Source organism: Pezoporus flaviventris, unplaced genomic scaffold (assembly GCF_033815535.1).
Source record: "Pezoporus flaviventris isolate CSIRO_AGI_PZ_B2104156 unplaced genomic scaffold, CSIRO_AGI_Pfla_v1 ptg000096l, whole genome shotgun sequence".
Classification (NCBI taxonomy): Eukaryota; Metazoa; Chordata; class Aves; order Psittaciformes; family Psittacidae; genus Pezoporus; species Pezoporus flaviventris.
This window is the reverse complement of record NW_026892644.1, coordinates 2,215,364-2,337,259: the sequence shown is the minus strand read 5'-3', so window position 1 is coordinate 2,337,259 and position 121,896 is coordinate 2,215,364. Positions and strand designations below refer to the sequence as shown.

Sequence of the window (121,896 nt, the reverse complement as noted above, 5' to 3'; positions counted from 1 at the left end):
AATTACACATCTTTTTTCGTCTCCTTGGGTGGTCAGCCTAGGAGGGAGACATTCCCACACACCCTAGTGACAAGTACAGCAGCTACTCAAACTCTGACTACAACAGACAGCACAGCTACCCCAGCTCCAAGCACAGCAGCTACACCAGCCCCAGTGACAAGTACACCAGCATCATTTGAGAGTTCTGAAGGTTTTGAATGGCCTTTGGGTACCCTCGAGACCTGCCTGCTGATTGTGATGGGGATCATCACCATGTTGGCACACATACCGTGTATGTTTTACCCACAACCATTTAATCTGATCTTGAAAGTTAAGTGGAGTCGGGTTTGGGTCTTGGCTAGGATTAGACGTTGATATAGGAGGACCACCAAGAGATTCTCCCTGAGGCTGGACAGCCATGAGTGGCAGGGTGTGTGGGACAGTATGGGCAAGTATCTAGTGCACTGGGCCCTCCAGTGCTTTGGAAGCATCGGAGATGGAAGGCAGCTGTATGGAGTCCCCGACGACAAGCTGCAGCAACTGCTGAAGGAGAGGGTGAATCGAGTCAGTTTGCCAAGGTGGAAGCCATCCAGCTGGCCCTGGACATTGCTGAACGAGAAAAGTGGCCAGTACTTTATCTCTATACTGACTCGTGGATGGTGGCAAATGCCCTATGGGGGTGGTTGCAGCAATGGAAGCAGAGTAACTGGAAACGCAGAGGTAAACCCATCTGGGCTGCTGCACTGTGGAAAGATATCGTTGCCTGGGTGCAGAACCTGGTGGTGAAGGTACGCCATGTAGATGCCCATGTACCCAAGAGTCGGGCCACTGAGGAACACCAGAACAACCAACAAGTGGATAAAGCGGCTAAGATTGAAGTGGCTCAGATGGACTTAGATTGGCAACATAAAGGTGAATTATTTTTGGCCCGGTGGGCCCATGACACTTCAGGCCATCAGGGCAGAGATGCAACATATAGATGGGCTCGTGATCGAGGGGTGGACTTAACAATTAACTCAATTGTATGCTGTTGCCTGTTATGTGGCACTTTTATAACCCACCAGCTAGATGTCTTCAGGTCACCAGCAACTGGCCCTGACTTCCCTCTGACCCTCATCCCAACAAAGAATGAACCTTGATGAAACCAGACAAGTTCTGTGTCTGGTTCAGCAGGCAACAATCCAACACTGCACACAGCCTCTCCTGCTCTGAAAGACTGTTACAAGAGGTGGATCATGGACTGGATGGATTCAGCAGCTTTCTAGGGATTGGTCCATGCACTAAGGAATGATTCTTTGTGTGTGTGGATGTATATATATATGAGTGATGGTATATTGAAAAATGTGAGATCTGAGCATGACGTGAATGGTATGGAATAAGGGGTGGATACTGTCCTGGGTTCAGCAGTAGCAGTCATTTTTCTCCTTAGTAGCTGGTGCAGTGCTGTGGTTTTGACTCTCAGCCTGAGAACAACGCTGATAACACTGGTGTTTTTAGTTGCTGCTCAGTAATGTTTAGTCTGACCAAGGACTTTCTGAGTCTCATGCTCTGCCAGGGAGGAGGGGAAGCCGGGAGGAAGCAGAGACAGGAAACCTGACCCAAACTACCAAAGAGATATTCCACACCACAGCACGTCATGCCCAGTACATGAACTGGGAGCAGTTACCTGGAAGGGACAGACTGCTGGTCGGGTCAGGCTGCGTATGGGTTGGCAGGTGGTGAGTGGTTGTATTCTCTTCCCTTATTTCCCCTTATCATTATTATTATTGGTGGTAGCAGCAGTGATTTGTGTTACACCTTACTTATTGGGGTGTTCTTATCTCAACCCATGGGAGCTGCATTCTTTTGATTCTCCTCCCCATCCCTCAGGGAGTGGGGGGGGGGAAGGGGGAGGAGTGAGTGAGCAGCTGCGTGGTTCTGGGCTGTCGACTGGGCTTGAATCACGACACATCTCCTTTAGCAACTTAAGCGATGCATGTTGACCATAGTTTTAAAATACTTGTTTTATTAAATGTTTAAAATAACATAAACATCATATTAACAATTTTATGGCTGAGGTTCTCATAATTTGTGACTTTACCATTTTTATCTGATTTGAGAGCTCAAAAGATTACATCTTAACATTAGAAACTCTGTAATTAAGACTTGTAAGTTGTCTCATAGCTAACAAGAGAATAGAAATAGCAGATAGAACCATATAAACTTTGGACAGTGGGAGAATATGTATTTTACTATGAACTGGGGTCTGCCAAGATTTTATAAGGACAAGAAACTTTTTATAAGTAGTTTCATGTTAATCTGAACAAACCACTCAATTCATAGTAGACTTTTAAGCAGTAAAGTGGGATAGTACATCTTTAATTATTCCCCAAATATGCTTTTTTAATTATCTTCTTATTTATTAAGTCTGTACCACCTTCATACCAATATTTAGCACCATGAAATGGGATATTCACCATTTAGCTTCTGGGGAATGTACAGTATGTTATTTACTCTGCGCTAGAATAAAGGGTCCAATTGTTATGAAAGTTCATCCTTGCTTTCTGTGGTAGAACGTCAGTGCTGGAAGAGCAACAGCATGCTTTTGACCATGAAGCTGTAACTTATTTACAAACAAAAGAATGCCCCCCCTCCCTCTTTTCCCAGTTGCTTATTCATGATGATGATTTGATTAATAGTACTACAGGTTGGGTTTCCTTTACACTGGAAACTAGGGTAGGTTTTAGTCACTTTGTCTTAAACTGAACTGGACCAGTGCATACCAAACAAGCACAGCCTGGCATTTCAGTATGAGCCCCACTACTTTTAGCATCTCTGTATGCTGTATGAGAATTTTGGTGCTGAAAGATTAACTATACACACAGGCACATATAATCATGTTTTCTTAGAAAATGGAAAATAACACATTTCTTGAGGGGGTGGGTAATGGACCAAGAACGTGTAATATACCAGGATGTCTGTTACCCGCCTCCTACCAAGAAAGAATTGTATTTTCTTAACAAAGTTATTTGGATAGAGGGTGGATAGGTGGGAAATTTGGGGTTTTTTTTGGTAACAGACATGCTGGAGAGAAACAGCTTTGGTTGTCAGTCAAAAGGCAGTTTAAATTCACATTAATTTAAGGGATTTGGTGGGGTTTTTTGTTACTGCAATTTAATTTAAAAAAAGGTACTTAATTGCAAGCTGATGCCAACTGCTCATTGATATTCAGTGTTTCATTGCTTTCGCACAGCAGTTCATAGCTATAGCCTACAGACTAGTATATATGCATAGTATTAGCAAAACATTAGTACATTGGGTTCAACAGTGGTCCGTGTTATTTCTGAAGCGACACTGCAGGCTCCTGACACCGTAAGGGGGTAGATACACTGCAAGTCCATAGGGAATAAACAAATAATCCCATTATACTGTCTTGTGGCAGATATTTTCTTTTGTGGCTGTGCAGAATGACTGCCAATATTGTTCTCCATGCTGCCTGCTGATAGCTGGGGGAAGGATGGAGGAGCCTTTTAGTTCATAGGTTCTATTACAAGAAACCAAACTGACAACAAAATGCTGATGGAGCTCTTCCCCCTATTCCTTGGGAGGCAGAGTCTTGTGAGTTTGGCAGCGCATACTTCTCTGAATCCTTGAGTCTCCCTTATCTCGTTGAGCTGGATGCTCTGTGCCTAGCAGTGCTTCTGCTGTCTATGAGCAGAGGCTGCAGGAATGCTCCTCCTCCTTCCCTCTCCTCCCCGTAACACATGCTACCTCTGTACGGGAAGGAACCCCAACCTTGAGTCCTGCTTCAACCTTACAGGTATTAAAAGCTCTAGCCTTCAGCCATGAATAATATCCATTCCTGCTTGTGTTAATTTGTGCACCACAGGACCTCTGATTTAACTTAATACAGTTGTAATTCCTTTCTTTTGTCAAAGCTTGTGAGTATACATGAAAGAGTAAGAGAGAATAAGGAAGAAAAGAAGTGGCTGTCACTCGGTGTTTTCTTTGAGATATTTTCCCCAAGGCTTGGGTTTCTTCAGAGCACATACAAATACACTGAGGAGCACACATAAAACATCAAAGATAAGTTACTGCTTGAGGTGAGAGCAAGTTCTTATGCCAGGTCTAGCTCTCCATGATGACAGTCATAACTGGCACCCAAAGGCCATTTCCATGCATCAGTCTCTGCACTGAGGTTTTTCTGAAATATTTTTGTGGTTTGATCACTGGGAAACATCTCAAGCCACAAGAAAATGGATTAAAGATTCAGCTTTCACTGCATGTTATGTCTGTGTTAAGAAAAGCTAACAGTTTGATTCCCCTCAGGCAAGGCCAGAGCTCTGGAGTCAGCTGCTGGGAATACTGTGTGGGCTATGAAAGGTCTCCAGAAGAGCATATACCATCTGCAACAGCTATATGTCTGTAACATTCCAAGCAGCTCCTGCTGTTCTTTCAGGGCTGAATAGCAGCTTTGCTGTGGCTGTTAACTTTAGAGCTTTAAAACGTGGTATCACCATTGTTCTGAATGAAACTGGAAGCATCTTTTTGCATGTGCAGAAAACAGGTCCAGATAAACTCAGGTGAGTAAAGATACATCTCTGACTTGTTCAGACAATACAACCTGTGCAAATAACTGTGAATGCCTACAGGCATATGTGAGGAATGTGTGGCATGACTAACACTGGAAAAGGGAAGGCAGGACACTTTACTCATAGTAGAACAGACTGATCTAGACCAGATGTTGTAGGTATAGCAGGTCTGCAGTATTTGACTTTTTTTTCGTGAGACTCAAGCTTTTGTCTGTCATGTGCATACAGTAAGACTTACAATTCCTTTAGTTGTTGCTTCTCTTTGTCCATATGGCAGGCACTTAAAAAGACTTTCAGGATATGAGTTAAGATTATTTCCTAGTTTTTTTAATGGATGCTTGTTTCAGAATAATCTGCAGTTTTGTTTTGGTTTTTAGGCTTTCATACGAGAAGACTGGAAGCTGGCTGATGACCTGATTATGTACTTGAGGGAATGCAGTCTTTCTAGAGGAAACCCTACAGCAACCTGCCTCACCCCACCAAGGTAGCCACACTTCCTGCACAGCCAATTTAGCAAAGTATAACACAAATAACCTTCACCATGTACACTGCTGTGAAAGCACTGTACGTGAAATATCTGGTCCCCAGCACCCAAACCCATAGCTGCTAGTTTCCCAGGCAGTGACACCTTGCTAATGTGCAATGCACAGCACATACTGCCAGCTTTCTGAAGTTGTAAAAAACATAGCCAACAACCAGCACCGTTTCTTTTTCAACATATATTTTCAAGGCAAAAGCTTAGAAAATGTGCATCTTTCTAAACTGGGTGCTTGACCTAATTAAGCATAGATCAGAAGTAATGTGTGACATACAGAGGGGCCTTTGCTGGGCCTTGCCACTCTGGACAGCATGTTTCTGGTCAGATTCTGCTGCAGGCATCCTTTGGCAATTGCTTGAAACTAGACATCTGGGGCATACGGGGGAAGATGAATTCCTTGCACCTCAAGAAAGACTTCTGAACTAGCTTGGAGGCCTAGGATATAAATATACTGTCATCATAACTTGTTCTTGCCTTCACTGCCAAAAACAAGTATAATTTTTTGAAGAATGCCAGCCTTGTAAATACTCTGCTGTTCTCAGCTCTCAAAAGAGCAACTGTGTCATTTTTTTGTGATGTAGTATTACTTTTTTCCAACAGCTAGCATGACACAAGACTAGAGAAACTGGATGCTGCATCATTTCAAAACCTAGCTGCTTAAAAGTCTGATAACCTTAAAGTGCTTATTCAGTGTTATCTGAATAAAAAATATTCCAGTATTAGATTTCACTTTGAAAAGCTGATAGCGTGATAAATTTGTTGCTGTTGCACTAAGGCTATTGTTGCACCAGCTACTTTGAAGAAGGCTCTCTCTCTCTCTCCTCCCCCCAGGAATTCATACTTCACTAGGTGAAACAAGTATCTCCAACAGCTGTAAGCATTAGGAAGTCCTTGGCTTCTTCTCTAAACTGCAACGTAGGACAAAATGCATTACTTTCACAGCGCATGCCTGCTTTTACAGAGAAGTCATAGAATCATGGAATTGGTTAGATTGGAAAAGACCTTTAAGATCATTGAGTCCAACTGTTAACCTCAATGGAATCAGATTTCAGACTTCTTAATTCTTACTGACAGAGGCAGCAGCAGAACTGGCCTGACAGGATTTACTCCATACATGTCTTTCTTTACCCTTTTTTGCCAGGGGAAGTGATCAACTGTAAAGTGATTTAGCTGTAATGAAAGCAGGAAGAACAGTATCAGGCTGGTTTTTAAGCCACAGGGAGAAAGGTTTTCTGCAGATAAATCCAAGGGGGAAACAGACCTATTCCTCAAAAGCAATAAAGAGTTTCTGAATTCTTCTTCAATATTTTAAGAAGGCTTGTCTTCATTCTTGGAGTAAATAACAGCAATTTTTCAAGCCCCAAAACTGTCCCAAGCAAATGTGGTAAATGCAAGAGCAAGAGATTTTTTACAGACTGCAACCTTAACCGCAGAGAGAAAAAATACCTCTCCATAAGAAAGCAGCTTGTGGGTGAGTAGCATTAACACAGGTACATGGATTTTATGTACGTCTTCAGTTATGGCTTGAAATCAGTCCTCAGTAACAGTATAAGACAAGATCTGAAAACTGTTCAGTGTGGTCACTGACTTAGTGAACTGATCTTTTTCCCTCTAAGTTTAAAAAAACTGAAAAGGTAAAATCATGATTTTCAATAAGGTACCATTTCACTGAATGAGAATGAAGGAATAGCCTCTTTAGGAAGACCTCTTACAGGTTAAATTTCCTTGGCTGGGTCTTCCCTGATGGTATCCTTTTCTTTCTAAGTCTGTACGCTTTAAAATTACCTCTTCTGAGGAAGAAATGGAATTAAGATAACCTAAGTAGTACATGGGAAGACACTGACTTTGGTTAATCCTTACTTCTGCTCATCAGACTCTAGATGAATGGTCCCAGCTTGACCTGTTCCTAAAGCTTCAGTTATGGCTTTAAAAATTGGCCTGGTCCTATGGAAGAAAGACCACCATGTATTAAAGCGTTAGTTAAAATTAAGAAGGTGAGTAATAAATGCACAATAAATGCAGGCTGCTGTTGGAGGGATTGATTTTTCTGCTGCTTTCAGACCCCGATGCCCATAGTTGCTGATTAGAGGAGATGGAGGGTCCTTCTGAAAGAGGCTGGTTGCGGATGGATGGCTTCAGTGCCTGAGGGTGCTGGATGCCCTGAAGTAGGAAAGGAACTTGTAGCAGAGGCTCACCACAAAGTACCAGATGTTTCGAGCCATCTGTGACCTTGCAATGAAGATGCGCCAGATGATCACAAGAAGGGTGGTGTTGAATGCATATCGGATGTTCCTCAGCCTGAGAAAGAGAAAGAGGCATCTTATGGAGGAAGACAAAAACAACAAAGAGCTTACCATATTGCTTCATTTGCTACAGGTAATTCTGTAAGAAATCCTGTTTACAAGTGGCCCTTGGGCTTTTTGCCATTCCTATTTTAGTGAAGACGCCATGCCTAAGATGTCCCTGCCAAGGACACTGTTGAAGTTAGAGTATAGTGAATAGTTATTGGTATGGGTGGAATATCTGTATTGCAAGTCTCTCGTGTTCTGTGTACAGTCAGTATGACTGTTTTTCTGGTTTGAAATGAGCATTTTTATTTTATGATAGTCTAGGTCCAATACTTTCTGTTTTGATTTGGTATATTGGTCTTTATTCATTTGCGGGATTGGTAGCAGGCTAGAGGGCCTTTGCAGGAGATGATGAATAAGGTTCTTCCACTTGGGCAGAACCTTATTTTTAATGCTGGGAAATTACTCAATAGTCAGAAACAGTCTTCAATTTTGCAGTAACTGCAGAACAAGGGTTTGCGGGGGGTGGTTTACACCATATATTTAAATGGTATTACTGGATCGTTAAGATGTTAATCATAGACTTAACTAGGTTGGAAAAGACCTTTAAGATATCCCAGCTCTACCAAGTCCACCATGTTGTCCTCTTTCTGTCATGAAAGTTTCTGCAGTTTTTCAGTTCTCACTTTCTCAGTGTCTGACCAAGGGAAGAAAGCTTCATACCTAATGTCCCCAAGACTGGTTTAATTTTTGTAAGAGTCTTTTGGTAAATTTTCTCACTGCACTATACCACACTGCTTGTTTGGACAAGGTACTGGCCTATTACAGAGGTTCTTTTAAATCCTTAAAAAATTACCCGTGAATGAAGAATGTGTTTAGGGTTCCTTGCTACACCAACAGACTGTTTTATGCTTCTAGCATTTACAGTGCAGTAGAATGGTTTTCCTGAAGGAAACAACCATGCTCTTAGATAAGAGAGCTGCTCCTTGTGCCGTTGCCTGTACTTCTCAGTAAAAGGGTTGGACAAGACAGGAAGAGCATAATCTTTAACTGAATAGGAGGACAATCTCAAATTGCTCATTCAGGCTTTCTTAAACTATCACCAGGCATTGAATGCATAAGTGTTAGCTCTTCACTGATTTTGAGAAGTTTTGCCCATTCCCCCCCAAGGAATTAGAAATTTCAGTTTTACAATGAAATTTAAAATCATACAAATGCTTAAAGTTTTTATGCAACATCTTTAAATTGCTAAAACCTTCAAGGAGCTTAAGAAAACCTAAGTCTCACCCGTATTTTTTTGTTATAATTCTAAATGACCAAGAGCATCTGAATTCATGTATTCCTTTTATGCACTGTAACTTTGTTACTTGGTCATCCTCTGGGAAGGCATAGTATCTAGCCCCTGATCATTAGTGTCATCCTCTTTTTCTTACAGGATGGAAAAACGAAATCCTGACAACCCTCTCCTGTAAGAAATAAGCTATGCTGTGTTATTCAACAATAATTATTGCAATGTAACCAGAATAATTTTCCTCAAAAGCCGCTGAAGGTAGCCAGGAGCTCTTGTCCTTGTCACTGGGTATGACTTACTTTCGTAAGTGCTGCTTTGCTGCTGGAATGCCCGCCATGTCCTCATTTAGCAAGTACTTCTTAGCGCCTAGGCAGTAGCTTTCAATGTATTCTGACCAGTGCAGCTGACGAACATCAAAGTTGTATAACTGGGATTTAAAAACATAGAGCAGAAGTTAAATGGCAGACTTCAAAACAAGTTCACTGTAAGCACTTCACTGACCCCTGTTCCTGACAGGGCCCTCTCTCTGAACGACGCTCTTAAAGCCACCAAGTTTCCAAGAAGACATGGGTACCAACACACTGTATTTTACAGCTGTCCATTAATGTCATACCCAGATAGGAATCTGGGCAAAGTAAGCAGAAATTCAGTGCTAGCTGCTAGAAAATAAAGATAAGTTTGTCCATCAGGTGGCAATTTTTGCATAAGTACATGTATCTGTACACACACACACAAAACTGTGGAAGAAAAATGGCATTCCACTCAGGTAAATGGATTTGTATGAAAACCTCCATGCAGTTTTTAATGTGTTACTAGAATTATGTGTAAATAACTAAATGGGACATTGCAACAAGAAGTGGCTCCGCATCAGCAGGACTCTCTGCTGTGCTGAACTCTCAAGAGCTAGATCAATAGAAGTCCAAGAAATGGTTTACTCTGGTGTTTGGCACGAAGATATCTCATTGCAGAGCTGATTACCCAGTTCATTTCAGATGCTTATGCTGGAAAAAATGTTAGCAAGCTCTCAGGCACTTGTCTGTCCATTAAAGCAAAGAAAGCATTTGTAAAGAGGAAGAGTTTTTGTTGCAAATTTTTTACTATTATTCTTATCATCATTATCATTATTATTATTTAATGAATGAGTGAAGTGAATGGCATTTCTTATCTACAGGGTCTTAAAAGGGAAGATACTCAGAAAAATCCCATTCCAATCTAGGCTTAGGTGCAAGAGCTTTGGTATCAGACCAGCAATAGCTTGAACAGATGGGTACTAGCAACTATGTAGATCTTGATGCCTTTGTCAAGTATGTGTAGACATGTGACCTGCCCATAAACTCCCTAGCTTCAGTACTGCTCACAATGCAGCAGTGGCAACACTGGATGCGGTGCATCTCACAAAGTTCTCAGCTTGGTAAGCCTGAAACTCTTTTGAGCTTGCACCAAGTCCTTGATGCTGTATTTTTTTATTTACCTGCCTCAAAACTAGCTCCTATCATAGCACTGAGTTTCCCTCTACATCTGCTGTAGTGACAGCAGCGCCACTGCCTTTAGAAGTTAGAATTTGCTGCATGTGCTTCCGCTGCAGACTAGGGAAGAAAACTCTTGATTCTACTACTGGGAGTCTGCAGAAGAATTTCATTATGTGAGACCAGTTTGATGTGAATGCCTATGTATCTCTTTGCAAGGACCAAAGGTGCATTCACGCTTATTACAACGCTACTCTATTCCTTCAGGCTTTCCATTAGAATCCCATTCCTAAGGAGTCAATAGTTTCAAACCTTTGACTACAACAGAGCTTGGCATCCTGCAAATTAATGGCTCTCTGGGGACTTGAATAAAACAGGAACTTTTTTCATATTGTTCAGGGTAAGATACTATGTGTTAATTAAATTTCCCTGTGCAGTGCCCATTAAAACAAATGTGGTTGAAAATGTCAAAATCTTTCAAGTCATTTCCATCTAGATCACCCATCACAACTGGAAAGACTTCAGTGATTGACCTGTCTTGGAAGGAAGAGCAGTACACCTCAGGAGAAGACACTCTCCTGTAATAAATGGAAGGTTCCTGTTAAGTTTTTTTAATGAAACAAGGAGGAAATAAATTATTTCGGGTTAAAGTCAATTCCAGTTATCTGGATGTCATTTGAAAGCTCCACAATACACCAAAAAGAACTGCTGCAGATTAAAAGAACTGGAGATTAGCGATCCATATTTATTACCTTTTTGTCCTCTGTGTTGAGGTGACTCATTAACATATTCATATTCTCTGAAGACCAATCCCAGGACTGGGTGGAAAAATACTGCAGGAGTGTCATAGACTTGTGCAGTCGATTGATAATCTTCATCATTCTGAAACAAGAGGCATGTCGGAGGTGGACAGGAAGTCTGACATTATGCAAATGCTGTCGGTTTGCTCTGTAGGTGTTTTCACCAGTCCAGATTAATAGACATTTCAATTTCTGATGAGCACTGCACTGGTGCTGAGAACTTGCTCAGCAACACTACCTGCTCCAGCTGACGTCTTGAGCCTACAGTCATCCAGCTTTTATTCTTGGCTCAAACATGGGTGCAAAAATGCATTTCCCAGGGCAAGCCTAATGCCTAACTTACTGAAGTAAACAAGGGTTGGAGGCCACGTCTGCAGCATGTACCATCTGTGAGATGATGAGCCCATCTGAACTATTATGAAGTCTGCACAGCAGACAGCAAAACCACAAAGGTATACTGCTTGCCTCCTGAGGTGACTACTTCTTTTTCTACCATGGGCCCATCCTTCTAGGCTGTCAAGGTCACTCTGAACAGCATCCCTTCCATCTAGAGTATCAACCACACTACCCAGTTTGGTGTCATGCTTTTCATGTCTTTGGGCTTCTTTGATATCTCTCTCTCAAAAAATAACTTTTTATTAAAGGGCATTCCCCTCCCTGTATAATATTGTGGCAGTCTGGAGTATTTTTTGTGACCTTGAAAATCATGCAAGTCCATCAGATTTTATTTTGGGGGGAGTGGGTAGGGTGGGGTCTGAATGTCTTCCTGGAGTGTGAGCGTCCTGGTAAAGATGAAAGCTGCTTTGGGCGCAGAGCTGCTTAACAGGAACTTTGTAAATGTAGCTTCAGGTCTCATGTGTCTTGGCCTTTTTTCTGTTTCTCATTTTTCATATAAAAGGGGGTGACAGTAATGCTGTCGCACCTTGCAGGATTATTTTACAGTTGTCCCAATGGTCATGAGTATAAAAGGCCTTTGGCACTTGTGTAATGTACAGTGCTCAGTCAATTTTGAGAGACCACCACATTCTCTCAGACTGGATACGGGCAAGAGAAAGCATTAAAAGGCTGATTTCTGTGGCAAACAGAGCGGCTTTCATGAGAGGTTTCGAGCTGCCCGGAGGGTTACACAATTGCTGTTGACAAATAAAAGGCAGCAGTCTGGTAAGAATGGTGCCAGGCTGGGCTCTCACCATGCAGATGTGACTGCCACAATTATAAGCACTAAGCACAGAAGACGACATAATGAGTACATCAGTTCAGAGGAGAACTGCTCAGTTTACCCAAAGTGAATTGAAAGATCCCTAAAACCTCCTAGGCACTCCTACTCAGCATTAAAGTGCTTTTCATTTTAGAAGCAAGCACACCATCAGATGAAGGGAACCTTCATTCTGAATAATTATGTGCACATTGATTGAATGCAGTTTATCTAAACTACTTTAAAATTACCACAGATTAATTTTCCTCATTATGCCTGTGTAGGCAAGTACGATGAGACAAAGCTTTGCGAATTATTTTAATACCTTTTAGGAACCTGGGAAAGAGAGTATATGACTAGACTGCAGAGATCTGAGGTTGCCCCTCAAACTGGCTCCCCAAAAGCCATGAGGGTATTTAAAGAGCTTAGGGGTAATGGAATCTGTCAGAAAGAAATTATAAGAGAATCAACTGTGTGTCCCTACTTATGTTTTGAAAATAGGTATCCACATGGCCTCCTCTCAATGCGGACAGAATAAGCTGTGACTGTAGATCTATCCAAAGCAACATTTCTGAGTGGCTAAAAGTAAGGGTAAAAAGAGAAGTGAAGCACCTGAAGAGGTGTGTATGAAAACCATGTTTCATGTTAACTGACTGAACTCAAATGTGACGACATTCAAAATACTGACTAATTTGGATGAAGAAGTGGTCTACTGAAAAACATCAACAAGCTTTTCTGTAGCCTCAGAGAGGCTATGGGAAAGATTTCTTATACAAAATCTCATTCTCCACCATGAAGGAAGTGGGAGTTATTAGTTGTCACTTCACAGCCTTATTAGTTACACTTTGAAAGGCATCCTGTCTTCTAGAAAGCTGTTGACAGCAATGATTTCTTTATTTGCTCCCATACTGAGCCTTGCATGAGCAGGCTCTCAGGTACAACAGACTGCCCCAGGAGACTACTAATGATATAAAACACATTATTTCCCATGTCGTGGATGGATGCGCAGCAATAACAGTAAGCCATTCAGGGAAGTTTTGCTACACATCTAGCAATTTGTGAAATGATCTAACGCTTAAAGTAAACTTCTCAGGAGAGCCTTCTGAAGCTGAAGGAGATAACTCCTGTACCTACCCTTTGGTATCAGCATGTGATAACCACAGATCTGAAGACGATCAGGGACTCCAGGCTGAGGCAGTTCATTCTCAGAAATTGGAGATCTGCTCTCCATAACAGTGGCAGGCATGCAGGAGGCTGAAGGCGTGTGGTTTCTTACCTGGGCTTTCTCCCTGTGAGCCTCATGTACAGGTCATAGAGTATGGCTGGAGCCTTGTGACTGACAGTTATCCAGTACTGGTTTATCAAGTAGTTGGACGTCAAGTGAGCATTGGGTGTTCGGAAGGCCTGCTCCAGCGGGTTCCTTTTGAATGTGGACATAACATACTGCTCTGTAAAAGAACAGGCATTTAACTTAAAATCAGGGACTTAGTTGAGCACAACCATACCAACATGCTGGAGTAAAGCCCAAGTTACAGAGCTTAACATCTTTACTCTACAGTTCCACAAACTTTGTAACCACGGACTGGAGAAGGTCATCTCATGGCCTCTTCTGGCATTAAAATTGATGACTCCATCTCTATTGCCTATTTGAAACACAATCTGACTCTAGACTTAGCATCAGCAAACAAAAAATTCCTTATCAAAACACCAAAATGTAATGGAAGAAAAGCATGCAGTTGTAGCCTCAAATGCTTCAAAACAAGGAACTGCAGTTCTGCTTTCACCTGCAGCAGAGCAAATTGGTAAGTGTTAACATATCATCACATCACTGAAGGCAAAAGTTGATCTGCTAGCATAAAACAAAAATGACATTTCTAATTTTTAATCTGATTTTCTAAATGGCTGATGTCAAGATTAGTCTGAGTCAGAGACCATGGTTTAGTGGTGGACTTGCAAACATAAAGTGCTGCTTCTAAGACTTCACTGTATCCTTTCAAACCACATCTGACCCACAACACCAAATACCTCAGCCTGTTTTCAGATGGGCCCTGAATGCACTAAAGCAGTAAACTGTCTTGGATTTTTAACTTAAAAACTAATAATAGAGTAGTAATCTTTCATTCCTTTTTTATGCTAAGGCACAAATATGTTGGGTCTGATTCTGAGCTCTTGCAATACCAGAGAAGTGGCATCTAGATGTGCCTATCTGGGGCATTTACATATTGCAGAGGCTTAATAGAACTGCAGTATTTCAATATCAGACTATCATCCTAGGGACTGATAAACAGATGGTGCTCCTATTCCTGAGCACCAGTGAGCTCAACAAAGAAGAATATGTGGGCTTTTTCTACTTAAAAAAAAAAAAGAATTTGAGAGTTACAACACCAATCTGTGCTCATATTCTAGTTTACTCTCTAAGCTTATGTTACAAATAGAAAATCAGATGAAAATTTGCAAGTCACAAGAAACATCCAGATCATCCTCAGATAAGCAGATTCCAATCATAATATTCAGACAGTAGTCTCATGTATCCGTGGTCGGCTCATTACTGCACTTCAAGTAGTGACTTGCTTTTTTCAAGTAACAGCAACTAGAGGAGACTTTTTAGCTGACTTTAGACAAACTTTTAAAATAATACAATTTAGTTTTAGTGCAAATTCATTGTTATTTTTTGCGTCCTTATGCTGCAAATTTAATGGCTTCTCCTGAAACTCATCTTGCAACTGAACAGCAGTACTGACTGCCATTCCTCCTGATTCATGTAGCCACACTGCAATGGTGTGGTTATATTGTGGTCATCTTGTGGGCTGAGGTATGGAAATCTTATCCTTTGCAGCATGTTCTCTCAAAATGGCAAGGATTAGCTACAAACTCCTGTTTAAACTTTCCCAGGTAGTGTGCCTGGCAGCGAGCGTTTGCTGGAGCAGTTTTGGATATTTTGGAAAGGTGTTTATTCCTGGCAATAAGCAGTTTGGGATGGGCTGCTAGGAAGGAAGCCATTGTCTTGGCCCAGCTCTAGGCAGAGTTTGTGTCTGTCAAAGCAGAGTGTGAGAGTTTCTTTCCTCTGGGTTAGCAGCATTGCTATTTACTACAATTATACTTTGTCAAAGTCATAGCTGGCTTAAATGTAGAGATCTGCTCCCAGTTTGGAGAGGGCTGTGTATCTCTGGCTATTCAAGTAGTTCATGGATCAGAAAAGCAATCCCATGCGCTCTGCTACTCATTCCCTTAAGGAATTTTCTCCAAGAGGCACTTTAAATCCCAGTTTATTTATAAACTCTCATCTGCTTATCAATATTTAAGTTAATTTAGTTTCATTTGATCACTTCATTCCATAATAGAACCCTACTAGTTTAACAGGAAACCACTGATATTTTGGAACTGTGATTCTTTTTTTTAATGTTGTCTGCAGCATATAGTTATAGCTCTGTTTATTCAAATCCTGCTGTTAATATACTGAAGATCTACTTTTCAGTTGTAAACTGGTTGAGAAGGTTTTCTTTTGCAACCATGTTAAAGACATTACTGACTCCCTTTTCTCTTTGCATTACTGGCATCCTTCACCAGGACTGCAAGAAAGAACTAACCAGTAAGTAGAAAATGCAGCTCTTGTCATTTCAGATCATCAGCCCTTACACCAAGTTCACATAAATCAACAACATCCTTATCATCTTGGCTACTTGAAGCTTGTAGCAGAAAATGCAGGTGTAGTAAAGGAGCTGCAGTATTATGCAGTGATACTACTTGGTGAGAGAAGCACCTATGTCAAGAGCAGATGATGTATCTGCTGAAAACTCAAGAAAAATTCTGCAAGTTAGGAATGAAAGTGGTTTTGTTCTAAAATACACATAAGAAGGCAGTGAGACCAACTTGAAAGACTTACTGAAGGAAGCTGGTAAAACACCAGCATTGTGTAACTTGGAACAGCTAATGCCACAGGTGTTTTCTCTATGAACCTCCCTTACCCTGGCTTACACTGTCTTAGCACAATTGCTCTGTTTCATTTCTGGATAGTGTTCAACTTCACAAGCTGCAATAGTCTGTATCAGAAGGAGACAGAAAGAATCAAACAGACAGACAGATTGGTCAGGGAGGCAGAAAATCCTGAACTAGAATCATACCATCTCTAGGAGCTAATTCTACAGTTCCAACAAAGGCAGATTTAGCAGGGGAAAATCAGACACCACTCTTGCCTAGGTAGACTGTTAAGGATAAATTAGAATTATGTTTTCCCATGCTGAACAGCATTTTAAAGCCTGCCTTATGATTTAGAGGAGGAATTGCAAAATGTACTTCATAAAGTCATACCAGCAAGACTTCCACTGCAGCCAAGCAGAATACGCTTCTTCAGATTAACACTCAGTTGTTTGACCACATATTTGTAATAGCAGGGAAAGTAACAAGAAGCCAGAAAAGCCAGAAAAAATCCCAAGGCACAGCATTATTTGGAAAAGACGTAAGTCAGTTAAAGGTTCCTTTTAACACTAGAGGTTTGTCTGTATCTGGAGATCTGTAGAATAAATTGTTTTACAATGGATGTTTAAGCATGAACTCTTAAGTATACATTTATTTTTCAAATAATTATCTTCTAGATCTCTTTCTCCTCCCTCCCTTCCTCCAAGCTCATCATCTTTGTACTCAAAATGTTCTCATCTCAGCACTTCTCTTTGTTACCCAGGGCATCCTTAGCCCAATCCAGCCTCAGTGTCTCTGATCTTCCTCTTATTTCCTCCTCTCCCCCTCAAAAAAGAAATCTACTCTGTTGTGTTTGCCTGTCGTTCCTACAGCTGGTCCTGTTGTAGGTCTTCCTGACCACATAGCCCAGGTTGCCCCCTCCACAAAACCCATGTTTGAGTTGCACTAAAATGCTCAGTCCCACACCAGATGACTCCATTCCCCACCCTTGTTTCTCAGCAGCTTCCAGTCTCACTCTCACAACCCTCCACCTCAGCGATCGCTTACAGACCCTGTGCCAGTCTGGCCTTCCCAGACTCCCCTTCCCTCTGCTGATCTTGTGTCTCCTGTATATTTGGATCAGCCAGTTTCCTTCATGCTGGGGAAAAAGCAATTTCGAAGCTGAAAAAACACTCGAGTAGAGACCTGGCCTCAATTATTTCAACCCGAAAGGCTGGCAGAACTAAACACAGAAAGAGACAGGCTTTCAAAAACAGTAGGTGGCAACTCAAGTAACAGATGCTGTCCCATTGGGAAGGAGGGAACTAGTGAAATTTTGTCCTTCTGTGTAAAGGATGGACTACTTAGTGGTAGATCTTATTTAAGAGATCATGAACCATAAGTCCTGTTGGAGTGCAAGCCATGGGACTGGCTGCCTAGAAGCCAAAAAATAGCTGAGTAGAAAGAGAAAGTAATATGAATGGGTTGTGAAAATCTGTCATATATATAAAGATTTTAGGATTACGAGCATTTACAAAAAGACATAGAAAACAATTGAGAATTTAAACAGGATGGCTGCAGGTGTAACATTCCAATGCAATAAACCTTCCCCAAACTCATTTCTTAAACCATGCAACATCTTTGAGGACCGAATTTTGCTCTTTGATACTCCATACTAATTCTCTTCAGCCTGCTGCTCTCAGGAAACTGTGGATACATGTGGTACAAGGAGTTCCACAGTGCCAGTAAAGGAGAAAATTCCGTCTTCAGTCCCATCACACAGCTGAACTGATTATGCAAACTTCTGCTGCACCCAGATGATTTCATTGCTAAATCCAGTTATAAGCAAAGTAAAATAATAACACTGATTATAATGCATTAATACATTGCTGTTTTCATCAGTAAAATGATGAAACCCACTGAAAATGGGTTAAGAAAGCCAAACCTCAGATAGTATTGCAAAGGTGGCTGTTGTGTGAAGTCACAACCTGTGAAGAGCTTTGCATTTAATCCTGGGAAGAAGTCACAGAAGATCTGTGACTAATCACAGTGCTGTATCTCTCATTGAAAAGACTGCCAGGAACTTGGTCGATGTACTCACCACTCAGCCAATTGCTGAAACCTCATCCCTGCTAGATCACTTGATCAAGTATCACAATTAGGACATTAGTGGGACTTTCACAGAAGCCTTGTTCTGAAATGCAATTATACAGGCTGAGAAAATTTGGGCTGCTCAGCCTGGAGAAGAGAAGCTGCATGGAGACCTCATGGCAGCCTTTCAGTATCTGAAGGGGGCCTACAAGGATGCTGGAGAAGGACTCTTCATCACTAGGACAAAAGGTAATGGGGGAAGTTCAGGTTAGATACAAGAAAGAAGTTCTTTTCTGTGAGGGTGGTGAGGTACTGGAACAGATTGCCCAAAGAAGTGGTAAATGCTCCATCCCTGGCAGCATTCAGTGCCAGGCTGGACAGAGCCTTGGGTGACACTGTCTACCATGAGGCGTCCCTGCCCATGGCAAGGGGGTTGGAACTAGATGGTCTTAAGGTCCTTTCCAACCCAAACCAGTCTATTAGTGTATGTTCTGATTCTTTGCTGACTTACTGTTTGCCACTTAAAAAGTGCAAAGACAAATGAAAAGCAAAAGCTGAGAAGTGAAACACATAGCAGTGACCTGCCAGCTTCCTGTATTTAAAGCCCAATGATATGAATGAATGTATAACAGAAAGCATCTCAGGCCTTGAGTCTGTACAACTCACTGACTATATGTAGTATTTTACAGCTGAGCAAATTCTGCTGCTTGGCTTCAGGAAGAGTTTTCCACTGTAAGGGTGTCAGGATTTGTCTTGCTTTTCCTTTACCCCTGCCTTGAAAGCATATCCACCTGAAGAAAAGTCAGCCATGAAAAGAATATGAATCCTTCTACTGAAAGATTCATGATCAAAACTCAAACTGTTCTTGAAGCACACCAGGTATTTCAAGATTTGCCTTCTCAAGTCTACACCAATTATTTCTGTTTAGAATTTTCTGCATAGAAAGAGGAAGAATGGCTACTTTACTTCCATAATATACTAGTTTTCACTTACTGTAAAGGTTTTCCAAGTGATTTTAAAGCACAGAAAGAACCCCAAAACTAGCAATCAGAAAAGGAAGATGTCCTGCTGTGGCTACAGAGAGCATCTTCTCATACAATTAAGGGGCTGGTACTCTATTCTTTTTTCCAACACTTTCATACCTCTGTGCAGCAAAGCACGTATTTTGCTGGTTTGTTGTGTGATTACACCCACAATGAAAACTGAATAGATGCTTTCCTGAGCTGAATGCCAAGCACCAGCTGCTTTTGCTCACCGGACCCTCACTGCCTGCAGCTGGGCCTCCCACATGCAGCTTAAATGGCACTTAAATATAGGAAACCACCTTTTCAAAGCCTGGCAGAGAAATGCTATTGACCTTTGACATGTTCTAGATTTAAATTAGATCTTACCCATTTCTCCCCAGAAGAAAGGGTTGATTCCACCTGTTGTGCAGTTGTACACCAACATGTTTTTTGGTCTGGAAAAGAGAAGTATTATTTTAAGCTGTATTAGAAAAGCACCCTAAGCTTGAAGTAACAGAACATGAAATCTAACAGCCCAAGAAACAGTAACATCAGCTCATAAAAAATTATACTTTTCATAAATATAAAAATGCAGTATAAAATACAAAGTTTTGGTAAGATCCAGTCTGATTCTGGAAAGTAGATGAAGTTAGTAAAGACAGTTGAGGTTTAATAAAAATAATCCATATGTAACTCATGAAAAGTTAGAAAACCAATAGGCAAAGTGTGCATACTGACAAATTTCTGATCACATTTTCCCCCCAATAGTTTCTCTAAGTATATTGTAAATAATTGGCCCAAGCCAACCTCAGGGACACACTGTATTTTACAATCATTTTCTTAAAGAATATGATTTTTGCTACTTTTTAAACTCCATTTGTTATGGTGGTGATTATGAATCAATCCATTTCATCAAAATTCTCATTTTAATATAAAGTCTGGTTGTTACTTGGGCATGGAACTAAGTATTGATTACACTGGTTTCATGTCTTCCTTTAATATAAGACATGACCAGCTTTTTCAACTTAAACCTGCCTTGCCAAGGGTGCAAGTGATCAACACAGCATTTTTCTTACTCTGCATTAGCAGCTGAAGCCAAAATGCTAAAAGAAGTGAGATCTGGCCTTGAACAGGGGACAGCAGCTTGGCTGGAAGATACAGCATCTCAGTGCATCTAAGGTGCCTGTGGTGTTTAGAGCCTTTCTCCACTGGATGAGACTGAAGAGACCAGGAGAGAGAACCCCTAAACCTGGGATAGGAAATCTCACACAGCAATATTTGAAAACTGCATTTGGGTAATGCATTTTTAATGGTGCTTTTATTAACAGTGCTTTGATATCATGGCATTAACTGTGTATTAGCATTATTATAATCCCCAGCAGGCTTCTAGGGATGGTTAGTACTGATAGGCATGTGTTAGGCTCTGAATCTATGATCTCCCATAACTTTGAATTACTGAGTAGAAATCTGATAGAGTGTTAAACAAAAACGCTCAGGAATGCTTTATTTGGGAAAATGCATCATTGAAACAATACGGCAACTCACTAAGGATTAAATCAGTAATACGTGCCCATGTAGAAAACTCACCTAGTACTACACACATAGCCTGATGGAAAGTGCACTGAAGTGAAAGCACAGACTTCCATTTACTCCAGTGGGTCAGGGCCATTAAACACCTTGAAGAGATTTCCACTGAAGAATATCTCCTTGTTGATTTTATTCCCTTCTCCACTCTCCAGCTCAGTCAGTGACCTTGGTAGAGTGCAGAGCTTTGTAGACACTTCTACACTATGTACTGAACATTGCAATTCTCTGCTAGGTTTTAGAATCTAATTTCTGTTGATAATGTCACATACCCTGAAGGATACTCACTTTCTGATTAGATGATTGCAAAAAAATTAAAAATTAAACCATACAAGCTATTTTTCAAGACAGCACCTAAACCCAAAACAGTCTGAAAATCAAATTTACAGAAGGCTCAGGCTCTTGATTTTTGTATACAGATTGCTAACCTTGGCGTTCTGCCTAGGTAGACAAAGCCTTAAATCAAGTTCTGCAATTGCTCCTTTAGCCTGTAATTATTTGTGTGGGAACCAGATTAAAACCATGTATCTTTTGCCAATGAAAAGTCAGAAAAGACGTTATTTCTTCTACCATGGCCAGAGCCAGGAATTCTACTTGTGTGCTGACACTGCTCATGAGCATGTGTTCACCTCCTTTTCCAGCTTTATGAACTAGCTGTAGCCCTCTTCATCTGAAGGCTCTCAGAGGTGTATGTATGAGAAGTTGTATTTATTTTTCCCAGTCCATGTTGCTTTGGCTGTTGCTGATGGAAAGGCACAAAACAATGAGATAAATAAATCTGGAGAGCTGATGAACTGCCTTTTAAGATCCTTTTAGGATCCCTGTATTTAGGTTACTGTAGGCGGCTCTTCCTCAGCTCAGAGGGCTTACTCTGTCTTTCAGAGTAAAATACTTATGCCTTTTATTTGTCTGGTATTGATTTCCCAGAATTGCATAAACATCCAGAGTTACTAATGTGGTTTACTCTGAAGCACTTCCTACCTAATGATTTAAGGTCAGAATCAAAGGTTCACAGGAAAAGAGCATAAATCCTTAATGTCACTTACACATACCCTTCTAAATAATGACAAGAATGGAGGTTTTTTAGATCATGTCCCCTATCATATGAACTCATATTTATATTGTGTTTTCCAAGGAAAATGCAGTGCATTTTCACCAAGGAAACTCTGGGTGAGAAAATGTGAACCAGAAAATGAATCAACCAGGCTCTCACACAGGTTTTCAATTAGCATCTGGCTCCCTTTAGAGTCCCAGTCCAGGTAATAAATGCCCAAGTCTGGCACAACAGGAGTGCCTTCCTACCTGTGCACAGCAGTGTACCACCCAGCTGCAAGGGTGAGGTTGATGGCGACGTCCACTGGGATCATATCTGCCACTGCTTCGTTGTTGGCAATGACAGTCCGGAGAATCCCTTTGCCTGCCTGTGGAACAAAGGAAAACAGTCACTAATGTAAGACCATGGTAAAATTTCATCAGCTTGGACTAAGGAAACACTGTCATGTTGGCACTTTTAAAGTCTGGCACCTGTTGCAGAAGAGTATTTGGTTTCTGTGGAAACAAAGATGGATCCCAATATTCTGTGTAATAAAACACAGTGAAGCTGAGGACCCAGTGAAAAAACCTGGGAAGATAAAAGCAAGGAATTTTCATGAGCTAAGACTTCCAAGCATTCTCATCTCATCCTTGGTGCAGCTGGCAGAGGGACTGTAGACAGACTCAGAAATAGGCAAACATATAAGTTTTCCTGTATGACTCCATCCCCCTCAAACCCATGGCATGCAGTTAACTTCAGCTGCCCTAAACTGAACCTCAGCTGAACCACACATATGCTTAGAGATTGAAACATTAACCTGGGAAACCTGGAGCATCCTCTTTTTTTGTTTTTCTTACTACTTACTACTGTTCTAACTACTATTTTTCAAGGGATAAAAAGCAAAAAAGAACCGAAGGAAGCCATCAAGCTTAGCCATGAATTTTCCACTGTTGTGAAAGCTGTGTGATCAACTACCACATTTTTATAGGTACACTGAAGACCTGTTTGAGGTCTTCAAAACTAGAAAGTTTGATGAATGTGCTGCAGACATGCCTGTATTCAAGCAGCATGTGATGGTCATATACACGTGAATGAATTAGAGATTTCATATATTGTGTATTTACTAAAGACTTCAGGTTTGAGTGTTTTAAGTTACTTTATACACTGGAAATGGTTTGGTGCTCCTTTAAAAGGTATGTCTTGATTTCTCTTTATAGCTGCTGACTGTTTTCTCTTTAGTGAAGTAGAAGCTACTGCAGCTGAAGCCTCCAAAATCATTTCCCAGTCTGAGCCTGATGTTTCTGGACAGCCTCCCAGCTGAAGCGCTTTAGGGCAAGTCATTGTCCAGAACATAACTTAAATCACTGTTCTGCCTTACAGATCCACTGCCTTGCAGGGAAGAAGGTCTTCACATGTAATATGGAACAGTGAGACAAAACGCCTCAATTACAGTCCAGTGGAAATGTAATTAATTTCATTTTGTTCTTCAGTCAACAAAGCTTCTCCTCACAGCAGTTGAAGCAACTGTAGGCAAAAGAAACATAATCACATTACCTAGAACAACCTGAACTCCCATATTTCATGAATATTTAAAAGAAATGTATCTATTTATGGAATGAAATGATTAAACTCAAATACTGTATTGGTGGCTGAGGAAAAAAGTCTTCACAAGATCTGGAGTTCGGATTCTTCCTAAATGATCCCAAAGACCATCTGAACCAAATCTGAGTCTGGGGGTTGTCCTTCATACATGATGAACTTGGGCTGGAAGTTAAAATTATTTTGGTATGGGGGAGACACCTTAAAAAAACAAACAAACTGACCACCAAAATACTTTGCTTTTGCTTTCTCCATCCTTAATTAAGGCAAACAAAGCTACTTGAGTAATAAATACAGTTTGAAGCCAAGACAGCTGGTTGTAACCACACAACTTGCAGGTAATCAAGCTCAGATGGTAATCATAACTCAGATGTTGAGGGGTTAATTTTCGAACTACCAAACAGGAATTACCAATTCACCATATCCAAGCACATTTATTCAAACCATGCATTTATTTCCCTCACCCCCACCCTTTCTCCAGAAGAGCAGAAGTGTCTTGGGCTCCCTAATAATAAAAAAGTTTTCACTTCCAGATAACTTGCACCAGTCCAGCTAAGTTCAGTAGCAACTGGAGATGGTAAAAAACTGTCTTGTCAGCACTCCCCACATGCTTCTCCACATCACAGCCTCTGCTCCTGACTGATACTAGCCAACGCTGGTGCCCGTAAGACCAAAGAGCTGCTGGACACAACAACCTGGTGTGTGCACCCTGCACCTATTGTCATTGCTGTTTGGTTTTTTTTTAATTGGTTAAGTCTTGATATATTTACATATCAAATCATCACATTTCATCACTGGAGAGCTTAGTGCAGATGACATGAATTTCATTATATCTTTATTTCCTATGCTGACAAACCTCAAGAGTTTCAATCCTGAACGAAAAATGCCATTTCTGTTTCAGAACTCTTTCAGTGCAAGTCAAAGCTTTTATATAAAAGGGAAATTATTTACTACACTGTGGAGACAGTGTTCTCACAGGAGAATGGATAATTGGTACATAAACTCTGAATAATCCTGAAAGATACAGCAAGGCCGTGAGAGGCCCAAGGAAGCTTAAGCAAGCAAGATAAGAAGCTAGAATTCACTGATGTAATGAGAACTGTGGACTGTTGGCAAGTCTTCGAGGTCAAGTTCTCACACCTGTGCTTAACCAATTATATGCTAGTTGCAAAGGGTCTTCAGGACATGTATCCAATCATAATATGCCAAATCACTGTAAGTGCATGTAAGAAATAGTATTTAAGGGGTTAAGACTTTGTGATAAACGGCTTTTGTCTGCTCATATTGATCTCTGACTGAGTCCATGTATTTTCTGCGGCACTACACTAACCCTAGAATCTCAAAACCTTTACTTTCCACAGAGTTAATCTGGAGATAAAGGTACAAGCTGGCATCTGTGTGTGAAACATGGCCTGAGTGAAGCAGCCATTAATTCTGTTGCTGCATTCAGGAGGGCTAGAAAGTTTTTGCTTTGAAGAACAGAAAATACTAGTTCCTGGTATGTGTGGCAAAAGAGCTAAGCATATAAAATATAGGCAAGCTCTAGTCTAGTATGTAATGCAGACACTATTAAAAACCTGACATATGGACAAAATTTCCAAATACTTAACCATTAGTTGTTTTTTAACTTGTTGGCAGATTAGGAAAAAATAAGAGGGAGGAAATGCTTTTTAAATGACAAAGTATTTGATTGGCATGTTTTTATATAGCTGAAAACACACAAGTTTGGCCTGTGTTTTCTAACATACTGGCATATGATAACATCTATGACAGTTAGCTGCTGTAGTTTGTCACTTAGGTCATTCACTTGTGGGGAACAAAGAGCAATGCAATCGAACTCTTTTGTATGACATCCATCTTGCAAACCAATTCTGGATGAATTTTTGTTACAGACTAATGCTCAAAAGTAATCATAAAAACATCAAAACTCACAGATAACAATACAAAAGTTAGAACCTATCACATAAAAATGTAAGGAGTGGATCTGCAAAATGAAGTAACTGCAGAACTTTATCGTGATGAGAACATCATGAATGAAACACTGAAAACAGTACAAGATGCTGTGAGTAGAGCAGAGCGACAGTACCAGCTTTATGAGCAGTCAGCAATGAGTAAAAGGCTGATGGATAATTATTTTAAAGAAACTGTGACAGGAATAGAAGCTAATAACACTTTGTGAATACAAGTTATGTGTTTTGGGGGCTTTTCAATGTCTCCGAAATGTGGGGTTTCAGATAAAAGCATTAGCTGGGATATACCCACTAATTTCACCGGCCCTGTGGATGCCAGTAGTAACTGTAACAGTTTCTATTTATGCTCTACTTCAGGTATAAGTGAGCTTTTCTAACAAGATGATATTTGGATTTTATTCTGCTCTCCTATCATTCTAGACTATTAATCCTTTTATACACACTGCAGCAGGCTGATTATAATAAATTTTTTACAAAATAATCAAGTTGGACAAATCATACATGAACAAAAATATCTGCCCATAGCTATACAGCATTATGTAGTGACAAACAGACCCAAGGCAACATTTTTAGTTCAGAAACAAATACAAGCCAGGAGAAGAGCTACACAACTTTTCTGTTTTCGTATGTTAAATTGTTAATGATTGTTTTCATATTACAGGCAATATTTTACCAAGTTATTCATTATTTCTCTGATGGGTTTGTTCCTCACCATTTTGCACAGTAGTTATTTACACCGGTGTTAAGCAAGGATATAGTGAATTATCCATGTGACTGGCAGTGTGTGAACTGATAGTTACACACATTACTTGGGTATACTCTGCACATGGGCAAATGCTGTATAACGCAATGGCAAGTGAGACCCAGAATCTTTGTGATTTGGAATGGTCACAGACTATAGCAATGGACTTAAAAGCAATACATATGACAGTAAATGAAAGGATAAATAATGCTGCCTTGTACTGATGGTATGGCTGGCCTGGGAAACTAAGTTCTGTTATAAGACTCAAGTTTTGACACTTGTGATTTACCCTGCTTTCAAGGATGCATCTTTTGCCCTTTCCTTGAAAATTTGCCCAAATTTGTCCAAAACTTTACTTTTTTTCAGAGTTTTTAGAGGCTGTAATTCATGTTAGTGAACCAGCAACATGAATACTTTTTCAACGTCCTTTTTTGAGCACAGCATAAACAGGCAGTCTTTTGGGTCCTACATGCATATAAATGTATGGCAAGTGTGTGACATCTTTCTACAAGATTCAGAAAACTGCTATGATCTTTTTTCACACACTGTTTCTCAGTGGGGTTGTAGAGTAACTTTACAGTTGCTATTTTAGGCACTCAAATTCCACTTTAAGGGGAACTTAAATAGTAACCATAACATACCGCAATAAATATTCCACTTGTGCCATTGAAGTTGTCAATCCAACCCTGCAAAAAAGAACAATGATTACTACTTCTTTCAATGACATGTTGCTTACAGTGGCTTTGAAATGGTCAAAAGCTGTAATGCTGTGGTGTAGACAAAGAAGCAACCAGTCACAATGGGTGCCAGCCTATCTGGGACAGCTGCCAGGAAGCTAACCAGTACAAAGTACCTAACTGATTTTAAATAGGGGATGCACTGTATGATACGTCATTCTATCTGCAATTTACCAATCAACAACAAAATCTAATTTTGTTTTTAGAAACCAATTATTTACTATTATAACTTGGCTACAGGAATAAACTCTGGCTTTAAACACTACAGCGTCTTGGTGCTGTCACACTTGCTGAAAATGGTCAGTGTTGTTATATACCCTCTGACAGACAACATGCAGATGTCACCAAGACTGACTTAGTTACTCCAGCTAATATCTAAGGCAACTGCCACTTGCGGGAGCTAGAGTTAAAAGCAGTGATGAGCTGTCTGACCTGAAACAGGTTATGACACCTAACAGAGTTCACTTTGTCTTTCCAAGATGGGAGGCTTGGCTTAGAGCCTTGGCTGTATCTGAGCCATCTTTGGCAGGCTTCAAGCTGCATGAAAGCCAAAGGTGACTTCATGTTGCCTTTGCAGTTTGGCTGCAATGTTAGGGCACATTATTCTTACCAGTATGTTTAGCTTAGTGAATTATTTCAGTCCAAAAGTACTGCTATATTTAATCACTGTGTGGCTGACATTTGTATCTGCAACAGGCCTATGCAAGTGTGAAACCAGAAAGTTCAGTGACTACCAACATAAGACAGAGATACTGCACATGACTATCAAATGCTTTCAAGGACCATGTGAAGTCATGTGCACATCAGGATCTCATTAGTAGGCTAACTAGACCATGGAAAGACTCAAAGCAGAATGCATTAGGACTATGACCGACCCTCATATCTTGTGTTTCCCCAGTTAGTACAGAAACTCCCCTGTGTGCCTGTCTGGGCATAGTCCTCTGCCTGTAAGACTGTCAGCTGCAAGTCCAACATTCTGCACCATTATTATCCCAGCCTTGTTATTATTGCTTAAATGTGTTCTTTTCACTTGGAGACAAGATTTTTTCCTGAAGATGTTGAAGAAGTCTTGCTGTTCTACTCCAGCACAGGTCTTTTACCTCTTCCACATGTTTTCCTATGAACTGGAGTACCTGTTTCTCAAGCAGGTAAGTAGGTAGACAAGTAGGTACAAGTAAGGAGAGATTCCTGACAGTGCTGCAGCTGCAGCAGTATCACAGAATCACAGAATAGTTAGGGTTGAAAGGACCTTAAGATATCTAGTTCCAGCCCCCCAAATTGCTCTCAGCAGAGAACTGGTATATATTAATACTTACTGGGAAAGGCTCATGCCAGCTAGCTCCCACAATGGATGGCCTGATGATAGCAATGTTCAGGTTTCCTTTCTCTTGCTGAATCAGGTATTCTGACAAGGCTTTGGTGTAGGTATAAGTGTTAGGCCAGTCACCAAGCAGCTTGGGTGTAATGTCTTCAATGATAGACTCATCCAGCCACCTACAGAAAACAAGGAGACCATCATTATCTGCTGTATAGGGAGAGAAAAGACAGGAATACTCACCTGAAACAAAGAATAAGCCAGTCAAAGCCATTTAAGACAAAGCAAGGAGCAACTGGTTTGGATTTAGAACAGCTCTGTGGGAGAAAGGTTACTTTTGTCCTCAAAGTGCAAAATAACCCTTGTGAGCTTCATGCTATGCTGTCCAGCTCAACTTCAGGCATCTACACAATCACATTGTAAAGCAATCTCTTGTGTGCTTTATGCTTCACTGCGATCTGTAACAAAAATATAGCAGTGGTCTGATTGAGGTTTCCAGCCAAGCACTCTAACCAGGCAGCGCTCAGCGTAGCCAACACAGTCCCTATATACTCCCAAGTACATTTCATGAGATTCCTGGTAACCTTGAGTTCCTGAATTGAGTAGCATTATGAAGGTCTCAAAAGCTAGAACAACATACTAGATGGATAGTATTCTAGTAGCACTAGAAACAGTGTTAAATGATCCTTCCTACCTGTTTTCCACAGGCTTGTTGACATAGGGAGTTAGGAAACTGTCAGTGCTAGCTAAGTAAAAAAAAACCAAACAAAAGTATTTTGTTTTTTGAAACAAAACCACCCCAGTGAGTATTTTTTTTAAGGTATTCGGGTATCTAATCCATCAGAAGTAGTTATGCATATACCTCTTAAAAAGTGGCCCTCGCTACTGCAGTGCTACAGTGATGGCCTAAGGCTCACAGGCTCTTTCCCTGGCACACCTTCAAGACATCTCTGGTCCTGCCAGCATTTGGGTCTAAAGGACAGGAACTGGACGTACTTCCAGAGCCCTTGCACTCTGCTGCCAATCCCTGACAGGCTTTCAGCAGTCTGGTGTTACACCACAGAAACAAAGATTAACTCCTATAATCCAATTTGTAATTAAGTCAATGGAGTTCAGACTGAACTGCTGTGCTCTTCCCAGGGGCATTGCAAGGATACTGTTCCCTGCATATCCCCACTTCACCCCTCCTTATCCTGAATTTCAGAAGCAGGTGGAGGTCAAGGGGAGAGGAATGAGGTTGAAACTGGCACACCTGAAGAATTACTTGATCATATCACCTTAAATGTGCAAACACCTGATGACTCAGGAGGCACACTGCTTTTTGGATGGCTCTGATCAAACACAGATGTAAATACTACAGGAAAACTGACATGAGAAAACACTGATTCACTGAAACTGCAGAACAGTTCGCATGCGAGGGTTGAATTCAGTGATCCTTCATGTTTGGAGCACATTCAAAAGACTCTGACAGGTTTTAGAATATAGATTTTTTTTTTTTTTTTTAGTTTAAAAAAAAGGCCTTGTGGAGGCACAAATACCCTTCTTTGCAACCCTAGTCCCATGCTTCAGAAATACGCATAGCAGAAAAAATGTTTAAGCATAAAATATGAAGTTGAACTACACTGAGGCTATAAGCAGCACACAATATTGACTTTATTTACAAAGCCTGCTTAGGCAGCCATTGAACCCAGCCTCCTCAGGGGCTCAGCTAAATTGCAGGTGCTTGAATCTGTTGAGTAATTAATTACCAGGCTACCAAAAGGAGATGTCTATTTCTGCAGAGCCTGAAGACTAGGTTCATTTGGGAACTCAGACTAAGCTGCATACAAGCCTTCTTCCCCTTCCCTTCTATTTGTATATTTTTACTTAACTAATAGATACAGCTCACATGTTAGCATTCTTATGAAGCAAAGGCAGGTGTAGAAATACAAGGAAAAGCAACTTCCCCTAGTCCTCATCCTTCCAGACAGGCCTCTGCATTACTTTCAGTGGCCATCAAGGGGACCACGATCCTGCCTGTCTCAGGGTACCATCCTCCCAGGTGATTTCATCTACCAGCACTATCATCACAGGAGCGCTGAGCTGACAGTTCAGTGAGGAGAAATGGTCCTCTTTCTCTGTGACCTACTTTGAAGATTTTGAAATGCTAAATCACAAAGCTATGGCTTTTGCTCACTGCTGCAATTGCCCTGTAGAAACAAGAGATGCAAACGAAACCATTAGTAACCTCTTCTTTCACCATGTATACGTGCCAAATTACCCTGCCATACGAAAATATAACTGTGTTAACCGCTTTGCATTAGTCAGATGCTCTCTTTCTTGTAAGTAATGACGGATCTACATTTTCTGCAATAACAAACCCAGTTCTTCTTCACTGTGTGCTGTGCTCCTTACCTCAGCACACCCTTCAAAGCTGATTTCCCTCAGCTTTAGATTAAGGCAAATCTTGCTTGATGTGGCAGATTATACATTTCCTCTATTGGCCTGGCAGCACTTAGAAGTGTGACTTTTGGTTTACACAGATTAAGCCTAAGGCTTTAGTTGCAGGTTAAATATCAAAATACAGGAAAGCAGGGATATAATAGGAGGATAAGAACAGAAAAAAAGAAACAGCTGGGAGTCCTATTTGGGACTGTGTAAACTGAATAAAGACTCATACGCATATATCAAGTGCATAGCTAAAAGTATGATTGAACGAGCCTGTTATTGTGCCCATTTGTATGATCATACCCCCTAATGCACTTGCAAAAGAGCACTTTTAAGACAAGAGTTGTTTGTGAAAATAATCTTTCACAGCTGCCTGATGCAAAGCATGACATGTATTTCTTCCCCCTTTTTGAAGGGAGTTTATATTTTCTTGTCTGCTTTATTTCCTTCCCCCCCCCCCCCCCCCTTTTTGAAGGTAACATTCTGATACCTGTTCATCTTTCTCTTAAACCTTCTGTACTCAGATATCCACATATTACTTCTTCCACTTACATGCAGAATCACTCCGCTTCCACATCCACTTACGAAGGTGCATCACTCTAATCTTCCAACCCTGCTTTGCCTTCTCTCTCTCTCTCCAAGTAATCCTCTGCCCTTCACAGTCTCTCAGTTTTCTCTATCCCATTCTGCCTATAATCACAGACTGGTTTGGGTTGGAAGAGACATTAAAGACCATCCAGTTCCAATCCCCTGCCACAGGCAGGGACACCTTCTACTAGACCAGGCTGCTCCAAGCCCCATCAACAGTGGGTGCTCAACATCCCAGGGGCTTTCCCCATCCTGCTCCTTCACACACTCTGCAGCTCCATGCATCTCTTTATACGTTGCCTTTGATTTGCAGAACATCTTCCAAACCAATGACCCTGGAGACAAGGGTCAATTTTGAACAAGGCCCACCTGATTTCAATGCCTTTGAAAGCAGTGGTTTCACTGCTGTGTTGTTGTTGCTGTGACAATACTGTAAAGAAACAGATGTCATCCTAGCTGAGGGCATGCTGTGATTTCTCTTTCACTGAAAGTACCAGAAGGTGGTGAATTCTGGAGTATGAAAAACAGGAAAAACAGTAAAAAAAAAATTTAAAATATAGTGAAAGAGCAAGAACCCTAATTTATAATTATGTGGCTAAGAAAATGGCCCTCAGTACCAAGATAAACACATAAAAGCACACTCTGACAGCCCACCCTGTCACTCAGCCTTTCTTTCAAACACCATCCTCTCTGCTGCATATGCAAACTACAATAAATAAATTCTTGGTGTCTTACATGAAGCAGCTGAAGTAACTGGGGTAGCCAGGGGTAACCTATGGGGTAGCCAGGCACTTCAACATATTACTGATTAGCATTCAGACCTTTGCTGAAGTCTTATGTCCAAAGTTGCAAGTAATGGTAAGTTTCTGGGAGCAGTGAAATGTATTATTGATAGTGATGAACTCCAAAGGACATTGTAAAACTGAGTCAGTGGTCAAAAAGGTGGCAGATTAGCTTCACTATAAATAAAAATAAGGTAATGCATTTAGGGAAAAGTATTCTAAATTGGTCTTAGAGGTTGCAGAACTCAGAACTGGCAGCTGCAGCTCAGTAAGAGCTAGCTGACAGCTCTACGAAATCTCAAAAGTCAATGAGTAGCAACAGACAAAAAAAGTCAGTAACATGTTGGACATCATCATGTACCAAGAACAAGACCAATGGTGTCATTCTGAAATTGTTTAAATAAAACTTCGAGTTATCACACCCTGAGTACTTCGTGCAGTTCTGTCTGGCCTCTGCACCTCAGAGTGGAATTAAAAAAGAGGCAGAGGGGAAGGGCAACTAAAATCATCCAGAAGATAGATCTGTTGGCATATGAGGAGGCAGTAAAAAGGCTGAAACTCTGCAGTCTGCAGAAAAGAAGGTCCAGGCTGAATGAAATACAGATTTACAGAACTGCACAGGCAGTAAATAGGGCAAATGCTGCAGATACTGCAATGCTATGACTATGGGACATGCAACGGAACTACCAGCATGACAGTTTGAAACAGGTAAAGAAAGTTTGTCTGTACACAGCAGTTAGTTGGTTGATAAACTGGAACCTGCTGCCACAGGGGGTTGCAGAGGCAGAGTACCAGAAAGTTCAAAAAGGGATTAAACAAATTAGTAGATTAAAAAACAGCTCAGAAAAGAACAGGACATAACACCCCTCATTCATACAACAGTTCTGGTTTCTGGGAGGCTACAAGGGGAATGGGCTGCAAAAGTACCCAGGCTGGTGCAGTCATCTTAACGAGCATCTCCCAGTGCCACTGTTGAGAGCAAGATACTGGGCCACGCAGTCCATTGCTCTCATGCACTAGGGCATTTCTTATGTTTTTTATCATGCTCCACTTGCAGAATAAATGATAGATGACTACCAGCTGGAAGTAAACATACCAAAGAATAGAGGCTACTGGAGAAGTTAAAATAGAGAACACTGATTTCTACTAAATTTTCTGGAGTAGCACTTAGTGAAATTATTTCTTTGGACAAACATTTCCTTGAAATAAGATCCTAGTGCTTCTCCTATTGGACATGAATTAATCTCATCTCCTATTACTGTAAATGAAGGAGAAGAAAGATTTTATACCAGCTCTCTGGGTTACAATTCATGGGTCAGCTGCTTATATCACATAAGTAGCATATCACTAGAAAATAAATGAAAACAAAACTACAGCTGTGGGAAAATTCTCTAAGGGGAAGGTTTCCTGGGGCCTTTATCAGTAGATTTTGTTATTCTTTGTAATTATTCTTCATTTCAGTAAATTCAATTAAACAAGCTTTTTTTGCTGTTTCCTCAAAGTCCTGGATTCTGGCACTGAACTCTCTAAGAAACAGCCCTTTTCTGACTTATTCCCATGTAACTCCAGTTCAATACCACAGGATCGTTGAAATAGATAGAAACACATTGGGAAGCTGAAGAGATAAAGGAATAAATATACGGTATATGAAAAAATATCAGTTCTTACTAAGGTAGTAACAGAGGTAAGGTAGCCTTACAGAAAGCAGCAACACAACTCCATTTCTTATTAGCAAATACACTTACGTGTTAATACACTCAATGCTGGACTCCCATGAAATCACACGCTCCTTTTAGAACTGTGTGAAAACATTCAGAGGTAGCTGGAATTGCAGGGTTAGTAAGTGTGGTTTATGCTATTTCCTAACATTTTGTATCTGGAGAAGTATTCTTCAGCTCACCCAAATGTTTATAAAGCATGATTTCAGCAGCTCTCCACAAACAAAAGCTCCAAGCCAGAGTCTGTATTTCTTCTGTTTTCAAAAAATGAAACAACTCAGTAAAGCTAGTTTCAAGATAAAACACAGAAAGGACAGACTTACTGGAGGACATTCTGTGGACAGTACCACCCAAAAGCACATAGGACAACAGCTCTCTTTTCTTTTGGTCTCACCCTCATAGAACCACAGAATCAACTATGTTGGAAAAGACCTTTAAGATCAACAAGTCCAACCATGACTGCCAAGGCCACCACTAACCCCTGTCACTGAGGGCCTCATTTATGCAGTTTGTGAACACTTCTAGGGACGGTGATTCCACCACTGCCCTGGGAAGCCTGTTCCAGTGCCTTTTTGGTGAAGAAATTGTTCCTAATGTTCAATCTAAACATCACCTGGCACAGTCTGAAGCTGTTACCTCTTGTCCTGTCACTTGTTACCTGGGAGAAGAGACTGACACCCAACCTCTATCCATCCTCCTTTCAGGCTGCTTTAGAGAGCCATAAGGTCCCCCCTGAGCCTTCTCCAGACTAAACAACCCCAGTTCCCTCAGCTGTTCCTCATCAGGCTCGTGCTCCAGCATTTTTTTGCTGGCATGGGTGTGTGCAGGCAAGGCCATACAGCAGTAACAGCAACTATGAACAGAAACCCCACTGGTGTTGGCAATGCAAACAATTCAGAGGTCTTCTGCAGAATGGCGCAAAACCAATGTCAGAAGAAGCGATGCGGTAGGTGAATCCTACTTACTCTATTAAATCAAAGAGCTTCTTGGGTTCAGCTGGGGGTGGGTAGATGATTTCATCTATGCATTTCCGGACACAGTTTGCATAGGCGGTAGAGATATGGATGAAGGCCTCGAGGTTCTGCATCTGCTGGGCCAGCTCTAGAAGTCGCTGTGTGCCCAATGCATTCAGTTGCAGGGCATGTCTAAAGAGAGTGGGGGAAGGAAACAAAAGGTATTACACTTGAAAGAATATACGGAAGCTGCACATTATACAAATCTCAAATCATGAAAATGAATGTAAGAGAAGAGAAGTGATCACAGCAGAGCAGAAAGCTTCAATGCAATGCAAGGGCTAAACCAGCTTCCAGTTAGATTTACTGTTCTGGCCACAGAAAGTCTCTCAAATATTTTTACTCAATTTGAATGATCAGAGGTAACATTCCTCTAACATTGTTAAATCTGACATATTTACCACCCCTTTCTGGAACAAATATTTCCAAAACAGATGACCACAGAGGTGTTATGGTTCCTATGGTGCCCTGTCAACTTTTTCTTTAAGGGACCACTGCTAAACCAGATAAACATATGGTTTCAGCAAGCAGCAAAAGGTCCTTTGGCCCAGGAAAACAGGTTCATACTGAAAGAAACTCAATTAGAGATAACAGCTTAAATTCCTAAGGAATGGCAAGGACAGCTAATAAGCATAAGAGAAAAAGAGTCCTGGTTAGCAAGGTTGACCTTGAAGCACAGAGCATAACTAAAAGTTGTCCTGGACCTATCTGCAACGGATCTCAGTGAACAGATGTTCAACTCTGTTGCACGCTTTGTACTGTAAGAAAGACACTTTTCTGCACAGAAAGGAAAAGGCTAAGGAATATGCAAACTGTTCAGCACAGGAGCATAAGCTTTCAACAATGCATACAAGATTATAAATAATGCTACTAAGTACAGCATATACTAAAGAAATTAATTATACCAACATTGAAGGGAAATTGTAAATAGTCCTGATGAATGAAAACAGCAGCTAAGAGTATGATTAATGTTTGCATCACAATATCTAAATTCAGAAATACTTGGGTTTTTTTTAGTATGACGCTACTAAGAATAGAGTTTTCTATAGATTTCTTTTTCCTCCTGCTCTTCTAGCAGGATGAATCCTTCTACTTTAGCTACACTTCATATGAAAGCTACTCTTCCGTGTACATTTCTATTCAACCATATCCCTTCTGAGAAGGGAAGAACAGGATTGCGCTCAGAATACAGGCCCAGCACAGATTTCTGCTGATATGTTCAGAGCTCTTTTAGCCTTCCAGGGGAATTTCATCTAACCCTGGTGATTTGTTACTCTTTTTTTTCCTATTTATATTAAAACTGCATCCACTGATATTTCAGTATAACACAGTTTCTCAGATTTCTACCCTCAAGAGTTCCATCTGGAGAGCTCCCTAAATGTACTGAATGTTGATGCCAATAATTCATCAGTTTCTCAGTTGCTGCCTTTCTAGTATCTTGATAGCACTGCTTTTGCACCTCCCTTTTCTATCGGCTCTAAATATTCTGTGGTAGGCTTTGGACTTCTGCCCTTTGGACTTCTGCCATTTTTATATTTTTGTGTTGTTAGCAAGTTGCTGCTCAAACCTCTTATTTCAGCAGCAATATTGTGCTTTCACATTTAACTTGTCAGAGCTTTTACCCATGTGATAGATTTCATTCCTCAGATAGGAATAATTTCATTTTAACAACTTCTCCTATTTTGCCATTTAATCGAATCGATTTTCCTTGTTCTGTTAGAGAGATTTTGACAGATCACAAGCAATCAGCCTTTAAATAGTTTCTACACTGCCTGCAAGCAGATGACCATTTAAACTTTTTAACTGCTTTCTAGCTAGCCTCCTTATTAAAAACGTAGTTTCCCTTTGATGCCACTGAGACATATTTTTCATAGCATTTTCACTCATGTACTGATTTAAAATCATTTATAGGTATTAATACAGTGCAGTGCTTTGCTACTTACATATTCATTCAGGTTCTACACATGGCTCAAGATTATATCAAGAGCTGCTTCCTTTCTGGTGGGTTCTCTACTTGTTGCAAAAAGCAATTATTTACGGTGGACACACTGGATATCTATTTAGCCTACATATGAGCAAATGAGGACTGATATTAGTAATTGTGTTTTCTACTCTCACACTGTTTTCCAAAAAACTGTGAAGATCTGACAATCCAGAGCATCCCTCTTGGTTTGTTAACCTTTACGATTTGCATAGAGGCACTCACACATCTAATCTTGGTTTAGTGGCTTTTTTTCTGTTCTTCTTTCTTAATGGAAAGCCTGCCTGGAGAGGCATTCCCAAGGGAGCTCCTTCAGAAACTGAGCATTTATTGTAAACAGTTAATTACTCTGAGTGTTGTGTATTTTAAAACTTGGGATAGGCTATTTTCTTAAACAACATCTTATTTCCCTCTCAGTTTCTCAGTGACAAAGAAAGGCCATTAACACTAGCTTTAGAGACAGGCACAACATAGTTTCACTTCAAGCTGTCTCCAGCTAGTTCTGTCAAAATATCTCCCCCGTGACCTAAACCACACTTTTCCCTATCCCAATTTTAGGTCAAACTTAACTCCCTTACTATGTTACAACCCAAGCTTGCAGTACTTCCTTCTGTTCCCATGGAAATCTGCCAAGACACTTCACTTTTGACATGCATATGCACATGACATTTTCAGAGCATTTACACTGCACATTCAGTGCAGAACCACATGTAGCATGGAAATATAAGTGGAGAGCTATTACTACAGCTATACAAGAGATGCACTGAATGTTGTATTATAAGCTATCATGCACTCTGAATTGTGCTCAGTGAATACAGAAAGAAGAAAGGAGGACATACTTCAGGGGTTCATCAAAGCGAACTGTTGCTGCACAGTGGAAGACAATGTTGATCCGGGTCAGAAGCTCCTCTTCATCTTCAGCACTGATGGCCAGCTTGGGCTGAGTGAGTTCAGCATTAATAGGCTTAATCTTCTCGTGGAAATTAGGGCAATCTTCTCGCACCCTGTCAAAGACCTTGAAGCACAAACAGAGAGAGATCAGGTACAGAATTAGGCTACTGAGATCACTTTGATTAGCAGAGAGTCTGATCATGTCAGTCAAACGAAACTGTCACAAAAGAGAATTCCTGGTTCTTTCAGAGGGATGACACAGGTGAGATGATAAACCAGTTAATTCATTTGTTCTCTCTCACAGGAAAACCTCACAGGAGAAACAGGACAAAAATACAGGAGGTAATGCATTGCCCTAAAGAGACAAATTACTCTTCTCTGCACCACTCGTTTCCTGGGACAGACACTGAAAATACTGTATTTCCACATCTCCTGCAACCACTTCCTCTTTGACCTCAAAGGATGCCTGTAGGACCATAACAGGAGCTAAAGAGGAGGAGTGCAGAGTATGGAGTGGGAAAACCTGTGAATCATTAGACTCAAGCAGTTTTCTTGGTGGTTTTACAAAGGACTTGAGCAGAGGAGAGGAACAGGGCACATTCTGGCTTCTCCTCTTCCTTTGCTACTCTTTGTCTACTGTCACTCTTTGTTCATGTCGGATGAGTCAAACTGCCTTTGGGATGGAAAGATGGGGAATCTCAATAACTCATACTGCTAAAGCTGTTGACTGCCATCAGCAATTTTGCAGAACTGGAAAGTGCAGCTAGTTGGCCTCTCAGGCTGTCTTCCAGCCCTTTTTTCCTATGAGTATGATCCACAGCTCTTCCCAATGCACATTTTCTGCTCAGCCTTCTACAGAACGACAAGACTGCATCTGTCCACTAAAAAGACCCCTACATTTCCATATACTGTTCTGTCTAATGACTTGCCCAACCCAGCTTTTGGCACCTTGCTTTGCCTAAAATCTGAGATGGCAGGTACCCTAAACAGTGAGACAACTGTGCACAAACCTTCTGAAAGAAAATCAATACTGTCATCACCTGTCAGTACCTATATGAAAACAGCAGTTTCCTCAGTTCCTATTTTTACTCTGAGTAGCTCAGTCACTGATAACAGTATAGCAGGTCTGGGTGCAGTTCTGCTTGCACTGTGAAAGCAGATGCTTACTGCAGGTTCCATACGGAAACCTTTTAGTTGGTCAATCTCACCAAGATGAAGCCTGAATTTCAAAACACTACATGAGCATGCTGGAGTAGTCTCTGAAAAAAACATCTTAAGTTTTAGAAGCATCTGTTCTAAGGGGCTTGTATTGTTGGCCAACATTGCTGCATTAAAGTTCCTCTATTTGGGAGCAGAGTGGCAAGAAGGGTAGAAAGGATAAATAGAATAGAGGCACTGTGGGATCTGAAGAGGTATAATCTAGATTTCAAAAGATAACCACACTTAAAAGGTAACTAGCCTACTAACAGGAACAAATAAGTACTGGGAGAGGTTGCTGGTGAATGCTGTGTGCTGCTACCTTTGCATGCATTTAAGAACTGTCTAGATAAGCATTGCCAGGAAAGGCAGGAAATACTGAGCCTGCCTTGGGGTAGGAGGACGTGCCAGCTGGCTTCTTGGTAGCTCTGTTTTCTGGGTGATTCCTCTACTCTGTAGCTTACTAACTAGTAACAATGAGTTTGCAAATCTCTTTACTATCGTGGCCTCTTGTTTTTCTAGAGATTGTTCTGTCTTTGATTTGCCCAGTGCTTACATAAGAGACATGTATTAAACAGACTAAAAGACATTTGAATGATTAAACTGATATTAACAGCAATATTTTCTTGTATGACTAAGGGACCGCCATCTTCCTGCTTATCTGACAACCAAATTTAGAGAAACCTCAACGTTCTTAGGGATAAAGAAGTGGAAAGAAAATCATTAGCCTTCCACACTATGCAGAAGCACACTCATGTATTTTTCCTTAACACACAGCTGCACATCCTTCATAAACCTGAAACTTCAGCAAGTTAACAGAAGTCAGGACAGGGTGATATTTCATTTCTCTCAGTTGCACCCAACTCCATGTGTATTCCTGTAATGTCTAGGCCAGAGAATAGATTTCTAAACAGAGAAAGCTAATCATGGTCAAAGATGCTGGTGAGAGCCAGCTGGACTGTAGGAACTCAGTTCCCAACAACTTATGTTCAGAACAAGGTACTAGCAGCATTAACATCTGTAAAAAACTTGTCTTCTAACAAGAGGTTGCTAGATTTGCTGTCCAAATATGCATCATCTCATGAGAGGTCACACATAGAGCAAGCCCCAGTGAGACAGAAAATCAAAAGGTTTCTCAGACAACCCATGTAAGACCAACGCTACCTTGTCAGAGTTTTAGGAACAATTCTGCATTTGTTTGTTCGATTGCAAAGAGAATGTAAAACTCCATCCAATGAGAGTTATTTTATACTGGGTTTACTTTGGCATAAATAACGCAAAGACAGAGGAAGAATGAATCAGCCCTTTCTCCATTGCAGACATGGCATATAAAAAGAAGTGTAGTATTTCTCCTGTGCCAGCCTTGATCAAATTTGGACAGTTATATTCTGCCTACATGCCATCTTCTCCTGACATTCCCGTTGCAGATAATACCTCCTTCAGTTTCTGTGCCTACTGCTAGGTATTTCCTACTGCCACATGCCACTTAACAGCTGTAGTTTTCACCCCCTCTGATGATTCACTGCGTTTCTCTGAAAGATGAAGGCAATTTCTAAATGCAAGCTCATAAATCAGCATACTGCTTTGGAAACCTTCTGGATCACAAGAACATTCAGTTCATTGTCACCATTAAATCAGATAACAGGAGCAGCTGTTTAATCAAAATTTGCACCCTCTTTTATGGAATTTGAAGAATTCAGATTTGTCAGTGCTTTGCAGCAAGAAAATTTAAAGACAAAACAAATGCAGCTTATTCCATACTGTTTCCTATAGTTCAAAGAGAGCTTAACATGAAGATGATGCTTAGTCTGCAGGTAAACAGTAATTTTGTTTCTGCTCTGAATTCCGATTAGCTCATCCAGAGCATATATAATAAATCCCCAGTAACTGCATGAAGCCTAAGGATTGTTCTGTCTCTTCTTTTTAGAAGCTGTCTGCCAATGCAAAATATATTCAATGGACAGACGTGGGCTGGCATGCTGTACTGTTGGAAATGCACAAAAAACACTGGCCAAGTCAGCAATACTCCAGAAGTGATACATGAATTGCCACACAATTATAGTTCTGATTTCAAGTCATCCAGTATTAAATTGAGGGAAATCAATAATAAAATATCCTGATTTCAGTGTCTTTGAGCATCTTAATGCGTTCCAGAGGCAACGCTGCCACCTTGACCAAAACACAATAAATAAACCTAATAGCTGCTATTCTCACTTTAAACCTCAAGGGACGCATGCTTTGCATAGGCTGTGTGGCCCCTCAACAGAGGTGAGAATTTCACTCTTAAAATTTGCTGACTTTTTCTTACTTTACAACCAGGCAATTCCCATTTATAGTAATAATCTAATCTCTGTGATTTCAATGTTGTCCTGGGTTCAGCAGTAGCAGTCATTTTTCTCCTTCTTAGTAGCTGGTGCAGCACTATGGTTTTTACTTTAGGCCTGGGAACAACGCTGATAACACCGATGTTTTTAGTTGCTGCTCAAATGTTTAGACTGACCAAGAACTTTGTGAGTCTCACGCTCTGCCAGGGAGGAGGGGAAGCTGAGAGGAAGCAGAGACAGGACACCTGACTCAAACTGACCAAAGAGGTATTCCATACCACAGCACATCATGCCCAGGATGTAACTGAGAGTTACCCAGAGGGGCTTGTTCACTGCGGGGTTGGACTAGGTATCAGTTGGTGCTCAGTTGGGCGGGGGGGGGGAGTTATCGGTCAGCAGGTGGTGAGGTGTTGTATTCTCTTCTCTTGTTAGTTCCTTTATCATTATTATCATTGGTGGTAGCAGTAGTGATTTGTGTTATATCTTAATTACTAAACTGTTCTTAACCTGTGGGAGTTGCATTCTTTTGATTCTCCTTCCCATCCCTCTGGGAGCAGGGGTAGGGCAAAAAGGGGGGGGGGAGTGAGGGAGAGACTGCATGATTTATGGCTGACTTTGTTTAAACCACAACAAATGTATGTTGTCAAGCGCTTACTATGAAAGCAGAACATCTACAATTACTCCAACATTATATCTAAGTATGTGTCCTGGGTTCAGCAGTAGCAGTCATGTTTCTCCTCCTTGGTAGCTGGTGCAGTGCAGTGTTTTGACTTTCGGCTCGGGAACAGAGCTGATAGAGATGTTTTGGTTTGGCCAAGGACTTTGTGAGCCTCATGCTCTGCCAGGGAGGAGGGGAAGCTGGGAGGAAGCAGAGACAGGACACCTGACCCAAACTGACCAAAGAGGTATTCCATACCACAGCACGTCATGCCCAGGACGTAACTGGGAGTTAGCCGGAAGGGCTGGGAGACTGCAGGGTTGGAGGAGGTATCGGTCGGAGCTTGGTCGGGCCTGGGGGGCGAGTTAATGGTCAGCTGGTGCTGAGGTGTTGTATTCTCTTCCCTTATTTCCTTTATCATTATTATTACTGGTGGTAGCAGTAGTGATTTGTGTTATACCTTAGTTACTAAACTGTTCTTATCTCAACCCGTGGGAGTTGCATTCTTTTTGATTCTCCTCTCTGTCCCTCCGGGAGCAGGGGGAGGGAAAGAAAGTGGGGGAAGTGAGCGAACGAATTACCTGACTGGGTTTAAACCACGACAGTTCTTTTGGCGCCCAACGTGGGGCACGAAGGGTTGAGATAACGACAGATTTGACTGGATTAATAGTCATTCGTCACAATGCTGATTTATTGGCTATCAGAGTTGTTCTTCTTGACCTCACAGCTTCAGACCGTTGTAACTTACTTAGAGCCGGTATTTGCTGTGTTAGTGTTAATCAAGTATGGGGCCTGGGCTAAGGTTCTTGTCTCACTGTGCTTTATGGCAATGGCTTGTAACACGGGCGGGCTCCAGCAGCAGGGCGGGACGGACGTGGCCGTGGACTTGTACCTGGCCGTCCGGCTGCTCTTCACCGTCCTGGCCCTCACCCTACTCTCCATCTTCGTGAGGCTGCGGGGAGCCGAGGGGGAGCGGCCCCGGGAGCCGGCGGCAGCCGAACCGGCCCGGGAGAGCGGCCCCGGGGACCAAGCGGCGGCGGGAGCGGGGCCGGAGGCCGCGAGGGGACGGCTGCCGGTGGAGGAGGCCGGGGCGGTCGAGGAGCAGAAGGAAGCGGCTGCCGAGCAGCGGGAGAAGGCGGTGGAGGAGCCGAGCCCCGCGGAAGAGCCGAGCCCCGCGGAGGAGCCCAGCCCCGCGACGGCCGAGAGCGTTTCCCGGAAGCCGCCCGCCGAGCCCCAGGAGGATGCAGGAGACCACGCAGCGTTTCCCAGCAAGGCAGAGGAGGAAGAGCTGGACTCAGGAAAAGAGAAGCTGGCGGTGGGAGAGCCGGCAAGCACAGCAGCTACACCAGCCCCAGTGACAAGCACAGCAGCATCGTTTGAGAGTTCTGAAGGTTTTGAATGGCCTTTGGGTATCCTTGGGACCTGCCTGCTGATTGTGATGGGGATCAGCATGTTGGCACACACACAGACTGTGTTCTACCCACAACCATTTTGTCTGATCTCAAAAGTTAAGCAGAGTCAGGTTTGGGTCTTGTCTGGGGTTAGACGACAATATAGGGGGACCAAGAGGTTTTCCCCAAGGCTGGACAGTCATGAGTGGCAGGGTGTGTGTGACAGTATGGGCAAGTATCTAGTCCACTGGGCCCCTCCAGTGCTTTGGAAGCGTTGGAGATGGAAGGCAGCTGTATGGAGTCCCCGACAACAAGCTGCAGAAACTGCTGAAGGGGACAGTGAATTATTTTGAGCCTGGTGGGCCCATGGCACTTCAGGCCATCAGAGCAGAGATGCAACATAGAGATGGACTCATGATCGAGGGGTGGACTTAGCAATGGACACTATTGCCCAGATTATTCACGAGTGTGAACACTGCACACAGTCTCTCCTGCTCTGACTGGTATAAGAGATGGAGCCTGACATGTACCAGATGGACTCAGCAGCTTTATAGGGACTGGTCCATGCACTAAGATAAGAGTGCACCGAGATAAGAGTGATGGTATATTGAAAATGTGGGATCTGAGCATGACGTGAATGGTATGGAATAAGGGGTGGATAATGTCCTGGGTTCAGCAGTAGCAGTCATGTTTCTCCTCCTTGGTAGCTGGTGCAGTGCAGTGTTTTGACTTTCGGCTCGGGAACAGAGCTGATAGAGATGTTTTGGTTTGGCCAAGGACTTTGTGAGCCTCATGCTCTGCCAGGGAGGAGGGGAAGCTGGGAGGAAGCAGAGACAGGACACCTGACCCAAACTGACCAAAGAGGTATTCCATACCACAGCACGTCATGCCCAGGACGTAACTGGGAGTTAGCCGGAAGGGCTGGGAGACTGCAGGGTTGGAGGAGGTATCGGTCGGAGCTTGGTCGGGCCTGGGGGGCGAGTTAATGGTCAGCTGGTGCTGAGGTGTTGTATTCTCTTCCCTTGTTATTTCCTTTATCATTATTATTACTGGTGGTAGCAGTAGTGATTTGTGTTATACCTTAGTTACTAAACTGTTCTTATCTCAACCCGTGGGAGTTGCATTCTTTTTGATTCTCCTCTCTGTCCCTCCGGGAGCAGGGGGAGGGAAAGAAAGTGGGGGAAGTGAGCGAACGAATTACCTGACTGGGTTTAAACCACGACAGTATGTTTGATAGGCATCTCTTTCCCCTATTCTTGCCCACTTAAGCTTTGACCTCCCTTCCCAAAGGAATCTCTAACACTGTGTTCTCTGCTCTTGCATGAAAGCATGTAGTAGTTCAGAGAGATTTCTGCCCATCAATCTTTCAATCAGAAATTTTTCGCGACCACAAAGACACAGAAACCTCAGACAAAGGGCAAACTGCATATCTATGGAACAGTGCAGCTGAACAATAAAGGAATCACTAAACAATGTAAAATGCCAAAGGCTTTGCATCTTCTTCATAAGACATTTTCAGTGAAGCAAATACAAACTAATGAAAAGTAGAGTGTTTAAGCCATGGTTTACTTTAAAAAGACACTTGCATGAATTTGGTTTGTAACTGCCTTTCAAAGAAGCTTTGGTAGTCCTTCCTTTTTTTGAACTTACCGGTCCACATGCCTAAAAACCACTATACAAATTATACTGTTTTAATCAAATGTTGCCAGCTTTTTTTGTTTTTATGTAAGAACAATAAAAAATGGTCTTCTCTGGTGGACGGTGGGACTAGGTGTGTTTACTAGGTGCTGGGATATTAGGCTTCACTAGGAGGATTATCGGAAGATGGTAACTTACATTAAAGTATGCACATTTCAAGTAATTACTGTATAAGAACATTTAGAATGGAGAAAAATGAGAGAATTCCCACACATATGAGAAACTACTGAGAAGAGTACGGTTGAAGAGTTCAGTCAAAAAAAGGGAAAAAGCTTCTGCCCTTTCAGATAAAGAAATGAAAGGGATTGCTTAGCATAATTCAAGAGAATATAAGCATGAATTGCTTCTGTGAAGGACATACTATTTATTCTAAGCAAGACATAGGCCAAGTGGTAAAGCATCTTAACAGTTCCTTTAAAGAACAAGATGGTCATTGGGTATCTGGAATAATTTTAAAAAGGTGTTTGAAATCCCTCTTCTGAACAGAGCATCGGTGTATAAATGCTAAGGAACTGGCTATACGTAGATACACAAAGTAACACCCTGGCGCACCCATCCATCCCTCTGTGATTTCAATGGCAGTATCATAAATGGATATGAGTGACCACCACAAATTTAAACTACTTAAGTAGTCTGAAGTCATAAAAATAACTCTTAAAAACTATCTGATCTCTGCAGTTTTATTCTGCTGAAAGAGCTTAGCCGAGTTGTGTTTCTACTGATAAAATCCTTCCGTACAGTCCTGAAGGAAGGTTGGTACAGAACTACTTAAGAATTGCCATTGTAGCAAATTTGCAAAATAATCGGGCAGCTTCTTGACATAAAGCAATTAGCTTGCAATTAATTTTTCGTCTGGTACGTTTCCAGCAATAAGCATCAGGATTGCTCAGTCAAAAAGTGTGAAACTGCAGCTCAGAAAGCTTTAATGGGGATAGAGTCTTTTTTTTTGTTCCCCTCTCTTTGCTTCATTTCCTCTTCAGAAAGTTGCTTTCAAGTATGGTTCTTCTCAAGGCAAATAAAGCATAATTCATCTAATCAGTCAGAAAGCATGCCACAGAGTGTTCCTCATTATAGGAAAACAAATGGCTTATGCTTCAATCTAGAGCTATTACTTTCCCCTGACTGGAGCTAATGTAGTAGAGATACAGTACCCATGACCAACATCTAGTAAACAAAACAGCTGATTATTTAAAGATAAAGACTACAGAAACAAAGAGATGACAGACAGTAAATTTCACTATAGGTCAGCTAAGGCTAATATGCATAGCCAGCTACTTAGGATGTGGTTTTAAACAGCCAATTTCCTTGAAAATTGGCTGCTGACAAAGCCTGCTGTTTTCTAGCAAGAATATGTGGGTTATGTGTTAATTACTCTGTAAAAGGAGCTCTTTCAGAGGCAGGCATTGTAGACAGGAACATTAGGGACTTGACAGACATGGAAAAGCTTTTTGTGGTCCGAAGTACCATCTTACAGGTGGGTGGACAAGTCACAGACAGAATATGGGGTTTTTTTACACTCATCACAGATGTTTCTTGTACCCCTGTGTGGTGCTTGGGCAGACAACACTACCAGCATTTGATGGTATACTTGACAGTGAAAACAGGGGAAGAATTTAAGTGCAGGGAAAGAGAATGTTAACACTTGGAGCTTTTCCTACAGGAACCATTTAACATGTCTCTTCCCATGCATATTTGAAAACTGTTTTCCTTCTCATCCCTCCTCCATAGCTGTGCCCCAGTGTGGGCATAAGTGCAAGGGGAGTCAGTTGCTACAGGATGGGAGGAGCTCTTGCCTACAACCAGAGTCCTGTCCATCTCCCCTTCCTCAGTTCCTGCCATGTAGAATTCACTACTGATTACTTAGAGAATCACTGTATGTACTCAGAAACACAGTTATCCAGACAAAGGATCTGAATTTGCTTTTCCATACTCATTGCCTTAATTACAGATCTTTGATGTTTCACTGCCAGATTTGCTTGGGCACCAGGGAGCATCAAAACTGTTTGCTGAGTCCCCAAGGCTAACCAGCCAGCAGTAAAGGATGTGTCAAACATAGATGCCTATTTCTTGGAGACATTTAAAGTGACCAAGAAAGACTTTGAAAGACATAGGAAAAAAAAAACAAACAAAAACCACCAAAACCAGAAATTACTTTCCCATTTCAAAGTACCTAAAAATGTACCAGTCTGATTTTTAAGCACCTGCGGAGATTGGTTTGCAGCCAGATAGTGTGATCTCTAATGCATTCTCATTATTTCATTAAAAAATGTACCTATCACAGGCACAGATAACTCTGAGGTTCCTCCCCTCCGAAAATATAAGCTTCTTGTGTATTGTCATGCAGATGGTGTGGAATGGAGTTTTGGGGAAGTGAAGGGACCACAGGCAGGCAGCAGCTGCTGTGCTTTCAGGTATGACTCCCTTTCACATGGGTGCTTAGTAGAGACAAAACATACAGAGCTACCCAAAACTATCTGGCTGATCAGGGATACTGTACTCATTAGATCACACAGAATGAAAGATGCCCCAAAGCAGCCCTGCAAATGAGTGAGATGCAGTTCTGGCTGCAGAAGTCACTCACAGTTGTGATGCTTCACAGAATGGAGTGATGTGGGAAAGAGGTGGCCATCACAGGCAAAAACACACCATGATGGCACCCTCAGCCAGCTGCAAAATAGCTGACCCAGCACAATACAATCAACATCAGCTCTGTGTAGCAGTCCTTGTTTATACAGACGGTCATATCCTATCCTCTGATGGCTGAAACTGACTGAGCCCCACAGAAGCTTTGGGGTCTGCATGGTGGTGTCCCTATGTTAGACCATGCAATAACTCACAATGTCACTTTTTAGTGAAAAACCTCTTCTGAAAAGTCACCAAGGGATGCTCACAATTAGAGACATTCAGTCAACATTATCTGAGCCAGACCCTGAGGGCGCTTCTCCTTCTGCTACAATGCTGGTTCCAAAGACGATAACCAGGCACATTGGCTGTCACACAGATACAGCTGACACAACCAGCACATAACCTGTATAATGTGCAGGGTGGTACACATTTCAGAGTTCTTTTTCAAGGACAACTCCATGGATGTATCTGGGCCCTATAGCTCCTGTAAGTACATCTGGGTAAGTCTTGAGATACTCCATTCAGAATTTGGGCCCCTCCAAAGAGCTGTTCCAAAGGAATGACTTCAGCAGTTGTGGATGAGTGGTTGTCCTGCACTTCTATGGTCACTTATTTAAGTCCCTGTCTTCTTCCTGAGGCATAAAGAAGAGAATGCCATCTTGACAAGGATCACAGGTAACGTGGGCACTGAAGTTCACCTTGATTAAAAATGCGAAGGAGGTAAGAATCCTTTGATGCCATGCTTAAGTTGACCCATTCAAGACAAACACATCAAGTATTTAAAGCTACTCAAATAAAGAAAAAGATTTTTTAAACACAGTAGTTGTCCTGGGTTCAGCAGTAGCAGTCATTTTTCTCCTTCTTAGTAGCTGGTGCAGTGCTGTGGTTTTAACTTTCAACCTGGGAACAACGCTGATAACACTGGTGTTTTTAGTTGCTGCTCAGTAATGTTTAGTCTGAACAAGGACTTTCTGAGTTTCATGCTCTGCCAGGGAGAGGGGAAGCCAGGAGGAAGCAGAGACAGGACACCTGACCCAAACTACACAAAGAGGTATTCCATACCACAGCACGTCATGCCCAGTATATGAACTGGGGGCAGTTACCCAGCAGAGCTAGATCACTGCTTGGGTCAGGCTGGGTATCGGTCGGCGGGTGGTGAGCGGTTGTATTCTCTTCCCTTGTTATTTCCCTTACCATTATTATTATTGGTGGTAGCAGCAGTGGTTTGTGTTATACCTTAATTACTGGACTGTTCTTATCTCGGCCCGTGAGAGTTACATTCTTTTGATTCTCCTCCCCATCCCTCCGGGAGCTTGGGGAGGGAGGAAGGGGGAGGGAGTGAGAGAGCGGCTGTGTTGTTCTGAGTTACAGCTGGGCTTAAACCATGACAGTGATGAGATGGCACTCAAGCGCAGAGAGCTGAACATCTGGGAAAGGAGAACAGTAACAGAGTAAGTCACTCTTCTAGCATGAACCACCATATAAGATTCTGGGATGTGAAGAGCAGGCAATCAGGAACTGGTTAAAAGCCTTGTGCTGAACTGCCACCACCCAAGAGAGCAGATTAATTCCATAGAAATATCTATACATGGAAATCAAACTGTGCCAGGTTATTCCCTGGCACTGGAACTCAATCATCTGCATTGTTCCATTGTAAGAAGATTCTTACCACAATTTTGGCCTGAACCAACTACCAGGAAGATGAACAAGTTCCTGGTCACAAGTGAGGAGTTAGTCTGGGACAGGGGATTTTCCCACATGCGGCCATGATAAAGGTAAGAAAGTTTAATGTCATGAGTGCAAGCTATCAAATGAAGCGTGACCAGCAGGTCAAAGGAGGTCAAAAGGAGGTGTTTCTTGCCCTGTACTCCGCTCTTGTGAGATCCCAACTTGGAGTCCTGCATCCAGCTCTGGGGACCCCAATACAAGAGGGATGTGGACATGTTGGAGAGAGTCCAGAGGAGGCCACAAAGGTGCTCAGAGGGCTGAAGCACCTCTACTATGGAGACAGGCTGAGAGAGTTGGGCTTGTTCAGCCTGAGACGGCTCTGGGGGGACCTTAGAGCAGCTTCTAGTGCCTAAAAAGAGACCCTCAGGAAATCTGGAGCGGGATTTTTTTGCAAAGGCGTGTAGTTACAGGACAAAGGGGAATGGCTTTATCTGGAAGAGGGTAGATTTAGATTAGCCATAAGGAACCATTCTATGATCTACCTACAACAATTTGCCATGTAACTGTTTTTCTTTTTGTGCTCACATCCCATACAAATTTTTTGGCCTTCTGATGCCATTCCACATCTTTTTTTTTGCTCATCATGACAATGTAATTTTTTTCAATTGGTGCTTAAAAGAAAAGCAGTAAGTGCAGGTACCTCAGCCTGTCAAATATCTGTTTATTTCTTTGCTGTTGCTTAACTATAATCATATTCTCATAGTAAGGCTACATGCAGCACACACAGTAAGTAGACAAACTGGAAAATTACTGGGAAATGATAGGAAGGCAGTGCTATTTGTGAGACTAATAGGAAGAGCAGGGACAATAAAAGAAGTGAATGCACTTCTGAAAAAGAGACCAATTCAAGTGAAAAAGAAAACAATTGAGATTCTAAGAAAATGTCTAAGAAAGGATGACTTAACCACTATAAACCAATTTTCTGTAGTGTCACCATTCCGAGAAATCCGGGAAGAAGAGAGTTACAATTAATCCTTGGTTTCCATCCAAGGAACCTTCAGCTTAGGTTCTTTAAAACTTCTTAAAGAAGATAGAACCATCTGTCCAAATAGTGTCCAGCTACTTACATCACAGTGTGGGTCTGCAAGTACTGCTCTTACGAGAGACCAACTGTAATTAATGCCTCTGATTATGGCCAGTTCTTAGAAGAATCCATGGAAATCCTGCAGAAATGGTTGCAGAAGCCCACATGCAATCCTGACAGCTGGATTCACAGATCAGACCTGCTCTCTGAATCCAACCTCTTTGCATGTTATACAAAATATGGACTGCTTTCTGTATTTGAGACCTCTTTTGACAGTGTGCGGATCAGTTTGGTCTGCCCATAATAAACATTCTTAAAAATGACCTCTTCCTGGAATGGTATAAATTAATACAAGCAGTCCCACTGAACTGTGTTCTATCCTGATGTAAGGGAAAGGCAAATTTGGCCCATGAAGTCCGTAACAGCCTTTTGGCATGTCTATTTCCTTTTGTACTGTCTTGAGTCTCATCAAGCAGCAGTTGTAGTCTTCTTTCAGAATAAAGATACCTGTTGTTAGGAAGGCCATTTAACGTCAGCTTGTGATAGTAACACTCCTACGAGGAGCAGATGCTGCTCACTTCCTGGTACAATGATCAGAGCATTGCCACAGATGGCTCAGTTACACCATGTGAAAATTTTTTCCCTACCCTGCCATTGCAGATATACCTGACTAGAGTGCTCTGACAGGGCTGATGGGGAGGGATAAGACAGATGATGTTTCATGCAACCTGCAAGACTTTTCTTCTTTAAGGCAGTAAAAGACAGAATGAGTTTTGTTTCTAGTCAGGTAAGAGTTTATCCTTTTTCTTTTCTTTATTTTTTTCAATGGTAGTGAAATCCAGATATGTTAGCATGGAAGGAGACACACACACATTTTGAAGAGGATGAGGAAAGCCGTATCAAGTGTCCTTAAGTCAACATCAGGTTTTAGCTTGCTCTGGCATCTCTCAGAGACTGTTGAAGGGTAATCAACCATTCCAAGCCCATGTCTATTAATTGTTACTTTTATTTGCAAGTGCATTCTCAGCTCATACTGAGGAGACCGAAGCTTCATGTACACTGAAAAGGAATTCATGTTTTATGCATGCCCTGCCCTTAGCTTTTATATCTAGATTGCGCCAATCAATTTTATGCTACTCAGTCCATACAAGGCAGAAAAGTGAGCACCTGGGCTAATTATGCTTCAGGTGTAACAAATCACTTCCCCATGTGTCACCAGAATGAGCAATGTTTCCAGCTAGGTTGAACAACAAGAAGTTGTACACAAGGTCTCCCCATCTGTCTGAGTAGGGATTACTGTTAATAAGCCTGTGTCCTTGGCCCTAGTCCTACAAGGTTATAAATTACTTTAATTCTTTAATCTACTGATGAAAAACCCTGGCTGAAGGAGAGGAAACAAGGAGAACATCCCACAAGCAGCCACCCATACTGGAATGCACCTCTCATCCCACGTAGTGGTTTCACAAATGAGAAATACACAATGTTCTGCAAATAGTAGTTGCATGAGGCTATATATACATCCTAACTATATATTTAACTGAGGGAAGTACAACTCATCTCTAATGTTAAGTCTCCACCTATTCTGCCATATTGGGTAGAGGCAGCTCATCTGTTTCCCAGATTTCCTGGGGAAAAAAAAAACAACAAACAATACTTAAAGAGCTGTCCCAAACTACGTGGACCATGAAGCCAGTAGCATCTTTCATACAGTATACAGCTTTCTGCAGACACTACTATAGGATGGTATGGTGTAAGCAGGAGGTCCTGATGGAGCATTAGGTAAGGGCTCTACTGGGAGCGAGGGAAATGATTAAAACAGTTCAAGGACAACAAGGCTGCATGAGCACAAAACCAGAGTATGAAAAACTCGTTACTCTGGTGCTGTGGTATACATGTTGTGCACAAGATAAGAAACTGCTTGTGCTTAACTGGAACTAGGCAGAAAAGACAAAGGTAAAACAAAAGGATTTCTCTTAGTGAGTATATATGGTAAACAGTATGACGGGGGTATGAACTGGATACTAGAGGCGAGTTTTGGGGTGCAAAGTCTTCCAAAGTCACCTGTACCTAGGGAACCATATACGTAATACCATACAAAGTCAAAATTACCCAAGTCTGAAAAAAACCCCACCAAACTTGGGTATGGATGCAGCAACGGCACCAACTAGGAAAAAAAGCATCTGGGGACAGATTATTTCTTTGGGAGAAGTCTGGATGGAGAAAAAGAGGTGCATGATGGTGAAAAGATGCATCCAGAAACAGCAAACTGAGAGATAAGATATAAAATCAAGTGCAGAATAAAGGAGGATGGGAATTTTTGTCAGTAGGATGGGAATTTTTGTCAGTAGGAGTGTGGACACCTACAGATGGTAATGAAGCTGATCTTTGAATCCGAGTCTACAAAGATGCTGGAGAAATCCCTACTGGACAACCTGCCGGAAGACCTGGTGTATAAGAGTGCAAAAAGGAGAGATAGGCTTATAATGGAAAAGGAGATAGAAATGCAAATCAACGGTAGTTAGGTGTGATTCATAAGACTTAAAGAATGATAATTAGTAGGTTTATAGTTGTCTGTGCTTTTAGATTAATTATCATTTAATTGCTTTATTAGACTTTTAGTAGTGAATCGCTTAATTTAGAAACATCATAGTCTCTTAATTCAATTCTGCCTGAAGCCTGCAACCTGAAGAGGAAAGTCAAACTTATAAAGCAACATACGACTACTACCTCTGGCTCACCAGCCTGTGAAGACCAGCTCTATCCATCAATCAACCAGAGCAGCCTTCCCCCCACCTCCAGATGGATGCTCAAATTTGCACCCAACCATTCTCTGTCTCCATCCTTCCACTAAATGACCCATGTAATCCACAGATTCCAAAGCACTTATAACAGAATGAGAAACCATTGATCTTTATGTTCTCTAATTTCCTGTGCTCAGCTCACGACACTTGTTTCTAAAACTGCATAGGAAAATGGCAAGCCCAGCACTATATCATGATCTTAGAAAGTTTCTGAAATTGCTTCATGGTGTCATCCCTGTCAGCCTGAGGATCCTCGGCAGCATCTTGCCCACTGAATTCCTAACTGTGATGGAGGGACTCTCTTGGTCTCTGCCTTCCCCTGTGCTTTCCTTTTGCAGTACCTTTTCCTGGTACTGCAATATCACTTTCCACCTCTTTGGGACCCCAAGTACCACATGCAATTTGTTATCCCTGGTGTGCTCAAGCAGGAAAGTGGAAGTACTGCTGTGCTATAGGTGTGTAAAATGATCCCTGAGGTGGCACACACCCTAATGGCGAACTTGTGTCTTGGGATTCTCCAGTAGAAAGCAGGCTGGTGGCCAAGTATCTCATGCATGGATCCCTCTAACTTCAGACATATGCTGGTTTCAGACTCATTCTTTTTTCAGCAAAAGTGTTTTTAACTTACCAGGTTACTGGGACTCAGAGGAAAGAAAGAGGAAAATCCTAGTCCATGCAATTTCCTTACACTGAACACCTTATAGCAGCTTGTCCTTCTCAAATGAAAAGCATTCAGTTTTGGCATCTTCTCTCCAGGGATAATAGCACAGCTATTACGTCCCTGTCATTTACTCAATTCATCACGCAGAGCATTGCAATTTTATCTAATTCAGAAAGAGTAAAAACGTACTAACCCAAGAATATCTTCTTCCCTTTTACATTGGAAGAGATGACTCTCCAAAACAGTTTCCTTTCCTCCCACATGCCTAAAAGCAACTCCTGAAAAGGCTCAATTTATGTAATATCTGTTCATCACTCTCTGAACCAAGAGAACTAACGACTCATAAACAATGACACTGACAGCGTTGGAGTCATCTGTGTCCTATGAGGTATAGAGATCAATGATGTGGCACTGTAGGAAAGAAGCTCAAGAGATCATCTCCAAGATTAAAACCCACTTTTGAAGGGATGCTCATCTACATTTGGGGTTGTAGCCATGGAGAGAGGCATTTTCTTGCATGTTGCTCAAAAGACCTTGCCAGTTTACATATGATTTTACAAGTCCAGATGACAATTCTGAAACATTACTGCAGGATGTTTTGTATGGATAGCCTTTAGCTCTGCAGCTAAATATCAGTTATCATAGCCAAGAATGGTTCAGAGCACATATAGTCATTTATTTTAAAAATGGGTATCTTTACTAATGCCAAAGGGAAGTAGAATCAAGTCACAGACTCCTTAGTACTGCTTTTATTAAACCCAAGTGAACCTCTGTCTTGTCAGCTTCATAGCAGCAGCAGCACTGTATCTTGTGTCTCTGGTTAAGAATTTCCCACTACACTGCAGCCAGCACTAAATGAAAAAGTTCACTGTAGATACGGACTTCAACATAATCTCCCCTGGGCGTGCAGGCCTAATAGACCTGAAATTGCATTTCAGTCAATACAGCAATCAAAAGAGTCCTGAAAAAATACTGCCAAGTAAGAAGGGGCCACTTATTTAACTGCTTTCAGTTCCTGCACTGGTAAAATTGAGATGCTGTTTATCTAATTCCCAGCTGGTGGGATGTTTAAACACCCTGAAAATGAAACACCAACGTATGAAATGGCTGGCAAGGAGCTCTTAAGAGATTATTCATGACTGAGCAAATAGCACACAGTACTGGGTACTTCTTTTATAGGGGAAAATCTCTTTCTTGGGGAGAGACTTTAATCCACCCACTCAGCAGCCTGGTGTCAGAAATCATTCTGTATTGACCATGAAAGTCATCATCAGCATTGACAATTAAACCATGACCTTTAAGGCATAAGTACATTTTTATCAACACCAGTGGACTGAATTGACCTTAACTGACATCCAGCAGAAATTCTCAGTGGTTTTCTACATCACCTTCAAGTAGACAGAAGTCAATCTGGAGAGGCAAAAGTCTTTATTTTCAGTCTAAGTTTTGAGTGTCTGGGTTTCTGCCTTCCTGTGCTCAATGATAAATACATCAGCATCTTAAAAAGAAACAGCTCAAGAGAATCTTTTCCATAGAAAAGCTATTAAAAAGCTATTTCTATACCAGGGAGAAATACCACTGTCAAGTATACAACAGGCAGCCTTGCTTCACAGCTCATTTTTCTGTTTGTATTATGGTTACCTTTCATATTCCTATTCTTCAGCAAATCAGCTTGATAGATTAATCCTTTTTTTGAGAGTCGGTCTTAGTCACTAGAGTCTGTTCACCAAGAACCATCTGTTCCCCAAGATTTCCCTCCCACACACCACGGTGGAATTACGCCTACAACGAGTTTCCTCTATTAGGAAAGCAATGACTATAACAAGCTTGGTGACATGAGTCCCTAGGGAGAAAACACAAGTACTCATGTCTTTGTTCGTAATTATTATAAAGTGTTAACATGCAATACCTGTTACTCAAGGACTAACTCTAGAGGTAAGTGAATGTGTCTACCCTTCCCTTCCAGAGTCAGAATTTAATACTAGAAATTATGCCTTAAGCCATGGTGGTATCATCACAAGCAACAAATGCGGAGATCTGTCCAACTTCTGTTTGTCACCTGAGAAACATTTAGGAGAGGAAACATTGCTATGACTGTCTTCCCCATGATGCATAATGGAGACAGTCTGATCACACAGCCTGTGTCAATGTTAGGTCAGAGCAAACGGGAATAGCTTCACTGACACCCCATATTCCAGCTGAAGACATAGCTCTTATTTTTTTTTCATGTGAAAGTTCATACTGAAGGTTTCCCTGCAGTAAAATATCCACATTTCAGTTAGGGAAGGCAGCTGGCCCAGAGGTTAACACAGTGACCTGGGATTTAAATATGGATTTACCAGCTTCAGCTCCCTGCTCTGTAGTGATTGCTGATTCCCACTCTCTTGCTGCAATACCAAAGCTCAAGACCTGTACAAGAAGTGGGGGTTGGGAGTGAATGAATGATGTTGTGTCAGCCCTTCTTCACCTTCCACAGCCTAGGACCTAATTTCCTAATTTCCTAATTTAATTGACTGTGTTTATGTGTGAATTAGGGGTGATGCCCCTCAGATTCCCTCCTCTGCCTCTGCCTCTGACCTTTTCCTGTTCACGCTTAAGTCACCTAATCTTTCCGACTCAGACTCATCCCATCTACCTGACCTAAGTGTCTGGGAGAGCTTAATGAGATTAAACTGAAAGAGCTGACAGATCTGTTATGAAGGTATCATCTCTCATCAAATCCGTTACCTCTGATAAACAATAACAATAAAGCATGGGCCTTATCTTGGGGACCTCATCCAAAGTGCAGGACGTAGACAACAGGCAAAAAAATAGGCTGCAGCCTGTGCTACATATTCAGCCCTGGGTAGCTGTCACCTTCACTTTTGTCACTCAAGCAAGAAGTCAGATTGCAGTGGAGAAGTAAATACACACAATGCCTTCAACAGAAAATAAACTGTGAAGGAGTGAGAAAATCAGTTGCTGCTTTCACATTAAAGGGGATCCTAACAAAGAAATAGCAATTCTCTTCTGCTTTACCTGTACAGCATTTTCACTCAGCCCCTGAAGCGTCCAGTTGAAACAACCCCCTGGAGGTGTGCTTTTTGTAGAGAAAATCTAATCTTTTTTAACAGGATGTTAAAATTCTCAGAACAGAAATGGCATTTCTTAGCACTTACTCTTTCCAGGGTTGCAGCTCAAGAGCCCTGGCATCTTACCAACGCATGGGCTTGGCTATGTGTTTGGAGCTGAAGTACATCTAGCCTTGCTGTCTGAATGAAAACTAATGAAAAGAAGGGAAAAGGAGTGCTGAGCAAATTAAATGCAGCTCCTGTCAGAGGAAAGGAGTACAAAACAGTATGTAGGCAGAGAAATTATCCAGGGGCACAAGAACTACCATGCAGGAGCAGACCTGAAGTGTATTTGTTCTTGGCTGTTGCCTGAAAAGAGCCACAAGAGATGTTTCGAAGAAAAATTTCAGTAGTTTGCATCAGGCAGCTGGGAAATCACATCTTCCCAGTTAGGTCTCATGATAGTGATGGTTTATAGGAGGAAGGGATCAGTTTAAGTGTTCAAGTTATGCTATCTTTATATATTTATTTTACTTGTAACATATTTCTCATCAATACAAATGTTTAGCTTGAAGACTCATTTCATTGCCTCAGTAACAACATACACAATTAATTTTAAAATCTAAATACTCTTTAGTATCATAGACTTTCCTTCTTCAGCACTGAGCTTGCTTTTGCTTTCACTGAACATCCCTTTTTCTGGACACTGAGTTTATCTCATTTTGGTTTATTTTTAGCATAGATGCCTTTGGCCACCCTGATTCTCATGATGCCAGGGATTTGAATATCTATTAGTACATGAGCAATCTGTAGCCAAGCATACAAAGCTCACTGCTTTCCTAGAGAGCATCTGCATTCCAAGGAACTCACTGTTTCCACAGGCACAAGGTCCACAGAAAATCTAAAAATCTAAAGAGGATGGTCTCAAAGTCATTTGAGTGGTCAGGGAATGACACTGCTTAAATGGCCCTACACCTTCCAGATTAGACTTGAGGCAGAAGGGACAGAAGAGAAACTAAAAATCTGCAGACATATCTTTTGGATTGCATATAGTTTTTTTTATTAAATATACCATCAATATCTAACTATTACTCAGCTTTCTCCTTTATAAAGAAGGACATATTTTTTCAGGGGAGTAAACAGAGACACATATTTGACGTAATTTACCTAAGGTCACATAACAAAGCAATGGAAGAACCGGAAGGAACGTCTATCTATTTTAAAGCCCTTTAAGAGGTGATACTCCTTCCTGAACTGAGTACTTCTTTCCTGAGAGCTGACATTTGAGTGCCAAATCAACATTAAAATTATGGCACTGGCTCAAAGTCAAACTTACAGGTTTGGGTTTTTTTTCTGTGTTTTTTTTTTGTTTTTTTAAATACAGCACACACATTTTAAGATTATGAATATTATCTCTTTGTACCCGAAGCATAAGAAATTGTGCTTAATGAAGGCAGGATACGTTGGGGTGAATAGTAACAAACTTGGGTGACAGGCCTGTGAAAGAATTTATTCTTTTTGTAGGTATTATGTGCTCTCCTCTGTCACTGTTCTTTGCTTTTCTTTCCAACTGCCAGAAGACCATGGACCCCCAGGGAGAAGGAAGATGGAAGCACCTGGGTGAGGCAGAGTAATGCCAGTCACAGAGAGTATCAACCCTTGGGGAAACATCTGAAGGTGGTATTAACTGGAGAATGCCTCTACATGTCTCCAAGTAGGCTGGGAAGATCACTCGTTCCAGATCCAAGCTTACAAAGACAGAGTACCAATAACTGCTTTCCTTTCTATGCCCCCCACCACCCATAAACTCATTTTGACCCATTCCAATCAGGTGATAACATTTATCTGCACCAAAACTGCCTAGAAATAGCAATTCTAACATGTCCTACAGCGTTAACACAGTTTGGAAACATGGGAATTGCCACTTGGTGATCCAGAGGTTTCATCTAAAGAAAAGGATGGTGAAAACTGTCCTCAGAGTACATATTAGAAAGGAACTAAAGAGTGACTGATGTGTGACTGAGTCAGATGCTGGCAAATGAAATAATGTATAGCAACTAACGTAGGAAATCACAAGAATCTTCTCTGCAATTCACAGATCAACACAGAGGCAGCTGTATCAACTCTCCTTTGATACAGTACAGATCCCAAATCAGCACTGAAGTAGGAGTGCAATGGTACATGAAAAACATTTACAGAAACAATCTCAGATCTCTAAAGCACCTCTTCAAGACCTTTTCATATTGCCCATTTTGTGTAAATGGATGGATAACTTTCAATTGCATTAGGCTAAATGTATGTCACTGCTATAAACAGCAGCAGGGAACCGATGCCTTAGGATTGCAAGAGCTTGTGTTTTCATGTCCCCTTCAGCAGGAGGTTAATCTTTGCACTTTATTACAGACATAAGCAAGGCTTCAGTTTTGCCACACCTCTGGGCCCCTAGCATCAAAAATATTTGCTCACTCTTTCGACAGTTGCTCAGCCTCTCCCCTCTTATGATAAATAACGCATCCAGCACATTCTCTAACATACCCTTCGGGAACCTCCCCAGGACACTAACCATATATTTTGACAAATTTCACAAGAATGCTTTTCTTCTGCAACTGATTCAGTCCAACATAGAGGGTAATTTCAGTATGTATTTCTGTGTAAAAGTTATCACTTCTACTTAAATTACTTGCTTTCTCAGACTGTCACTGGGGAAATGTTCACCTTTGAATCAAAGACATTGTAGAGATTCAGAGAAACACAGAAACATATGCACCTACTTAAGGTGTTCAGCAGTTAGTCACTGCTATTCAAAATACACAATGGCACACATGGAGAGTTAATATCATGTACAATTGGCTTTTCAGTTAAATTGAAAATATAATATGAGAGAATTTGGTTTTCAGCCTGGTTTCCAAGGAAACATTTCCAGCTACTATTGGTGGAGGTTACACGTTGACTTGTCAGGCCCATGATTTCCTTTGTTCCTGGTCCATCAGTTTGATTTCTTTTATCATCTCGTCTTCCCTACTGAAATACATGCTAATATGGGGGGAAGGGTTTCTTCATACATGCAAAATAATCACTGTTTCCCAAACAGCCTCCCCAAAACACAGACACTCAAAAAGCAGTAGCAGTGATTAAAGGAGAATAAATTAAATGAATACATTTGAATTAATTTCAAACGTGATATCCAGATTTGTATATGTACAAGTTTGTTCAATGTTGATAAATATCTACTGGAGATAATCTACAATTTTACTATTTATCTCTAACAAGCAGATGGGCTCCCACATTGCCATTTTCAGGAGTACAAACACACTCCGGAACCATAAATGCAACAAGGAAGAGTTTAAGAATATGTGTGCAAGTTTTTAACCAAACATGTCCATTCAGTACTAAAGTGAGATTTTATAACCCTTCAGGATACCCCATTTTCTACAATCACAACACTAGGAGATGATGAGGGCCACAGAAAATCTATCACCAGTGTCACTGCTTTTTGAAGACAAGGGGCAATACACACTGGAGTGAATATATAGGACAGAAAACAGGTCCCAGCCACACAGGCAGGCACTGACCCAGAGGCACGCTGCCTTGGTCTGGTTCCTCCCCAGCTTTGTTTCTTACCAAAAAAGTGGTTGCTACAAAGGAAGAGGGGACAGCTAAATATTTTCATGCACACAAAAATGAAGCTTTGCTTGTAATGCTTAATGAAATTACACAGACTCAAATATACCACTGCTGCTGTTTCTACTTTTGTCCTTACTTGTGTTTCTGCTCACTCCTTCTTTGTGCCTTTGCAAGGAAAAATATGGGGAACTGTGGTGTTTTCCTCCTTCTTCCCAGGTGGAAAGGGGTTGGACCTCCCTCTTCCCAGGACAGTCATATGAGCCCAGAATGCAGTATTTCTTCTCCTCCTTTACCTTTTCCAAAAGTTCTGTAGTAGCAGAAGGCTACGATGGCTTTTTTAAGGACACTATTAATATCCTTCAGACATGAGAGAAGATTTCTCTCTGCCCAGGTAACACCCAGTCTCCACCCTAAGCCACGTCAGTCACAAAATATGACATACTGGATAGCGTTGCTTGCTTCCTGGACTGCATTATGCTCTTTTCCATAAATACCTTGCACTGCAATTGCCCCAGCCCATGCTTTCTTTACGCTTTTCCTCTCCTGCCATCTAAATTGCATAGTAGTAAACACTTTCCTCTGCCTTGTATAGTACACTTCTTCCTACATTTGGTTTAAAAGCTTAAAATTTCTCTTCTTGGCATGCACAACATTTCCAGTGTTCTTCCATCCTACTTTCCAGGATACATTCATCTCATGCACCCTGTAATGATCCTGGCAACCAGGAGCAGACATTAAGAACTACGCTTTATGCTAATAATTGGGTGATGAACCAATAGCCTCCAAATTGGAGCAAGACATGCTCTGCTTGTGTAAAAGCACAGATACCGATGCTGCTATGAGCTGAATCTGACCTTGTAAAATGGCTGCCTTAATTCCTACAGAGCAACCTGTACTATGTGATTTTTCCCTTCAGACATTCATAACTTAATAACAAGTCTGCTATGACAATTTCCCCCCAACTTGTGATCTAATTTTCCATCCCTTCGCTCCTATTCTATATAAACAGATTTAATTCCTTCCTTTGTAGTCTACACTGAAATTAGGAAAGGAATGGAAAGGGAGACAGGTTAATATTAATTTAATTTCTTCAAAAAGCTGATGAAGAATTCTGCCTCTGACTACGTGGTCCTGAGAAACAGTGCCTGTGAGACCCTGAGGGAAATGCAAACAGAAATGCTGGATGTTCTCAGGAGTATGGCTAAGATGGAGCCAGGCTGGAGATGCCAAGGTGGTACCCACTGTTGGCACTTTTAGTTTCACGGGATGCTTACAAAATTAGGACATCACTGTAGCTTTGACAGCAGAGAGCACGCATTTGGAGGCAGTGCTGAAGGAAGGCTGCTTGTGACCTGGATGGGGGCCACTTCATGGCACCACTCTTCCCACCTTTTACCCTCCTGACCTTCACGGGCCCAGGACACTGGGGGCTGACCAGTCCCACCCCTGGCACTTCCCCAGTGTAACCTTGCCAGCAACGGCTCCTGCAGCACAGCGTGCTAAGGCACCCAGTACCCTCACTTACGGGTGGTTATTGCTTTATTTGTTGCTGTTCCAGGATACTCCTCCCTCACTATCCTTGTTACTGCTCTGCTTCAGTGGTAATAAACACTATTTTATTACCCATTTCCTTTACAGCAGTTGTGTGACAGTGCTGGAAAGGCACGAGACACAGATGAAGGTAGCTGCACCACAGCAACAATGTGGGGTTAGACATTGCTCCCGGGACTTCAAGGCACATGGTCTTGAGGGAGACAAAAGCGAGGGAAAACATCCGATAGACAGGATGGTCTATGGTTTGCTGAGATGCTGTTTACAAACCTTTTCTCTTTTAACTGGAGTACTAAAGTTATCACTTAGCAGCGCTTAAAGCTTGATTTGCCCGTTTGCACAATGAGCTTCAAGTAATCTATGTGGGTCTGAGGGTTACCTACCAAATTTTGACACAACATCCTGGCAGTATAATTAAAAATGGAGGTCTTGATAAATTCTAACATTGCTCTATTTTTATTCTAGTGTGACTCCACGTAGACTGATCCAGTTTAGTTCATGTCAGGGATAAAGATGAAACTTTCCAAATCATGCCATCCAAATGGGAATGTGAGAACATCATAAAGGCTCACCTTCCTCTCCTGAACTAAACTAGGGGGAGATATTACAGTATTATGAAAAAACACACTGGACAGCCTCAGAGCAGTTCTGATACTAATCAAACTGAAATAGCTTGAGAAATAAGAAGCTGTCATTTTGCTTAAGGCCTGCAGCAAAATTTGCTCGGTTGATAATAAACATTACACACATTCATTTGATTTATGCATTTCAGTTCTCAGCATGACACACCTTCTATCCAGAGATGCGAGTGTACTGGCAGAGGACCTCAGGAGATGGAAGCATGTCTACCAACAATTTGCCTGCTTTAATTGTGGTTAATATTTTACAGCTAACTCACATTAAATACATTCCTCTTTGATAAGATACAATCTGAGGGCAACACCTTTTCTCTCAAGGCTCCCAATCAAAAGATAACCTTTGAAACATGCCAGCTGCCTGATGTAAAAACTGAGAACTGTCTCCATCAGCCAATTTAACAACTGATCTATATCTTTATGACTACAACTTCTTGTTCTACATATATACATGCACCATGTAAACCATGTCCAGAAAGTCACAAGCAAAAGTGAAAAAGTTGTTCCGTGCCCCCAAATAGGCTTAGCTCTGCATATCAAGATACTGATCTAGTTCTGCTGGGAAGTCTTCCCAACTGGACAAACCCCAAAACACACAGGATTACCTTGGTTAATATCCATACATGCAGCTATGTATTTGTCTTGCTGTTTTACTGCTTTAGTTTCTATGGGGCAGTAAATTTTACAAGTTCTAGTTCTCTTCCAGAACTGCTAAGGGCTCTCAGACTGATATAATGGCATTCAGGTAAGTGACAAAGAATCTTGCATGGGTAGCTGTGGCCTCAGTGTGCATGTTTTCTAAAAAAAAACCAAACAACCCTTTTTTATCATTCACAGACAAAAATTAATAAAAACAGGGTTGGAAGGGACCTCATAAGATTATGTACTGTCCCAGTGAGATTCCAAGCTCCGACACTGTTGAATATGGGGTTCATGTTGCAGCTGTGGTTGGAAAATACAAATGTAGTTAAGATGGTTGATTCATGGAGATTACAGTGCTAGCTGAAATTTCCCTCTAGTGTGAAACACTACTTTGGGTGGTTGTATCCTGTAGTGAAACATGTAAACACAGGAGATAACCAGTTCACAGAGGCTAGGCAGACCCAAAGCATAGCAATTAAAATAGAAATTAAAAGAGGATGAAAAAAGGTATATCTAAACAGGGTCCTACAAGAAATCTGGAGAACTTTTTACAAGGGCATGTAGGGACAGTACAAGGGGGAATCGATTTAAATTGACAGAGGGTAGATTTAGATTAGACATTAGGAAGAAACTTCCCTGTGAGGGTGGTGAGACACTGGCACAGGCTGCCCAGAGAAGTGGTGGCTGCCCCATCCCTGGCAGTGTTCAAGGCCAGGTTGGACAGAGCTTGGAGCGACCTGATCTAATGGCAGGTATCCCTGTCCATGGCAGGGGGTAGGAGGGAGTAGGGAGTAAAGGACTTTGCTTCCTAAAGGGAGACAACCTTTAAGGTCAGCTGGCCAGGTCCTCCTGGACATTCTGTTATTGGGTATGTATTTGTTCAGTATCCATCAGAGTTAGCATAAGATGAGTTAGCACTGTCTATAGAAGATGCTTGATACCGCTGTGAAAACACAATTTTAAGACTTTGTTTCTAACAAGGGACTGCTGTTGAACAATGGAGGTAATTATTCACCTCTACTAAATCTACTGCTTTACTCAAACCTCAAAAGATATTAATGAAGGTAATGGCTGCCTCTTGCTTTGCAAACAACGCTATTACTGTTGAACATTATTCAAAATTTGCCGCGGCATGGGCACCTAGCCAAAGAGAACAGTACAGCAGTCTCTCAGCAAGGTGGACTCTGTAAGGGGTAAGGAGCAGAGGACAGCACACTGCCTGGCAGCACGTTTACTGCCATCACTCAGACACCTCATTTAAAGTGTGACATCTGTCTGGCCATATGTGCGGTGCACACCAGTTGAGACAACTGTCAAGTTAGGATATAACCAAACATTCTCCTTCTGAACATCCTTGGCCAGCAGCCGTTCCAGTGTATCAAAGACTCAGGAAAGCTCTTTGGGGAACCCTATGGGGCAGGCATGCTCAGACTGGCTGCCCTCAACTAAGCAGCAGTGGCTGTGAAAGCTGTCTAGCCATAAGTGCTTCAGACAAGCTGCTTTATTTCAGTTCTCCAGACACTGCATGCAAGGGAACAAGCAGGTAGGGGCAAGCTATCAGCTGTGTATGATGAATAGCATTCTCCAGCCTGAACCCAAGATACAAGATGTACACTCATTTCTTCCAACATTCACAAAGACTGCAGTCTCCAGGTTGGGGATAGGAAAGAGTGCAGTTCTACCACCCTATTTAAAGGGTGACCTCTTAAAGTGGGAAAAGTGAGCTGTGGCAGCATAGGTTGGTGAGGAAAGGCAATCAGGAAGCATTGCTGGCCATCACCCAAATGTGGTGATGGCTCACTCTCAGCAGGAACATGCAGTCAGCAGGCCCCGAATCTCAGCAAATTCACGTCTATTTCCACCCACCCTTTCTGCATCTGCAGACAAAGCTTTTACTTACTGTTGACTATGGTTTCTGAGGTTTATGGGAGGGACAGGTGACCTGACAATGCTAGGAGCTGAAGGAGATATGTGAAGAAGGAGCTGAGAAGACAGTGGCTGTAATGTTCTACAGATCTTTACACAGAAAACAGAAGTAAAGCTGGACACAGGATTTGTGTCAGGGTTGACTTGGAAATGTAATGGTGCAGCTAGAATTGCTGATGTTAGACTGATGTTATGATCAAAACCTTCCCTGGAGATTTCTGGGGCTAGTGGAAGGTTGGGAAATGGGTTTGATAGGCCCTGAAGCAAAAAACTCTGCCTGTCGGAAAGAAATAGAAGTTAACAGGGGAAGCGCAGAAAGAATAATAATCTTCCAAGCTGCAAAAGAAAGGGCCAAAAGGAGGAATTTCAGAAGGATGACAAAATGATTTACTGCTTCCATGCCCTATTGAGGCTCAAGGCCTCTGCTGCTAAGAACGGTTACTGTCCTCTCAATGTACTGTGCACATGGAAAACTTTGACAGGGTAGAAGCTACTTACCATTATCTAAAGGCTCAGAAACTCTCCACTGATAAAACTCTGTCAGAATTACACAGGCTCTACACTAACAATTCTGAATTGCAGTAAACTTGATTTATTCTTTATTTCTTTGGTATTCAGTCTACAGTGTACAGAGTCCTGATGCCCTTTGGATGTCAGTACCAAAACTAGTTCATTGACTTTGATCACAGTTTGTATTTCTGCTCATGCTGAAACAGTGACAAGCAAAGTCAGCACTTGGGACTTGCAGCAGACATTTAGTTTTTAAAGGATCAGGTATACTGGGTTAAAAATATTAGAATGAGAGTAATAATTACAGAGAACATACCACAATGTACTTTTGGCACATATAAGTCCCCACATACAAGAATTTTTCTCCATTTTGGGTTTTCATGCCTTGGTCTCTTGTGCATCCTTTCTTAGTGTCAATCTGTCAAATGGACTATGTTTAAGGAGCTGCTTTTTTGATGTTTGGAAGACATGCTAAAGCAATATTTTGGCACATATTTATAAAGTGATTAAAATCTCCTATTTATTCCATGCAGATTAAAAAAAAAAAAAAAAAGAAAAAAAAAGATGGTCATGTAGTTTGAAAACTTATATTACATGGTAAGGACTAGTACTTTAAATCAGTGGAAAGATAGGAATCAAAACCTGTCCTTTCTTTAACAAACATAGCATGAGCCCTGTGCAGAGAAAATCCCTTTCTTAAAGAAGGTGTATGATAACAACATGCAGCATATGGATGAAATAAGAGGAGGTAAGAGTCAACGCATGTGTACTTAAGCTACCCTCATTCTTTATGAGAGCCTAAGTCCAACTCTACGTTGCCACTGACAGTCCAAGCCTCTGCCCTGCCTTCCCATCTGCTGCTACCAGTGTTTGATGGCCACATCAGGAGCTGAAATGGCACAGGCAGGAGTTATGTTTTTAACAAGAGCAGGAACCATTAAACCTTTGCTGTCTGAATGTCCAGTCAGGGTTCTTTTCCCCATCTTGACTATAACATCCTAATCTGGATGCTGGCATGCTGTTAAGAGACTGTATGCTGAAAGCTTTGCTAATGTTGAGGTAAATTATATCCTGCCTTTCCTCTCATCCACAGATTCAGTCATTTTATCACAGAGCACAATCAAGTGAAGGATACCAAGGGTAAATCCACGCTGACCATTCTCAGTCACCTTCTTCTCCTTCATGTACCCAGAAATGTGCTCCAACAAAACTCACTCCTTGACTTTTCCAGGGACAGAAGTGAAACTGTCTGGTCTCCAGCTGCCTGAATTGCCCCTCTTGCCGTTTCTGACAACGGGAGCAACATTTGCCTTTCTCCAGCCGTAAGTGTCCTCTAGAATCTATAAAGCCTGGAGGCTTCAGAAATAAATGAAATATATAGCTTTTCAAACTCTCTTTGCCCCTGCGGCAAAGATTTTTGCTGCAAAACATACATACTTTTAATAAAGTCAGTTTCATGGAGATCATAGCAAGGACAGTGGCTTGGGAACTGTCCACCTGCAATAGGGATTCAAACATCAGGGAGACAATTTGCCTTCAAGCATAGATACAATACAGTAAGTAACAGATTAGGTTTCCAATAGGCTATTTCCATTATGCAAGCAACCTCCCCAAACAGAAATCTACACGTTAAATTGTTTTTCCCTGCTCCAGCTTCAATGCAAAAATACATTTTGCTTGTCCTTATCCATGTTTTCTTTGTCAAAACACATGGGGGGGGGGGGGAATTTTTTTTCCCTCCCTGGTAGGAAGATACTGACTGTTCACCATAAACATTTCATTATGTATATGAAATACTCACAGTATTACACACAATTGTAATGCCCAATAATGCCCATCTTGGAGCCAGATTCAGGCTTCTGTTTTGCTGAGCTCTGCAACAATATGAAGGCTTGAAAATAGAGTTTAAGGGTTTGCAGGTACAAATCCACAATAAGAGACCTTATCCCTGAACTGAGCTCTTTAACCCCACTTACAAGACAAGATGGCAACAAAAGGACACAACCAGCTGAGCAGTCAAGAGAGATGAGAAGAAAACAAATACTAATGCAGATCAAGTGTACACACACAGTTAGCTATTATCAAAGGTTTGTTTGGTTTTTAAACAAGCAACATGCCATTGTTTGCTTTTGTTATTATTATTTGCTATTTATACTGCAGCAGTGCCCAGAAGTCCCATCTGGACACACCAGTCCCTGTCTTTAAATCTTGGTGCAATCAGACATCAACAAGTGAGTGGAATCAGTAATAGCTTATTCTCAGATGTACACTTCCAACAGACTAGGAGAAAAATGATGACCATAGATTTTTGGTAAATTCTGCCACTCCAGCTGCCTACCTTGTTTCTTGTTATCACAGGTACCATGCATTGTGCATTGCAGGCAAAACATACCTGCCTTGGTCTCAGTCCAGGGACTTCATTTTTCGTTAATTCTCCTTGGTGCATCCTCTGTCCCTCTGCTATTCTCCAATTCTATGTTTTTATAATTCTGTCCTTTTTTAAGCATTGCAGTGTGCTGCCAGAGCAGATTAGTATTGACATCAGATGGTTTCCAAGCTCTGATTTTTCCTTACTGTATATAACACTGAACAAGCTACTCATTCCCCAGCCTCAAGCTTTTGACCCTACCAATTTATTCTCTGGCACATCTGAACTCTTCCAACACCACTGCCCTTCACTTGCTTGTTGGGATAATTTAGAAACTGACAGGCAAACTAGTTACTTAATCCAGGGATTATCACAAAGATTCAGGTATGAGAAGATCATTCTAAATTTTCTCTCTCATCTAAATCACACCTGTAAGTAATGAGCCATACACTTGGCAAAACTCACCCAATTCAGTCTATATCCATGCAAGGCCACATTCTGCTAACTCTTCAGTATCACCCACTTCAACACAACCTCCCTGAGGTTGTTTAGGATAAAACAGACCCAAACTACAGCACAAGACTGATGCACCAGTGAAAGAAGCACCAACCTTCTTGAAATAAAATGCAAAAGCTTGTAAAATATCTGTCATCATAACAGCCAAACCCTTCTTCAGGTACTTCAGCATCACAGCCTCCACCACTACAATCCACATCAGTAACCACAGCAGCTGTAGGTCATACTGTACTTGCTTAGAAATCACCTGCTTGCTGCAGGTTCCCAGTAGATTTGCAGGCATTTTGACTTTATGTGGTAAAGTGACTTCAAGATGCAGGTCCATAAAACATGGGAAATAACATAATTCCATCTCAGAAGTACAGTACAAGCTGTGACAGCCAAGCAGGAACAGAAATGCATGAAACCCCACCAAACCTACATAAGTGTCACCTGGCACGGCATGACACTAGGTGCTGTGATGCAGGAAAACATTCAATCCTAAAAGTACACCTTGGAAGAAGTCCTCTTACAGTTAGGATTTCTAAGGTGAAAACTTATAGTAACTAAACAAATATAGGATCAAAAAAATCAGTCTAATGATCATTTTTGACAGTGCATAAGGTATGCCCTGATTTTAAATTTATTTAGCTAGAACAGTAACTCCAGATCAAACATAAGTCTGGTCACAAACAACAGGCTGTGGACAGCCACCTTCAGGGGCAGTGAGTCGTACCTGTTCATAGACTTAACAGGGTTCCTCTCCGCAAAATCAGAGCAACTCACTGAATGTTTGGCTGCAGCCAGTTGCTGTTCACAATCACACCATCATTCACATTTAACTATGAATGGGAGAGTTGCTTCAACAGTTTTTCTTTCAAGAAGCAAACTTAATTTACAACAGTGTAACACTAATAATGCTGCCACTCCCACTCCCTTAAAAGAAAACAAAAGGCCTTCCACAAGCCCCCAGAAAATTGCCAAGATTTTCACACTTGGATTCCTTGGCACAGTTCAGACATTTTGATTTGGGTATGCAGTGATGCGATTCAGAACTTCACATTTTTTTTAAAGCATACTCCCTAATGATCTTGGTAGTCCTAATGGGTTTGGTAAATTAAAAGCTATAGACTGGATTTGCTAGGGTAAACTGCAGTCAAAGGTGACCTTCAGCCGAATTTTAAGCTGGCTGGTCATTTTTAGGGTCAATTGTTTGGTACATAATGCAGCAGACAATATCTATATGAACAGCCTTATGAGCGCCTTCTGGCAACCATGGCGTTCTGGTATAGAGGGATGCCTTGCATTTGTTTTCACTCTTCCAGTCACAGCTCAATGCCAGGGGCTGGGAGAAGGATGAAGAGCCAGAGATTTTTCCTTGCGGGCAGGACACTTAGAAGATCAAGTGCTCTGGACCACAGAGCACTTACATATCAATATGTATCACTTGTGTCACAAGTGGGAGCTCTCTCTTAGAGGTCCTAAGGCTCAAGTATTCCCCCACCATCTCCCTCGTATTTTAACAGTTTTGTTTGTAGAAAGTATTATCCAGCGATCACATCTGAGGGCTGTGATCAGAAGTCAAAACATAAGATTAAAGACGTTGCACCACTATAGAATTTCTTCTTAAATTGCAGTGATTTGTTCACAACAAACTTTATTTCTTTGCAAGGTCTTCTGACATAAAATTTGTTTTAGCATCTATCACTAAGTCATAGTTAGCTGACAATAAAAAAGCACAGGTAAGAAGGACAGGGTTAACAGAAAAGCTTTCTGTAAGAAAAAAAATGGAAGCAGCAGCTGGGGAAAGAACATAATAAAATCAGGAAAGATGAAACATGAGTTAACTTCGTATTTTGTTGAATGACTGAATAGCAAACTCTGCTTTTTGGGTGCTGACTGATAACTCCATTATTGACCCATTTAATAAAAAGATAAGCCTCCATTCTTAACTATGATTTGAAGGCCAAGATGTTCCCAACAAAGGTTGCCTAAGGTTAGGTGTCCTTATTCAGCCCCAATTCAGAGCATAGAACCCAAGGCTGTGTGAGAGCTTTGGTATATGAGCAGCTCCACTGGCATCCTGAGTGGTTCTGAAGTGCAACAGCCCAAAAAAAGAATCATGCGAACTTGCACATGTCAGGAGCCAAGTCACAGGCTCCAGCAAAAAGACAAACATTGTTTAAAAACATGTTTGCTTAAGGCCTTCTTGGTGAACGGGTCACTTGGCAAAATTGTGAACACAAAGCATGCTGTGCAGCTGCCTAAAAGCTCAGCTCTCCTGCGTGCCTGAGCAAAACCAGGATACAGGAGAAACCCGAGGGTTACAAAGGATGCCAACAGGACTTCTCTAATTATGCTGTTCCATGGCCTTCATGCCAGCAAAAGCTGCTGGGAAATAGCTCTAATTTCTGTTACTGATGTAAACTCTCAAGCCTTCAGAGTGGAGCCCTCCAATGCTCTTTGTATTTTTCCTGTCCTCTTTGAAAATGCCATGCTGAACTTTCTACCTTCCCTCTCCCCTGCGCTCCATTTCTTCCATAATTCTTCTTCTAATGCATGCTGTCTCACTTCCTTGACTTTTAGCACTTAGGATATGCAGACAGCAGTGGTGGTGATGCTGAAAGCTTTCTGCTGTCAAGGGAGCTGATATCCAAAAAGGGAAGATCTGCATGGAGAGATCTCTGACTAGCACATAAGTGAATTTTGTGCATTAGAGAATCTAAATTTTCCCTTTACTCACTTGCAAAAAATCTAATATTAGGATACTCTTTTCATTTCCAGCTTGGTCCACAAGCTCAAGTTCAGATGCAATCACATGGGCAAAAGTGGAGAAGAGTCAGCAGTATCAAAACCACATTGCTTCTTGGTTTTGGTAGTTTCCAAACCCAGAAACTGTCTAGTTTGCGTATCCTCCAAGGCTTTTAGGTTGGAGTCAGAACATATTTGTTTCCCAGGTACTGAAGAGTGATTAATGGCATTTGCATTCCTGTATGAAGCACTTCTTACTACATTTAAATTGCTGTCATCTGAAGTTGAAATCTTGGCAGTGAAATCAAACTCACACACACTTTCTTTTCTATTAGAAACAAAATTATCCAAAGCCAAAAGAAAATCCAACACAATGACATATAATTGAAAGCACAACTGTAAATAAGTTATTTGAGCCCATCACCTCTTTGAAACACACAGTTCACAAGATCATAGAATCACAAAATAGTTTTGGTTGGAAGGAACCTTCAAAGGTCATCTAATCCAATCCCCCTGCAACGAGCAGGGACATCTTCAACTAGATCAGGTTGCTCAGATCCACATCCAGACTGGCCCTGAACATCTCGAGGGATGGAGCATCCACCACCTCTCTGGGCAACCTGTGCCAGTGTTTTACCTTCCTCACTTTAAAGAATTTCTTCCTCACATCCAGCCTGAATCTCCCCTCTTTTAGTTTAAAATTATCACCCCTTGTCCTTCTGCAACAGGCCCTACTAAAAAGTCTCTCCCCAATACTCAACCAAAGCTAAATCAAGATACCAAGGGAAATTCGACTGATTTCAGGAATGGGGCCCTTGGCTGCAAACCAGAAAGCACACAGGCATAAATGCAAATTCAAGCACTGTTATGAAGATCTCTGAAAGCTGTGACTCAACTGTAGCCTTAGTTTGCTAACTCCCTGATGCGATTCCCTCCTTCTTCTGTAAGACACCCTTGCACATTAAAGAAAAAATACTGTGAAACAGATACAGGCCAAAAGTGTCTCAAAATATCACTGCTTATGGAGAACGGAACATGCATTTTGTTTTAGATACAGCAGCAAAAGCAGCCTGACTGCAGCTTCTAGGCTGTTACTGACAAGAGAAAAATCTTACTTTTGAGGCTTTTTAAAATTATATAATTCTAACCGTACTGCCTGTTCATTTGCTCCAAAGGCTAAACCTCTGTCAGTTACCAGCTGGCAGAATTCTCCACTGCAGACACCTTCATCAACATACGAATCCACCATTAAATGAAACAAAAACGGTTAGCTTGGAACAGAGTACCTTTATGCATATATGCGCATGCAACTGGACTGAAGAGCAGAGTCTTGTGCTTACTACATGAGAAGCTTGCCCATAACGTTCCTTGGATAAACAGAGGTCCCTGACCATCAGAGTTCTCAAAGAACTGCATAAAATTATCCATTATATCTTTATAAATCTAACAGAATACTTGAATATTTAAACTTGTGCATTAAGTCTCTGGTTAGACATCAAATGTGAAACTGAGAAACTGTGCCTTCTTTTCAGCTTTTCTGGTTTTTTTTTAACTATTGCATTAGCAACATGTGCATTAGTGTACAGCTGGCTGGAGGGATGTTTTTGGAATGTTTATATGTAAGGCTCTGTATTCTCCCCTGGAAGTGTTGCTGTTTAAATCACAATCTACTTAACATGTTTAAATCATGATCTACTTAACATCATTAAGTGCTTTTAAGTAAAAACCCCAGCCAATTAAAAAACCCTTTTGAAATCTGCTGATTTATTGTGGTTCCAGTCTAGGCTGAGGAAAAGTCATATGAAACCAAGAAGTAAAGACAAAAATGAAGGCCAGCCTTGACATACCATTCTGTAGGAGCTGGGTATTTATGCAGTGACATGATAGACAGAAACCAGTAACTACCTTGGCTCTCGCAGCCAAGGGACTGGCACATAGAGGGCTGAGCTCCAGAAAGAGATTGTGCCAGACCCTTTGCACAAGACGTATTTTCTGTGCATGCACCTAGCAAAGATCACAGGCACCCTGTGATAAGAGGCTGGTAAGAGAGATGGAGCTCCCACATAGCAGGTCTACAAAGCAGCACCTTGCTGAGATGGCAGCTGCTGCCAGGCAGGTGGCCTCTGGTCAGACAGTGATGGTGGGCCACCATGTTTCATGCTGGGTTTGTCTTGCAAGTGCCTGAGTACCTGGATAGCTATCAGCATTACGGTCATTCTGGTGGTCTCAGTGGATGTGCCACATCAACACCTCAACACCTGTAACAGCTGTTTTGAGTGAAAGATGAGGAAACTGATGAATCATGTTTTGAAACCAAAATGTTTTAACTCACAAGTGAAAGACAAACACCCTTGAAAAGAACCATGAAGCATTTTTGCTTTCAAGAAGTTACTCATTTGAGAGTAATTCACCTTTGCTTCTACAGTTTCATTTACAACTGTGTCCTTGTTTTTCATTTAGTATTTTTTGTCAACTAAACAATCCTAATTTCATGGTGATTTACTGTGTACCCATTGCAAGTAACGTATAACTGGAGTAAACTGAAAACTGCAGCCCATTTAAAAATAAAACAGAAATCAAAGTTGACTTTAGTATGGCAAGTATCACCAGGAGCTGAAGTACCAAGGAGAGTTTGCAAAGCTGGAGTACTAAGCTGTGAACTCTCCTTAGCAGTGACAAAACTTGAGGTTTGCATTCTGTATCACCTAGCAGAGCTTGGGACCAGCAGACAAAACAGCAGACCCCAAGGCTCATCTATATTTCAGCAGGACCACTTGTTGTAATAAAAGACAATGCATCACACAATTAGGTCCATAATTCTTCCTAGAGCTTCCAGGTACATTGAGTTCTGCTTTTAAGGGATGACATCAATAGGAACCATTCTGATGACACAGGAGAACTGCATCTGTAAGTGAACAGAGGCTGATTCTTCAGGGAGACATTCAAGCAGGCGTACAAAGAGAAGCCATGTAATAAGGGACCCAACTTCTTCAAGTGGGAAGTGCTTTTCTGAAGAGTTTAGAGCACAAGTCTTACAAGGAACAGCTGGGGGAACTGAGGTCATGCAGTCTGGAAAAGAGAAGGCTCAGGGGGCACCTTATCGCTCTCTATAATTACCTGAAAGGAAGTTACAGCCCTCATTTTTTTAATGAATCTGGAGAGAAAATGTGGGCAACAGGATGGTAATGCATCCACCATTATGTCATAAACTTATCCCCTTACTCTGCTGTTCCTGACCCACTTCTCCCTCTCTCTGACATCCTTGAACTTAGCTCTCCTTTGGGATATCCTGATGTTCATTATAACTTCTCATAGCCAAAACTTAGCTCTCCTTTGGGATATCCTGATGTTCATTATAACTTCTCATAGCCAAAACGTAAATCCTTTCTTTCGCAATATCACCAATGCATTATTTAACTGCTTCTTCTCTCTGTCCCTGGTTGTCTAATTTGCATCACAATCCTATCGTCCACATTTTCTCTCCAGATTCATTAAAAAAATGAGGTTTCATCTTTTGAGAATAGTGTATAGATACCTCCCCACATTTTTTTCATGCCTGATTTTGTATCTACATAGAACCTTACAGAACAAGTTTGTCACCCTAAAAATAGGATTATGGACAATATGCAAGCATTTTTAAACTGACTGTTGATCTGAGGTGCTCCGCATTTAACATTTCTAAATTAAAGTATCCCAAAGTATCCCAAAGGGAATCAATCTGCAAAAGGGCACTAAGATGAATCAGACTCAACAGACACATTGGAAATGTTAGGCACATAATATGTTTTGTACAGGAAAGTATAGTTACTATTCTTTCTAATACTGTCATTAATCACATATAAGTGTAACATACATACAGCAAAGCAGATTTAGGGTTGTTCTAAATCCGTAACACTGAATGCATTCCTGATCTATTTATGCAGTACATGGAGAAATTATGAATTACTATGCAGCATCCATGTATCCTAAGTAGCGACAGAAACTACATTATGGTTATGAAACAGTGCAATGAGCCTATTTTCTCTGGGAATTGCCCCAGTCACACAAAGACATTGCTTCTTCCTCAGCAGATCGTGGCCTGAATTTATCTGACTGATGCAATGGAGGACATGATTTCAACCACCACGTTTCTTTCTCCCTTCCTCTTATCATGTTTTTTTTCTTTGACATCTGAATATGCATTAAAAAATAAACAAGCAAAAAGTACCCCAAACCCATTCCATTTCTACGTAGCTACACTTCCAGCACTTCTGCAGAATGCAGTCTGTGCTGACAGCTCTGCAAGTGCAAAGGAGAAAGGAGGCACAGGAAACCAAGTTCTGCTGGTGCTAATTAACAGCACTTCTCAGCTTCTCCATTAGCCTCCTGGTAGGCATGGCTTTGCATGCAGAACAGATGAAAGAGTATGTAGGGCTGCCAGATCTCCAACTCAGCTGAAAGCTGATGGGTAAGAGTCTACTCCCTGAGTCATGACACAGGTCGGATATCCATCAAATAAGGGGGAGCTGTCACCATAAGTGGCTGCAGCTTTGGTGCAGCACCCAGAAAAGGCAACACCATTGCCTTTGCTTGTTCCAGATGCCCATGTTCCAGCAGAGCCTAAAGCTACGGAGCAGTAGCATAACTGCAGTCATTCAACAGCAGAAAGTGACACCAAGGACATTTGACTGAGTCTTGAGCTCAGGAGTAATGGTCATTTCATTTCTGTCCAGTGTGAAAGGTTACCTTACTAGAAGCACCAGCTGTCTTGCTGGCCCTTCCTTGTGCTGTAGAAAGTAGGCTATTTGCTAGCACGTAAAGTAAAACCTTACCAGCCTTCTTCAAACAGAAGCACAAATTGGAGAAGAGAAAAAAAACAAAATGGAACAAGGCAACAGATGGTGTTAACTCAGGAAAGAGGAACAGAATGGTTACAGACCCTTGCCTGCTTTCATGTAAGTTATGTTACTGCCCTTAAGACTTAGTTCCTCTCTACCACGTACTTGACGAATCATGGGGTCAAGTAATAAACAAGTTTCTGTTAAAATGACAGATTTGTTCCTTTGGTCCACAAATATTGGATTTGTTTCTGATAATCTACTCACAACAGTGAGGCAAATCTAAATAAGTAATAAACCAGAAAACATCTTCAGCTGTTTCACTCCAATTAGCAGTTTCCAGACCTCTTACTGAGCAAGTTGGATCCAGTTCCATCAAATGAAAAAGCTTATTACTCTGATCCAGATACTGATCCATGCACCACTGCAGCAATTGCAGCAGATTTAGGGGTTGCTGTTCCAGAGGGAGTGACGCTGTACCGCACTGGTTTGGTGGGGAGAAACCTTACTGCTTATGGTGACGAACAAGACACATGAGCAAGGGTGTGGAGAAAGGGATAGTCAAGGGAGGTGGTTTCAAAAAAGCAAAATCGGGCTTGCCCGCATATTTGCTGATAAGCATAGCACACTTGACAAGGATATACTAAAAAGGCAAAGGTATGTGATTTAACACTGGGCTTATGCTGTTCTCAGTGGTCAGTCCCATCATAATGTGTAGTTCCAGAAAAATCTTTGCATGGAAGAGAAGGTCTATCTGTACCCATCCACTGGAACTGTTAAGAGTTAACCATAAGGGTTAATTGTGGTTGGAAGATACGAAAAAGCAGTAGCATTTTACAGCATTTCTAGTCTCACCAAGCAGTATCTGCTCCCCATTTTCAGCACTCCCATAGCCTCCCCATTTTCTCTCTGAATGATCAGAGATTAACAAGTGTCTTTTCCACTCCCCACTTTGACTGATCTAACTAGGAACACTGAACAAACAGATCTAAGAAAGAGCGTGGCAGCAGCAAGCAACCTTGGTTCACTGCATGCAGGGCATGGAAAATGCTCTGCTCTCCCAGGGACAATATGAAAGCTACAACCAGTGACTCAGCATTAGCCCAGTAACACCTCTCCAGGGAATCTGAGACAACCCCTCCAAGCATTCCTGCCTATTTTCTGCGCACAAAGGGATCAGACAACAAAAAATACTCCTTGTAACAATTCCCTGTCTCTAACAAATATACTGCTCCCATCAACTAATGACTGAACAGTGCTGTCAAGCTTTGCCCTGTGATGCACATCTATGGACACATCCAGGGTGAAGCCAATACTGAAAATTGTGTTTTTTTGTCTACCAGCTGTGCTCTGTGCCATGCAGACACAGCATTCATTAAGCACTGGGTAATAGCTTGACTCCCTTAGGGACTTGCTGCTGGAAAATAGAACATCTCCTTTCATAAGTAGGCAAGGTCACGATGCACCACGCATTCCTCAGTGCACATGTTCATTTTGGAGTCGATGGTGAGATAATTGAGTATCTGTTCATTATACATTTCATATTAACACAATAAGGTATCTTCATGTAAGACTAATTTTATAAGATCTGAGGAAAACCAGCATTATATTACATTTCAATGCCATCTGTTCAACTACTCCAAAAGCAGTGGAAGAATTCTGATTTATGTCCAAATTATTTTTTGTATTTTACTCTTCATGTTGGATGCAGAATTTGAAAAATTCCATGTACTAAACATCTGAAAAGCACAACTTAAGGTATTTTTCCCTTTACACCACATCACCCTTTTGTAACTTACAGGTGCTTTTTTATTTAACAGGAGTCATCTTCCAGCACATTCACATGTACACGCTGTGAACAAGGCTGCTCATAAATGCAATACCTCAACGTTTAAAGCCCTGTAGATATAAACCCCCGTATACAGAGATGTATGAAGAGAGATCAAAAATGACAGGCAATTTCTTTCAACATGTTAAGTACTACCAAAAATCAGGAGTCCTGAGAACAGCTTACCTAAAGAACCTAAGCATTATGCAGTGCAACTTAGTCTGGTCAATCTACTGCTTTCATTTTTTTTTAATCCCAAATACTATTTTTATCTGTTTGTTTAGGAATTTGGAAGCTGGCAACCTGTTTTTCTTTACTGCTCTGGTTCTTGGAATACTCTTTTTCTGGGTGTGAAAATGAGAAATTCCAGAGTGTAATACTGGGTCAAAGCATAATGGAAAAGAAGAAAGAGTTACTTTCAAGATGCATGTGTAATCAGTCAGTAGAGATTACATATGATAGAATACAAAAGTAAAAATACAGTATGTTCTCCTAAAACCGGATACAAATACTGTATTGCATTAAATCCAACAGCTCATGGGGGAAAAGAATAATTATGCAGGAGAGGTGAGAAATTATATAGGTACACATGAAGAAAAGAAGGGATTTTATTCTGAGTATTCCTGTGCTTACTCAAATATATATATTCTTAATCAGAGATCAGGAATATCAGAAGCAAATATTTCCTTAAGGCTTGAAATAACCTTTTGCTGCATTTTATTTGTTATATAGCTCAGGGATTTCTCAAACTGAAGCACGCAAACCCAACTGTAAATCAAAGCGTAGTCTCTGGATTGTGAATGACTGATTGTGTGGTTTAAAGACATACAGCGAACTTAATTGGAAACAATCCGCAAAAACATTAAGCGTAATGCTCCTTTTCCTTTTCACCTGCCATGAAATTACAGCTACTGGAATTAACAGTTTCACATCTAGCAAAAATACAAAGGCTGTCAACATTTTCACATGGAAATAACCCTTGAAGAGTTGGGGTTTTGCCTTATGGAAGTATTTTCTGCTTCATTTTAAAAAGATCAGTCAAAAAAACACCTTCTTCCTTGAGGTGACTGGAATGAGTTGTGAGCATTTTCTCTTTCCAAGGCTGCAGCAACCTAACTTAAAAGAGACTGGCCACTTTCTTATGTTCACCCGAAACACATTGAAGCAGGCTGTCAAAGGTTCAAGGAGAGGTTTCAAGTCATATTTGCTGTTGGCATGTTTAAAACTGCTGACACATGCTAGGGAAAAAAGGGTGCGCCAGTAGAGCTGCAACAACAAAACAGCTACTAGGGAACCTCACCTAGAGCTAACAGCAGCACTAAGCTGGGCTGGCCAACTTAAGAGATAAGCCAGCAATATGCAAACAAAGCTTATTGAAGTCCTAAAATGTAGTTAGGTTTGTAATTTTCTTAGTGGTTAAAAAAAGGGGGGGGGGGGGGGGGGGCAAAAAAACATGCAAACACATCACATTTGGGATTTTGTTCTTTGATGATGAAAACCATTACCCGGAGTCTTCAGTGATGAAAGCTGCAAAAACAGCTGAAAAATGTTCACTGAAAGGAAAAGTAATGAAAAACAGTGCATTTGACAGACTTGCAAAAAGCAACCAATGTGATGGTTTCCTTTTATATCACTAACAAATTTTCCTGAACATGAAAATAACCTGCTCTTCTGTTGAAAACACCCAGAAAAAAAAAAAACAAACACAAAATCAAACTGTTGCTGGACATACTTCAGATTTTTTAGTTTGATGCCTCAGAACATTAGGAGGAAAAATGCATGCCTTCTCCCAGACCTACTTGTCTCTAAGTTATCTATAAACCTATTTTACTCCAGTAGAAGTAAGAGAAGTACCTTCCCAGTCAAGGCTTGTTCAAAGTTTTAGATCAATACTCTAAAAATATATTGACATTTCTCAGATTAATTCCAAGTAATTCCTTGCCTACTAGGGCCAGATCTGTCCTGTCCCCTCATTTCACATCAGCTATATACAATTTCACACTAGCAGTAAGCATTAGCTCGAACTCTGGAACTTGTCATAACTTGAGGTGTCTAAGCAAGTGCATGACCTCACCGGTGTCCTAAGCTCCCGAGGGCCCTGAGATCCTCCGGCCAAGTTCACTCTAGATAACTTGTCTGGCAGTTTCTCCTTACAAATCTTTACATTAAATACAACAAAGGGTTTTGACACCAGAGATATGGATTTCCTCACCAGGGCGGCAACCTAAAAGCTCAATAGAAACAAGGCACATGGGTGGAGGTAGTACAGGTCTGTTCTTCGACTCACAGGTCTGTCTTAGCCTTTGTGTTCTGCTGTGAGAAGCTTTGGAAAACACCCTTTTCAAATGCAGCAGTATCTTACCACTTCTTAAGTAAGGTTAAACTGGAGCTGACACCAACATCAGAAGATGGCAGATGCCCTACTATACTGCAGCAGCGCACAGCCTAATATACACTGCCACTAGGCTTTGTCTTATGAAACTAATTTAATGCCCCAGTAAGGGCAAGGAGTAGGGTATGATGGGCTCAGCTTTATTTTTGGACACTAATGTTCCAAAATTAACTTTTGAATGGGGGGGGAAGGAAAAGAGTCCATGAAAGCAAAATGCTGCTCTTGTGACAAAAAGGAATTTTCCTAAGTGAATGTGCTTTTGAAAAAAATAATTCTCAACAAACAGCAATGCAAAAAAGAAGACAAACTTACATCACTGCAGCATAAAATGCTGCATCACCTACCAAAAGTAGATGGATCCAGGTTCATTCATGTACTTTTGTTTTACACAGAACAAAAATATACAACAGCTACAGCAGAACTGATTATAAAAGAAGTCCTTTGCTTCAGCCAGCTCGATGGATTTCATCTTAGACTCCAGAATACGTAATAGAAACTTACCTTGCATTTCAACATGTTGGCCACTCTCTCTTGCATTGATTGTCCAGCCTTTGGTCTGACAAGTATATAAACCGCTTTCACGTCAGGGCTGGAGCGCAGAAGCTTTTCCATCAGTACTTTGCCCATGAACCCTGTAGCTCCTGTGATAAGAACGTTCTTTCCATTGTAATAAGCTGAGACTGAAGACATGGTGCTGATTTGTTCTGTCCTTCCTTTAACTTCCTGCACAAGGTACCTGGAAAGGTGCAGAAATAAAGCTTTAAGGGCGTCTGAGTTAAGACATCTATCAGTCATTAGGGAGCTATGTCTGAGCTAACCTTTCGTCGTCAGCTGTGGCAGCTCACATTAGTTCAGTCAGTTGCAATTTTAAAGATAATTTTTTAAGAAAAACCTACAAAAATTAAACAAGTTAATCTGAGTAGCTTAAAAAAAAAATAATCAGGCTCAGCTTTATCCTCCATATTATACTACAGCTGCAGCCAGCAGTCACAATTTGGAACACAGCTTGTGCTGTCAAAGGCTGCTAGCAGTAGATGCTCACTGCAGTGCTGAACAGCATTTCTCCTACACTGTGAACTGGCACTCATAAAGATATGCAGCTCTCCATACAACATAAAGAACAGATCTCACAAACACTGCAGGTGCAAATGCTCTGTTTTTCCCTTTAATTCCACTGTGCCAAGATGCTGCATTTCTGGTCAGCCACCACTCAGCAATGTGCTCACTCTTTTCCTGCTGTTTTAGCTTGGAATAAAACCACGAAGAAAGCTCTTCTTCACAGAGGATATAGTGCAATGACATTGCTCTGCAAGACTGCCATGCCATGCTCCTGTGTGTAGGTCATTACCTATTATTGGCTGTTAAGGCAAAAATTCATTCCTCTTAACTCTAAGGAGTATAGATGTCATATGCATTCTCTGGAGAGCTTAGGCTGTCTGAACAGCCCTTTGGAGATCCACTGACTATATAAGGGGGCTGACTAGACAAGGCTCCCACATGAAGTGTCCCAGTTAAGTATTTTAATTAGATACAATGGTTTTCAGCCTACATGTCCCCAGCCATCCCAATCCAAACTCTTAAGCTGATTAAATGACAAGCAAGGCTGGGTTGAATCCAGCCTCAGAATAGGCCCTCTCCCTATTAGACTAACCGAAAGAAAAAAAACTCCTCCTATTTTTGTAGTGCTGCAGATCACAGCATTCACCAACCACTTACATTGCAAGGAAAAGGCTTGTGAAAAACATAAATAACTGTTTTGAAAAGAAGCCTGTTCAATTTGAAACAAAACCAAAGAACAGTGCAATGCTGTTGATCAAGTATTCAAGAATCAGAACAATGATCTTCAGGTACCCCAGAAAAAACTCTTCCTCATGCAGAAGCTTCAGATGCAGTCAGCTATTTCAAGTTTCTCAACATGACATCAGCTAACTGTATGCTAATAAAATGCAAATACATCAAAACAGAAATACAGCATTTGATGCATTTTTGCAGTCTTCCAAGATTCCCTGTTCTCACCAACCCTTTTGCATTTCTGAAATCTACCATTCAGAAACAGTGAAGTGGCCTAACTTAGAGCAAAATTTGCAAGCCTTTGCACACAATCATCTTATGTAATGAGTCCTTGACTTGGACCAACATGAATTAACAACACCGAATAGTCTGAAGTACCATGGGAACCTTGGCTACGTGTCATGGTAGGTTAAATTCCCTTCACTGCATGGGACCACAAGTGAAACATAGCTTGTCCTACATCCTATGCCTTCCTTAGAATGGACTGAGGAATCTTACCCGCAAAAAATGGACCACCATCTATGTGAATCAACAGTAGTACTGCAAATCAACTCTTAAAATGTGTACCGTGACCCTTGCACTACTCAGGAATATACTTAGCTGGACTGGGAGCCCCAGTCACAGCAGTGAAAAGTGATCCACAGTGTGTAAATGTGCTGTCATTATCTGGGTCTACAGCTGGATGCATCTACCCAGACCTGACTTTGCATTCCTATCAATCTGCCAGTTTTCACAATCACTGTAGTGCTGCATGGAAACATTAAATGTGTATTTCTAATGGGCACAGACACATAAACCAGAGACTCACACCCAGCAAAATATTCCCAGTGCTGTGTGGGGCTGCCTTACATAGCATCAAATGAATGAAAATAACCACGTTTTCTGATCCATAATGAATCACCAGGTGTGCCATCCAATTGAGAAAGTGGGTCAAGCAGAGTAACTTCTGAGGGACACTATTTTACAAACTAATAGCTATAAGTATTCTGGCTCAGTATTAGAGTATTAGCCTACTTTAGATATGGCCTAGATCACCATTTAAATGAACGTAGCCTACTAAAAACCTGTTCTTATTAAAGAGATGGCCACTTGGGAAGTTAAACAGACAGGTTAAGCTGTTAGATAATTAACTTAGATAATTAACTTATTTATAACAAAATGTCATATCTCATTCAGGTTTGGAGAAACTGAGTGATAATAGAAGACAGGAATTTGCAGAAAGCAGAGGTTTGTGAAAGAATGTAGAAGTACAAAAGCAGATATTAATTTAGCCAGACGAAGACAGATGTGACAAAAGACTTAAAAAATATGGTACAGCACATTCCCTGCAAAGAAGAAAAATTAATGGAGAAGTCCTTAGTCATTAAAGGTCATACAAAGTCTACTGAACAGAAGGAAAGAAAAAGATGAAATACAAGACTACTTCTAGTCACTGTATACTTGCTTTGGACTCATTCACAGGTTATATCCACCTAAACTCTCCTAATATTCTGCTAGAGAAAAAAGGTATGTTTTTAAAGTACTTTGCACCACAAACTTGTGAGATTACAACAGTGCTTAACAGGAATTACTCTCCTTCCCACACTGCAGTAGTGGAGAACATTTCCAACCTGTATCACTAAACATTAGTGCTTTGCATTAGAGTTGTAGACTACTGCAAAAATAACTGTTAAGATTTCCAAATGTGGACATCAATTTATTATGTTGTTTCATTTTTTCTGTTTTCCTCTTTTTTACTTTTTTTTTTTTTTTTAAATTTTGTTTCTCTGTTTGAGTTATCTGAATGGGACTTCATTTGGTTTGGCCAGATGTTCAATGCCAACTAGAATAGTAACAAAAAAAAACAACCCAATTGTATCTCCTAAACCATTCTGGTATGATGAAAATGGAAACACCAAACACAGGCACAAAAAACTGAACTTCTAAGGCAATCTGCTATTTTTCTTGATTACTGGCTTAACTCTGTAGGTTAAGAAGAAAAGGTAAGAGAAATCACATCCTTTCGATTTTCTACAATGAAGCAATCCAAGTCAGGCGGCATTTAGTTCACAGAGCCAGCATAAATGCTGGATCCAGTACCTCAGGCCTCATCCACAATAAAAAACATGAGGATGGAAATGGTGTTTGTGTCTCCTATGCAGTACATTTTCCCTTTCCTTACTTAACTTTAGAAGAATATACAATAATCTTGTATCCATCTGATGCTATGCTAATCATCAGCAAAGAAAATCTGTGTATTTATTTAATGTGCACAAATTGTTGTTTTGAGACCATGACACAAAAGCTACAACGCTGCAATCTGCTATGTTCAGTCAGATGCCTGTATCTCCACTGTTCAAGCAAATTTCAAGAGGCTTTTATGAGGTTTCAAACTCAGAAGCAAATTCCAGTTTTTATTCAGGAATATGAAGATATTTTCCTTTCTACTTAGCCTTGACCTGACTTCTTTATTTTTCAGAACCATTTTGGGGTTTTATATTTTTAAGAGTGTTATTTTATAACAGAATTTATTCTTCTGTGTTTTAATTGATTTTGCTTGGCTGTTGTAAATAAAGTACTGAAAAAGTTATAAACATTTCAAGGAACCAGAGGATTTCTAGGGTCAAAGGGTGTGATGCGAGTAATGCCTGTTGACTTGACCCCTTAGATGTCTACTTCAAAACACAGAGAACAAGATGCATACCTTTCTGACTTTTTACACTAAGTCAAATGAAAAAAAAAAATTGTTTCCTGCAGAAGGTTATATTTTGCTTTTCCTTTTAAGGAATAAACAGTCAACACAGTGCATGAGCTATTTCCCAGTGAATTAAGCTGCAACAGATTCAGTGCCTGGAAAGAGAAAAATCTTCAAAGTCTGAACCACGGTCAGCAGTTGCAGGTAGTTGACCCTTGCTGAGGCAAGGAAGGAAAAAGACTATTTCAATCCCTGAGGTTCCTGTCTCTTCCAAGAGACTGGAGGTGAGAAAGCCCCTGAATTGTGGAGAGAAGCCCACAAAATGGCTTCTTGAAGCCTAATTCAAGTGAATAATTACAGGCAATTCTGGTGGTTTAGGCACTCATCAGAGCAGGAAGGTAATCACTGATGCCACCTGAATTACTGAGTGCAGCATCTTTGCAGCTCTATCCTCTCTCTGGTGCTGACTCATCTCTAACCAGAGCATGAAAAAAACACCTTTTGGACAGTCAGCCAGGAATCACACTGAGCATCTCTGCAGACACAAGTACACAAGCTGTTTTAAGGGTAAAGCTCTGCTACTGATGCCTGTCACAGTCTCCTCTGGATCAGACAGAAAGGACAATCTACAGTGCTGCATTACAAATGAAGCCATGATTTTGCACAGGGGCATGTGCCAAAGGACAAGCAAAGGGAAAGGTGGGAATCCTACCTATCTAATACTTGCCTCTTGAAAAAGAAACCTCTCATATCCTCACTAGAAAAGGAGAGCTTTCCTCCACAAGAGCAGATACAACTGAGCTAATATTTAACAAAACAACACACTGTCCTCACTTTCACATACTTCAATGATAACAAATCTGCATTCTGATTACAATGATGTAATGCCGAGAGTTAGACTGCTACCGAAGCCACAGAAACGGGAAGAGAAACATGTATCTGAACCTCTCTGACTACCGCTACTGCCGCTGCCCAGAGCAGGTCCATGGTGGCAGGGTGCTAAGAAGAGAAAGCAAAACAGAGCGCAGGCAATGAAGGATGGGGGAACTGGAACAGGTTAATATTTTACTATGGTTTCAGCCACTACTAAGATTTCCATGCTCTACTCAACTAGGACAGTGGCCATTTCAGAAGCTTATCTGTTGAGATATTTGCCTTTTCAACATTTTATATATATATATATATATACACATACTTAGTTATGTGCAAGAACAAAAGACAGTTTACCTGGATATATACATATCTGGATTCACGAATGGCCTCTCTGGCATCTCTTTCTATTTAGCATGGTTTTAATGAGTTTTCTCATTGTCTCATGCATTTTCACAACCTTATGATGGGATGTCATTTCTGTAAATAAGAGGGCCAGAGTGTCTTTTAGATGGCATATTAAGTGTGAGTAACCAGCTTCCACTAAAATTGCAATTAATGCCGAATAACATCTTTTCAAACAAAGCGACATACGCAAGAATACTTTAAGACAAAATATTTTTTTGTCCATTTTCTGAATATAAACTTTTAATCTTGGTTACAAAAGTCCAATCACACATAAGACAGTTTCCTGTAATCAGTATTCTGAAGGAGTCATAATTAACCTGTGACATGCATAGAAAGAAAAATTCCTCTGCCGCTTTATAGAACATGTACAGCTGAGGTCAGAAGCAGCAATATAAAGTGGTCACAGACTATTTCAATCTCATCAGTTTGCTTCCTCAGTCTATTAATTACTTTATGAGTTTAAAATGGGCTGAGCACTGGAGATGCCTACAATATATCTTCATATAATTATCTTCTTTCTTATTTTTTGTACCAGGATGCGTGATAGAGACTACACAAACTATGCATGTGATTACAATGCATAAAAGCAATTCTTCCTAATAGGTATTGTTTGCCTGAAAGCATTTGTGTATAACTTCTTGTTACTTAATCATCAGCAAGTAATTAATCCCACGACTATGACTGTAGAAGGAACAACCTGATCGTTTCACTTTGGTGGTTATTAGAGGTAGATACTTGAAAAACAAGCAGCTTTCCTCCAATGCTAATGCACATACAACCGTTGTATAGTTTGAAGCGCATCAGTATAATCCAAGGAGAGCATGCAGAAGAATGAAGAGGCAGGAATAGTGTTAAAATTTCAACACGTCTCCTATCGATGATGGTATTCAAAAAATTCATTCTGAAAAATTAATTCTGGGACAAAGCAACTTTCAAACCTTCTGATTCCTATATTAACAGAATGCTCCATCCAATGCAGAAAGAATCAAAATTAAAAAGACAAAGAAATATGAAATAAACATCTACACATTTCGTTTACATGCTGGCACTAGAAACATGGGCATTCATGAATCCACAGTGATCCTCTCAGGTGTACACAGGCGCATTAGCTCTACGTGCTCTGCCATTTGAGATGCTTTATATGAATGTCAATGTTTTGTTAAGCTCCAGGCTCTGTTTCAGAGATTTCACAGATTATTTTTAGCCCCAGGACATCTGGAAGTAATAAGAGCATGCTGTGTGTGGCCTTAGAGCCACAGAGCAGCATCCCACACCATGCACGCTACCAATAGCTGAAGCAGTGACTTGCTTTTCATTGTACTAACATAACTCCTGGCTTCTCAGTAACACTGGAAGGAAGTGGGTATCACTCGGCTCCATTGATTTGATTTCCCGGGCCAAACTCACAATCAGGGTAGTTCCAGTACAATGACTTAAGTTTCAGATGGGATTAACATGAATTAGCTTACATTTAAGCCTTTATATTTAAAATATTTTATGAATTTTCAGTAATTAACAACAGCCACTCAGGAAGGAAAAGGGCTGTAGTTCCACACTGCACAACATTTTTAACAATAGTGCTGCTAACATGAGCAAATAAATAGCAACAACTGAAGTTACACAGTTTATTTTTATAGATTTTCAGGCACATAAAGGTTTGTGCAGTATATGATGCTTGGGAAGAGGTTAAGATATTTTACTGATGGCAGAAAATGAAGCAAAGAGGATGTTAAAATGGCTGATCTAGGGGCAATTTAAAAGATCCTTATGGTTTGCTAAACTTCCATAGTTATTTAATAGCACTAACGACCCAACTACAACAACAAACTGGCAATGATAAACTGTCCCACTCAGTGACAGAATTAAAAGGAAGATCATAATCCATCCTTTGTACAAGCACTATAGATGCTAATAAAGCACAAAGAAATAAAATCCTGTGATTCAAAAATGGGCTCATTTAGAGCCAGACTGAGCTCCCGATGATAATCCTCTTCATAGAGAGAGATTTTGCTCCAAACAATTTACACCAAATATAAATATTTCTGCTAGAAGCCAGAAGGTTAAATCACTTTTATGCAGCTAATCTATTTCAAATAACTTTGTTTGCCAACAATACTGACTCAATTCTGTAACAGCATACCCAAGTAGCAACAAGCAAGGAGAAACTCTCATTGCTCCCGGAAACCCTTCATGACTTGAAAAATGACACCAGTTTTGCAATCTATTTCAATGTATAACAGTTAAATCTAAAGAGACAGCGCAGTTGACAGCATAATTAAGAGCTACAGACAATGAGAAGCATGTACAGCCAGATCCTGCAAACTGCTGAATGTTACATGATGCGGGCAGAAGCTTTCAATCCTTTGGAAACCACTGGGAGTCATGGCTTCTGGGATAGAGATCTGCCCACAAAACACAACCCAGATGTAGGGCAGAAGCCAGAATTTTAAGATTTGGTCATCGCTTAAGCATTAACTGCACAGCTCCACAGACTGATGGACTCTCCTAATTAGTCTAAACAGTTTGACCACCGTTAAGAATCAGTGAAGAACAAATGAAACACAAGGGCACTGGTACAACACAACCCAGGAAGAGCTCTTGATATTTCTATTGAAACTTGTCATTCTGTCCCAGTCTATGTTCTCTCTAAAAAATGATGAAAATAAGCTGTTAAGTGTTTTACAGCTAAGATGGGGCAACTGTGCTAAGGACATACCTCTGTGTGTGATATAGGATTTTAAAGAATAGATATTTCTCTTCATCTCAGATATGGGTGTATTCTACTTTACCCCTATTTAATTAGTCACTGGTAAGAACAGTAGCTCCCAGAGACATCAAAGAAGCAGCTTCTGCAAGCTCCTTTCTTTATCACATAGGTCAGCATCTGTACCCACTCTCCCTCTTTTTTAGCAGCGCTCACTTAAGAGTTAGTTGTTGCAAAGACGTTGAGCAGGTTGCAGGATCAAAGCTTAGGAGCTGGCATAGAAGAGTTTTTGCTTTGCCTCAGCATAATTAAATGCGGACATCCTACATCAGAGCATTTCTGCAGGCAATCCTTCCCTTTCTTTTTCCAAGAGTTCACTTTTCAGGTCCATTATCACCTTGCTTTTTTCCCTTTAGCTGTGACTGGGATCTCTGTCACCAGCAGCTCTCTCTCAAACTCCTAAATCAGAACACTTGCCATTGCACACCAATAACACTGTATTTTAGCACCGCAAAAGGGAGGTCTCTCAGTGATTAAGTCAAAGGTCTACGAAATCCCCCTGTGATAACGGGTTGCTCTGGCACATTTATTTTCTTTTAGAGATCATAGTTGATAACTTTGTTATTAGCATCCAGCATGTCTTAGCACAGAATTTGAAGATTATCTGTCCTTTTCCACACTGACACTATCATTTACAGCATTTGTGTGAAGAGATGGATTTGGAGACATCAAGTTGGGTGGGAATGTTGACCTGCTGGAGGATAGGAAGGCTCTGCAGAGGGATCTGGACAGGCTGGATCGATGGGCTGTGGCCAGTGGTATGAGGTTCAACAAAGCCATGTGCCGCGTCCTGCACTTTGCCTTACTGTCACAACAGCCCTATGCAATACTGCAGGCTTGGGAAGAGTGGCTGGAATATATTGAACACAACCTACCAGGATGTGGTCAACGTGATGACCCCTTAACGATCACGTTTTTAAAAAATGAACACTTATCTAAACCACTACATTCCTACTGTTACAACTTCTTTTACAGATATGTCCAGGGAAAGCTGTAAATAGAAAATATGAGAAGCTTTGTACTCCTGTGGAGATTATCAGAATACATACATATCTGTTGCTTATACTAAGCTTCAAATCAAATGCAAAATAGTTAATAATTGACTGAATAACAGTAGGAGAGAAAGAAGGAGGAGAGAAAGAAAGAAGGAGGAGAGAAAGAAGGAGGAGAGAAAGAAAGAAGGAGGAGAGAAAGAAAGAAGGAGGAGAGAAAGAAAGAAGGAGGAGAGAAAGAAAGAAGGAGGAGAGAAAGAAAGGAGAGCTGTAGGATTCAAACATACACGTTTACCCTCTCCAGTTTCTGACAACCTCAGAATCCCCCATTCAATCTGTCTAGACTTCTCAGGCATACAGGCTTTTACTGAAGAAGCAATGTGTATGCATGTACTTATATACTATATGCAGACATGCATAGAAAACCATTTTTAGGTTGCAGACACAACAATCTGTTAACCGCTTTTTTCCTCAGTCAACAATTTTTGCGCCATCAAGACCACAGCTATCTTTCACACGGTAGTGGCTACAGAATACCTCTTACTGTAAATTTTTATGAGCTGCAACAGCAAATATCCCTGTTCCTCTATCCTTCCATAAGGTCTAAATTTGCTAATACCTTTCCTATAAGACAGAGGAAATTACTTATCAGCTGAGAAGCTCTTGACATGTTGTCAGTGAAACCTCTTGATGAGCTCAGATAACACAGTAGCATAGTGTATGCTGCTTAACAGAAAAATGTGGTGACTATACCAAGTCTAGCAGTCCTGTGACAGCAAGCTAAAATGAAATTTCACACTTCAGATCTCAGATCTAACAGAGTGGAAAAAACTACCTGCTGTGTTTGGGCTCGGATTTAAGGTTATTTCATTAACTGTAATTATTTTTCTTTCCAATAGAAAGCCAAGCTCAGCAATCTGAGCATTATCATATTCAAGTTTCATTAGGAAGCGCATCCTAGAACACTGCTCTTGCCTTGGTTGGGGTTGAAAGACAAAAATGCTTGGAATATTTCCAAGAGAAGTCTTCTTAAAAGGATGACCAGATGGATATAAGAGTCTATACTATCAATATCATAGGAAAACATATATAAACACACAAACATGTTTTCAAAATCAAACATAGTCATTCTATTGATCTTGATACCATCAAGTCTACTTTTTATATTGAAATCTCAAAGCATTTTCAGTGGAAATACCACAGTTTTGACTTCTAAACCTCCTCATCTCATCAAAGCTCAAACACTCTAAATACAAACAAAAGGTTGTTTGTTTGTTTTTTTTTTTTTTTATTTCTCCTACATTTCTCTATCGTTTACACTTAGAGCATGAAACACCTGGCAATCCATCAGACACAGCAGCAGTCTCATTTGCTCTGTCCAGCCACTGAACTAGGACAGAAGTTATCCAGGCTTTTGCTATGCAAAATTCTCCTGTCAAGCAAAGTTCTCAGCAGACAGAGCAGGATAAAGCTTTTCAGGAACAGGGAAAAAAATGCAGTCAAGGCATATTTTGTTCCAGGAAGTCCACAGGGAATTTTATGCTGCTTAGTGCATGCTGCTAGCTGCAGCAAGCCAGAAGATCAGCATCAGTGACCAGCTCTCCAATAATTCCCTGTATCCCCTGTTTTGTTAAGGACACTTGTGGCACTACCCAAATCAGAACTGTGATACACTGACATATTTGCTGCTAGAGTCCCTCGCTAAAATAACGATCTCACACAGGCAGCATCAGGGTGTATGTGCTAAGGTAGCTGCAGCGGTGTCAGTTTGGCAGGTTGCAGCCCTGACCTGGCTCTTGCTGTGCAAATGTGATCAACTGACAAACCTTCTTCATTTGGAAATGCACAGAAACCACAGCAAGGAGAACCTAGCGGGCCACTTCCTCTGAGGACCCATGCACAGTGTTAGGAGGGGGATATGGAGATACTGGTATGGAACTTGACTGCTTCTAAAGAGGATGAGGAAATGCAGTGGCAAAAAGAAAAAATATAGAAAAAGTATAAAGCATACTAGTTCTTGAGACAGAAGTCAGTGAAACAGAAGTCACTTTGGAGAGATTCAGTGGTGGTTCTGCCTCCCATTTACATCCCATTCCTCATTCTCCCATTCCTCATTCTCCCATTCCTCACTTTTCCTCTGCTTTGACTGTCTCTGTGGGATGCACTCCAAACCTCTCTAATTCTTCATCTGCTGCTTCTAGCAAGACAAGAGAAGCATGGAATTACAATGCACAGCTGACTCCTGCTGCTACTCCCAGGGCTGTAGCATAGCTTGGGGTCAGGAGACAAAAGCTTCAGAGGTTAACACGTGCTAGTAGTGAAACTACTAATTTTGCCTCTGCCCCTTCTGCCAGCAAATGTCATCTTAAGAGTTTGGAGGTTGTTTGGTTTTCCTTAGAATCAACAAACACAGCATGTTGGCATGTTGCTCCAAGGTACCTGCCAGGGTTTTCAACAGAGTAAACCAGTGTTTGATCAAAATGGAAAACTGAAGGAAATCTATTGAACACGGGCAGGCTGAGGGTGAATGTATCCTGAATGCCAACTGCTACCAACAGAAAGATGAGACTGCAAATTGTACTTTCTTTTTTAAAACAAAAAAGAAAAAGCAAGACAGCAGCAAAAAGGAAGAGTTTGTAGGACTCTGTGATTAGTATCTGAGTCAGTCTGTTTATGGAAGACTTCCCATTCATCTTCTACCAGTAAGCCTACATCTCACAATGAACTGAATCTGCAAATTCCAAAGACCTCCTCACTGTGCTATGCCCAGAATTAGCCACAGCAGTTTAAAATTTACAATAGTTCTTGATCTTCTGTAATTTTCCTGATCTAGTCATTTAGCCTTTACCAATAGTGTTATGTTTAAATGGCATGGGATAGAAAAATGAGTTAGTTATGCTTCTATGCTTTTTTTAATAGTAATTGCAATTCTTCATTTTGAGGGTGGTAAGGCACTGGCACAGACTGCCCAGAAAAGCTGTGGCTGCCCCATCCCTGGCATTGTTCAAGGCCAGGTTGGATGGGGCTTGGAGCAACGTGGTCTAGTGTGAGGTGTCCCTGCCCATGGGAGAAGGTTGGAACTGCATGATCTTTAAGGTCCTTTCCAACCCAAACCATTCTGTGATTCTATGATCTCTGAAAGCACTGAGCCAAATTACTCCTGGGTGATATCCTAGCAATCTTCAACACTGATGATGTGGAAACTGAACTCTTCCAAAAAACAGTTTTCTTAAGACTGAGACCTATAGCTGAAAGACATGAAAAACAACTTACAAGGGTGTCCTCGTGTGCCTTGGAAAATTTATGCTTCTCAAAGAATTTGCCAACAGGCATGCTGTGGCTAGCTGGCAACAGTCTGCCAACACGGGTGCTGATCAAAGCTGGCAGAGAAGCTTTTGTCAGGAGGAGATAGTTCAGTAGGAAATGGACTGACAGCCTCTCGTTCCTGGACATCTAATAGCCAGTGACATAATATTTTGAGATATAAAGATGCAGTTCACAAGAAAGCATCAACAAAACACAGAAATCATGGTGTTATTTGCTCTTATAGATATAGTAAACCGTATTTTTTTAGCCCTCATCAGCTCTTCCCTTACTTGAAACACAGCTACGAGCAAGCAGAGCTCATTCTACTAACAGCAAGAACATTTTCACAAAATCTTTCATAATTCAACTGATCGCACTCATGATACTAAATATTATCTTTACTTAATTTCTGAGAGTTTAGTTGCTCTCAGAAGGTAGTTTTGCTACCTCCTGATAGTCATCGGATGGCTTTAAATATATGCAACTCCTCTAATGAATACATCTCTCCTTCTTCTACCAGATAAACAGATTGAAAATACAGAAATGAAACTAAAAAGCAAATGTGAAGCGAGTCTGAGTATGCTGGTTTATAATACAGAGATAGATACAACATTCTGAAACATATATGCTCTAGCAGACTACAGATTTGCTGCATCACAAGCCCTGTGGGACTGGAACTACGTAAGTGCAAAAAAAGCAGCAGTCAGAACAGGTTTCTGATCACAGCTGAGCCACACAGAAGTTACTGTAGTGGGAACATTTTGCCTGGATTTGTATATGTAAATCAATAATACAGCAAACACAGTCACAGCAAACACAACATATCGGTGTTTATTCCTCCCTTGCGCTGTTAAAAACTCCTTATCAGTGTATTTGCTCATACCCTGTTTTATACACATTAACTAATGATCTCTGAAATTCCCCAGAGAAACAAAGTAGATGTGTATTTTGTTATTCCCATGATTAAAAGCAAGGCAATTCACAGAGGAGGTTAATGAATTAGAGTTAATGATGCAGTGCCAAGCAGCCACTTTTTTGCTCTTTTTGTGTGTTTTGTTTAGTTCTTTGAAATTGTTTTAGTCATAGTAGAAGTAACTTCCATTTCACAAGCCAAAGACCGTAACAGCAAGAAAGACCATATATGCTGTAAGATACACTGATTTTACCAAAATAGTTGTTGCAGTATTGCAGTTTCACTGGTATCATGTGAATACGTAAATTTTAAAAGTCTTCAAAATTATTTTGTTGGTGGTTTTTTTGTTTGGTTGGTTTTGGTTTGTTGTTTGAGTTATTTATTTTTGTCATGCAGTTATTCCTCTTACTCAATGCAGACCAAACTGCATTCAGGAGAGAAATGATAATTATATGTGGAAGAAGCCAAACTAGAAGATAAAAATAATACCCTTCCAAATCAGATTTTCTCACAAACTGCAAGGAAAAGACACTCCTTAAATCTCCTCCCTTGGTTTCTGTAGAAGATAGGGAGCACAGTGTGCAGATTTCTTTCCCCAAAGTCCTCCAAGAAACACAAACATTTACTCTTCAGATAAAAGAAAAAGAGCAGGAAGAGGAAACAAAAGAGAATTCCCTGGAGTTACCAAAAGCTGCATTAAGGAACTTCGCTCAGCGTATCAGCAGCTCTGAATAATGAGGCAGCAGAGAACTCTGCAGCACTGGCAGCTTTTGAAACACTTCTCCAGAAAGAAGAGACAATAAAATGTCAATAGAAAATGCCTCCTGGCTGGCACATACTGGCACAGAAAACATTTTTCCTCCTTTTCCACATACAGACTAGTTTTTTTCTTACCCCCTTCTCCAATATTTAGAAGACAAGTAGATGGAAGATGACAAGGCATATTCATAAAAGTTCCAAAAAATACACTGAATAATTCCATTGAATAAAAAAGTGCAGCATCAGAAAAGGCTGGTCAGGCTGTACTAAATATCATCTATGACATTCTCTGCGCACTGAAACGCAATGGGGTGGAAAGAAGTAAGTTAATGATAATTTGGTTCTAAACACCCAAGAAAAGTTTGAGTTAAGCACTTGAATAATCCTGTTGTAATGAGTGCCAGGTACAAATTAGTACCCATGTTTTCCTAATCAGAAATTACCTTCTCATCCTTAAGAACTGCATTCAAAATTTACATGCTCCTATAGTGAATGCAGCTTTTCTTCTCTTTCTTTCCCCACCCCGCAATGGCTAACAGTTAACATATAAAGTTGTCTTGCACCGAAAAATACCCACAAATTTTGTAATGCTGGCTCTACATCCCCCCCCCCCCCCCCCCCTTTTCATCCTAGCATGATCTGTAAGATCAAGAAATCAAGATCAAAAAATATAAGATCAAGAAATGGTCTGTAAGATCAAGAATTCCTATTTCCAGGGAATTCCACAGTCCTCTTGAAGTCAACCCATGGTTTAAAATTTGGAGTAATTTCAAATTAGCTTAGTTAAAAACCCAGGAATGCATCCTGAAAATGAAATACCTGCACTGACTTCACACGGCTCATGAAGTACAGCCCTGCAGACCAGCACCCAGCAAGCCTCCTGCCACTACCATGATCTGATCTTCTCTCAAGTAGGAAGATTTCAAGCCAGACAGCTTACATGGTACTGCCTCTGGGTTTATTGATACGGATCTGCCTTCCAAATGCACAAGACCACACAAAGTTGGTGCACCACCTTCACGTGGCATGAAGGCAGGTATGCTCCCAGATAACACACTCTCAGTTTTCTCTCTGATAGCAAGCTTCTTTTAGTATCATGTATTGATGTTTCAGAAAGTTAATAACAAAACACAGACAAGATGCAATATCTCAAAATAGATGCAAGTCAATTAATTAATTACATTATGCTTGCAGAAAACACTGCAGTAAATGCTGTGCTATTGTGTGCCAGTGACTCAAGCTAAGATACAAGTAAAGTGCGTTGGTGAGTCCAGATTTTTTTGTTTTGTTTTGTTTTGTTTTAAGCCTTTTCCTGTCTTGTAGGGAAAGGAAATTTTTGTGTTCCAAGGTAAAGGTATTTAGCTGTGTTGTGCCTCCATTGAGGACCCTTCTAAAAGGAAGGATTTATCCATATCATTTAAGAAAAAAATAACTTACTGACTCAATTCCTGTTTATACTTTTTTTTTTACATTTTCCAAGAAATGATGTTCTTTTTGACTTTTGAATGACCTTGTGATATTGGAGACAAAGCTCATAGTTGAGGTTATAAATATCAAGCAAAAGTTACTAGTTCTGAAAGTGAAACACTGCCAAGGTGCTTTGGTGGTTTTAGCTGCCTTACGCTGAGACAGCCAAAGCAGGCTTTATCTTATAGCTCTCTATTTTGTTATTCAGAATAAACTCAACTGCTTAAGCTCAATGATCCAAGCAGAGAACAAGGGTTCATATCTAAGTCAAGTATCTCAGGCTCTGGATCTCTGCAACACATTGAAAGTCCCATGTAGGTTCAGACTCTGCCCTCAGCCCAAACCCCAGACATGCTGTGAGAATAAAAATCTAGTGACTTGGTATAACAATGTATGTGCATGGAAGGCTACCTCTCAATAAACAAACTGTTATCAGTTCCTGTTTCTCTAAACTGCAGCCAAAATGTGCAGTGTCCTCTTGAACGTATCACCAGTTGCATTACTGTCATGATTCTTCAGACACAAATTATTCACCTCCAAGCCTTGAAACACTTGCTGTGCATCCCCCATCTTGGATTTTTTGCTGCTAATCTCTGCTCCAGATAAGAGTCCTATTAAGAAGGGTTGAAGTGAGGTACATGAAGATTGACAAGCTGGAAATACTTTGCCAAAATACACAGCTTAACTGGGAGGGGACATAATAAGTAGCATGTATCTGCACTAGGCTTGCCACAAGAAAGAAAAATGTTGTGTTATTAACAGCCAAAACACACAACGACCTTGCCAAAAACTAGTCTTTGAGGCAGGACAGTTCCTGCAATAGAGATATTTACTACAGTGAGCATGCAAGTAAGGCTCCCACTCAAGCCTGTTAGGGAAAAGAATAGTAGGGAACATGCCTACAGGGAATAGCAACCATTTTTTTCTCCAGTTTAATAGCGTAAGAGTGGTGCACTCTGCTGCTTGTAAAAGCATAGCATAACAAAACAGGAGAGGTATTTCACTCTGCTCAAAATTTTATTTCTTGAAATCGCTGTAGCATAAGAACATGGTTTAAGACAATCCTTTTTTCCCCCTGGCAGTGCAAAACAGCCCAGAACTTAGCATATTTGGCTTCCTGAGAATTTTTCCTGGCTGGGTAATCACACCTTACAGAGGCTCTCTGTTACATTTTTTGCCAGTTCCCTTTCTTGACCCCTTTCCAATAGAGAAAACAGGTGGCAGTCAGAGTAACATGTGTGACCCAATGATCCTTATTTTATCAGAAGAGTGTTTGAAGCCACAGAAAACAATCCACAGAGGTGGCCTTAATTTTGCACTGGAAGCCGACATAGGTCTGGGGAGATTTAATGGTTTTGCCACCACATCCATCCTCTTTCATCTTATATTGAACACATGCCAAGAAATACGGATCTTAACAACTGAAAGGCAGTGATGTCCTGCAAGAGATACAGTCCTAAATAACCAGAGGGAGAAGAAATCATGCCTGTGAATATGTAGTCTGAGTCTTGACAGAAGGAAGCTTAACCATAGATACAGTAAGGATATAATAGTTGATCCGTGCTTGGAGAAAATAAATAATTTAGATGATACTTACTTGCAAATTATTTGATCTAGTTGAAATCTAATAACACAGAGAAAAAAAAGGGGCTAAAGAATAAATGCAATATAGTGATCCTGTACTATAGGACAAAACTCAAACAGCATAAAAAGACCACTTCTGAAGAGACTGGGCGATCTGTTTCTTTTAACAAATGTCAGGCATTTTTAGATTTTCAAGAACTTAGAAACTTCAGTATTCAAATTCAGCTTAGAAAGCCAAAGCGTTTAGCAGAAGAGAGAGAACTTATACTGTTTCCTAGAACACATAGATCATCCTTAGAAACATGACAGAAAATGAAAACTACTATGTATGACCTAAAAGACAAATAACGAACTGCAAGGGAAAGTAGAAGAAAGGCACCTTCACAGTGTCAGGCTTTCCAACTGGCTGTGATATGTCAGGTTTGACAGGTGTCAAATGCTCCATAGGAGCTCTTAGTGCTACTAACCACTCTATAGCACAGAGATGCCCATAATGGATACTGAAGCTCTTAGTTCATCTTTACACTACAGGAACAATTTTATTGGTTTATCCTACCAAATTTACAACACCAAGGCAGAGCCCAAGCCAATTAATTTGCTAAATGTGTACAATCACAGGCCCGAATTACAACATTCTTCAGTTCTGACAGCAAGATTGAGACAATCAGTGCAGAGTATTGCCCAGGGGAAAACCACTGCTGATCCTCAGTTACTCTCAGGAATCTCTGGAGCTGCACTGTGGCTAAATGCAGAAGTTTTGGCAACAGCTTTAGTTTTTTAGAAATCCTTACCTTTAGCAACTCAGGCCTTATTTTTCTCGCCCTTTCTTTCACTTGTGCAAGAAGAATTCTTGTGGGATCAAGTTCTGAGTTAATCAAATTCACTGGACTGGTTTATGATGTGGCTTGAGAAAGAGTTGTGTCAGCACTGCTGAGGGCGTTGTGAGACGGTGGGATGAGAGGCAGGGGCAGGAAAGAGCAAGAATTCATTTGTCCTGTATCGTTGCCAAGGCCTTCACACTGTGAAACTCTGGCCTCTCAGCAGGAACATTTAATCTACCTCTTTTAGCAAGTACTCCAGTTTTAAAGCTTAACAATCTTAACAGTTACAAACAACTTTCCTCAGGATATGCATGAAGTCTCACTTGAATAATTTCAGGCCATCTCTTTAACTCCTTGTGGGTGTTCTGCTATTCTCCTTCAAAGCCCTTCTTTTCTTTCCCCTCGTTTATGCTTCAGTCCAACCTGCAGTGTTGTCTTCTGAACTGGGAAGCTTAGAATAGGAACAGATCCTCCATGGCCACCAGACGAGGAAGAGTAAAACAAAATCCAAGCCTTTTAGGTTGGCTAAACCCAATAGGTTTAGCCTTAATCCACAATCCATCAGCCTAAATCCACTGCTTCTGTGAGAGAGTCCCAGCTGAGGAGATGGTAATGGAGAAGTGAGGACTGACAGGGATCACTTAAAGGGAGAATCCCAACCCAGGATGGAAGAGAAGGACTAGCACACCAGACCAAGGATTTAGGAACATGGCATACCTGAAAAAATCTGCTATTACAGCAGCTTATCTGCGTGCAGTTAGTTTACTCAGGAAAGTCAGCCAAACTCCCTAGCACCATGGGAAACTTTATAGCACAGCATGGGGACCAGTTAGTCCCTCCTTTCTATTTGCCATAAGGGAGGTCCTGAAAGGTTTGCAGGAAATAGAGGAGGCACTAGTTACTAGGAATAAACCAGCTCTAATACATTGGACACATAGACTGTCATAGCCACTATAAAACAAAGGAGAAGAATTGCAACAGCTGCAGACAAGTTGTCACAACAGCTAAAATGAGGCAACATGACCATTTTTTTTTATGTGACAGCTATTTCTAGAAGATATAGCATGTTCTTTGTGCAGTGGGTTTAGCATTTTTGTTAATCTGCAGTTGAATGGAAAGATGAGTCACTTTATCATAATACAGCTTCATAACTCAGGTTTCAGCCTGCGAGAGCAGAACTACTGTGCACACAACACAATCTATTAAGACAATTTAGTGCTCCTTTCCCAACACCTAGGAAAAAAAGCCCCCTTATTCCAATGTATTATATCTTGATTTTCACTAAAATAGCCTCATATAATGCCTTCACATTTTTCTCCACATATCAGAGCAAACAGATTTCAGGCTGTAATTCTTCCTCATTGCTCTATCCTACCGCAAGACCATTAAGTCCAGCAAAAAAGCAGAAGAAACTCAGATTAAAAAGTAAAATTACGTTCTCTCTCTCCACAGAGGGTACACCTATCTCAGCTCTATCCAATATATTTTCTTGAAAAGCCTGGTAAAATGCAGGTAAAAGATGTATGTTTTACTTACATAATCTGTCCTCCCACTTACAAAGGACAATATTGACACAGTCATGACACAGTAAAAGCAACAAGCTCCTTATATATAAGGACCTTAAAAACCACACTCCTAAGCAAACAGACTGAGTAGCTCCTAACCTCCTATTGAAACAAGCCTTCCTCGACTCACAGGGGCTTGTAGGGAGGAAGATGGGAGGAGAAGGGCATGAACCACCTTGAAAAGAAAGGAGCTCAATGATCTCCACCTTGGGTCTCCTGTTTGTACTACCCATTGATGTGCAGAACCTCCCTGCTCTGAGGCCTAGGAGGGACCCTCGTTTCCTTTGGGGCTCCTGAAAGCTGGTTTAATGCTGGTCCAATTGAGCAAAGCTGTGTATCAACAGACCAGCTCTGACCTGTCTGCACTTCATTATTCCTCACCATAACTTCCATTTCTCATACAGCAGTCACTTTAGCCCACAGGCTTAAAAAAAATAATAAAATACCAGTTTGATATCTTTGCAACATGACACCTGAAATTGCCTGTTTCCTTTTCTGTCATTGTGACTCCTAGAGCAGGTGTTTTATAGACAGCCAACCAAGAGAGACATTTGTGAGAGCTACTGTGGAGCCCTCTTCTCCCTCAAAATTACATAAGGACCATCCTGATTAAATATTACCCTGCATGAATAAATACTCCTTTCACAGAAGTATTCAATGCAGGGTAACAGCTGACAGCTGTTGTACAGCTGATGGATGAAGTACACATGCTGATCATGACACAGCTGAATTAAACCCGAACTTTGTGAAGTGTTGCATAATGTCCTGCTTCTCTCTCTATAAAACCTACTTTCCATCTCAATACGCTTCAAAAACCTATCTATTTTCTTTTCCTTCTTCTAAGTAGACCACCACAAGTGCCACCATTTTCCTTTCAGAACACACAAAGCCTCCTCAAGTTGTTATACACAACATGAAAATATTCCACCATGTCACCACATACAATAACTGTGCTGATGCTACATTTACATAGGAAAGATGGTTTGGGAAGTAATGGGTAATTTTATCCTCCCCTTCCCCACTTTTAATTTACAAACATATTTTCAGTCATTTTACTGAAATAATCTTATTTCTTTCCACTAAAAATGCAAAATGTTTCTCCTGGAGCCAAGGTCACTCAGAATCAACTGGGAACTGTCATTTTGTCAATGAGGCAAAATCTTGTCTCATCTTGACATTGATCTGCATCCACCTGTATTGTCACTATGCCAAATGACAGTTCTAGCTTACGTAAGTCTTGCTCTCATTGTCACTATCAGTTGGGACTCTTGATGTCCCAAAAGACACACACTCATGCAAATCCTAGTGTATGCTTTGACCTCCATTCTGCTACAGCTCTTTAGATGCAAAGCAGGAGGCACATAAATGTGATTCACCGGGACAAAAGCGCTTGGCCACTGACACCGGCTTGTGGTGATCAGCTATCTCTGAATTGCTGTTCCCAGGACTGATCAAAAGCAGTGGAGGAAGATAAAATGTCAAACCGGTCTTTAAAAAAAAACACAACCCACACCATGCTTTTGAAAAACAAAATTTTTCATAAACCTCGCTTCAGCACCAAAATAAACAAAAAAAATTTAAAAAAATTATTTTTAAATTTCTTTTTTAATATTCCTATGCAGCATAAATACTGAAGTTAGCAGAATTCCCTGAGGGAAGGAAATACCAAGTTTTAAATCAGCTCTAGTTATTCCTCCTCCTCCTCCTTTTATCTCGATCAGTGCTTGCTATGTATTCTATTAAATTTTTCCTCATATATCTTTCCCAGCCAAATCTTTTACGAAAGCTGCTCTTTAAAAACTTTCTCTGGTTTGATGACTGTTATCAGATATAGATGGGATTGAGCCTCACTACTCTCCTTCACGGGAAAGCATCACTATGTCTTTGCCTAAACAGATGAAACTATACTGGGTTCATCTCCATTTCCCATTTCGCTCTCAGTAGCCTGGGCACTTCTCCTGCCCAGTTATCACTGAGCTGCATTCGCCTTTTTCTCATCCCTCCTCCTCCCTCTTTCTCACTACCATGCCACAAAGACCAACTTCATTTTATTACCTGCTGTCAACCCTTAAAGTCTTGGGAGTGCCTTCATAGGAAGTAAAATTGTTTTAGGTTGCTCACAAAATCCACTGCTCATTCTCTCAGAGCAGTACCTCCTCTCTTAAGGCACATAATGTACAAGTAGCAGAGACTGAAGAAAGCTAGGGCAGGAGATGCTCTGAGCACTAAACCCTCCCAGCATAGCACAATCACAGACGTAAAATTAGCCAGAACTGCAAAGTGAGATTAAGCTAAAAGTCTTCACCTTGGAAGTAAAAAAACCTAGCTTCACAAGCCTTTTCAAACCAATTCAGGTTTCCTGCAAATTAAAGTTCAAATAACATTCTCCATTTTGCAAGCTTCTTCAGACCAACTTCAAACAGAACTGTCTATATTTAAAATACAGTATTTCACATTGCATATATTTTTATACAAGATGTGAAAATACACTTAAGGTAAGAGGTCTTCTTTCAGTAATTACCTTTGGTTTTGTTTTCCCTTCTGTCTTCTCCTTCCCTTTTGCTTACACGTTGCAGCAACCCACACATTACATTATATTCCAGTATAATGGGAAACTTAAAAAAAATCTGATGAGTAACAGCTAAGTCTTTTCCAGTTTGAGGAGAATAACTCAGGTTATTAGCAAAAAATGTCACACTATAGCACATGGGATCTGAGAAACTGGAGTTCCATCAATTTATTCTTTTGTTTCTTGCTTAATTACTAAAGTCCTGATGACCATGCACAGATATTTGGATAGCGAACTGGAATTTCAGGAGAGGAAAGATTCTAAATTTCTTCTAAGTCTCTGCAGAAAACATAAATATACAGTTTTTACTTGCAAGTTCTGCCCCCAGACCTCCTATACGCCTGTGTCTCATATCAGAATGTGGGGGAGCAAAGTGTTACGCCGGGTAGAAAAAGACAGAGTGAGGGGCTCAGGCATAGCAGAGCTACACAGGCCTGTGAGACTGGATGGGATGCATCCAAGGGGGCTGAATAAACTTGCCAATGTCATCAGGAGAAAACAGCATAGTATGTAGCCCATGGACTTTGAGAACAGACCCACGGGCAGTAAAAGGCAAATGTCAAGACCACCTTCAGGATGGGCAAGAAGAAAGAAACTTAGAGAGGAAGAAGATAATTAAAGAAGCATAGAATGGTATTTATTAATTATTCTAATTATAACCACATTTCATACCATTTTTCTTCAAAGAGAGAAGGAAGAAGAAAACAAACATGTAAAAGGGAGAAGTAGAGCTTAAGAGTAGTTTCTTTGCTGTGCTGGCATTCAGTTTTACTTGCTGTAAATGGTATGTTGACCTCTGGAAAATGTCCCTGAGGTGCAGACCTTAGAAACAGTCTTCATTAGCACTTGTGAAGATGATGGAAAAATAAAATAAAATAAAAAAAAATCAAAACTCAATACAAATTATCCTTTAGTTTCAGCAAAAACAACTTGGACATTACAGATGGACATAAATGCAGGTAATTTTTCCAAACTAAATAAAGAACTCTTTCCATAAAGAAATAAAAATACCTTCAAAAGCACTGAGTTTCATGGAGTTATGCAACTTCTCTATATCTTTTTTTCTTCCTGCACTAATCAAACACCTAGCTTATAAAGTACAACAAATTGTGGTTTCGGACAATAGATTTCCACGGAGCCTATGGATTATTTTGTCCAGAAAGGCTTTCCTGAGATGTCTGTTTCCTGCCCCAACCTGCTCCCCAGAAAGCAATTCTTTTTCATCAAGGTAACACTGCCTGCTTAATGACAGGCTTATGAAAACCCAAATGAGATACCTTTATCTTTCCAGCATCAGGAAAGCCTCCAAATAGCTACTGAATGACTAAAATCAGGGAGTGTCCGAGCAGGCAGACTGATTCAGAAAGAAAATGGCTTTGCCTTCACTCTGGAAGCCACAGCCTGTGGCCTGGCTTGTTCATTCCTTTCACTCTGGGAGGAGATTGTTGTATCTGTTTTATCAGAATCATAACCCAAATGTACTCTTACTACTCCAGACATATTTCTATGCAGGTTTCTGTGGGAAGCTGGGATGAGCAGTGGCTCCTCTGCATGCACAGCCAGTGCTCTTTCTTTTCCTGGCTGCCTGTGACAATAGCTCTGCTTGCTCCTGCAAGCTCACTAGCTGGGACAGCCCCTAAAATAAAAGACAGCAAATGCTGATGGAAAGAGACTCCAACTCTCCTTTTTGGATACTCCTACCTCTCTCCACTGACTATATGAGGAACAAGAACTAGTTGGTCCTTAACTTAGACATGCCTCGTATGTGTGGGCAGAGAGACTACATTATACTACTTCTACTGACACTGGCCCCAGAAGGGCCAAAAAGTGAAAAGGAGTATACGAAGTAAGAAACCAGGACCTCTGGGCAACAAGCCACCACAGAATCCACCAGTGAAAGGCAGTTTCAGCCAAAGGACGTTTGAGGAGGTTTGTCTCCCCAGTTCTGCCCAAGCTTCTCACTGAGAGCTGGGAATGGATCATTGCTCCATTCAACACAGATGCTAAAAAGCAAAGAACAAATGATATTTGGCATAAAGGAAATCTTTTCTATAAAAATAATACTATCAACAAAATTGCCAGGGAATACTGACCTCTAACTGCTAACAGAAGAAATAAATCAAGTTTTGTCTCACCTAAAGCAGAGGGGTGATTAGAGATTAATGAGTTTCAGATAGATACTATATAAATAAAAGAGGTTTAATTCAAGATACTTTGATAACAAAAGCAAAAAGGTATTGGCCATCAAGATTTTTTCTGAGTAGTCTTGCGAAGTTTAAGTGAAAATATTTTCCTGACCAGTAACATACAAAGAAAAAGGTATTTTGTCTTTGCTTTATGAAATATTCACCAGCTGTCTTAATCGTTCTGTCTTTCTATGGGCCACCACACTTCTGCTGCTTTGGGCTTCTCTCTCCTTTTCTGCAGATCTCTTTCCTTCTCCCCTGACTGCTTTGTCCCTTAGTTTTGCAATATTCCACTTTTAAAATAAATACAGAGAAACTGCTACTTCCCTAGGGCATTCCCAGGGGCAGTTTCAATGAAGTGCTGCTTCCTGGGTCACCAGCCTGACCTGACCCTTTTTTCTTTTTTTGTTCTTTCATATTTTCTTCTCTTCCTAAAGTCAAACCCAAAAAGTTGCAGCATTTAAAAGCCCTATAAAATGGAAAACTTGTGTGGCTGAAACTCAGAACTCTTGGACTCTCAGCAAAAGAAGACTGCAAAGAAATGGTACCATAATGAATTATGAAAGCCGAGTTTCCAGGTAGCCTGAACAGCTTTGGTAGCCTTTAATTAAATTACTCGAAAATGCACAAAATGCATCTTTGTTGTTAAGAAGTGCAACAGGATACACTGAAATGATATATACATTAAAATCCTGCCATACCACTCCACAGCTTCAAATTTTCAACCTCTGACTTTCCCACATACTCCGAGGAATTTCATAGCTAAGGAAGGCAGGTCCATCTATTTTCAGAGCTGCTAAAGGTACAAGATAGCTGGCTGTATTTATTACAGTATATACTGTGAGAATTAATTTAACCTCACAGTATGGACTTTTATTTCAATAATGGCCACTGCTAAACTAGACCCTAAAACAACTGGGTTCTAATTATGCTCCCTGCACACTTTCTGGACAACCTTACGTAAAAGCAAATCCATAAAAGCTTCCAAATTTTACTAATTTCTCCCATATTTTGTTCTTTTGTAATCCAAGCAATACAAAGCACTTTCCAGATCACTGCACCACTGCAAGACAGAGAAATAGTGTTGTACTTAATTTAGATTTAGGCACTGGGAAATTAAGGGATCTGGATCAAAGATGCACAGAAAGGTCCATGAGACAGTTGAAAACCAAATGGGAAAAAGTAGACTGGAAAAGATCTGCTATGGTGAATTTAATTCTTCCACAGGATCCATTCAGTGCCTGGCAATTCAGGATAGAATAAGAATGTATCTGATTTTGGGTGCATTCCCTTTGACATATTAGGAACACTATAAAGCAAGGAACTTCTGCAAAACATAAGCAAAACAATTTCTTAGTTGCTGTCCAGCTATGAGTAAGTCCTTGTCCCTAGCTGCTCAGAGAAAACAAGCTGTAAACAGCTGCTGGAATTGCTGAAGCTGCTAAGGAATTGTTGGGTAAAATTCCAATGGCAATTAATAACATCAGGCTGCATTCTGCATATGCAACAAAAAGAAGCCAGGAGAAAAAGTATAGAAAGAACTCAAACAAAATGTTAGTCAAAGTAAATGTGCTTCTCTGTATCCTTATTCCCAAACTACAGCTGTGAATGGGGTCCACAGAAGACACTGGAGATGAGGAAAGAAAAAATTCCAACATTGTGCGTAGAATCAGCTCCACAGTGACCCCTCATAGTGACCCTTCACACATATGAATGTAGGCAGTTTTTTGTTGTTACTTGCGATATTACTAAAGGAAGGAGGTTATTTCTTCCCATATGTGTCCCAGATGTCCACAATAATGGGCTTTGATTTCCTTACAGCTTCTGTAAAAGGATGGAACCTGCCCTCCTAAGAAAAATCTCAACATACATTTTCCAGCTACTGTAAATCCAGGCTTGTTGTTACCTTTTACAAGCCAGGCAGAAGACAGTGAGAAGGTCTGTGAATGTACAGCAGTAAGGAATGATACTGCAGAAAAAAAAAGTTTGTGAACAAAGACCGAGGTTAATATCCAGCTGGGGGGGATATGGAGTGAAACTGGGAGCCTTTGGGCAAAAAATGAGGCTGGTGTTCAAGAAACATGGTTTTAAGGAGGGATTCCAGAGTAAACTGGAGAAGAGACAAATCCGGAGTGAGAAGGAGAGAACAAGGAAGCATTCACAGGGCAGACAGTTTAACACACCAGCTGTGTACTTCAGGGAGCTGTGAATAGAGAGGCCAAAAGGCTACATACAGAGCAAGGAAGAGGGAAAGAGGTGACTGTGAGTGCAGCCAGAGCTTGCTGGGGACTAAATTAAGTTCAGGCTTTAAGGGAAGGTAAGTAAAGTTACTGACCTCTGAGGAGTGTTCAGTCAAAAGAAAAGGCATTTTTCTGTGCACTTGAAATTCTGGTTTTGTAATTGTACAAAGACCAGCTAAAAAGCCAGTCCTGCAAAGTTAATAAGCTTAAGATGCGTCATTAAGGATGTGGCTTCTTATCGGTTTAGATCTCTTTGGAGGGAGGAAAATGGGAACAGGATGATAACATGACTCATGACTTTCCAATATTAGGTATGACAATTCTGTAGCTGTAGAGGCTGAAACTTGTGTACCCTATTTCTAACTCTGAAACTTAAACAGCCAAAATTGCCAGTACAGCTGAACAGGGCACATACTGGATTGTCCATTCTTTCCTCACAGCCACACTTGGCTTAGAAAGGTAGCAACAGAGATCAGTGATCAGCTGCAACCTACATTGGATAATTATAATCTGAAACAGGATTTCCTCACCTGTCCTCCTGCCACAGTCAGATTACACACACTTAAACCCAGCCATCTAAAATAACATGGTACATGCAGCTCTCCTACTCAGGGAGGCTGTTGGTACTCCCAGGTACTTGGTATACAAACAGATTTTATCAAACTTAACAGTGGCAAAATTAAAATGTATAGATACTAAAAAATAACAGGAAGGTAGAGTGACATCAGAGTGGTGTCTCCTTTAGATCACTTGTAGTGCCAAACCTGCTCTTAGGCTGCTCCCCTCTCCAGTAAGGAATGAGATTAATTTTGCCAAGCATTGGGAAGGGAAGCACTGATAACTACACTAAGTCCATGGAGGAGGAAAGAAGCATAGAAGGATAAGGAGACCAGGCTGTAAGGTGGGGAGATACATGACAGAGAGAGAATAAGAGTGGTTCACCTCCATTCACCTGGAAACTCAAGAAGGTTGAAAAGCCTGATGTTTAAAGCCAGTGAAGCTGCTGTGAGGGTACTGATCCCAAACTCCCCTCACATGATGCACACAGCCCCCCCCCCCCCCCCCATCCACAGCTGAGCTCCGACCAAGGCCTAGGAACACTGTTGGAGTCAATGACTCCAACAAATCCAAGCTTAAGTTTACAGTTGTTGTAATTCAGAATTCAGAAATGCATGTATTTATAAAAAAGAATTTGCAGGATAACCACATCTGGCAGAATCTGAAAAGCCTCAGACTGCCTTCATGTGTGTACTGAAACCCTGCACCAGAGTTTTTCTCTGTCACCAAGTATATATAAAAAATACTAGTTTTAATACTTTGGTAGTATTAAGGGAACCTTTTTTTTAATGGCCACATTCATTTATGGTTTTACATATGAAGAGTTAAGTAGGGAACTCTTTGAGAACCCTAATACAATATAAATATTTAATCCTTAAGTGGACAATTTGGACTTTGCTCCGCTATGCTCCAACCTAGCATCTACTATATAAGCTCACAGAAATGCAACAAGAGGAGTTGTAAAGGTCTGTCCCCATCCTAAAGGAGCTCCTCCACAGACCAAGTGTTTAGCAAGCACACTTGCAGACATGCAGGAGGTTTGGAGTCCAGGACTCTCCATGCACATCAGCAAAGGTTAGCATCCATGCACAGACATCCACGGGGTGCACTGCAAAGGTATGGTTGGCAGCAGCATGTTTAAGCCAGTGAGGTATCACTTTCAGTAGTACTTTCAGAGATAGACAGGATATGACTGCTTTTAAAGAAATTTTTCCAACACTGGAGGGCTTTACTTACTTCATAACAGTACAGTATTTATCATTTCATCTGAGCATGTATTCTCAATCTTTCCTTGAATTTATCTATTCCAAATATCACTACAAAATAAAACACTCATTACCTCATTAAAATAATCCTCTTGCTGCGCTTACGAAGGGATAAAAGTAGGATAAAATCCTATGACAGGCCTGATACTTATGTCCTAACCAGGTCCTTACTGTATTTCTTGCTGATTAAATGAGAACAACAGTGAGAAGGTTTTGATCCTCAAAACTGCTGATTTCTCTGACATGAAAGTTAAAGCCATTAAATGTGGTGATCTGGCCACACTATCTCTTCAAAGGGGCTTTCCAAATTTGTTTGTGCAAAGAAACATCTGTTCAGGCAAGGCAGCTTTCCAAATCTGCTCATTTGGCTGGCTGCTCTAACAGCTACATTGTCATCCATCACCTGCCACCAAAGCTGCAAATGACCAGGAAGTTCATGAGAGAAAAATCATCTTTTCTTACAGCTGTCCACAGACAATACTCAACTGTAACTGAAAATATTAGCAATGCTTTCTCTCCCAATCCCTTCTTGAGATTAACAGATGATGAAATACACAAAGACACAAAAATCCTGGCTCAGACACAGGCAGTGGTGAAGGACTGCTCCTTTCAACAGGACTGAGGATTCATGCTGTACCTCCAAGCCATCTGACATTTGCCACCAACACCACCTCCTCTTCAGTCTTTTGCAATGGCCTGGAAAAAAAAGGCGTGGATTTGCCTGTTTTCAGTTGCAACAGTCATCTAACTGGGAGGTAACTTAAAATGTTTGTTGCCCAAGACAGCTCATATGGCACTGAAGGTGTTAACTTCCTTCTCTTCAGTGAGGCCCTTTTTGATCCACTGTGGTCTTCATCAGTGCATGTCTTTGACTGTTCTGCAGCACTCATTTTGCCAAGCACCAGCTGTGCTCTTCAGAAATCAGATGTCACAGAAGTGGGTGAATTGCTGTGATTCTCTGCAGTGAATCAGCTGCGGTCCCTCACAGCATGAGAGGTATGGCAAGTCCTGTGGAACTGCATGTGAGGAACAGTCATGTTGAATGTTGGTTGGGTCACTGGCCAGTTTTAAAATCTTTCATGCAAATAGAAATGTGACCATTCAATCTGTCCTCTTGCTGCTAGCAAACCTGACTCCCCCAACAGCATACCTGTTACCTTCCTTCCTTCCTTCTTATTTCCCAGGCTTCTTTACCTGCCCCAGCTGAAAATATAGCAGGGTGTGAGGCAAAAGTAGTAAGAAGCACCCAGGAGCTCTGGGTGACTGCAGAGCTAAGAAGGAAAGCACAAGCTCCCTAGCAGTGAACAAGGAATGCTCTAAAATATTTCTAGACTATAGGAAGACATGAACAGTAAAGAGCGGTGAAATCTGACCTTCCTACTTCAAATGAATCAGCAGATTGCAGCTGGAGAGGAGGGGCATGTTTGTTTTCAAAACAATGAAATACCACCAGCACACATCATTCCACATCTACCACCCTCACCAGCACTCTTCACACAATGCTCTTCTGTTACGCACAAAGACCAGATCCATTGTTTTTTAACGAAATAACAAAACACCAGTGTAAGTAAACAACAAACCAACCCAAAAAAAGACAATCCCTTCTCCCCACAAAATAACAAAAATGCCTGAAAAGCTATCCCAGTATCATCAGTACTCTAAAGACACTACACACTCAGCACAGCAAAACAGCCGGCTTTCTGTAGAGCTGTGCTGACCAAACCCTTTCACTATTAGCACCCAAACCATCAGCCAAGGCAAGAACAATGGCTACATCCCGCTGAAATGACCATGGAGTAGATCTGTACCTTACAGCAGAGGACTGCAGCGATGCCCTGGTCTGGCTATCACCAAGCTGCTTCCAGAACTGGAAGTGATAAAATCAGCTCCAGGCAGCACTACTGCTCGCTTAATTAACCTTGCTCCTGCAACCCACGTGCAGTGCTGTCCAGCTGACACTTCTGAATGCACCTTTGGACACGTAAGCTCCTAACGTCCCACAACACTGCTGTGACACAGACATAAGTACTAGTCCAACAACTGCTCTTTATGTGGTGTAGCACAGATGTACTCTTAACTAACATAACCTCTTCCCTTTTCTTTTTTTTTTTTCCTATCTTGATCTGACAGTGATCTCCTTGCACAAGGGATAGAGAGCACCTCAGCAAGCAAGTGGCACAAAGGTAACAGACTTGGAGCAAAATGATCCTCCCACTTGCCCGAAGTCAAGTGAAGCAATGGATTTGGATGCACACAGTCATTTTGGATCTGTGTGAAAATGCCACACTGGCAAACAGACAGATGTGATTTGAGGGAGAGAACACAAATGTGAATAGTGCAACTTTAAGGGCTGCAAGTGACTTAGAGCTGTGGGCAGCTCCTTGATATTTTCACTATTCTACATTTAAGGAAATGGGTCTTTGCTACCGGGAGACAGTTTCTCTTCCTGACCAGGAAGATCCTTAAATTTTCTTATTTTAGTCAAAGCAGACTATGACTAGATGAAGCTGTGTTACCCTACAATGATATCAAAATGAACTCCATGCCTCTGCCATTTCCTGGGCTTAGCTGTTGAATATCAGCACACGCTATTCACCAGCAACACCAAAGAGCAAAGTTGGGAAAAGACAGTTAAAACCCCACACCACTTCGCATTATCAGGATAGATTTTGTCCGCAATTCAGAGAAAGCTTAAATAACAAAACTTTTTCTTGCTTAGTCATGACTTCATTTGAATCTGGTAAATGTTGTGAAGAGGAAAAGTGTGTGACTATGCAGCTAAATTCTGCCTGCTAGGAAGTCCTTCCACATGGGTACCAGTGTTTGCAGTGGCAGTGGGACAGGAACAAAATTCTCATAAGGAAAACAGATGTACCTTGGTTAGGAAAAATCATCTGGGTAAAAAGAGCAAATAAATAATATTAATACCAGAAGGGATTTCCAAACAACCCGGTTTTATTCAGTGCTGGTATTTAGAGGACTTTGGAAAACCTGTCCATAACCTTTTTCAAAGTTTATGGTATTTTTAGATAAAACTATTAGAATTTGGTGATTTTTTCATAACAAAATGAAAAGTAATATTATATTTCTTTTCTGAAATACATATTTAGGGGGAGTCTTCCCATTGGCTGCATTCCAGTTAGCAGCAGTGTAAAGTGGTGTTAGTACATTAAGCCTAAGATAATGTCTATTTACAGTCTATCAAGGGCATGGTGACAGGGGCATTAAAGCTTGTCACTACAGGTCAGCCCTCCTAGTAAGGGCTGTCTCCTACTTGATTGACCTGGAAACAGGTATCTCAGCTATTGAGTCAAACCTAGATGCAAATGGTCTGATTTTGGCTTCAGAAATTAGTGCTTTAAACATTACAAACTAGTACTTCACTAAAAATCGACCTAGGACCTTTTTCCTAGATTGGTGCATACAGAACTTTAACAGACTGCCCTCAGGAACCAGCGCCCTTCTGAAAACATAGCAGGAAGGATCCCGAGCAGAAGGGAAGGGGTGATGCAGTTTTGCAAGAGAAAGGGTGTAAGAGCAGAAACACAGCTATGATGCACTCTGTAATGAAACGTCATTTAGGTGCTGGGAATAAGCCATACAATTTGATTCTTGGTTGGCAAACGTGTTTCCAGCCCTGAGGGTTAGGACTGTTTTTCAAAAACAGCTAGCTGGCTTTCCTAAGGTCAGGAGAATTTTTCTGGGGCTGACCAAAGAATAGAATTGGTGCTCCTTATCATCTGCTGGGATGAATCAGGTCTACAGGCTTGATTTAATGCAAAACCTGGATGATGAATTTATTAGGGCTGATGTGGAAGCAAGACAGACCAACAGGTGATAGTCACACAAGACGAGGTATCTGCTCCTCAATCAGAAATGGAGAAGCAAGCTAGAGTAGATTATAGTGTAGATTTTATAGAGTCATAATTTCACTTGCAAAGCCAAGACAGTCAAGCATCTTAATCGCCACTGCAATCTCTGTAAAAAATAAAAAGACAGTCTTGAAAAGATCTGAATTATGTGCTGTAGGTTAAGTACTCCAGAGTGATGAAAAGACTCACAAAGGCGTGGGAGGTGGAAGATCTTACAAAACAGATGATCCTAAAATGTTGTGTTGGAAGAGGCCTCTGTTGGACAACTAGGGACAGGCAGATGTGGCAGATGAAGGGCTGAAACATGGAGCTACATGCACAGTTTTCAGGCTTAACATTTTTATTTAGCTGCCTGATGTGCTCACTAGAACATGCTTTTACTGTGTGAAACAGACTTCTCATGCAGTGCTGCTTCCTTATGGTATGTTAACTGTCAGACGTATATTTTGGAGAGCACTACACACCCGCACATTGAAACAGCATCAATGGTACTGAGCTCAGGCGTCTTACATTTAAGAATAATCAATGCACCCACTGACTTCTACCCATATTTTGTTATGGAAGTTGACAGGGAAGTGCTATTAGCGCCATGCAAGAACTTGACTGAAATTTTCTTGGTGAAAAAGATCTGGGTGATATCAGTGCTTTCTGAGTTATGTCACTTTTGATGTTAGTTTCATATAATTATTGTGCAGGAGATAAGAAAGCTCCCCAGACCCTGAATACGTCATTTCAAAGTTTTAAAAATTGAACAGTTGAACATTTTAGCACTGTTGTTTATCACTTGAACAGTTAATTTTAACCAGAACAATTTTCCTCCTCAAATTCATAGGCCAGTGATTTTTTCCCCTCTGATATTTTAGAGCTAGCACTTACCTGAACATTGCAGAGCCTGAAATCTATGAGCAAATAGTTCTTATTCAACAACTGCACCTTCACCTGTGTAAACTGCAAGGAGATAAGCCATTTTCTTTCATGTTTCAAAATACTGTAGAAAACCACTCTCTACTGCTTACTTAAGTATGGAAAAGAACAAAAGAACTTGTAGAAATAGCTCCTTGCTCTGCCCAGCTCCCACCTGCACATCAGACATTACCAGGAGCAGCATTAGGCGTACTGGCCCAGAACAAGGGATGGAAAGTTTCCAGCCTGTACCACAGCCACCTGCATCAGAGTTGCAATGAGTTCCCCTTCTCCCAGATGGGTGTGAAAATCAGAACATGGAAGAACTGCTTGGGCTCTGGCTTCTCCCAGATCATCCACTTAGGAGTACAGCCTCTTCATGCAACTGCACGTTGTTGGTCTAATGTGAAAGCAGTGATGGCATAACTCACCTGAACCATCCTTGCCTGTTACACTTTCTGCTCAATTATCTGAAATCAAAAGCATCTTTCCTTCTTTAGTTCTACAGGTATTGTTGCGCAGACTAGATGGTCTCTGGGGGTAAAGTGTGCCTTGCTCATGCAGCATGAGGATGCTCCCATAATGGTGTGCAGCAGAGTCCCATCTAGACAGACCTTACGTAAACTGAACCAGTTAAGTACAGAACATAACCAGCTTTCCCAAGTAACAATCGGAGAAAAAGAGGACAAGACTCATTTCCACTTGAATACAATAAAGCATTACAGGTATCTATCCACAGACGCTCATTTTGACTTGTACACTGTGGCCCACGGGTTAGCACACCAAGGGAGAAACTCATTTTTGGTGTATCTCAATTGTTCAAAGATTAAGTACTTTCTCCCATCTATTACAGCCAACATCTGGGAAGCATCTGCTGATCAACATGGTTGGCTGGCTATAGATCACCAGAATAATCAAGGTGTCTCAACAATGTTTTCCTCACTTGGCATACAGGTCTGCACAACCTGAATACGGTAGCAAGAGGAGCATTTCCACAGGAGGCTGCAGGAAGAAGAAAATGCTGGAAGCAAGTTCCTTAGTTGTGTTGCTTCACCATGTCATCATGCCTGAAACACAGCTTGTAAAAAAAAAAAAACCAAAAAAACAACTCGGGTTGAACCCTTCATGTTGCATGTGGAAATATGGAGCAAGGGAATGACTGTGGCTCTGCCCTGAAAAGTACTAGTGTAGCACATATACTACTCCAGAGCTCATATTAGTGTATGAAATGTGTTTGGTCTGCATGTATATTATAGTATTTGTTACATCCTCCAGTGTTTCATAAGTGCCCCAAATTATGTTAGGAACTTTGCCTTATCATGGGTGTGTGCTGCTGCACCCACAGTAAATGGATAGATGGAAAGGCAATTTTTTTCCAAGCAATCCCAAGATGGGTGGACTGAATCCATGCATCAGTGTCTCTGTAATGTAGAGTTTCTAGTGCACAGCCTAATTACAAACACCTTGTCTTGCTGGTGGCGCAAGGATGAGCAGCTTCTTCCAGACAGTGATACCTAGATTGCTTTCTGCCTTCATGGAAATGGAGGGTAACAAACCCTCCCGGTTGCTGTTACAAGAGCTGCCTTGAGGCTCTTGCCTCAAGGAACAGCTATTATTTTCATCTGGACTGCTGCAAGACCCCATGTCATGCACTTTGCAAAAGGAAAGCACTAGGCCATGGAAAGATGTAAGCAACCGATACGACAACATCAAGGCTGCAGATTATTTTTTTGAGGATGATATAATGGGTCTGATGATAGCAGCTGGTAAAGGGATAGAGTGGTAAGACCATACCTAACAGTGATGGTTATGAAAGGATAACAAGATGAAAGGTTTACCACTTTTTATTGCAGCTGTTTGACATCAGGAGGAAAAAAGTGTGGAAGAATATATTATAGATATCTGACACAAGATGCACAGTCTCTCCCACTTTACACCCCCTGCAACCTTAATTCTTAATAACAGTCTTACTAGTAGACTGATCAGGTGGGAAAGGAAGACGGAAAATAGTCAGCAGGCAGAGTCTGCCAATATTGTAAGAAAACATACATATCTAGATACTTCATATCTACCAGTACTTTAAGAAAGAAGGACAGAGAAAACAGAAAGAGATGGCAGCTAAGCATACACAGTGTTTGTTAAGCATAAACATGCCTTTTCCCAGGGAAGGCGTGTAACTTGTAGCCTCTTCTTGAAGTAAAGAAAAACAACTTACAGCTCCAACTTTGATGGTTTGTTTTTCTTTTGCAGTAATTTAAGAAGCTTCCCTTCTAACAGTTTAGTACTCTGCACATTTGGGCTTCACTGCCTAACAAATGGATATACCTGTGAATCAGGTAATCTCATGTGGGTGATTTAGGACTGTGATTTTTTTATAGGTACATTTACAGAAGTGGAACTATCCTCTCCAGGGGTGAAAAGGTGCAGTTCTCAGCCCAGCTAAGAATCCAACACAAATCCAAAACCCAAGGAGATGACATTATATCCAGCAGAAAATTAAAACCTGTTTTTCCTCAGAGAAAGTTTTTCATTCTGTTAACATGCTTCACAAAGTTCACCTGCTTGGTGCAGAAAGCTGATTTAAAACCACTATTTTCCAATTCACATTGGAAACTTGCAGCCATGGAGCCATCATTTCAGTCTGTACCAACACAAAGCAAAACACAGCTCTTGACCAGAAGAACCCAACTGTTTAAAGTAGTGGCTGGAAGGAAGTTTTGACAGTGAGAGTACGCATATTTGGAAGAAAATATATTCCAATTTGCTCTACTTAGCTCCTTACAGCAGGAACAGTGATTTCTATATGGCAGGTTTTGAAACGAATTGTGTACCTATTTGACACTCCCAGTGTGACACAGTATCACATGAGCTTTTATAATAGCTACCTGGGGGGAAAAATATCATACCTGTAAATACCATGTATTGTAATCTTCTTTTGCTAGTAGGGAAACATAGAAGTGAAAAATCTCTTTCAAATCTGCTGTTCAATAAAAAAGAGCCACAAGCTAGTAATCTACAGCACATAGGCTTCCACTTATTTTAGGACAGTGGAAGGGAGGGAAGGAAAATTTCTGCAAATCTCATTTATGAAAAATATGGCATTACTTAAAAAGCCAATCACAGCAGAATTCCTTCCATTTCCTGGGTACCACGAAATGCCTCTACTCCATGGACAGGCAAAACTGGGAAGTTGCATTAAGAGTTACTTAAGATGTAACTCTAACTGGGAAGTTGCATTAAGAGAAACACCTTAAAACTAGCATTCATCAAATGCCTCCAAGCAGTCCCTGTCTGGCTGCTTTTTAGGTTTCATCTTTCACAGAGGTCCTCCAGCTACTATGGAAAGCAACTTGGTTTAGCCCTCAAATTTAAAAAAAGCAATCGCTCATTTTCCCTTCCAGCTGATGGACAGATATGACAGGAAAGCGAAACAGTTAATTTCTTACCACCTCCAGTAGCTGGATTTGTTATGTACATCTCCTGCACATCAGACAATAAAACTCAAAGTAGTAGCAGCCTTTCATCTCAAAAAACAGTGGGTCTGAAGGACAAGCCAGGAAAGAATAGCTGCTCAGTCTTCTCTTCTGGAAATCACTCTTTGCATACCTTACAATAAAGATGTTCTTAGCCTGACACTATCAAAACAGAGAACAAGCACTCTTCTTTCATGACGTCTCTTTCCTGGTGTTCTGCCACCGATTCAGGTGCCCTAGACTGTGGCCAAAGACTATTCCTAGAGGCGGTCTATGAATGACTGCCAAAATCTAGAGGTAGAAAGAAAACATAGAGATGTTTCTGTCTTCATTTTCACAACTCAGAAAAGATTCTTCTTATACCAATTTCATCTATTTACTGCTCGGGAAAGGAGTGAGCTCATACTGTACACTACAATAGGTGTTGAGATTGGAAGGCAGGCAGAGTAACATCAGATACCAGTCTAAACAAATGCTGATAGCTTCTGTTCTTTTCCACGTTATCCTATCTTGAGGAAACATGAAACACATAAAACGGCCAGTAATTGAGAAGACGACACTTACCTGAATTTCCCGTGTCTTTGCCCTTAGGTTTTACGTTGTAGTTCAAGATTGCTCTCACGTTATCACTCCTACATACTCTACCTAAACATAACCCCCTCCTTGAAGTTTTTGTGCCAGCATTTGTAAATAAATACAATGAAAATAATTCTAATTTTCCTATTTTGGTGGATGTACAATGAAACCAGAGTCCAAGATGAAAAAAAAACCCGAACAGCTACCATTAAATATAAATACAGTTACATTTTCAAGCTTTCTGAGAGAGGTCCAACAACCTTGATGCATTACCACCACTGAGCCACAAGATAAAGCTCCCATGGCGTTCCTATTGTCACATGCAGTTTGCTTCTATTAAGCCTGTCATGCTGGGATGTTGCACACAGATTAAGAACTGTTCCTTTTCACTAGAAAGGTTAAAATACCACGTTATAACATAACTAAATAAAAAAATTGTATACACCCTTCCTAGTTTATTGACCCTTGTCTTTTGTAGCAAGTACATTTTCATCCCTGAGACCTGCTAAAGAGCAAAACATGTGGCAGGATACTGGGACAATTAAAGTTTGACAGGGATTTTAAAGAAGAGAGACAAAGCAGTATGCCCCAAATGGCAGCATCACTACTAAAGAATATCACTACTAAAGAACAGACAAAAGTAATTAACTCAGCCTGAATACACAGCCATGCTTGCACTGCAGTTAAATGCGACATGTCTCCCAAATTGCAATAACCGTGATCCTAACTATCCAAGTGAACCAAAAACCTTTTTGTTCAACCTTTAACAAGGGTTAAGGTTAACCTCTAACCTTTAATGTTAAAGCCAAAGATTAGTAGCCTGTTAGGGATGTAACTCACACACACACACACCCCCCTTCCTTCTATCCTTTCATAGATGTTAACTGATCAGGGAAGAGGTGTTTAGCTTACACGCAGGTGCAAATATATATTGTATGGTCATGCTCTATTCAGTGCTAGTTTGCAGCACTACTATGCTCCTGTAGGTGGATAGCCAGTAATTCCTAGGCGAAGACTTTTCTTTCCTAATTATTTGTAATTACTATTTTAATCAGTATTTGTATTCAAAACCGCTACTGTATATTCACAAGATGCAGGGAACACCCAGCAGCTCTCTGCTGCAGTGCCCTTCCAGGAAGACTAACATAGTGACAGGAGCAAAACAGCCCCCACCAACCCTTTAAAATAAAATATCACAAAAAAAAAAGGACAAAAATAATAACAAAAAAATAGATTATGCCAAACAGCTGCAATTTCAGTTTTTGACCACTCTGCCCCTCATAAGAAAAACCCACAAATATCTTAATACATGTCAAGGATCCTCAGCAAGGACCCTCAAAGCTCTCCACTCCTTAGCTCCATGTGGGGGAATGCCTGCAGACTCAAGGGCTGACATCACGGACCGTTCCCTCTAGAAGACAAAGAACCCAGTGTCTTGGGGCATGTGATGCCAGTCCTGCCCACAGAGCAACAACAATCAGGCATTGCAGATCCTTCAGAGGCAGCAGAAATGTGCCAGAGCAGACAATTTGCACAACTTGTGTTACTGGAATCTTCCCAGCTAGATCTGATTATCAGATCTCCTTCTGCCATATATGTAGATGTATTGGCTCAGGCTATAAAAGACAGCACCTGGGTGCGTGGCCAAGTGTTAAAACAGTTTCAAAGGCACCATTTTGAGTAACAGTGACTTTGAAGTTAAGGTAGTTGTTTTGATTCCCCCTAGCACTTACCGGGAGTAGATCTGTGCCAAATGAAATGTCAGACAAGGAATTCTCTGATGTTTATGAATTTGGAAATTGTTCAGAGTTAAAAATCAGAAAGCATGACGAACCAGGTTACTGTATTCTCCTGAAGCCAAACTTAAAACTGACCTTTCTAAGGAATTCTTCCTTCTGCACAGTTCCACTTAGAATTAGTGAAATACAAATTCCTAACTTTGCTATCTCTATTCAGAACCTGACTTGTGAAATGAATTTTTAAAAGTAGCTGTAAAATCTGTTCAGCTGCCAGAAAGGAAGCTTGCGAAAGATATGACTATGTCCCTCCCATAATGTTAGTAGGTTTTAGCTGTTCTCATTAATCCCAGAAATAATACAGTAGTGTTCAGCTTCAAACTCATTTGGAATTAGATAGAGGGTGCTGCCCTTTCAAATTTCCAAATGCACAATTAGCAGGTCTTCTGGGCCTTTCACAATCTACTAAAGTCTTAATTCCAAAAGATACAGACATACAGCTTAGCGGAAGTGGCATCTTCAATCCTTCTCTGTTCTCTTATCTTCTCAAAAACAGCTTTGAGAGCTAAGCACATGGATTTTGCAAAGCGTGGCGCTCTCATCTTCAATTTACATCAGCTGTTCAGCTTTGAATAGCAGTTTGGTATTCGCCATGTCAGCAGAATTGCCCTCCAGGAGTTCCATCTCTAGCCAAACCTCAAAAGAAAGAATCACTTCTTGGCATGGGCTGCTCCTCACAAGCGTGCTCTGCTTCCTGCCAACCACTTTCAGTTGAGCCTTAGCCTCCAGCATGCAGCAACAGAAGATGCTGCCGGCAGGAGCACAGCTGATGCTCTCAACCCTTCCAGCTCCTCTCTTGTCTCAGAGCCATATCCAGAAATAGCTGCACAGATCTGCAGTGACATAGGAGAAGAGCAGCTCATGCTCCAGTGGGATCTTTAGGGCTCTGATCAACTGGAAGGCATTGTCTTGCAGGCCCTTGATTTCTGCCATTGAAGGAAATGCTTGGTGGAAGCTGGATGTTTTTAACACCCACTCCACAACATTGTCTGTGGCACCCAAAGTTTACTAACTCGACAAGCACAGCGCAAAATTCCTCACTGTCGTCAACCATCTGTTTGACTCAGATCACACTGAAGCATGTTTTGCACACATGTGTAAAAGACTGGGATAAAAGTGGTTTTGCTTTAATGTACTGCTTGGCAAGGGGAAAAAAGCCAAAAAACAAACCCCAAAGCAAACCACATCCAAAACTAGGCTTAACTGCCAATTAGCAAGGACATTTGCGTGGCAATTAGTGCAGCCACTATTCAAGGAAGCAGTCAGTGGTTCACCAGAGACTTACCCAAGATATGTAATTGTGTAATTAATGAAACTGTTTTCTTAATTTTAGGGTACAGTGTGTACCAGTCTTCCTGGAGTGAAACACGGGTTTTGCTTTGTGGTTTTATTCAGGCATGTTGCTGACCACAATTAAAGGACAAGAAATTATACATATATATTTCCTCTAAACTATTTTTCTTTTTTTTTTTTTGAGAAGTGTTCCAAGCTTCCCAACTGTCGGGTTAACAAATCACACACTATAAGTAATTCAAGCATGATATAGACTGTACACTACATAACAGCACGCCACTTATTAGAGGAAAACCAAACCAAAACAGAAAAACCTTGTCATCAGGTTAAAGCAGTTTTCATTGTAAGAACACAGTAGAAGCAACAGAAAGTGGGTGAAGGCTTTGGGGAATAAGTGGAAGGATGTTTTCAAGTCCATCTTAAGCTTCTAAGCTTAGCCCCAGTAAAAGCTCACACAAGCTTGGGGGTGGGAGAGGTGGGAGGCAAAAAGGCAATTCATTATGGGGATAAAGCCCTAGATCTGTTGAAATGTGTGCTAGTAGTCTATGATAAGAAAATACTGAATTCCCACAGGCTCAGCTACTGCACCAAAACTATAGCATCCCTTAGCCAGCTTGGCAATACCGTCTTTCTCTTAGAAATGGATGTTGTTTAATTATTTCCAGGCAGACTGCCAATCATCTTTAAGACAGGTGGCACTATACACAGCTGCTCTAAATGCTCCATTATAAACTGTTAGGATGGCTTTGCATTTCAAATATTAACTTCTGCACTTATTTATTTTGAAGGAATTAATGCACATCTGAAATCCATGCTAGAGCTCAACTGTAAGCTTTTTATAAGGACAAGGAGTTTAATAAAAATCATTACAGAAAGGACTCTGTTAGGAAACCTCTTCAAAACGATTACAGAGACATTTCAGAACACTTTTTTGGCAAATACCTTCTCTTTGCTCAGCTACACTTCACAACCTACATACTGGTTTAATTTTATTGTCCTTATGTCTGAAAAATCACTGCTAGACTCTCACAATTAATGAGCTAGTAAGAGAATTACAA

General features: G+C 41.0%; 1 protein-coding gene across 1 annotated transcript; it reads right to left on the bottom strand.

Annotated features, from left to right (window-relative positions):
• Positions 1 to 1,964: 1,964 nt before the first annotated feature.
• Positions 1,965 to 80,929, bottom strand: FAR2 (fatty acyl-CoA reductase 2). The gene is made up of 11 exons (XM_061476442.1): positions 80,695 to 80,929; positions 37,446 to 37,621; positions 34,578 to 34,757; positions 28,099 to 28,276; positions 26,687 to 26,731; positions 22,004 to 22,122; positions 19,505 to 19,572; positions 13,405 to 13,576; positions 10,886 to 11,015; positions 8,967 to 9,094; positions 1,965 to 7,386 (listed from the first exon to the last, which is right to left on the bottom strand). The coding sequence occupies exons 1-11, from the start codon at positions 80,881 to 80,883 to the stop codon at positions 7,224 to 7,226; spliced, it is 1,548 nt and encodes a 515-aa protein (XP_061332426.1). The 5' UTR covers positions 80,884 to 80,929; the 3' UTR covers positions 1,965 to 7,223.
• Between the last annotated feature and the right edge of the window lie 40,967 nt (positions 80,930 to 121,896).

Excerpts from the sequence above, each read along its gene's own strand:
- FAR2 (XM_061476442.1), bottom strand. The coding sequence starts at position 80,883 with ATGTCTTCAGTCTCAGCTTATTACAATGGAAAGAACGTTCTTATCACA. Across the intron at positions 37,622-80,694 it reads CCAACATGTTGAAATGCAAG|GTCTTTGACAGGGTGCGAGA; the intron begins GTAAGTTTCTAT and ends TTGTGCTTCAAG. Across the intron at positions 9,095-10,885 it reads TCAACACAGAGGACAAAAAG|TTATACAACTTTGATGTTCG; the intron begins GTAATAAATATG and ends TTTAAATCCCAG.